Genomic DNA, 101,676 nt, shown 5'->3' with positions numbered 1-101,676 from the left:
TTGGGTAAGGAGGAGGTGATAGGAAGAGGTTCAACAAACGTTCAACAAACTAAAACAGGGCGACACATTACCTGATCAGAAAATGTAGAAACAGGTTAAGTGTGAACATGCCGGCTTGTCTGTATGACCGCCATTGTGGAAAACGACTTCTGAAGTTGGACCAGCTAGGAGAGTGAGGTGCGCGAGAAAGCTGGGACCTTTTTTCCACCTAATCTGTAAATCTCCCTGCATAATTATAATAAAGCTATTTATATGCGTAAATCAAGCAGAAGACTATGGAGATAGCCGTAATGCTCCACTTGTGAAAGAAAAATCTGTTGGGCTCTTTTTGGCATATTGCCACATCGCCAGACAGGACACTGTCTTTAAAAAAAATAAAAATCGCTCTTAGCATTTAACCGCTCCCCCTCGGGGAACGGTGGGCTGCCATTGTGCAGCACCCGGGGAGCAGTGTTTTTGCTCAGGGAGCCAGAGCGGCAGTCTGTAGGAGTGGGTTTTGAACTCATAACCTCAAGATTTCAAGCCCTAAACACTAGGCTGCCACTCCCCTTTACTTTTTTCCCCACACTTTGAACTATGCGGCTTATAAGAAGGTGCGTCTTTTCTCTGTCTTTTTCCTAACCACCTAAGGGGGAAGTCAAAGTTCAATTCAATTCAGTTTATTTCTATAGCACCAATTCACAACACAATATAAGTTTTCTATCTAAGGAAAACCAGTTGCATCGACTCATTGACTCCACTCGTAGCGACAGTGGAGAGAAAAAAAACTCCCTTTTAACAGGAAGAAACCTGGAAATGAAGGAATAATTTGCTAATTTTAATGTAGCACAAGGACATGCTAGTAGCAGGAATGATGGAGGACAAATGTCTCGAATTCACACATTTTGCCATTTATTTGCCTCATTAAAGCTACCGAACCAATGAAGAGACTTGGCTTCACTCCTGCAGAGCTGAAATAAAAAGTGTCATGATTTTACTAAAGTTCAGACCAAAATGCAGAAGACCAAGCAGGGAGACCAGGGGGAAAGGTTTAACAGGTTTTATTGAAGAGATAACGCAGAGAGAAGTGTTGCTCTGAACACTGCTCAACCGGAACTGAAAAGTGAGGGGAAGACACAGCGATTAGTTCAGGCTCAGTGGGAAATTTGATTCGTGAACTTGGAGAAGAGGATTTGGTTGCTGACTCATGTTTCCAGAGAAATAGTTGAATCCTTGACTCCAGTCTGTGTACTGTAGTTCCAGTGTTTGTCTGATTAGGTGGAGGACAGAACAGGGTTTACCCAGAATGCGGTTGTTTGAAGGTGAACGGAGAAACTGACTGCCACTCAGATTTCCTGTGGTACTTGAACGGGTCGTAGTGGAGATGAATCCCTTTCTGAGTGTGAAGCTCAAACGATCTCTTGGGGAAAGTGGGTCCAAACCTCATGTTTGAACCCCAGGTCAGTTTGAAGCTCAGGTGATCCTTCCAGGGAGTGAAGGTCCGAGAAATCCAGTTTGCAGGATGACTTCCTGCGAAGGGGCAAAAGACAAAACAATGTTAAAACTCAGGTTGACAAGAACTCAGCTTGACTCAGCAAAACTCAGCTTGGCTAGAGTACCAAAAACTGGCAAACACTCTGGCATCGAGGTAGTGGCAGTCAGCAGCTTAAGAACACTCCGTTAAGGAGGAAACCATCAGCAGGTGTGTGAGGAGGTGGACCAGAACCAGGCTCCTCCTGGTGGAGGAAGGGAGACAAACACAGAAACACAAACACACGGACAGGAGTCCTGACAAAAAGCCGACTAAGCCCCATCTTGCAGTAGAAGCCCTTAGTGCCGCAAGCCAACAAGCTAACAGGAGCCAGCTTTCTTCTTCGTCCTTCTCCAGGGTCTCTAAGTAGAGCTCCCCCAATAGCAGAAATATAAAGAAAATCAACAAACAGTGAAGGTCCGGAGACATTTTTAATTATAATCTGTTACTTTAAACAACATCCATCCATCCATCTATCCATCCATCCATCTTCTTCAGCTTTTTCGGGGTTGGGTCGCCGGGGAAGCAGCTTCAGTAGGGAGGCCCAGACGTCCCTTTTCCCAGCAACTTGGGCCAGCTCCTCCTGGGGAATCCCAAGGCACTCCCAGGCCAACCGAGAAACATAGTCCCTCTAGTGTGTCCTGGGTCTCCCCCTTGGCCTCCTCCCAAGGGACATGCCTGGAACACCTCACCAGGGAGACGTCCAGGAGGCATCCTAATCAGATGCCGGAGCAATTTAAAACTGAAATAAAATGAAGGTGTTCATGCGTCCATGTTAAAAATTCAATTTTTTATTTATTTTTTTTTAGAGAACAACAATCGTTCAGTTTGGGATATAGACACTTTCCTAATTCACTTATCTTATAAAACACCTGAACTGTTTTTTCGTTCTTTTTTCTGTCTTAATGAGAGCAGTGGGTTTTATGCTGCCCTGCAAGGCTTTAAACCTGGGTTTGAATGGAGACAAAGCCATTCTAAAGCACTTATCAAGGAGCTCATTATGAGCCTGGATCCATATTTATTTTTGATTCTGTTCATGGTGGAGAATCCTGCTTCACAGCAGCAGGTTGAGCCAAACATCCTCTAAATGTGCAGGGTCATCTTTGAGCACCATTTCACTTTTCTTTCACCAGTTCACCACAGTTCTTCCAGCAGTCCACACTTTCCCTGCTCTCTTTTTCTCCTTCTTTCCCATCGCCCGGCTTGCCACAGGTTTGCCTGCTGTGTCTAAAAGTAGCAGCAGCAACCCAGACTGACAGCAGCTCATTGGCTAATTTGGATCACTTGTAGCCTGGTGCTGGATGCTACGGATGGCTTTACCGTATTAATGGGAGAAGCAATGCAAGTGAAGTTAGACACTGTTGTTGAACAACATGCAGTAATTTATTAATGTTTTAAACCAGGTTGGGTCTGAATTAGCCAGCAGATGGGTCCGGATCCGGACCGCGGGCCGCTAATCTGTGACCTCTGGTCTATAGGTTTGATGGGAGAGAATTCAATAGAAATCAGTGGCTTATTATTTCCAGTTTTTAGAAAAAAAATTGTGGGGTCAGCTTATATTGAGGTGTGGTCTACAGTCCAGAAAATATGGTTGCTTGATCTCAACTAGAGTCACTGACTGTTCTTTCTTTAGACAAAATGAGAGAAAAGGAAACCAGAGTCCCGTGCGATAATTTGTCCGATATTTTGGCCGAAATATCCGATATGCCGATATTTTAAAACTCATGTAGCCGATAACCGATATCGATACCGATGTTAAAGCTGGACAAAAATAAGTAGTCATTGAAAATAGCAGTTTTGTTATCCGTTTCTGACACTTTGAAAAATAATATACTCAAATAAATTTTCATTTGCTGATATCAAATTGATTTTTAAAAACGCGGTATCGATCTATTTTACTTTCAAAATCTCGTGAAATTTCATCGTTCTGTTACAAACTCTTGTGATATTTTGCAAATTCTTGTGAGATTTTGTTAGTAAAATAGATCGATACCGCGTCAATATATCAACATATAAAAATATGGCAAAATTTTGTGAATTTTCGGGGGATTTCGTAGCATAACGATGACACATAGCAATATTTCATTAGTAAAAGAGGTGTTTTTAAATGGCAATATATCAGCATATGAAGATATTGTGATATTTTAATCTATCAATATTTTTTCCCTCGTCTTTAGAAGTTTTTAAGTCTGTAAAAAAAAGTAGTTTTTGAGGAAGAAGTAGTATTTAGTATTTTTTTTTTTTTTTATAGACTTTAGAAACTCAGAAGTTGATCAAATATCGGGTTAAATATCGGTGGGGTGGCCGATGTCCGATATTCAGTTTTAAGGCCGATACAGGCCGATACCAATAGGGGGCCGATTATATCGTGCATCCCTATTTAGAATCACAGGACTGCATAATATAAAATGATGCAGCCTAATAAAATGGACAAATGCTTCTAAACAAGAACAAATGTGGTCATTTAGTGGTAAACTGGGTCTGGATAACAGCTGATGAGCAAAACTCCTCTATCAGTCTGGAGAACTCAGAAAAAATAGTTTGTACCGAAGAGAAGATTGGAGACAGGAGAAAAATGAAGAATGAGACGTTTTCTCCTAAATTACTCATACGAACGATTTAAGAACAGTTTTTCAATGAATCATTGTCATGCAGAAAGGGCCTTAGGGAAAGAAATGAGTGATGCTTCAGCTAATTTCTACCTGAGATGATACAGTTGGAGCTTGAAGAACATTTCTCTGTCAGTCTGGATTTTTTTTGGATTAGAAAGAAAGAATCTAGAAGCTTCTGTGTTCTTGTTAAGACTCCTGTTTACAATGTTATCCCATGAGCTTCGGAGCCTGTTTAAGTCAGGTCAAAGGTCAGAGCTGATTGGCCTAGCAGATTGAAAACTCTCTTTTTAAAATTACCAGGCGATGCAGTAAAATGAACAAAGTCTGCAGAGAAACTCAGACGCAGAGATGTTGTGGAAACATTGAACTCCAGCAGAAGCTAGAAGGAAAGCGAATCAGGGCAATATCAGGACTGACTCTGCTGGGATTTGTATTTTCCATCAGATCCACACATGGAGCTGTTCAGGACGGAGGCGCTGTAATAAGAAGCTGCTATCTCCTGGCGCTCTGTCGGTCAAACACAACAGCAGACTAATGAAGTCCTTTCCTGTTTGCTAAGATGCTCAGAGAGCTGTTCAATCCTGGTCAGTCAACGTGTCTGATGTTCTGAATTTGGGCTTCAGAGGAAATTTAAGATGATTTCAACCTTCAGTTTCACTGCTTTGCTGTATAAATCCTTTCCAGGGTGTCTCCACTGAGCTCCACATTCCTCCAGCTAGAGGAAATTAACTCAAAGAGGAAAATCTGTCACTGAGAAACCTTCTGCTGTTCAGTTTTTCAGGCTAGCTGGTATTTCTCCGAGGTTGTTGTGATTTTCTGTAAGGTTACGCTGCATTTGCCCTGAGGGACTGAGGAGGAGCATGGGTGTAGATTAGGAAGAAAGGGCTTGGAAAAACGAACTTTCCCCCAGTGGCTTGTCGTTAATGATGACTGATGGGTTCAGTAGCTGACGGGGCCTGCAGGGAGAGAAGAGGAATGAGGTTGGAAACCACCTGAAGGTGAGAGATGTGAGGAGTCATCCAGGGTCCATTTCCCCCATAGGAGCAGGTTGTCTGGCCTTCAGATAGAAGCAGAGATTTTGCACTGATGACAGCTGTGGACTTTAAGTTCTCCTGTTTATGTTTGATTTACTAGTTGTGTCACCATTTTGAAGGCTTTTATTCATATTTGGTTTCCGTTTAATTGGAATCTGCTCTGTGTCTGTTTTAGACAGAGGTCCAGAAGCTCATTTTGAAATTTTCCCAAAGGAAATGTTCAGCGCAGCCAGGAATGGAGCAGGTTCAACCCAAAGTCCACCAGGACCCACCGGCATCCTCTGAAATATGTCCTTAATTCTACGTTTTATTCTCATGTGAGTCTCTGTCATACAGAGCTAACAGGGCAGACCTTTAAACGTTTTAATATAAACCAGCAATTTGCAAGACAGAAACTGAAGCTGAACCAAACTGAACTGAGTTTGACAGCTCTGTGCAAAACCATAAGCTTTAAATTCAGTAGAAGAGGCTCTAAAATGAATGTGATGTACAATGCATCTGTTGTTTTTATGGTTCCAGCTCAGTCGCACAGCAGGACTTTGACGACCTTAAGGAGCAAACATCTTCAATAACATCCCTTGGTTTTGACTGAAGAGGTTGAATGTTTTCCTACTTCTCTGGTTTTTCATTTTAACCAGCCGACGAGTCACTATTCCAAATGTTTGTCTTGACTCTAAATGCTGAGCACATCTTCAGAACCATAAACTTTTAGAAACACAGTCAAATGTTTTCTCTGAGTGTTTCATATGCTGAGATCATTGCTGTAAAGTCCATACTGCCATCTAGTGGTAGAAAGCCGGAGGAATCATCAATTAACTTTTACTAAAATTCAGTGAAAAAAAAACAAAAAAAACATTTTTAAATAACATTATAGAATAGAATAGAATGGAATAGAATAGAATGGGGTTAGGGCTATCCAACACCCTGGGGGGGGGGAATTGGATAGGAACTTCAACACCCATGTATGAAACGACAGTGACAACTGGAGGGGCGTGATCTGGAGGAACAGCCCCCCCATGTCATAAGGCGGTACAATTGGACCCAGTATTCAAGGTGAGACAGTCAATAGGAAAGTTTAAAAAGTTTATTAAAATAAAAACATAAACAGAACAGAAGCGCGGAGCAGTTGTGGATATGCGGACCTGCGGCTACCACAGAAAGGGGGCAGGGCACCACCCAATCACTGAGACTCTGGTTTAACATTTCAGTCCATCCTCCCAATCATAGGAAGGATAAGCCGATGCTCTGCCAACGAGATGCAGCTCTGAGCCTTCCAGAGCGTCCCCGGTGCAGCAACCCCAGTGAGCAGGCAAGACTCCGATCCAGGACAGGGATTCAGATTTGACTGGAGTAGTTCTAGAATTCAGGAGTCCGCAGTCCGGACAGGAGTTCCGATCCAAACTGGAATGTCCAGATCCGGGTTCCAGGAATCCAACAGAGCCTAAAGGCCGATTCAGAGTCCCATGCTTTGGGCGACCAGCTCAGACAGAAATGCACAGTCACAGACAGGTAGAATCCAGCAGGAGTCCAACCGTGGTTCAGGCAAAGAGATCAGATGAGTAAAGACAGAGCCAGTTGGTGAGAGGGAACGGAATCGGGAAATCAGAATCCCTAAGGTAACGTTGAAATGCTCTCACCACTGGTTACGGAATAAACTCTCCTGAATACACTAGCTCCAGAATAATCTCCTCTCTGGAACAGGGACATGAACTTTGGACTAACTAAAACAGAACCCACAGACACCGAACAGAGAATAAACCGAAAGAAAACAAACAATGATCTGGCCGCAAGAGCTTGAACTGAGCCCAATATAAAGGAACAGACGCAGGTGAGTGAGATCAGTGATAATTACAGACCGGGAAGAGTTAGGCAGATGAGTGAAATTAACAATTAAGGCCAGCTACCAGGGCAGATCATGACACCCTACTCTGAAACCGAGCAATGTTTCATTATTGGACTTTGGTGCAACTCAACTTTGGTGTAAATAATGAACACCATGTTCAATCATAAGCATGTCCATTACATCTGACCTTCAGCCGCAGTCTTGGACAAAAGAGCTGTCAACCGATCACCACTAGGTGGTGAGCTGGATGCGCTAGAAGAGGACAAAGCTGGAGAGATTTGGCAGAACCAAGCAAGTAGTGAGGGTCTGCTGGGGACATCTGGGGGAGCCCTTGGTCAGCGACGTGTTCAACTCCCACCTCCAGAGGAGGCTGAGGACATGTGCTCTGCCTCAATTGGCGATGCGGCTGCCAATAGGTGTGTCCGTAAGCTCTGCGGTGCCTGTTGTAGCTGCAATCCCCAAACTCGGTGGTGGACACCAGCAGTAAGGGATGCTGTCAAGCTGATGAAGCAGTCCTATTGAGCCCAGTTGGGTTGTGGGACTTCTAAGACAACAAGCAGGTATTGTGAGGCCAAACTTGCACTGCCTGGACAGTTGCACAGGCAAAACTCAGGAAATGTTGTCGGGCTGTCTTGGCAGACACGCTTCTTCAACATCACATGGAGGTCTGGGACACAGGGCCCATGGATTGGCAGACTGGGGTTGTGGTTCCCCTGCATAAGAAAGTGGACTTTGTGGGTGTGTTCCAGCTATAAAGGAATCACGCTCCCCAGCCTCCCCAGTAAGACCTATTCTAGGGTCCTGGAGAGCAGAATACGGATGATTGTCGAACCACAGAGCCTTCTGGTTTTCCTCCTGGCCGGCTGGCCGAACTCTGAACCAGCTCTACCCCCTCTGCAGAGTCCTCCAGGGTTCATGGGAGTTTGTCCGACCACATGTTAATGTGCTTAATGTCAAATGCCTGGAAAGGGCACCCGGTCTCTGCAGAGGTTCAGGAGTTAGGTCCACATTGCCAGCATTAAGTCAGGCCTATTCCCAGTCCATGTTGGACTCAGATAGGGCTCTCTGGTACCGGTCCGTTTAGAACCTTTATGGACAGGATTTCAAGGACGAAGCCAAGGACCAGAGGGGATCTGGTTCAGGGACCAGTGGATCTTGTCTCTGCTCTTTATGGTTAAAGTGGTTCTGCTGGCTCCCTGATGCAGAGACCTACATCATGCACTGGGACAGTTTGCAGCCGAGTGTGAAGCAGCTGGGATGAGAATCAGCTTCTCAAAATCCAAGGCCAAGATTGTGGTTCTCGAACAGAAAAATGTAGCAATGAATGGGTTGCAGCGGTCTGCTGTTGTTCAGACATAACTGTGCAAAAAGGCAAAGCTCCGATTTAGCGGTTGGTCTACATTCCTACCTTCAGCTATGATCTTGAAATTATATCAATATTGAATGATATTATGGATCCAAGTGGCTGAAATGAGCTTCCTCTGCAGGGTGGCTGGACGCTCCCTTAGAGAGAGGTAGAGAAGCTTGGTCATTAAGTAGGGGCCAGGAGAAGATCTGCTTCTCCTCCACATCAAAAGGAGTCAGCTGATGAGGATTAGACATCTTTATCTGGTGCCTCCTGGATACCTCTATCTGAGTGGTTCCAGGCATGTCTCACCAGGAGGAGGACCAGGGGACTACCCAGGACACCATGGAGGGACGTGTCTCTCTGCTGGCCTGGGAGCACCTCAGGCTTCCCCCAGCAGGAAGTCTGGGAGTTTCTGCTCAGACTGCTGGCGCCGTGACCTGGTCCTGGATGAAGCGGAAGACGAAGAAAATAGAAATGCCCATGAAAATACAAAAGGCAAAAAGTATAAAAACAATAAATTAATGAAATCTTGTAAAAGAGGGGGGATTTTAGGATGTCCCACTGTTCTAGAATTTGTAAAATCCATAATACACAAATTCTCAAACAATGATTTTATTTTTCCAGAGTCCTGCTGTCTCCCACTGACTTCTCTGGGTAAGGACAGGAGCACCAAATTCAATTCTATCCAGTTTATTGATACAGCGACAATTCACAAAACAGTTAATCTCAAGTCACTCTACAGAGACAATTGAACCAGATCATACAGTCAGATTGGCTTAAAGTTTTCTATCTAAGAAAAACCAGTTGAGTGCATCGACATTAACTCAAAGGCAATCCGTCACACTAAGCACAGTTAACAGGGAGAAACCTCCAGCAGAAACAGACTCACTGTGAGCGGCCGTCTGCCCAGGCTGACTGGGGTTCAAGGAGACAGAAGCAGAGATACAAAAGGCAACTATAACAGGCGGCCCATCCAGGAAACACACAGCCAGGCAGACAAGCTCGGAGCCAGCTCCCATGTCAGAGGATGAAGAGAGCACATCTAGCCAGTCACAGTCAGAGAAACAGGACTACACTGAAAAACAGGCCAAGATGCTAACATGTTTGTTAGCATTTAGAATCCTGAGAAAAAAGTCAGAGTTCTGAGATTAATGTCAGACTTCTCAGATTAAAGTCACAATTCTGAGAAAAAAAAATCTGAATTATGAAATTAAAGTCTGAATTCTGAGAAAAAAATCTGAACTATGAGATAAAGTCAGAATTCTGGGATTAAAGTCAGAATTCTGAGAAAAATCTAATCTATGAGATTAAAGGTATTCTAACTTTTTTCTCATATTATACTAAAATAAAATGTTAAAAATCTGTTTTTGTTTTTATTTTTTCAGTGACTCTAATCCTCTTCCGTATCTTTATAGACTAGACTAGAATAGAACAATTCAGAAATTCAGAATATAAATTCTGATTATAGATCAGATTTAGTGTCTTGGGGGGGAAAAGGACACAGAAGGCGGTGATTGAACTCAACAAACAAAGACGGCGGTAGGAGCTAATTTGGCGGATCACATAAGCTGTACATTGACTGTAGTAGCATGGCTTCTACATCAGGAGGAAGTAGTGGAAATGAAATGGAGTGGATGTTATCGAGGTCAGCAAGAATGAAAAGAGCAATCAGAAAGAGACATGAAAGGGCAAGAAGTTGGTCGGATGAAAGTGAGCTAGGAGCGGAAGGAAGTAAAAGGACAAAAATAAACCAGAGAGTGAGTTCACGGGAACAAGATAACAGTAATACAGAAGTGGAATACAAAGTTGTGGTGGAATTTCAGCAAGAAAGGGGTTATATTCATCCGATAAAGATAACCAAAGCAATAGAGGAAGAGATAGGGAAAATCAAAACGGCCAGAATCATGAACAACAGAAAAGTGATAATTCAAGCTATCAGTGAGGCACAACAACAGAAGATAATCAAAATGAAAACTCTGATGGGAGAACGAGTTAAATCACATATACCAGGTTTTATGGCAAGGTTGAGAGGAGTAATCTCAGGAGTTCCACTTGAAATGACAATGGAGGAGGTGAAGAATGAAATCAAAGGAGGGAAAATAACAAATGCCACCAGGATTAAAAGCAGAAGAGAAGGGGAACTCAAAGACACTATGGCTGTGATATTGCAGTTTGAAAATAACATGCCAGAAAATATACAGCTAGGATTAATGAACTATAAAGTTAGAGAGTACATCCCGAAACCGCTCAGATGTTTTACCTGCCAAAGAATGGGACACATTGCAAAAGATTGTAAGGGAAAAATTAGATGTGCAAGATGTGGAGGACCACATGAATTTGGAAAGTGTGACAAAGACGCCAAAATCAAATGCTGTAACTGTGGTGGTGAGCATAGTGCAGCCTATGGTGGATGTATAGTTCAAAGGGAAGCTAGAGAAGCCCAGAAAATAAAGATAACAGAAAGAGTTTCTTACGCAGAAGCATTAAAAAGAATAAAGAAAGATAGTAAAAGAGGAATGAGGCTGGGAGAAGCAGATCAAAGTTACACTTCTCAGAACACAAATCAAGGAATGAATGGTCAGAGACAAATACTAATGCCAACAACAAATACAAATAATACATGTTTACATAAATGTAAAATAGAGGAAAATACAATGATGGTGAAAAAAGAAAACTTTGTAGCATTTATATGTCATGTTATTAATGTTACAGTCCAAATGAAGAAGAAAAGTGATAAAATAAAAGAAATAGTAACAGCAGCAGGGAGATTCCTAGATATGAAAGAAATTCAAGCAGATCAAATACATACCATTTTGAGTGCCACTGAAATAACAGAAAATGGTCAGGATTAGGATACAAGCTTTATTGATGGTCATTCATATTCTACAATGGAATGCCAGAAGTATAATAGCTAATGGACAAGAATTTAAAAAGTATATTTATGAATTAGAAGTAATACCAGATGTAATATGTATACAAGAAACATGGTTAAACTCAAACTTCGATTTTAAAATTCCTGGATATAATATAGAAAGACAGGATAGAAGTAATGGTAGTGGCGGAGGATGTGCCACTTTAATTAAGGAAGGAATTGCTTACAAGAAAAACTCATTAAATAAAAAAATAGAATGTGTAAATATAGAAATATTTAATTTAAGGAAACAAGGAAATATTAAAATCATTAATTATTATAATCCGTGTAAAAATCTAGATAATGAAATATTTAAGGAAATAGGGAAAATACATAGAAGAGAAGTTTGGTGTGGAGATTTTAATGCTCACAACAGTCTATGGGGTAGCAAGAAAACGGATCATAATGGTGAAATAGTGGAAGAATTAATGGATGAAAGGTCATTAGTTTGTCTTAATAATGGAAAAGGTACAAGAATAAATATACATAAAAATTCAATCTCATGTCTAGATATTACATTAGTATCTGACTGTCTTGTTAGTGCATGTGAATGGGATGTAAATGGGGAATCTACACTAGGGAGTGATCACTTTCCAGTGAGTACAATAATTAATGATAATATAAATAGACAAGAAGAGTTTACATTAATAAGATGGTGCTTTAATAAAGCTGATTGGTTTAAATTTAAAACAAAATGTGAAGAAACAAGACATATAGTAACATTAAAAGGTAATATTGAAGAGTGTACAAATCAAATAGTAGAAAATATTCTAAATGCTGCAAATTACAGCATACCAAAAATAAAAGTGAAAGGTCAGAAGAAAGTAGTTCCTTGGTGGAATAATGAATGCAGTAAAACTATTAAAGATCGTAATAAAGCTTTTAAAATACAACAGAAAAATCTAACAATCGAAAACCTTATTGATTATAAAAGGAAAAGAGCAAAAGCTCGGAAAACTATAAAGGATGCAAAAAAGAAAACGTGGAGAGACTATTGTTCATCATTAGGTTCAGAAGTTAATTTACAGAATGTGTGGTCAATGTTTAGAAAAATGACGGGGAAAAAGAACAATGTCAATATTCCATCCTTAGTCAGAGGACAGGAGGTATTGGTTTTAAATAAAGATAAGGCAGAGTTATTAGGAGAGACATTTGCGGCAGTTCATAGTGGTGATCACTTGACAAATACCCACAGAAGGCAGATGATTCAAAAACTTGGAAATCATAAAAACTCACTAGAAAAATGTCAAAAATATATGTCAACATTGGATATGAATATAACCATGAAAGAAATAAAAACAGTATTGAAAGGGACAGGGTATTCAGCTCCAGGGGAAGACCAGTTATGTTACGCTATGTTTCGACAGATTCCGGAAGTAACACTGAAATTAATATTAGAATTATTTAATAAAATATGGAAAGAAGGAACAATACCAAATAGTTGGAAAAGGGCAATAATTTTACCATTTAATAAGCCAGGTAAAGATCCTTCCTATCCAAATAATTACAGACCAATTGCTCTTACTTCCCATTTAAGTAAATGGATGGAGAAAATAATGGTTAATAGATTAGGATACTATCTTGAGAAGAATAATCTAATAAATGGATATCAATGTGGATTCAGAACTGGAAGATCAACAATCGATGCTCTAACTAGAGTCAGTAATGACATAGAGAAAGCTTTAAAAATGAAGGAAATAATGATTATAGTATTTTTTGACATAGAAAAAGCATATGACTCACTATGGAAAGAAGGATTACTTATAAAAATGAAACAGATGGGAATAGGTGGGAGAATGTATAATTGGATAGCAAATTTTCTACTAAATAGAAAAATAAGAGTAAAAATTGGGAATGACTATTCAAATGAATATAATGTTGAAAATGGAATACCACAAGGTAGTGTAATTAGTCCAATTTTATTTAATATTATGATCAATGATATTTTCTATGAAACTGATAAATGTATAAAATCTGCACTATATGAAAGGGAAAAATATTGTAGAAAATATTAAAAAAGCAATTAGTAAAGTTGAAAAATGGTCTTATGAATGGGGTTTCAAATTATCAGCAACCAAATCTTGCTATATGGTTGTCACAAAGAAGAGAAATATTAATATAGAAACAATAACATTATATGGACAGACTTTAGAAAGAGTAACAGAATATAAATATCTAGGTTTATGGTTGGACAGTTCTTACTCATGGAAAACACATATAGATAACTTAGAAACCAAATGTAAAAAAGTTATTAATATATTAAAGGCTGTGGCTGGAAACAATTGGGGGGCAGATAGACAGTCATTATTAAGCATATACAGGGCTCTAATGAGAGCAATAATAGATTATGGCAGCATTATATATGGAGCAGCAGCTAAAACATCATTACAAAAAATAGAAAGATTACAGTGTAGGGCTTTACGAATATGTACAGGAGCAATAAAAACAACACCTATTAATGCTCTATTAATTGAAAGTGGGGAAACTCCACTTGAAATGAGGAGAATTAAATTAGCTTTAGCATATTGGATGAAAATTAAAAGTAATATAGATAATCATGTGAATTCAACTATTCTGCAAAATTGTTGGGAATATGTGAAGTTCCAAAGTAATGGATTCGGATGGATGGTTAGGAAATGGATTAAAAAGTATAGACTAGAAGACAAGGAAATAGCTCAATTTAACCCAATTAGCGTTATTCCTCCATGGCTAATACCTGAGGTTAATGTAGATTTGCAAATCAATACAATGAAAAATGATTGGAATATAAATGAAATAGGGATAAAAACTGATATTTATTTAAGAACTACATATAATAATTACCTTAAAATTTATACAGATGGTTCTAAAAATCTAAAAGGTTATGTGGGTATAGGAATATATATCCCAGAGTTTAAAAAATGTATTCACAAAAGAATATCAGATCAATTGTCGGTATTTACAGCAGAAATGGTGGCAGTTATATTAGGCTTGCAATGGGTGGAGGAGATTCGACCAATCAGGGTGGTGGTGTGCACAGACTCTAAAGCAGTAGTGGAAAGTATTAAGGGAGAAGGAAATAATAGAAAAGATTTGGTATTAGAAATTCATCATATTTTATTTAGACTATATAGGGGTGGCATTGATGTTTGGTTTTGTTGGGTGCCGGCACATGAAGGAGTAAAAGGCAATGAAAAGGCAGATAAATTAGCTAAAAGGGCTTTAGAGGGGGAAATAACGATTTCAATTCCTTTTGGAAAAGGGGAAGGGAAATCACTTATTAAAAGTAAAGAAATGGAGGAATGGCAAAAAATATGGAACGAAGATAGGAAAGGAAGAAGATTATATGAAGTGCAAAAGTCAGTTCGAATTCGAAACATTAATGAAAGAAACAGAAGAGAAGAAATAATAGTTAGTAGATTAAGAATAGGTCATACCTACTTAAATGACATGCTTTACTTAATAGGGAGGAAAAATAGTGAGAAATGTGAGAAATGTGGTGAAAAAGAAAATGTAGAACACATACTGATGAACTGTAAGTTATATGAACACGAAAGGGAAAAATTAAAGAGAATAGTTAGAAGTATAGGGCATGAATGGAATCTTAAAGGAATATTAGGAAATGAAGGAAACATAACAGATATTCATAAACTAAGGAAAGCATTGTTTTTGTATCTTAAGAATACAAAATTAAAAAATAGAATCTAATAGATGTGAAGTAACGCTGCTACACACTCATGTACAGTAGGTGGCGGTATGCACCTTAAAGTTGCTTGTGATCCGCCATAATAGAAGAGAAGAAGAAGAAGATTTAGTGTCTTGAGCTCCGGATGTCGTGCTGCGATCTGTTCCAGTTAAACTGATCTCAGACCAGCTCTCCTGCTCGGTCTGACTCCTCCTCTTTTCCCGCTCCGCTCCGTCGTCTGTGGATGACGCGGTGCTAATGGCCGCTGCTGCTGCTCGCTCATTTCTGAACGTTTCTGCCCTCTGCCACAGCGGCTGAAGTTAGAGCGGGAATAAAGTGACCGTAGAGCGGTACTCCGGTACCAGTGGGAGGGGCTGTCGTTATCGCTGCAGATCCGTCAGTAAAGAAGTCCGGGTCAGAAAGGTGACTGAAAAAAAAACAAACTGTTAGTTAGCCGTTAGCCTAGCTCCAGTGATGCTACAACGTTAACATGAAGATGACGAGTTTTCCGCGACGAAGTCTACAGAAAGTTCGTTTCTAAGTCGTTAAGCTCGACCGGTTACATGTTCCTTACCCTGGAGGACGTTTGCGGTTCGGTCCGGGCTGTTTGGGTTCGGTTAGCAGTCTGTCTGTGCGACTCCAGGTTCTGGGCCTAAGCTAGCTTGACCAGCAGCCATTGTAAGTGTTACTGACTGTTTTCGCTGCACGACATCATGTGTAGCTTTCACAGACATACAGCCTGTTTGATTGGAGGCTGAAGGTTGAGCTGTGAGCTGGAACCTGCAGCCCACGGCTAACAGCCTGAAGCCAATGCTTGTTTCTTGCACTTTGCAGCGAAAAAAACAAAAATCATGCATGATGGGATCAGATTGAACATTTAGGCTCCACTAATTCCTAAAGTTTCCTAGTGTGGTCTTCTCAGGGCTTTGGTAGGTGTATACAGGTTTGGATCCCTGCTCAGGAGGAACATCTGGACTGTCTGATTTCATTGAAGTCATTCTGGTTTCCAGCTGTCAGAAGAACTTGCAGAACATTACCTTACATTTTCACATCAGGGTAGCATTAGGGTAACTAGTTGCTGTTTTTCTTACACTGTTTGAAATGTTGTGCATTAGTAGGAAATTATCCACTGTGCAAGGAAGATATCTAGAAGAACTTCTCTGTGCTGCTTTATGCCCTTAATGACTGGTAGGCGCACATGGTCCCGGTGGTCTTCATACTGCTGGGCTCATCTCTGAGGTTCAGGTCTGCCGCTCCGTGCCTCTGATGCAGAGCAAGAGGTGGTCAGGAGCAGCTTTGGGACGGACTTGGATGCCGGGAACCATCTGAAGCTTCACAGCTTTAGCTGACATCTCTGTTTATCTGTTGGCACCTTTTGAGTCTTGGGCTGACCCACCCTACTTCAGCTGATTCCCTTCCTCAGAGACCTTTGGAGACAATAAATAAGCCCTGATGGCTCCAAAGGACTCAGACCTTCCTGGTCTTCAGGGTTAGGGTCAGCTGTGCCTGGTCCCTTTGAAACAGGAGCTGATGGGGAACACGGTTCCAGTCAGGGTTGGCAGCTTTGGCTGTGTGGGGTCTGGGTGGGTGGTCATTGTCAGACATGGCAGCCATCATGTTTCCAGGCAGCAGATGGACCAGAGCATCCATGAGGTGGAAGGAGGATGATTACTCAGGCCAGGCCACCTTCTGGGGGAGGGAGGGGAGGGTTTTCACACCTTCAGCAGGTTTAGCTCATCTAAAGGAGTGGACCTCCCGGGCTTCAGTGTGCGCAGGTTCTTCTGGCTGACCTTGGCGGTCGTGGTCATAATGTTCTGCCGTGTTGCCCTACATGTACCTGTCCGCAGTGGTTTGTTCTGGTCGGTCAGGTGACTACTGTGTCTTCTTCCTCCACCAGAATCGTCGTCCATGGAATCACCTGAGAGCCCCATCCAGTCCCCCCAGGACGGCGTCTCTGACAGCGAGCTGCCGCCGTCTCCTGAGGACGAGGCAGGCGGAGTCATCTCCGACAGCGAAATGCTCCTAGAGGAGGAGAATGGAGGCCTGACCGGGGAGGAAGAAGAGGAGGACGATGACGAGCAAGGAGGAAGATTAGACTTGGAGGACGAAGTGGTCCCCGACTTTGTCTCTGATCCAGAGGATGAGGAGCCTGTAGAAGCAGACAGGGGACAGGAGGACGAGACCATTGTGCTGATGGAGGGGGATGAAGATGATCCACAGGGACGGAGGGCGGCTGAGGAAGAGGACGAGGTCCTGGACACGCCGCAGTCCCCGGACCTGGAGCCAGAGCAGGACAAGGAGAACTTTGAGTCCGAGGAAGATGGCGAAGGTGGGGACGAAGGCTATGGGGGCTACAGGAAGGACACCTCTGTAGAGCGGGATGCAAGTGAGGTAGAGGAGGATAGGAACAAGGAAGAGGAGGAGGAGGACATGAGGAGGGCAGTGGTGAGGGAGATGAAGGATGACTCTGCCTCAGTTTCCCGTGAGCTGGATGAACATGAACTGGATTATGATGAGGAGGTGCCTGAAGAACCTGCTCATGATGAAGAGGAGGAGGAGGAAGACAGCAAAGTGGAAGGAGGAGAGGAGGAAGAGGAGGAGAACCAAGAAAAGAAGAAGAAGGAGAAGAAACCGATCCTCCCTCCTTCTCCAGGAGGCGATTCAAAGCGTCTGGAGGGCTCCAAAGGGTCGGAGAGGCTCAGAGAGAGGAAGAAGGATGAAGACGATGGCGAGATCGATGAAGGAGAGATAGAAGTAAGTTTGGCTGCTTGGCGGGACTTTTATCCTGCTGCTGGACAGAGCAGAGGCGCATCTAAAGCAGGGGTCAGCGACCCAAACTGTTCAAAGAGCCAAAAAAACAAATCTGCCTAGCGCTGCAAAAATTTGAGTCTTTTATAAGCCTTGTATGGCACCGCTGGCTCCATTGCTACGTTCAGACAACAAGCATTGGAAGCAGCAAAAAAAACATTCTGCTGTGTCATTTTTTTATTCTTGTTCACATTAAGGTCTGACGCGCCTCAAGGGCATCTTTGACCCTCCTGAAGAGTGTCCAATGCTTCTGCTGTTCAATGGCAGAGAGCAGCATTGATATATTTGCTTTGATCAGCGGGTAAAAAGTAGTTTTAATATGTTTGGAAGTGAGAAAGTCCACCTGAAAATCTGTGCATTCAGGTCATCCAGATTACCATCCTGCCTTCAAGCATTATTTCGCTGTCGGAGCCGCTTTACAAGCGGAAATCCCGTTCAACAGCAGCCTGTGGCCTCCTCGAGCTCCAGGCGGCTGGAAAGCGGTTTTCATGCACATAATCCAATCTTAAGGCACCAGAATGATAAAATCAAACATATTTTGCTGGGAGGTTTTGACATTTCAAGTTGATTTTGGCGTAAATAAACTGTTTCAGAGGAGTGATCATAGCGCTCTGTAGTGCTGTAGTGCTCTCCAACTTCAATTTTCCAACTCCAGCAGCTGCTGCTTGAGCAGCAACAGCAACTCAGACGCTGATGAGGCACTGCTTTGAAGCGTTAAAGGGCTAGTTATCCTCCCGCAGCAGTGTCACAGTGAGCTTGTCGCAGATATTTTTGATTTATGCCCAGTATTGAAGTGTGGTCTGCGCTATGTTATTCCACGCCACAACGCAAGAGGGACAATCAGGAACTAGCTGTGGGTCTAGATACGGCCAAGGTGGTGAGGAAGTGGGGGCAAGTTTGTGCGACAACCGAGGGAGATGAGGGCGAAAAAGGGCGGGGATCCAGGTGGAAAAAGGGTCCCAGCGTTCTCTCGCACCTCGCTCTTCTAGCTGGTCCATCTTCACGAGTCATTTTCTACAATGGCGGTCATACAAACAAAACAAGCCGGTAAGGTACCAAACAGGAAACACGCATAGGGTAGAGCGGATGTAGATTTGACCAACCAGAGGCCTCCTGTCTGTAGTCTCCTCCGATTTTGGAGAGCTACAGCAGAGTGTCTGTGGAAGGGGCGGGGGTATATCTGCGTTCATTGCGACACACGCAGACGACCTGGTTTCTGAGTATAAATCAGCCTTAAAACCAGAGAAACCTGCTGGAGAAGAGTTTTTATGCTTGTTTAGGGCAATGAAAGCAGCACCTGGAGCCCAGAGAAGCTGCTGCTCCTCTTCTACCTCTGACTGTAGATGTTAGTAATCCAGATGTAGATCAGCACTCTCTTATTGCTGAATCTCACTTGAATTCTGCTTCTTCTAAATGCTACTGTTCATAGCTTCCGGCTGCTCAGTGTGGGAACCAAGTGAAAGTCTTAAGGTCCACTTTTCTTTGGTTCCCCTCAACTAAACGAGCGCATCACCTTTTGAAGCTGAAGTTCCTGTAGCCCAACGCTGTAGAGCTACTGCTCAAGTCTGCTTCATTCCTTTAACCAGCTACAGCGATGATGGACCGAGCCAAAATGGTGGATCTCAACAGGATTGATCTAGAACACAAGGCATTGCAGACTGCTGCACAGCTCCGTACCCCCAGATTCCAAATCCTCCATCAGTGCTCTGCTCCGCTGACGTATGTCGTTTGGAATACTTGCCTGTCAAGTTCAAAAATGAGAACTGCTCCAAATGCACAGCTACTCCTCCTTTCTACCACGTGCATCTTCTCTCTCTGTCACCTTCAAAATACAGAGCCGAGCTACTTTTAGCTCCGGTCCGGCCAGGTCAAGATTCGTAACAGCAATCGCACCAAACAGGAAAAAGAACGGCGAGAAGATCCGGTTTGTCTAATTAAAATATAGTAACGACTGATCTGTAACTACAAATTAGAGAATAATTCTTATATTTTCCCCAAAACTACAGCCGTTTACATACATAATTTGGATGCAAACTATTGGTACTTCAATAAACCAGGAAGCAGATTTCTCATCTCGATCAAAATATTTGTTTTATACCGAGAGGCTCAAAAGTTTAATCAAATCCAGTCAAATGAAATTTCTTATTACAGGAATGGATGAAGAGATGCTGAGTTTGGAAGTAGAGAAAAAACAGTTCATAAAAAAATTATTTTTTATGACCCCATTTATCCATGTTACAAAAATCCATGACTAAATTAAAATATTTGGGCAGAAACTGAACATTTGCTGGATGCTGATGGGGATTTTTGTTATTATTCTTTCTGTCTCTGCAGGACGATGATCTGGAGGAAGGAGAGGTCAAAGATCCATCAGACAGGAAGATCAGACCACGGCCCATCTGCAGGTTCTTCATTAAAGGTCAGAGTGGTGCTGAATGGGTCAGTTTGGGAGTGTTGTTGTCCAGCAGGGGGAGCTCTTGCGCTGAGGTTTCTGTGTTTTTGGTGTCTGCTCCTGCTTCTAATGAATGAGAGTTGCTGTATGCAGGGTCGGATTCTCATCTCTTCCTCAAATTTGAACCTGTCAATCTTTCCCAGGTAGCTTTGATTAAACACAAAGGAAACTGCAAACCACCGGGCACAGCTTTGTTTCACTGAAGCTGCTGGCATACATGATGATTACCATACTATATGTGTATAAAGCACTAGAGTTCCTGGCCTCCCTCTGCTGCTCTGTTCGTCTGTAGTTTGTTTCTCCAGTATTGGAGGCTGACTGGGTATGAAATAAACCAGCATGTTGAGTTTTCTAGTCTAGTAGTTTACTAGTTTTTTAACATGCACCCAGTTTTGTAAACCACCTGCTTCAGGTCATTTCCTTACACGTTTTTGTTCTTTTCGTTGCTTCCCGGTAATCAAGGGCATATTCTCAGCCTAGGAATTACAGCAAGTTAACATCAATATGCAGGTATCGGTCTTTATGAGGATGTTTCTGATGAACCCCACTTTCACTCATTGTTGCCAACGTTTAGTTTTAGGCTCAGCTTTATTTTTCCCTTGAGATTATTGCTTCAGGGAAATTCTGGTTCCGGTAGCTTATTTAACAAAGAGTTAAAGCAAGATGCTATTAAAGAAAAAAATATGACAGACAATATAAAAAGAGTGTAAATAGTATAAAAAAGGATGACACCTGGGTGAAAATCACCCAGGAAGTCAATAAAGTCAGATGAATTAAAGTCGTAGGGAAGTCATATTTAAATGTCGAATCATTCTGGCTTAAACATGTATATAAATGCATTGTCCCAAAAGTTAGAAAATCTCTCTTTAAAAAAAAAAAATCCTCTTATCTTATGCAGGCCAGTTAGTTATCTGTCAGCCTGAACACCTAAATTCAGACAATCATGTATCAAAGGTCATCTGGCAATCCAATTTTTTCAGTCATAGCATCTTAATTCATATGTCGCAACTAATATACGCTACGGTTGAAATAAGAAATCAGAATCATTTTCTTTCCTATTGAGAATTCAGTATTTTATGCTGAGTATAAGTTAATACTGAGTTCAGCTTTGATTCTTATTTAAGCCTTAATACCAAATTTAGCCTTAATGCCTCATTCAGCTTTGATCCCCAGTTTAACTGTAATACCAGTTCAGCATTAGAGTTGTAGGGAAATCATATTTAAATGTCAAATCATTCTGGCGTAAACATGTATATAAATTTATTCTTTATCAGACCATATCGTCCTAAAAGTTAGAAAATTTCTATTTAAAAAAAAATCTGTCTTAAAATATATATATATTTTTTGTTATCTTATGCAGGCCAGTTACACGTCAGCCTGAACACCTAAATTCAGCCAATCATATATTAAAGCTACAGTGTGTAATAATTACAGGGATATACAGTCAGAAATGTAATATATTATACATAACTATGTTATTTATCATCATCTACGAGCTCAGCCTCTTAACCTTAATATTTGCGTTGCCTTAGAATTCGTTATTTATAATTACATAGGAGCGGGTCTCGCAGCCATGGAGGCAGACATCTTTGCGCTACGGCAGCGCAGAGCCAACAAACTAGCGATTGCGAGATCGCCCATTACGCTCGAAAGTAACTACGGCAAGTTGTTTAAGTCTACATGAAATCTATACCCTACACAGACTAATGAAATACTATCTGTAAAATTATCTATGTACCGTATTTTCACGACTACAGGTGCTGGTCATAAAATTAGAATATCATGAAAAAGTAGATTGATTTCAGTAATTCCATTTAAAAAGTGAAACTTGTATATTATATTCATACATTACATACAAACTCATATATTTCAGATGTTTATTTTGTTTAATTTTGATGATTACAAATGACAACAAATGAAAATCTCAAATTCATCATATCAGAAAATTAGAATATTGTGAAAAGGTTCAAAATTGATGGCCCCTGGTGCCACACTCTAATCAGCTAATTAACTCAAACCACCTGCAAAAGCCTTTAAATGGTCTTTCAGTCTAGTTCTATAGGCTACACAATCATGGGGAAGACTGCTGACTTGACAGTTGTCCAAAAGACGACCATCGACACCTTGCACAAGGAGGGCAAGACACAAAAGGTCATCGCTAAAGAGGCTGGCTGTTCACAGAGCTCAGTGTCCAAGCACATTAATAGAGAGGCGAAGGGAAGGAAAAGATGTGGTCGAAAAAAGTGTACAAGCAAGAGAGATAACCACACCCTGGAGAGGATTGTGAAACAAAACCCATTCAAAAATGTGGGGGAGATTCACAAAGAGTGGACTGCAGCTGGAGTGAGTGCTTCAAGAACCACCACACACAGACGTATGAAAGACATGGGTTTCTGCTGTCGCATTCCTTGTGTCAAGCCACTCTTGAACCACAGACAGCGTCAGAAGCGTCTTGCCTGGGCTAAAGAGAAACAGGACTGGACTGCTGGTGAGTGGTCCAAAGTCATGTTCTCTGATGAAAGTAAATTTTGCATTTCCTTTGGAAATCAAGGTCCCAGAGTCTGGAGGAAAAGAAGAGAGGCACTTCATCCACGTTGCTTGAAGTCCAGTGTAAAGTTTCCACAGTCAGTGATGGTTTGGGGTGCCATGTCATCTGCTGGTGTTGGTCCATTGTGTTTTCTGAGGTCCAGGGTCAACGCAGCCACATACCAGGAAGTTTTAGAGCACTTCATGCTTCCTGCAGCTGACCAACTTTTTGGAGATGCAGATTTCATTTTCCAACAGGACTTGGCACCTGCACACAGTGCCAAAGCTACCAGTACCTGGTTGAAGGACCATGGTATCCCTGTTCTTAATTGGCCAGCAAACTCTCCTGACCTTAACCCCATAGAAAATCTATGGGGTATTGTGAAGAAGAAGATGCAATACACCAGACCCAACAATTCAGAAGAGCTAAAAGCCACTATTAGAGCAACCTGGGCTATCATAACACTTGAGCAGTGCCACAGACTGATCGACTCCTTGCCACGCCGCATTGCTGCAGTAATACAGGCCAAAGGAGGCCCAACTAAATACTGAGTGCTGTACATGCTCATACTTTTCATGTTCATACTTTTCAGTTGGCCAACATTTCTATAAATCCTTTGTTTTTATTGGTCTTCAGTAATATTCTAATTTTCTGATATGATGAATTTGAGATTTTCATTTGTTGTCATTTGTAATCATCAAAATTAAACAAAATAAACATCTGAAATATATGAGTTTGTATGTAATGTATGAATATAATATACAAGTTTCACTTTTTAAATGGAATTACTGAAATCAATCTACTTTTTCATGATATTCTAATTTTATGACCAGCACCTGTATAAGGCGCACTTAAACGTCTTTTTTTTCCCTCAAAATGTGCGGTGCGCCCTATGGTGCGGTGCGCCTTATGTGTGTTGTAACTGCGATTTTTGAGACCACCTCATTGAGGAGATGATGAAAGAGTGGCTGAATGTAAGGAGACCAGGTGTTTTTTTTTCCACTCATCACCATCGCTGTTAATATGTAACTCCATGCGTGCCCATCTCACAGCTGATGTGAAAAACATGGGGAAACAAATTAAGGCTGTGCTCGCTGTTCAACCGCTCGACATCGGTGTGAACCGGACCCAGCAGGTGCAGCAGAAGCAGCGAGTTTACATGCAAAGTCAATGGTTGACGCGCGTATAGGCGCAGCAAAAGGTCCCGCAGCGCGTTTTGAGCTGCAGGTGCAGCGTCGGGAGCGTTTAAGCATCTGACGCACGGCCAACGCGCTGCTGCTGCTCGAGATGGAAAAATTGAAGTTTTGCTGCTGGACACGCCGCATCAACCAATCAGAGAAGCTGATCTGGGAGCTGACAGCGAGACAGACACAGCGCTCTGATGACATGATATTAACGCAAATGAAAAAGGCTGGATGGATGAGAAGATGATGAAAGGCAGGTGTATGTGAGGAGACCAGGTGCTTTTTTCCACGCATCACCATCGCTGCGTGCCCATCTCACAGCCGATGTGAAAAAAAGGTGAATCAAATGAACGCTGTGCTCGCCGTTATCCCGGGGGTCTGACAAAGGAACTTCAACCGCTCGACATCAGTGTGAAGCGGCCGTTCACAGTAAGGCTGTGAGCGGCGTGGGAGCGATGGATGACAGACGGAGACCACAGTTTCAGGATAAGTGGAAGGCAGCGCCGGGCAAGTTACGCCACCGTTTGCGGATGGATTGTAAATGCTTGGACTAACGTGTCTGCTGGCTCTGTTGTTCAAGCTTTCGCAAAAGCCAGCATTATTTCTGAGGAGCCGCGCTGCACGGAAAGTGACTCTGACAGCGAAGAATGGGAAACTGGCATGTCTGATTTAGCGCAGCTGTTTAATTCAGAAACAGAGGATGATGACTTTGATGGGTTTGATTAATACTTTGTAATAAATACATGAATAAAGCACAAACATACTCAGTTTTGCCCCCGCTCTATTTTTCTACCAGAAAACTTAATTCAACAGCAGCCTCTGGGCGGGTCTCCTCCTCTTCACCGCGGTGGCTGGCAGGTGTTTTTTCATCTAAATAATCTAAATCTTGCAGCTATATTTGCTGTGATCAGGGGGAATAAAGTCGTTTTAATATGTTTTTAAGTGAGAAAGGCCACCTGAAAACTTAATTGCAGTCAGTTCATCCAGATTATCTATTTCTGTCGGAGGCGCTCAGACCCCCACATACCAGCGGTGCACCGACAGCAGAAATCCCTTCAACAGCAGCCTCACCGCGGCGGCTGGCAGGTGTTTTTCATCTAAATAATTTAAACTGCAGGCACCAGGATACCGGCAATAAAAGCGAACATATTCCGTCGGCAGGTTTCAGGATTTTAAGTTAATTTAGGAGTAATCACAGCGCTGTGTCATCTGCGATGTGTCTGTCTCATGGCCAGCTCGCAGGTTTGATTAATACTTTGTAATAAATACATGAATAAAGCACAGTCATACTCAGTTTTGGGCCCGCTGTATTTTTAAAATACGCAGTAGAGCTATTTAAAGGTAGTAGAGGACATGTAGCTGTATATAAAAAATGCGCCCTATAGTCCTTATGTCTGTGTTAAATACAGAAATGGGACACATAACTGAGACTGCGCCTTTTAGTACGGTGCGCCTTATGGTCGTGAAAATACGGTAAACAAACCTCATCACTTGAGAAGGTAGGTGATGCGGACGTCGTGGAAGACATTTTGTCCCGTAACGCTCGCCGTACTGTTGGGGGGGAGAAGCGGTGGGGGGGAGATGTTCATGTTGCTGCAGTCTGGACGTTAGATGTCGCTGAAAATTACACACTGTAGCTTTAAAGGTCATCTGTCAATCAAATTTTTTCGGTCATAGCATCTTGATTCATATGTCACAGCTAATATACGCAACGGCTGAAATAAGAAATGAGAATCCTTTCCTTTCCCATTGAGTTCTGTCCCAGTGTTCACGGGGATGGACGTCTGTGTCTTCAGCAGGCGTAGAGCTAACAGAACTGGCAGCGTTGTGAGGCGAGGGCTCAAACATGCACGGCTGAAAGCCTTCTACACCAAACCAAGCTTCTGCCGCTCTGGCGTCCTCTTCCACAACATCTTCCTCCCCACTTTCCTCCTCTAAATAAGAAATGTATGATGGAGGAGACTCATCCACGACCTCCGACACTAAACTCCTCCTCTTGCATGTTTATTCTTTCCATAGTGTTCCTTGACAGCGTTGTTTCTAAGTCACCAATATAGTGCTACTTGGAACCTACTAGCACTAAGTTGCTAACTGGTTAGCAAGATGCTTCCGACAAACCGCCCACAATCAAACTTTCTTGCGGACCTTCCACCACAACAATCCCATCCCCTTTGTTAATCGACCGATCACATTCACCTAATTCACCCGTGTAAAGTCGGGCACCACTCGGGAGAATTCGGAAATGCAACAGTTGGAACAGCCATATCCCTACGACTTTAACCAATCGCATCAAATCGGTCTGGTTTCTGGGTCTGATCAGTCATGGTTTATGTTCTGTTCAGGAAACTGTACCTGGGGGATGAACTGCAGGTTCATCCACCCTGGAGTCAACGACAAGGGGAACTACTCTCTCATCAGCAAGCCTGACCCTTTCTCCCCCAATGGAGCGCCCCCTGGAGGACCCCTGCCTCTCATCCCTAACAGTCCTTGGGTGAGTTCATCTCCATGTAAACATGAGCTGGAAGCTTCCCTGTCTGTGGGAGGCTGACCGAGTGTTTCCGTGTTGCAGGCTGCTCCTGTGGTGGAGGAGCTCCCTCCCCCGCCTCCGCCGGTGGAGCCTCCTGTGGAGAGCGCCTGGGAGAGAGGACTGAGGCACGCCAAAGAGGTAAGCGCTGCCAATCAGGAGGAACCTCCATGTTCTGACATCCTTTCAGGATCAGTAGATGTTTGGATCTCTACCTTCACTATCTTCATGGATGTGTTATTAACCCCAGGGTAGCTTAGACCTGTAGGGCCCTTTTGGCCCCGCCACAGTTGAGTCAATTCAAACCTTCTGGCTCCACTGGAGGTTTGTTGCATTGAAACTATGGATGCTCCCTCTGGGTCAGGTCACAGAATTAAACACTGGTGGATGGATATGCAGCAGACGAACCAATTTTGTTGCAGGTTTGATCAGCAGGTGTCAGTGAGTCTCACAGTTTTGGTGTTTCCTTGTAGGTGCTGAAGAAAGCCACCATCCGCAAAGAGCAGGAGCCCGACTTTGAGGAGAAGCGCTTCAATGTGACGATCGGAGAGGACGAGAGAGAGTTGGACAAAGAGAACGAGTTCTTTAGAGAACGCAGCTACCGGATCATCCGAGAGTACGACACGCTCACATGCAGCCGTCCCACAAACACAGCATGTCCGCGCACAGACGCACATCTTCTAACAACGCGACAGACTGGAGCTAATGGTGGAGGAGAAAAGGATAGGAGGGGGTCTTAAGGAGGTTCCTGATCTAGATGGTCCTTGATTAGGATTAGGGCTGCAACTAACGATTATTTAAAAAATCGATGAATTGGCCGATTATTTTTTCGATTAATTGATGAATCGGACAAAAAAATTTTTTTGTATTAAACTCTTTATTCCAAAATAAACATTTTAGACAGAACAAACAAGCACACAAGTACAGGTTGCTCATTAACTGTACTGGTGCAATATGAAAAATAAATGTTTGTGTTAAAACTACGCAAACTTACATGAGAAATGTAGCTGTACATCCACAAAATATAGGGTTATTTGTTTCATAAAGTGCAAAAAAAGACATTTTTGTTTTTAAAAGCCCCTAAGGGGCTCAAACAACAGGTCCCCCCATTTCAACAAATGAGTTTTTTTTAGACTAGAAGAGTTCTGCCTTTTCAGACAGGAAAGTACAGCAGTTAAAGTTGCTACTTGAGAAAATACTGAACCATAGAGATAAAAATAGCCCTGTGATTCAAATTATAAATTGTATTTGGAATAAAAATGAGAGAACTAGGGGTGCTAAAAAACACATCCTCCAAAGACAGATATTTACATGGAAATGTGGCAGATAATTAATTGACATATTACTGATCTTGCTGGATTTTATTCTGCTTTACTTCCATAAATTGCAGGATCTTCTTTACTTTATCTTTGGCAGAAGATTTAAACTTTAAAAGTCTTGCCCTCATAATTTGCAAGTTAATTTATTTATAAAGAAAATATAAACGCTGCTTAAGCTAATTCAAATGAAATTAAAAGTAAAATAAGTAGCCAACCTTATCACTGTCTGTAACCTACTAACACGGTAAGGAAAGCATCAGATGAGCTACCAGAGAAACTAACGTTACGTTTCCCCACTTTAAAACCAAACAAACAAAGTCGCTCATCCTGCTGATCAGCTCTCTTCACTGCCATCCAAGGCTCCATCTTGTCTTCTTTTCAGGTGCTGCATCAAAACAGTGGTGCTTCCGTGCCATGTTCATTTGTTTTTACAAAAGTTGCATGTTACAACTTTTTTCGCTTTACAAAGCGCAGGCTATCTGTGAATTGAGACGCAGCTTGCGTTTGCGGTATCGGTCATTAGAACAGTTGACGTTACTGCCTTTTGAAAACAGCCTTTGCTCAGCTGCGGCGCTGGCTCGCTCTTCCTTTTATTTTTTTTTCTTCCCGCGGTTCACTCAAGTGGCAGTGATGACGACGGCGGCGATTTTATTGATTCGTTGTTGCAGCCCTAATATAGGGTAGATCTAGTCTTTGGTTTAACAATGAGGATCAGTCAGATCCATTGATCCCACCCTCATTCGGAGAGGTCTGACTGCCATGTGACGGTCCAATCACAGTCATGGCTGTTCATGTACTCATTGGATAACTCTGCATTCCAGCTGTCCAGCACGGAGGTGGAGGGCTCATGGTTTGGGCTTGTTTTGGACCTGGGCGCCATATTTTGTCTTTATATATATATATCTATATATATATATCTATATATAGATATATAGATATATATATAAGGGATGGGACGATTTATGAAAACTGTCAGAATCGTTCGGTTCGACTGTCTCGGTTCGGTTCGCGTGTGTTTCGTTCGGTTCATGCGCTGCTCCTTTTTTTCATAGAGGAAGGGATTACACTCCAGAGCAGAAGGTGGCGGTACTGCGACCAAAGCCAACCGCCAGTAGTAAACAAGAAGAAGAAGAAGGAAGCAGCTTAGCCGGGTGTAGCAGGGAAAAAAATCAGTTGTTGTGGAGAATTGTGTGGGTATGGCGAGTGGGAAAGAACAGGAGTTGGAAGACGCGCCAGCAGCACTTTATAGGTCTGCTGTATGGGACCACTTTGCATTTAGAGTGACCTACGATGACGGCGGAAAGAAAGTTGTGGATAAAAGTACAACAGTGTGCAAGCATTGTGCAACACGTTTTGTTTATGCTAACAGCAACATGTCATGCTAACCCCGAAATCCCTCATACTCCGTCAGCAACCCCCGCTCCGCCCTGCTGCGCTCCAGACCGGCTGCTCAAAGCAAAGCCTACAGCCCCCGCTGTGGCTTCGTCCACTCCCCTCTGAGTTCCTTGGAGATGGTAGAGAGCATGTAACCTGACAACAGCCAGATGCATGTGGCGGAGCGAGACATGCATCTGGCTCTTGTCAGGTTAGAGAGCATGCGCCAGATGATTAAATTCAAAGCAGCAAAACATACGGAAATGATCCAGGGTTTCCGCGGATCATTTAAAATAATTACAATCCATTATTTTTGGGGGGATTTTTTTCATTAATTTCATAATTTTTAATGGGATTTCGGTGTAACAATCAACATGTATCGAATCGAACCGAAAACCGTGACCAGAAACTGTGAATCGAACCGAACCGTGGATTTTGTGAATCGTTCCACCCCTAATATATATATATTCTAAATCAGACTGAACATGTCAGGACATTGTGGTTGGATTCTGCAAAATCAGAGTGAAATCAGAATCTGATTGAGATATTAAAACCAGACTATTTCTGACTATAAGCAGCCCTTTTCTGACTGTTAACAGCCTGATTCTGGCTGTTAACAGCCTGTCTCTGGCTGTCAGCAGCCCGCTCTGATTGTTTACGCAGTGTTTCTGGCCGTTAGCAGCCTGTGTCCGACTTAGTAGCCGTTTTCTGGTTGTTAGTAGCCCGTTTCTGGCCGTTAGCAGCCAGTTTCTGGCAGGAACCCCTCAAGTCAGGGTCCTTCAGGTTTCATTGGGGTTCTGATTCAGCCCACCGGAATCAGCTTATTGGACATTAATGACAGCAGGACATTTACAGGCTCATTCAAACACATCTTAACGTCAGAACCTGGACGCAGCTGCTGTTTGGGGCGAATAACTCACATGGTTTCTCTTCTTCTTTCAGGGAAATGGACTTCAGAGACCCTATTTATGGGTGAGTGCCAGTCCTGCTCATGCCAAAACACGTAAATCATCTTAAGCTACTTGAGCTGCTCCTTTAGCAATAGCTGGAGCATTTGCAAAGTTTTATTATCAACATCCACAATAGGCAGGGGTATCTCCTCACAGACCTCTGGACTTTGCTGACAGGGTCTGATTTAAGATAAGAAGGGATGTCTACTCCTTTGCTGGAATTCAGATGGTGACCTTTGAACCTTCACAGGTTGATCTGCTGCAGCACTTTTTTTCCCTCTGAGGTTTTTGCTGATGTTTTGCCATCTTGGCAAAGTGTTTGCAAACCACTGAAGCTGCTGAGCTTTTCAGACATGATCTTATGAAGCTGCTGCCATCTGTGGTTCCTTCTACACCCGAAACGGTCGAATGAATCATGTTGAGTACATCGGGGGGGTTATTTCAGATTTATTTTGTCAGGATTGAGTCTGGGAACTAATTCTGTCCTGATTGTTTGTTTCATTTTATATGGAAGCAAATGTTCTGATTGGTGTTTGTGTCTGCAGCGAGCCCTATGCTGACCCGTACTACGACTATGAAATGGAAGCCTTGTGGAGGGGCGGCCAGTATGAGAACTTCAGGGTTCAGTACACCGAGGCTCCTCTTCCGTACCACTTCAACGTAAGTAGCATCACTCCGCATCTCTGGGATCGAAGCAGTGGGTGCATCAAGTCACTGAATCTGCTCTGGATTTATTTAGAAAAGGTTAAACTGCTTCTCTGCAGCTATTGATTTATTTAGTCATGGATTCATTTAACGATTCCACAATCTACAAACAGTTTTACATTTTGGAAATTAATTGGAAATGGCAAAAATAAAATGTAGAAAACCTGTAAGTTCTTAGTTTAATGCAGATGGTAGCTGATGGTTAACGGTTAAAAGAAAGGACAGTTTGGACCAGAGGAAGCTAAAGCTGCCAGCAGAGACCTTCTGTATGTCAAAGATTTAGTTTGTATCTTAAAAGGAAAATGTTTATATTTTCTGAACAGTTTTGGCTTGGTTGCTGTACAGATTGAGTCGTCCTTTGAGCAAATGACTTATTTTGATGTCTTTTCTCTCCAGTTAGTGCTATATTACATTGACGATGGAATACCCATGAATGGTTTCAGCCCCACTGACAGCTCTCTGGTTTATCTGCAGCTTGATGTGGTTTTAGTAAACGGTTGAGAAGCTATGGAGCTATATCAGTCTCAATTTTCACAAATACAAATGTGTGATTCATACATGCACAGGACAAGATCCACACAAGCACAGCCCGATTCAAACAAGCACAAATAACCCAAAGTATTTCTGGTCCATAAATTAAGTTGCCCCCAGATTCCACATACTCTGCTCCGCCCCGCTAACGTTGTGCAGGGCACTTCACACTGGTGTTAATCAATAAGAACTGTTCCACCTCTACTCCTCCATACGTCACCGTCCATGTACATCATCTCTGTCCTTCACCGTCAGAATACGGAGCTGAGCTATTTTTAGCTACGGTCCAGCCAGGTCAAGGTCCGCTATTGCAATCGCACCAAACAAGAAAAAAAACGCTGAGAAGATCCGGTTTGTTAAATTAAAATATGGTAAACGGGTAACTAGAAATTAGCATAATTCTAAAAAAATCCCCAAAACTAAGACCGTTTAATTATTGTTTGCAAACTCTTGGTACTTCAACATACCAGGAAGTAGGTTTCTCATCTTGATAAAAATATTTATTTTATACTGAGAGGCTTAAAAGTTTCATCAAATCCAGTCACAATAACTTCCAAGAGCGTATCTCACAAGTTCGAAAGAAACGACTTATCGCAGGCATGGATGAAGAGATGCTGAGTTTGATGCTGATGATGAGATTTGATTATATCATATTAAATTAAGCGTTCATTACCGCAGGTTTTTCTCCCCATGTATTAAAGTTGTAGGGAAGTCATATTTAAACGTCAAATCATTCTGGCTTAAACATGTATATAAATGCACTATTTATCAAACAATATTGCCCCAAAACTTAGAAAATTTCTATTTAAAAAAAAAAAATCATGTCTTAAAATATATGTTTGTTTTTTTTTGTCATCTTCTGCAGGCCAGTTAGTTATACGTCAGCCTGAACACCTAAATTCGGCCAATCATGTATCAACGGTCATCTGTAAATCCAATTTTTCAGTCATAGCATCTTGATTCATATGTTGCAGCTAATATAACCAACGGTTGAAATAAGAATCCTTTCCTTTCCCATTGAGTTCCATCCCAGTGTTCACTGGGATGGACGTCTGTGTCTTCAGCAGGCGTAGAGCTAACAGAACTGGCAGCGTTGCGAGGCAAGGGCTCAAACATGTACGGCTGGAAGCCTTCTACACCAAACCAAGCTTCTGCCACCCTGGCGTCCTCGTCCACAACAACTTTATCCCCGCTTTCCTCCTCTAAATAAAAAATGGATGACGGAGGAGACTCATCCACGACCTCCGACACTAAACTCTCCTCCTCTTGCATGTTTCCTCTGTCCATAGCGTTCCTTGACAGTGTCGTTTCTAAGTCACCAATTTAGTGCTACTTGGTCCCAATGGAATTTCCCATTGGGAACCTACTAGCACTAAGTTGCTAACTGGTTAGCAAGATGTTTCAGAGAAACTGGCCACAATTAAACGTGCTTGCGAACCTTCCACCACAACAATCCCACCCCCTTATAATCGACCAATCACATTCACTTAATTCACTCATGTAAAGTCGGCACCACTCTGGAGAATTCGGAACATTTGGAATGGCTTTTTCCCTACGACTTTAAATGATAATACAGCGCATGCTTCCCTCGGGCTCCAAGGAAGTCGGAGTGGAGCAGAACGGGAGGAACCGTGGAGGATGTAGGCTTTGCTTTGCGCAGGCGGTCTGGAGTGGAGCGAGGAGCATATGGAGGATGTGCGTTTCTTGTAATTGGCTTATGCAAGGGAGCTCTGAGATTGGTCGCAAACCATCCCCTGTTTAAAAAAAATGCATTTGTGTATCGAGAAACGTCAAGGAAGTCTCAAAAATCCACACACAAACGCAGTGAAGTTTAAAAACCACTGGTAGTTTGTAATTTAATTTATAATTGTTTATGGACCAGAAATACTTTGGTGAATGTTGTTCTGTGCATGTTTGGATCTTGTGTGCTTGCGTGAATCATTCTGTCTGTCTGTGAATCTTGTCCTTTGTGTGGGGAATTTTTTGTGCTTACGTGAATCGTGCTGTGCGTGTGTGGATCCTGTCCTGTGCATGTATAAATCACATATGTGTATTTGTGAAACAGTGCCCGTTCTTCTGCCTCTGCTTGGAATAGAGGTTGCCTCATTTTTGATGTTTCAGTCTGCTCTGTGCCCCTCCACTCCTGAGCTTAACAGGTGCCAAATTAGCAAGAGTAATATGTAAAGTGGCACATAGACCAGCTAGAAACAAAAGAAGATGGCTGGAAGATGCTCAGAGGGTCTGAGGCCACACGAACTAAGCCTGTCTGATGAGGAAAAGACATTTCATTTTGTCCCTTACTACCAACTTCTGCAGGAGCGCGAGCGCGACCTCCGGGAGCGTCACCGAGACAGGGAGCGGGAGCGAGATCACCGCGAGAGGGAGCGCCGGCAGCGGGAGAGGGAACGAGAGCGGGAGCGCGAGAAGGAGAGGATTCGACGGAAAGAGGAGTGGGAGAGAGAAACGCAGCGTTTGAAACGCAACGAGAAGGAGAGGCCCAAGATGCGTCCTCCTCGCGAAGCCAGGGAGAAGAAGGAGGAGGACAAGCTGAAGCCACGCTCCCCGCTCGGGCCGCCGCCGCCTAAGTAAGGATATTTGAGTTTGACTAATTAATCTCAGTGATGACGGACCGTCTGTGACACAGCAGATTAATAATTGCTGAATGACATCATGTCCTCAGGCATTTCTGCCTGATATTGAGCTGTGGTTAATGAATAGTGGTTAAAGAACGACTGCAGCTGCACCTTTTCCTTTCATTTGCTGATCTGTTAGAGGTGGCAGGTGGGGCTGAGGAATCAATCAGTATATAGTTAAAGGAATAGTACACCCAAAACATGATTAGCCTTCATTTTCTACTCACCCCCATGCTGAACAACACTCTGGAGTACTTTTTTGATATCTCAAATGCATCTGGAGATCTGAGAGGCTTCTTGCTGTCTGCTGACATTCAAATAATGGAGGTCCATGGCGCCCGAGGCAGAAAGGTCCATAAAAGTCCACAAAAAACGTGTCAATATTCCTCCATACTGCTCGTCCAATGTATTCCAAGTGTCCTGAGTGGGTAGCGTCCAGAATTTACTCGAAACGAAGTCATTTAGAATGTTTTTAGAGAATAAACAGTAGTGTATAGGATTTCCTGAAAGCGCGCACCTGCGCTTTTAAGACGCTACGGAAGCCGGCAGACCAAACCAGATGAAAGTGCGCATTCAACTCAGTGTTGAGGAAGAGCATGAGTTCTTTGCCGAGCTGAATGCGCACTTTCATCTGGTTTGGTCTGCCGCGGTTTCTGTAGACTCGTGAACGAGCTTTCAGGAAATCCTATCCACTACTGTTTATGCTCTAAAAACATTCTAAATGACTTCGTTTCGAGTAAATTCTGGACGCTACCCACTCAGGACACTTGGAATACATTGGACGAGCAGTATGGAGGAATATTGACACGTTCTTTGTGAACTTTTATGGACCTTTCTGCCTCGGGCACCATAGACCTCCATTATTTGAATGTCAGCAGACAGCAAGAAGCCTCCCAGATCTCCAGATGCATTTGAGATATCAAAAAAGTACTCCAGAGTGTTGTTCAGCATGGGGGTGAGTAGAATATGAAGGCTAATCATGTTTTGGGTGTACTATTCCTTTAAAGATACCTGATCAGCATCAATAGAAAGTTTTACAGATAACTTTTTCACTCTGATTCAGAACCACATGGTTTTCTGTGGATGTAGGCAGGGAAAAGATTTAGCTCCTCACAGCCAAGCTAAGGCAGGCTGGTTTCTAGAGGAATGTTTGGGTTAGTAGTTAGGCGTCCAGTTAAAGTTCAGGCGTTTCCATTGATCCTTATTAAGAACAAGCAAACAAAACACTGATCAATACATATCTTTACCAGCTGATCTTCACTTCAATTCAGTATATTTCTCTAACGCCACTGGGGTAACCCTCTGAAGGACTGGTGTGGACATGTCCCCACCAGCTTTGGCATAGAGGGGACAGTCCCCACCAATTATTTCCGATTTTTTTTTTTCCCCCTTGTCGCTGATTTACTTTAGCCAACAGTAACTAGGGTTAAGTGCAGGTCTGTGTTCAGAGTGTTTTCAGTCCTCGTTTTTTCCTCGCTCTCGAGTCCCAACTCTTGAAATATCATCGGATCTGTCGCTTTGGGACATAATATTATTTGGGGTCGCTGTTCACTGCGTACAGAGTAGCTACGTGGAGGAACAGAGACACAGCAGCACTCAGTGAATTTCAACCAGCAGCTACTTCCATATATGTTTCAGTAAAAGTTAAGAGATAGGTTGGTTAAAAAAATTAAGAGATGCCACTGAAAAATCCGTTCGTTACACATACGGAGCTTTATCAGCTAAAAATGGCAACAGAGTGTACATTTATATAAGTTAAAAAAGACCATTACTCAGAGTTACTGATTAAAACACGTATATGTTGTTTTCTTATTGAACAGAGAATTTGACTGCAAAGCTTCTAGATACTTTGAAAAATAGTTTCTCTGGCATCAATATATTGGTAGACAGGTGCCAAAATCTGTGTTTAAGCAGAGCAGAGACACAATTAGGGACAGCTGCAGATTTAAAGGTGAAACAGATTTACTGGGATATGCAACATGCAATAAAATATATCTCCAAGTTTACAAGAAACAATATGCAATGTTATAATAAAATTCAACATATTTTTTTTTCTTTTGTAGTTAAGCAAGACTCAGAAATAGCTGCATCAGCCAACCCAGCACAAATAATAAAAATCAGTGTATAAATGATTTTTGAAATATACGGTTCAATATATAGACTTTGGCTGTTAACAACATTTGGAACAAATTTCCAAATTAGATTTTACTGCTTGTGAAGGAGGATAATCACTGATGCATTTTAAAAGGAAGCCATGCATGGATTTGAAGTTGTTTCTATACTAGGGATGCATGATATGTTGCTGTTGGCATCGGATATCGGCTGTTATTGGCCATTTTTTTAATACATTGTTTTTGTGCACTTTATAAATGATGCCCTAAAGGCAAGCATCTGTCTATAAATATCAGTATACTGTAGTACTCTCGTGTTCTCAACAATAGGAAAGCATTCAATAAATGTATGTTTGAGCTCATTTTTGGAAAGTATAAACTCTATTGAAAGTGTTTGGGTTGAGTATCTGTAGTTCCACCAGCCGCTATCCTTAGAACGTCCTCACCAACTTTTATCGCAAACTTACACCCTAGTATAGCGCCAGCTCACGAGATCATCCAGTCAAATTGATTCAAAGTTTTCTATCTAAGGAAAAGCAGTTGATTGCATCGACTCATTGATTCGATTGCAATCCCTCACACTAAGCATGCTTGTAGCGACAATGGGGAGGAAAAACTCCCTTTTAACAGGAGAAAACTTCCAGCAGAACCAGGCTCAGTGTGAGCGGCCATCTGCTGAGGCCGACTGGGGTTCAAGCAGACATGAAAGGTTGATGCTTTTTTTAGCTGCATCATCTAGAGCCAACAAGGTCTACAGGGGATCATTATATTGGCCAATGTCCTACAGGAGAATAACAGGAGCAGCGTTCAGCTTAACGGACCTTTATGCTGCGTTCACACCGGGGGCAGCTGGCGCGACAGAAGCAGCGAGTTTACATGCAAAGTCAATGGTTGACGCGCGTCAAGGCGCAGCAAAAGGTCCCGCGGCGCGTTTCGAGCAGCAAGCGCAGCGCGTCTGAGCAGCTGAAGCAGCGCGTCGGGCGCGTTTTGGCATCTGACGCGCCGCAAACGCGTTGCTGCTCGAGATGGAAAAATTAAATTTTTGCTGCTCGACGCACCGCGTCAACCAATCAGAGAAGCTGATCTGGGAGCTGGCTGGGAGAGAGACACAGCGCTGATGACACAGACCGCTCTGATTACTCCTCTTAAACAGTTTATTAACGCATAATTAACTTAAAATATATACATCTGCCGGCAGAATATGTTCGCTTTTATTATTGTGGTGCCTGCAGATCGGATTATTTAGATGAAAAACACCTACCAGCCGCCGCGGTAAACCGCGAGGAGGCGACCCGCCAGAGGCTGCTGATGAATGGATTCCTTCTGTCGGCGCACCGCCGGTATGTGGGGGTCTGAGCGGCTCCGACAGAAATAATATTGGGAGGCAGGATGGTAATCTGGATGAACTGACTGCACTGATGAAGTTTTCAGGTGTATTTTCTCACTTAAAAACATATTAAAACTACTTTATTCCCACTGATCACAGCAAATATAGCTGCAAGGCAGAGAAAGGATAGTGAAGCTCCGCCCAACGAGCGTCAGAGCCACTTTTGGACCGCGCAGCCAGAGCAGCAAAGCTGCTTCAGCCGCGCGTCAGAACTTTACTGGTACAAGCAGCAAAAATGAAGCAGCAGACGCAATTTTGCTGCTTTTGCTGCCCCCGGTGTGAACGCAGCATTAAGCTGTGGACCTCCTGCCCTCCTCTGCCACTGATCAGAAGATGGTGCTTCTCCCTCCACCTTTCACATGTCTATCTCTAGAAGTCAAGTATAAAGAGGCAACTGGAGATAATAAATCACCAGCTCCTGATGGTGTCAGACCCAAAGTCCTGAAGGCCTCTGCAGAACAGCTCTGAGGGATTCTACAGCACCTCTTCAACTTTAGTCTTAACCTGGTTCCAGTACCAAATAAGACTCAGCCAAAAGTCCTTAGCGACCTTAGGCCTGTTGCCCTGAGAGAGTCCTGCGCTGTTGGCTGTACCGATCAGGCTGAAATAGGGCCCTTGTGCTGATATGGTGTCTCTAGTTAGGTGGAGTTGATGCACCTTCTGAGAGCAGAACTGTTCTCATGCATCAGGAATTGTGCAACTTTTCATACAGCTTTGACGTTTCTTTCCGACTCCTGGATTTGACGTCAACAGGTCGTTATTGTTTGGATTGCCTTCTAATTTTTAATCTTTTATCGCCAAAGCGTACTAAAACAAAGCAACACTGGAAAGGAACACAACCCCTTTCATATATTTAAACTTACTTTCCAGGACTGATGAGTGCAAAGCAGTTTTTCCTCTTTCACTCCAGGCTTGATCCTGTTTCCTTTCATTCACCTTCACAACAGGCCGCGTTTCTTTTGGGTTATGCAAAGTTCAGCTCGTAAACGGCGCACCCACTTGCCACGCACGTTTTTCCACCAGTCTTGTCAGGCTCTTTAATAAAGTCTTCAAACATTTCATTATCTTTCATTGTATGTTCCTCGCCGCTCGGTTTTATGTGTCCCACTTCCTTCATCCATTCCTTCCTGAAAAAGAAAACCTAAGCTGATAAGACAGATCTAAAAATATCTCATGTTGTCTTTCTATTTTTAGCCTCTACACGCTGACTCGGCTATTGTTGCATCATGCCTGTGACCTCATTCACTGCAGCCCATGAACGTGCTGCTGGCTCACAGTGTTTGAACTTTGATGATGCCATATTAAACGTTTCACGTCTTTGGGTCATGCTGCAATAGCCACATAGACCAAACACTTCACACCCACTGGCGGGTTAGACTTGGACCCAAGACTGCTGCAGACTTCTACCATCCGCCAGTTTTATTTATCAGCCACATCCTCTGCTTTTTTCCTCCAACAAATATTTATTCACACACTTGAGAAGAAGACTTGATGCTGCAATAGGAAGAAATCCAGTGTGGTTTATCCTAGGCTCTCTCTCACAGCTGTTTGGGTCAAAAGGCAGCGAAGCTCGATGCTATGAGGAAGTATTTGATTTAGATGGCAGCTGGCTGAATCCAAATTGTAGCTCCTGTTCCTGTGGGAAACCGTATCTGGAAATGACCTGTTCTCCAGTTAGCCACAGCTGCCCTGGGGCCCAATCAGACAGGGCCCAGCGCCGCCAGTTGTGCGGTGATTTGCTCGGGCCCTTGTGCACGACGGTGACGTTTCGCTACACAATTGGCTGAATGTTGCCACATGAAGGAAATCATTGGGGTTTACCAGACAACGATAATAACATAATCAGCATCTGTAGCATTAGCGTGTCTAATGATTGATGAAGTTTTACCTCTAACAAATAATAACAAAAGAATTATAAATAATAGCAAACCGATAATAAAACAAAAAAAATAAGTTTGTGGTGAAAAAAGTAACTGCAAGACCACGATGTAAAGGTGGAGAGCTGGGTAGCGCTTTGGCTAGCTGTTCTCAGTAGCTAACAGGTTAGCCTACGGTATTTTAGGTCGGTCAGTTAGCCATATTAAGCTACACTACTTTTAACTCTGTGTTAACAACAACCGTTCCTTTTCTACTGGTAGAATAACTGTTGTTTTCTTTGTCCATTTGTAAGATGTTCAATTTTTCCTCCTCTACCCTCATAAGTAAAAGAATAAAAATTAGCTGAGACTTGTTATGTCACCTTAATAAATGGCAGAGCTCAGTCTTAGAAGTCAGTGCTTTCCTCCAAGAATGAATATTAATGTTTTCTACTTTAGACTGCATGCTTAGTGTGAGGGATTGCATTTGAGTCGATGAGTCGATGCAATCACCTGGTTTTCCATAGATGGAAAACTTTGAATCAATCTGACTGGATGATCTGGTTTCATTGTAAAGTGTTGTGAATTGGCAATATGTAAATGAACAAAATTGAATTGAATGAAATGTAAAATAATAACAAATATAGTTAATAATATGTTGAGACTCCGGAACAGATCTGATCCTTAAGAAACGGGTGAAATACAGTTTGTCCGAGTGGAGTTGCCATATGATGATGATGTCATAAGAAGCGAGCAGATCTGGTACCTACACCGTCAGTAGGCAATGCTGGTCAAGTGCCTTGCCCAAGGGCACAACAATGTTGAAAGCCTTAACCGACACATCTCCGGTTGCAGCATAAACTCCATTATAGGAGTGAGTATTGGCACGGGTGTTGCGATACAATAGTTGTCACGATACTTGGGTCACAATACGATATTATCATGATAAAGATCACTGTATATTGCTATATTTTCCTTAGCTATCAAATTTAAATGTATGAATAATAAAGCAAGTGCTGCATATATTTCATGCCTCTGCCAGAGGTAGCCCGTTTTCCCGCATTGTTTTAGGTAAAAATGTTTTTGTTTATTTAAAACCGATATTAGGAACTGAAAGATGAATGTTATATATGAAATGTCCTCCATAAAAGACATTTCATCCCGGCACTGCGTCATTTTGCCGTTTATATATGAGAGTCATGGGTTCTTGTTGATGGGATTAAAATGATTTCTAAGAGCATTAAAGAGCATTAGTTACTCATTCTTGTATAAACCCTGATATCGCCGTATTGATTTTTCCCCCACACATCCCTGCTCATTTTTCTGGCACAGCCGTCGCCCCAATATAGCTCCTAACTGCCGATGGCAACGTCAGGAGGGCCCTCTGCTAAAGGAGCTACGATGGGAAGCTTCCTTCTTCCTTCCCGAATACAGCTGGCCGGCAGGAAGGAAGAAAAGAGGAAGCTTCCTCTCTCCTTCCTTCCTGCCGGCTGTATTCAGACAAACCTTATCATGGAGACTTCTAAAGCGCCTCGTTTCTTCCACACGGTTAAATAAACGATCTTAGGGTAATACCCGCCTCTCCGCTTCTGTTTGCCGTTTTCTTTTCATCAAACTTTTCTGCCATTTTTTAAAACTTTTTCCTTAGAGTAACCAGTCTGATTCTGGTTGTAGAAAACAGGCGGGAACACGGAAAACGGTTCAGAGGGAATGTGAACCCAAAGATGGGCGTGTTGGGCTTCTGTAGAACCATGACCTTAGTCCAGTAGAATGTCCTCAATCATCTGGTTGCACAGCATGTGTGTGGAGTTTGAGAATAATTAAACTGCTTCTGTGAAACCTATAAATTAGTGAGAAATAAGCAGCAGCTTTAGTTTTTCTTTCTGTTGGGCACTTTGATTAAACCTGGGAAACAATGGCATGTAAATTTCCCTCAGAGGCCGCTGCTATTTGGACATGCCTGACCTTTACCACAGCTGCTTCTGAGTTCCCCACTCAGCTCGGCTCTGGCTGACTAGGCAATGAAAAGCAGGTCAGAGCACTGCTGTCTCTCCTCTTTAACGACACGTTGCTACAGATACGACCAGATATAGATTTAACACGGTCCTAATGCTGGAAGCTGCCTTCAGGGTGCAAACTGTGTTCCTCCCATCCTATTAGACTCCATCTCTTATTTTATCATGTATTTTGATATCTGCAGAAACAAAATAAGTTTTCATCCAAATAAAGATCAGTCGTGTCCGATGAAGGAATTCAGGGAAGACGAGCTCAGCTGACATTGCGTTTTTGGAAATGAATCTTGGAGGAGATGGTGTTTGGACCCACTCTGATTATTTTCCAAGTTTTGTATGATTTTAATCAACATTCTCCACATTTTTAACTATTCCCATCTTTTCTGAACCGTTGGTGCTAAAGCAGCAGTAGAAACCAGCAGATCGTCTGTTTTTCTCAGCAGGCTAATGGAACCTCCCTCCAAGAAAGAGCTGCTTCCACTCATGAGGCGTCCAGACGAGTGGAAGGACCCATGGCGACGGTCCAAATCTCCCAGGAGACGTGGCGGCCTGGGATCGCCACCACGAGGGCGCCGCCGCCATCGCCCATCAGGCTCCTCTGTCTCCCTGTCCAACTCCTCCAGGTAGGAGGACGAAGAAACCAGATAATACTGGTTCTGATTACGGAGTTTAAACAATTATTCAACTTAGAATAATAATTAACTGGGACTGGATGTCAATTGGATTCCGATTCTCAAGCTTTAGAATCGATTCTTTCCGATCTCTAGCTTTTATTAAAAGGACTGTAGTTCTGCAACATGTTTCTCCCAGCATCGTGTTCATGTTCAACAGCAGTTTAAGGATCGATGGATGAATCATCTTTTTCAACAATATGGGAATAGTGTAGGGCAGCAGCTCTCCATTAGAGGGCAGCACTGTTCATTCTGAAGTAGAGCCTTGTGTTCATGCCAGAACAGAGCCATGCTAGAACAGAACCATGAATGGATCCAGAGTCCGCTCCAGATTATTTAAATTTTTTAATGGATGCACGGATCCAGAAGGAACTTTCTGTGGTTCTGTTAGTAAATATAAACTCCTTCCGCTTTCCTAAATGGGCGCTTTTAGCTGCGCTGCATGGAGGAGCAGCAGAATTTCTCTGATCTGATAGAGCAGTGTTTCCCGACCTTTTCTGACCTGTGTACCTTTTTGGTCATTTTTTCTTGCCATGAGTACCCCCTATCAGTAAAAAGTCTCAATGATTGTCCAAATATGGAACATGCAATGCACTCTTGATTCTCTTCAGATCGTATAAATCTTTAGTCTTTTACTAAAGATTTTGATGCAGGGGAACAACAGGAGTTATCCTAAATAGGAAGTGGTTAGGACATTGCACTCGGCCCCCAAGGTTCTGTGTTAGAGTCCCACTCCTGCAGACTGCCACCCTCAACCTCACAATGCTCCCCGGGCGCTTCACAGTGGCAGCCCACTGCTCCCCAAGAGGGTGGGTCAAAATGCAGAGGTGAATTTCTCCAGTGTGAGATAGTTTAATTAATTAAAGAATAAAATAACTGATTATAAAATAAAAACTATTTTACCAAAGCTTTTCATTTGAGCAATACATTCTTAGGCATGTTAAGTTTTCTATCTCAAGTAAAAAAACATTAGTTGTTTCCTGGAAGTTGATAAGGAATCTAAATAAATACAAAATAAAATCCTATTATAAACCTATATTTATAAAACTGGAGCTCCTTATAGTAACTCCCTTATAATTACATTTAAACTAGTTTAATTGGGAACAAAGTACAAAACAAAAATTAGACTGACTTAATTAGTTTAACTTTGTTTTTATCAAGACACCGGAGCTGCGTTGATGAGCTCTGATAGCTCAGTGTGAAAAATAGCAGATCCCAGGCTGTTCCTCTGCTTTATAAGGATGTGTGTCAAAGCTGAAGTTGAACTCAAAAATATAGGAAAAACTTACTTTTTGGCTGATAAAAGCTGCTTTAATTTTTCAGTTTGGTCCTCAGGAAGCAAAGCGGATCCCAGCCCTATTTTATTTTATTAGCTAAGAAATAAAATATTTTCATGTACCCCTTGCAATGCCCTCGCGGACCACTAGGGGTATAAGTACCCCCTGTTGGGAATAACTGTGATAGAAGATGATAGAAAAGTGGAAACGTTTGGAACAGGATAGAAGACAGCTAGCAAGACATGCTGGCAGTTAGCATAGTAGACAGAGAAGCTTTATGTGGTCATGACTTTCATTGGTCCAAGTTCTAACATCTTCTGAGAGGAACCAGAACCGCCTGTTTAAAAGCTCTGCTAACAGAACGCAGTCTCTCCCAGCCCTGATTGATGGATTCCACTAAAAACAGAGGGCTAGCCCACAGTTGTTGCTATTTCATTGAAACTAAGAAAAACAGCCTGACAGTATGTTAGTGACATACCCCGCCTATTAATGATACACTATATTGCCAAAAGTATTTGCTCACCTGCCTTGACTCACATATGAGCTTAAGTGACATCCCGTTCCTAATCCATAGGGTTCAATATGACGTCGGTCCACCCTTTGCAGCTAGAACAGCTTCAACTCTTCTGGGAAGGCTGTCCACAAGGTTTAGGAGTGTGTTTATGGGAATTTTTGACCATTCTTCCAGAAGCGCATTTGTGAGGTCGCACACTGATGTTGGACGAGAAGGCCTGGCTCTCAGTCTCCGCTCTAATTCATCCCAAAGGTGTTCTATCGGGTTGAGGTCAGGACTCTGTGCAGGCCAGTCAAGTTCATCCACACCAGACTCTGTCATCCATGTCTTTATGGACCTTGCTTTGTGCACTGGTGCACAGTCATGTTGGAAGAGGAAGGGGCCAGCTCCAAACTGTTCCCACAAAGTTGGGAGCATGGAATTGTCCAAAATGTCTTGGTATGCTGAAGCATTCAGAGTTCCTTTCACTGGAACTAAGGGGCCAAGCCCAGCTCCTGAAAAACAACCTCACACCATAATCCCCCCTCCACCAAACTTTACACTTGGCACAATGCAGTCAGACAAGTACCGTTCTCCTGGCAACCGCCAAACCCAGACCCGTCCATCAGATTGCCAGATGGAGAAGCGCGATTCGTCACTCCAGAGAACGCGTCTCCACTGCTCTAGAGTCCAGTGGCGGCGTGCTTTACACCACCGCATCCGACGCTTTGCATTGCACTTGGTGATGTATGGCTTGGATGCAGCTGCTCGACCATGGAAACCCATTCCATGAAGCTCTCTGCGCACTGTTCTTGAGCTAATCTGAAGGCCACATGAAGTTTGGAGGTCTGTAGTGATTGACTCTGCAGAAAGTTGGCGACCTCTTCGCACTATGCGCGTCAGCATCCGCTGACCCCGCTCCGTCAGTTTACGTGGCCTACCTCTTCGTGGCTGAGTTGCTGTCGTTCCCAAACACTTCCATTTTCTTATAATACAGCTGACAGTTGACTGTGGAATATTTAGGAGCGAGGAAATTTCACGACTGGATTTGTTGCACAGGTGGCATCCTATCACAGTTCCACGCTGGAATTCACTGAGCTCCTGAGAGCGACCCATTCTTTCACAAATGTTTGTAAAAACAGTCTGCATGCCTAGGTGCTTGAATTTATACACCTGTGGCCATGGAAGTGATTGGAACACCTGATTCCAATAATTTGGATGGGTGAGCAAATACTTTTGGCAATATAGTGTATATCTAACTTTCTGTCCATTGGAAATCAGAAGTTTAACCGATTTTATTCATCTCTTTAATCCATTTACCTAATAAGTTCCTGTTCTGTTTGAACTGCTTTATTTATTCAGTCAGTAAGTAGTTAAAAGTCGTAGGGAGGCGGCCTTTCCAACCATTGCATTTCCAAATTCCCCCGCGCAGTGCACGACTTTACACGAGTGATTAAAGTGAATGTGATTGGTCGATTATCAAGGGGGCGGGATTGTTATAGGCGGAAGGTTGACAAGCAAGTTTGATTGTGTTAGCAACTTAGTGCTAGTAGGTTCCCAATGGGAAATTCCATTGAGACCAAGTAGCACTAAATTAGTGACTTAGAAACGACACTGTCAAGGAACGCTATGGACAGAGGAAACATGCAAGAGGAGGAGAGTTTAGTGTCGGAGGTCGTGGATGAGTCTCTTCTGTCATCCATGTTTTATTTAGAGGAGGAAAGCGGGGATGAAGATGTTGTGGAAGAGTACGCCAGTGCGGCAGAAGCTTGGTTTGGTGTAGAAGGCTTCCAGCCGTACATGTTTGAGCCCTTGCCTCGCTACGCTGCCAGTTCTGTTAGCTCTACGCCTGCTGAAGACACAGACGTCTCAATGGGAAAGGAAATGATTCTTATTTCAGCCGTTGCGTTTATTAGCTGCGACATATGAATCAAGATGCTATGACTGGAAAAAATTATGATTGACAGATGATATATGATTGGTTGGGTTTAGGTGTTCAGGCTGACATATAACTAACTGGCCTGCATAAAATAATGGGGAAAAAAGACTGAATTTTAAAGCTACAGTGTGTAATAATTACAGGCATATAAAGTCAGAAATTTAATATATTATACATAACTATGTTATTTATCATCACCTATGAGCTCAGCCTTTTAACCATAATATTTGCGTTGCCTTAGAATTCGTTATTTATAATTACATAGGAGCGGGTCTCGCAGCCATGGAGGCAGACATCTTTGCGCTACGGCAGCGCAGAGGCAACAAACTAGCGATTGCGAGATCTCCCATGACGCTCGAAAATAACTACGGCAAGTTGAGAGAGATGAACTGAGACGGTACTGAACAGTAGATGGCAGTATTATGCCTGAGAAGCGTTTAGTCTGCCTGAAACCAAAGAAGAAGAAGAAGCAGGTATACTGCGCCTCGGTAACAAGAAAGGTAAACAAGGCGGCAGGCGTGAGTGACTTTGCAAACTGTTTGGCACTGTGTGGCCAAACATCAGACGAATGGAGGATCATGCCTACTCTGTATCACAACGAAAAGCGGCGGACACCGAACCCCCGTCATCTAAGAAACGGAAACACGACGAGAATAAACGCAAGAGTGACAAGAAACGACAAAAAACACGGATCAACATTGGCACGGCATTTACATGATGGAAGTCACTGATGGAGGAAAAAGGTTTTCAAAGTGACGCTCAAGTTGCCAGTTTTCTCTTGGACAGGTAATTAATCCTACACACACAATTGTCTAATATCACTGCAGTTTTTGGAGTACAGGATGCTCAGACCTGTCTAAAACAATAACATGCTGCGTGATGATGCTGTTACTCTCCAGTATACTTATTCAGCAACGTCCCTGACGTTTCACAGGTAATGATTCAGTAATTTTCTGTAAAATAATTTTCTGGATATATACCTCGGTTACTTCTCTCCAGCTCCTTTGGAGATCTTCAAGCCTTTCCTCCTCTGCTCTCACCCCGCTGGCTCCCCTCTCTCGCCTGGCCCCAGCTGCACGCTCACCCCGGCCTCTCTGCCCTCTTCCTTTCCCTCTTCCTTGCCTTGTAACCCCCGTGCCACAAACAAGACTTGGACTCTGTAAACGGGGAATATATATTCTTCCAGCGAACACAATCTCGCTGTTAAACTAATGACTACAATTACTTCGTCTGTTTATATCACCATGCAAAGCAGCTCACCAAAACGTCACAACGACGTAGAAAAAATAACGGGTATATTTATTATCTTAAGTCTACATGAAATCTATACCCTAAACAGACTAATGAAATACTATCTGTAAAATTATCTATGTAAACAAACCTCATCACTTGAGAAGGTAGGTGATGCGGACGTCGTGGAAGACATTTTGTCCTGTAACGCTCGCCGTACTGTTGGGAGGGAGAAGCGGTGGGGGGGAGACGTTCATGTTGCTGCAGTCTGCAGTCTGACCGCTAGATGTCGCTGAAAATTACACACTGTAGCTTTAAGACAGGATTTTTTTTTTTTATATAGGAATTTTTGGGACAATATGGTCTACTATAGTACATTTATATACATTATTAAGCCAGAATGACTTGACATTTAAATATGTCTTCCCTACGACTTATGGAAAGATCCTCTTCACACATGAGAGAACTCCGGTTCTTAAAAAGTTTGCTTATCTATTAATTGTTGACCAGTTGATAAGATCTTTCAACTCTGGATTGATACATTTTTCAATAACTTACATCATCTCCAGTAATAATGTTGAAAACCTCTCTGACATCGGCATGATTGCCCCCCCCCCCCCTCCCAACCAGACATGAACAACCTGGGACTGTTTATTCAGACATCAGTGAAAGACGAGTCATGGTCAGAGTTGAGTGAACTCCAGGGTTCTGGTACTGATAGGAAGCCACTGGATTAAAGTGGAACTGACTGCAGACATTACCTCAGCCCTGAAGTGGAGTTGGTGCCACTTGATGCTGACGCCCAGAGTTTTCATCACTGCTGACGTCATCATGTGGGCTTCATCTCTAGAGCACTGCATCGAAAGCAACTGCATCTGCTGCAAAATATAAAGCATAAGGAAGGTGTATTTTCCTTTGATTTGAGCAGTTTAGACAGTTTACTAATACAATAAGATCATTTACATTCAAGTAAGAAGAAGAATATTTACACTAATGATAACAGTGTGAGGACAAAATTCCTTGCACCATTGGTAGATCATCCTGTCTACCTGCTCAAATTAGAGGCTAATGGAATCCAGGCAACGTTGACTTGTTTATAGATCAGATCCAGAGGTTGAAATCAAGGAGCAACTGGAGCGTTCTAAGTGAGGGAACACTCTTCTCCATCTGGACATCTGTTGGACCAGTCTGAGTCTGGCCGTTTCCATGAGAACAGGCAGTGGTTTTCAGGAACTGGGTTCAGCGTCGTAGCTCCAGTGGCTTAAGGCTGGATGCTTAAGTTGAGGTTGAGATGCAGCTGGAGGATAATGAGGATAGTTTTTTTTTTATCATAGACTGAACTTTGTACGGCAGCTTGCTGAAGCTCTAATCACTGCAGCTCATCTCAGGACATCCGGTTGTCACAGAAACGCTGATGGCAAACTATTAGTGGCATCAATTGACACTTCAGGTTGGGGATTTCAGTTTCATTGCGACAAGTTAAGACAGATCCGTGGATTTTCAGCTTGGAACGGCTGTTGCTTGTGGTTTTCTTCAGGCGCCTGCCTTGTTTCCCTGTTCCAAGGTACAGACAGTGTCCCGCCAGTTCAGGGGGAAACTTCCGGCCTAACCCAGGTATACATAAAGCATCATGCATGCAGACATGCTAACTGTTTGTTGTTGCATAACGGCGATGTACCAGCGAGTATCGCGTGTGAACCTTTAGGGAAAAAAAGCATTTAAGATTTCCTTTGTCTCTTATAAACAGCAGGAACTGTTGTACTTGTTGAACTTGATTTGTGGGCATTTACCGGCTCCAGGAGGCATCAAACCCTGTTTCTGCAGAGCAGAGGATTTTCTTATCATGGAAGTCTAAGCAACTTAATTTATGTGGCGTTCTTATTGGAAGAACGATACCACCAGGGGAACGAGGAGAACGCACCTCTCTTTTCATCCATTCAGATGTGGAATTATCCAAGAGCAGATAGTAATGAGAATGACCAATAGTCTCACAGTTTAATCTCTAATCCAATAACTCCTACCTCCAGATTATCATGTTGATCATCACCGTAATGTAATGGGTTGTTCCTTTGGGCGAGACACACCTTATCTGCAAATTTCAGCACAGTCCGTCCATAATTGGTAATTAAACTTTATTGATGTCACACTGGAAAAATTCACCTCTGCATTTAACCCATTCCCTTGGGAAGCACCCGGCTGCCATTGTGCAGCACCTCGGGGAGCAGTGTGGGGTTAAGGGACCCAGAGTGGCATTCTGTGGGAGTGGGGCTCGAACTCAGAACCTCAGGATTCCAAGCTCACTCCTCTAACCAGTAGGCCAACATTACCACAGCGTTTTTAGTTATGTTTAAAACAGAACTACAGAAGCCCTGCGGGGCTTTGATTGAAGTCCTGATCATCTGAGGTGGACCTCTGTTCTTTGCCTCTGACTCAATCATTTCCTGTTGTTGGTTGTAACCATCAGACTCGATGCTGATCTGGTGAAAGTTTTTGAGTAAACAATCGGATGGTAAACGTGCCAACTGATTGTTTACAGGTTGTTGCTCATGTGCTGCCAAAAATGATGTGATCCTTCGAAAACTATGTTTTGTGATTTTCCTTTAGGTCTTCGTCGCGCTCTTCGTCCTACACAGGCTCAGGCTCGTCCCATTCCCGCAGCCGCTCGTCTTCATACAGCTCCTACTCCAGCCACTCCTCTCAGCACAGCTCCTTCAGCGGCAGCCGCTCCAGGTGCGTCGTCCCGCTGCTGGTCACTGTCCTCCTCCTGCACAGGAAAATGATTTAACTCTAACTGAAAAGCAGAAACTAAATAAACTGCACTTGGTCTGCTGCCTTCTTTAGATCTCGATCATTTTCCTCCTCCCCCTCACCGAGTCCAGCTCCTCAGAGGATTGCCAAGAACAAACCGGACCCCCCACCTGTGGCAGCAAAGGGGTAAATCTACCTCTCTACCTGAATTAGTTAGACCTCCTAGATTTTGGTGTATGATATCCATAGAGAGAAAAAACCCATTTTAATGTCTGCATTCTGAGATTTCGCTTCGATTATTTGAAGTTCTGTTCATGTGTTTCAATTTCCCCAGCATGCCTCCAAAGCCAGGTGTGGCCCCCCCTCCCCGCAGGGAAAAGCCTCCCCTCAAAAAGGCTCCCAGTCCTCCACAGCCTGGAGGACCTCCTAGCAAACCCTTTAAACCCCCAACAGAGGGAGGGAAGCCTCCTACCAACCCCAGGGAGACGGGTGGTGCGTCTGATGGGCCAGGAGCTGGACCTCCGCCTCCGCGGGAACCTGGAAGACCTCCAAACCCCAGGGAGGGTAGGCAGAGGGAGCGACAGCAGCATCCGCCTCGCAGGTACGGCTCTGGTTCACTGTCAAAGCCAAATGAAAGGAAAGTATCAAATGAGTCTATAGTAAAATGATCAATGATAAAAACAATAGTAATAGTGATTAATAACTAGGGATGCAGGATATTGGGATTTTGGCTGATATCCGATATGCCGATATTTTAAAACTCATGTAGCCGATAACCGATATCGATACCGATGTTAAAGCTGCACAAAAATAAGTAGTCATTGAAAATAGCAGTTTTGTTATCCATTTCTGACACTTTGAAAAATAATATACTCAAATATATTTTCATATGCTGATATTAAATTTATTTTTAAAAACGCGGTATCTATCTATTTTACTTTCAAAATCTCGTGAAATTTCATCGTTCTGTTACAAACTCTCGTGATATTTTGCAAATTCTTGTGAGATTTTGTTAGTAAAATAGATCGATACCGCGTCAATATATCAACATATAAAAAATATGGCAAAATTTAGTGAATTTTCGGGGGATTTCGTTAACCTGACAACAGCCAGATGCATGTCTCGCTCCGCCCAGCTCCACTCACATACATCTGGGAACCCGCTCATTGAAAGTGATTTCCCCAACCGAATTTATGGTCTGTCCAATCAGGACGCAGGGTGGGTGTGTCCTGGAGTGGAGAAGGGACCGTGAGATTCCAACAACAATGGCGGCTCGCATTGAGGAAGCAAGCGTTAGCATTGATGCTGCTATTTCTTCTGTGTTGTCCAATCTATCTGATATTGTTTCATCAAAAGAACATCAGAGAACGGCTTTGAAGGCTTTTGTTGGTGGAAACGATGTTTTCGCCCTTGTCCAAATGGCTCCTCCTCTCACAGCCTCACGGGTTAGCTTCGGTGTGAGTGGTTGAAATAGCACGTCAATAAAGATGACAGACAAGTGGCTTATCCAATCATATGCAAGGAGTTTTGATAAGGCCCAGCCTTCAGTAAAGGCAATTCCTATGGCAGTGTTCCAGATGTATGTGAGTGGAGCTAGGCGGAGCGAGACATGCATCTGGCTGTTGTCAGGTTAGGATTTCGTAGCATAACAATGACATATAGCAATATTTCATTAGTAAAAGAGATTGATATGGTGTTTTTAAATGGCAATATATCAGCATATGAAGATATTGTGATATTTTAATGTATCAATATTTTTTCCCTCGTCTTTAGAAGTTTTTAAGTCTGTAAAAAAGACGTTTTTGAGGAAGAAGTAGTAGTAGTATTTATTTATTTTTTAGACTTAAGAAACTCAGAAGCTGATCAAATATCGGGTTAAATATCGGTGGGGTGGCCCATGTCCGATATTCAGTTGTAAGGCCGATACAGGCCGATACCGATAGGGGGCCGATTATATCGTGCATCCCTATTAATATCAATGTGGGGCACATGGCTGGGATTCCTGATTCGCTCTTTGGAATAGTTTACTAAATGATGTGCTGTTCTGTCATATTTACATATTTCATTTTATCAGCCCTTTATGTTTATCATCTACATTCTAATCAGTGGTGAACTTATTACACCAGTCCAAGGGGCGGAGCTAGATGGGGGGCCAGGGGTGGCCACGGCCACCCTTAGCCAATCATTGGTCACCCCTACCATTTTTTTCCTCTCTAATACAGATGGTGACAGCAGTAATACTCTATTCAAAACATTTAAATTAATCGTATATTAACAATTACTTTACAACAAAAACACTGGTTAATTATACACATCAATATAGCAACATTAAAGATAAGTACAGAATTCATGCTCTTTTCAAAACTAGATTTTGTGTTATATGGGTAAAGAGAATGATGTCATCTAGGAGTCTTCAGTGAAATCATAGATAAATAACTATTTTGATAAAAACGTAATCAATTTATGTAGATATTAGTACTTGTAAATATACATTTTATCCAGGATAATTGTTGATAAAAGTAGGTAAGTAATGACAAAGGAAGAGGTCTTCACCCCAGAACTCAAACCTCAAAGTATTTTATCCACTATACCTTTTATCTAGAAAGCACAGATGTTTAAATATTTATGTCTATTTGTTAGCAAAGGTTGTAGGAAAGTATAGTTTGTCTTCATTTAGACAATATGGATGTTTTGCTCGTTAATTTTCCTGTTGCAATAGTGTAGATTGACCCTGAGGTTCTGGTGTCTATCCACTATCACCCACCCCTCAGTGTACATTGGTTATTGCCTGACCACCTTTATAAAAATGTTCTGGCTACACCTCTGACTAGTCCACTTTGTTGGTTGACATCACAATATTGTCTTTGGATATGGAAATGTATTCCAGTTTACGAGCGAGGAACCCCCACTGGCTGGACTGTTGGTTGTAAAGCGTGTTTTCTGACCTCAGTGAAAGGGGATTTCCTCTCTTGTCATTCCCTGTTCGTGAAGCAGCTGTAACACCACTTAGCTACCTGCTGTGGGTCGGGTTTGGTCTAAAAACGTATAACTTTCTTTAGGGCAGTCAGTCATTAACTCCACCTATGTGTGCAAACATGAGGACCCTGCAATGAGCTCAGCCCAGGCTCCAACTTTCCGATTGGCTCCCACTGTGGAATGTCAACCAGGTGGAGGTCAGCCTTAATTCCAATATGTAGCAATCTAAAAAGCCCCCGCTGAATGATCGTTGGGATTTTGATGATTATTCAACCCTGCTGGAGTTTTTACAAGGATTCGGTTTCAACACCTGATTTACATGTTATTACAAGCGCTAATGAGCAGCGATGGATGGATGATGACGGAATAGATGATGATGAATAGATGATGACTGATAGATAATGGAGGGATGGAGGATGTAGGATGGATGGATAATGGATGGAGGAATGTAGGATGGATGGATGGAGGATGGATGGATGGATGACGGATGGATGGATGGATGATGACGGATAGATGATGGATGGATGGATGATGACGGATAGATGACGGATTGATGGACGGATAGATGACGGATGGCTGGATGGATGATGACGGATAGATGACGGATGGATGGATGGATGATGACGGATGGATGGATGGATGGATGATGACGGATAGATGGATGGATGGATGGATGATGACGGATAGATGGATGGATGGATGGATGGATGGATGATGACGGATAGATGACGGATGGATGGATGGATGATGACGGATAGATGGATGGATGGATGGATGATGACGGATAGATGGATGGATGGATGATGACGGATAGATGACGGATGGATGGATGATGACGGATAGAAGGATGGATGGATGGATGGATGATGACGGATAGATGACGGATGGATGGATGGATGGATGGATGATGACGGATGGATGGATGGATGGATGATGACGGATGGATGGATGGATGGATGGATGATGACGGATGGATGGATGGATGATGACGGATGGATGATGACGGATAGATGACGGATGGATGACGGATAGATGGATGATGACGGATAGATGGATGGATGGATGATGACGGATAGATGGATGGATGGATGATGACGGATGGATGGATGGATGGATGGATGGATGATGACGGATGGATGATGACGGATGGATGATGACGGATGGATGGATGATGACGGATAGATGGATGATGACGGATAGATGGATGGATGGATGATGACGGATAGATGGATGGATGGATGGATGATGACAGATGGATGACGGATAGATGACGGATGGATGGATGATGACGGATAGATGATGACGGATAGATGGATGGATGGATGGATGGATGATGACAGATGGATGACGGATGGATGGATGGATGGATGGATGGATGGATGGATGATGACAGATGGATGACGGATGGATGGATGGATGGATGGATGGATGGATGATGACGGATGGATGATGACGGATGGATGATGACGGATGGATGGATGATGACGGATAGATGGATGGATGGATGGATGGATAGATGGATGATGACGGATGGATGGATGGATGGATGGATGATGACAGATGGATGACGGATAGATGACGGATGGATGGATGATGACGGATAGATGATGACGGATAGATGGATGGATGGATGGATGGATGATGACAGATGGATGACGGATGGATGGATGGATGGATGGATGGATGGATGGAGGATGATGACGGATAGATGACGGATGGATGGATGGATAGATGATGACGGATAGATGGATGGATGGATGGATGGATGGATGGATGATGACAGATGGATGACGGATGGATGGATGGATGGATGGAGGATGATGACGGATAGATGATGGATGGATGTGGGTTATTTATCGTCCTTGCAAGAGGAGATGAATCCTCTGTTAGTGACTCGGTGGGCCGGGTGCGGTGAGATAGTGGTGAGTTCCTTCCTGTTTTCTTCTCTCTTTTTGTTGTTTTGTCTTGCTGAAGCGTTTATTTCATTTTTGATTGGGAGCGTTCTGTGAAGAGGCAGAAAGGAATGTTGGATTCCAGCTGAAGTTTCCACTGTTTGCATCCTGATGCGTGGTATATTTCTGAACGTGTTTGTGTTTGAGAACGAATATCGGTGGCAGAATCTGTCCAACTATTCCCAAGTCTTCTTCATTTGCATGTCAGTGCGGCGGCAGAAAGTGGCACCAAATGCATGTTCCAGGTCTGTGCATTTCGGGGAAAGACCTGAGAGGCTGTGTGGGCGGGAGCGTGGGCGTGTGTTTGAGAGGAACCATGACTCCATTGACATTCTGTTCAGTGTTTGTGTGACAGCCTCATGGTGTGGGGCAGAGGAAAGACGCAACAGGAACAGGAGAACACAGGGTTTGTGTAGCACCTGTTATGTTTGCTCGTTTGTGGGTGTGTGTGTAGGTGGCCCAGGTGGAAACTATCCTGGAAAATAAGTGGCTGTACCTGCTGCTTATTATTCTCTACAGCACTTCCCTCCAGCAGTCTAACACTGATTGCACATCATCAACTTTACTTTATGATGATTTATCAGTGATATTGATAAAAATGAAAGATTCTGAGTCCCTGAAGCGCCGTGCCCCCACACCTGCCTGGTTGTAGTGGAACCAGTTTAGTGTAAAGTGAAGCAAAGTGGCCTTAAAGTGTCATAAAGGTGTAAAGCACTCCTCTGCACAGGTGTAGCCAAAGTCATCAAAAAGTCATAAAGCAATCCCAGCGGTGTGGGTGCAGGAGCTGGGATATTCAAATCAGACCCAGTCTGATCTCTCCACCATGAGGGGAAAAAACTGGCTGCTGCACAGTGGGGGGGTTATGTTATTCTACAACAGAATGAAACACGAGGCGTTACTCTGACGATGCAAAGAAGCTTTAACTTTAGTTTCCACATCACAAATGGATCAGAAGAGCTGAGCGCAGTCCTTCTTTGATTTTTCACATTTTTCCAGACTAAGAGCTGCAGAGTGAGGCGTTCATGTGTGTTCCGCACTTCATTGACGGAAAGTCTGTCCACATCTGGTTTAAATCTTTCTTCAAAACGTGGACATTAGCTCTTTAAAACATTCATGTTTGTTCAGCTTCGTTCATTGTAGTAAAAATGATCTTAATGATTGTAAAAATGATTACTTTTACAAAAGATTGACTCCATCCTGGAGAGAAATATCAGCTGTGCTGCTTCCATCAACACCTTGGTTTATAGATGCTGTAGATCGGCCTGTTTTCCAGTGTGGTCCTGTTTCTTTGACTTTAACTGGCTGGATGTGCTCTCTTCGTCCTCTGACATGGGAGCTGGCTCAGAGCTCGTCTGCCTGGCTGTGTGTTTCCTGGACGGGGCCGCCTTTTACAGCTGCTTTTTGTGTCTCTGCTTCTGTCTCCTTGAACCCCAGTCGGCCTCAGCGGATGGCCGCTCACACTGAGCCTGGTTCTGCTGGAGGTTTCTTCCAGTTAAAAGGGAGTTTTTCCTCTCCACTGTCGCTACAAGCATGCTTAGTGTGAGTGATTGTATTGGAGTCAGTGAGTCAATGCAATCAACTGGTTTTCCTTAGATAGAAAACTTTTAATCAATTTGACTGGATGATCTGGTGAACTGGAAAGTGCCTTGAGATGTTGTGAATCGGTGCTATAGAAATAAACTGATTTTGAATTTTACACCAGGATGTTTGAATTCTGGATGAAATCTTTTTTGGGAAATCAGGATCCATTAGTGCAGGTTTGATGGTTTTGTTAGAATAATTATCATTGACGGTGTGAGTTTTTTACACCTTAATATTAGCTGCCTGTTTGCGTGTCAGAGGTGATGTTCCCCTAGTAGTTCATCTAATTAGGCCAGTTCCTTGGTTCGGCTTTATACCAGAGCATGTGAGTGGAGCGGAGAGTAAGAAATATGGTGGAGCGCAGAGCAGTTTTCAATTCAAAGGCCGGAGCGAGGATTTCCCTCCGATGCACTCACAACGTCAATTAAAAATGTTGGTTAATTAAATTTGATTTAAGTTTGATTTTTTTCGAACACGTATGACCATAGGTGCCAGCAACGCTGAATGTGACGAGGAGGAGAAGTCTGCGCTGTTGCAGTTGAAAGTGCCAAAGTGCCTCCAGTTTACATTTGAGATGCCCTATGCATCTGCTTCAGCTGGCGATGAACGATGCCGAGACGAGGGTTGCATATTGTGGGATTTAAAAAGTGGGATAGAATATCATATAAACATACACCAACTATAATTGACAATACAGAGTGGGTTTACATAAAGGGATCATTGTGGTAAGAGGCTGTTTTTGATAATGGATCTCATACATGTACTATACGCTGTGCGAAATGACCATTTTCATGTAGTCTAGTAAAATAAATAAATAATTACATGGGCAACATGAATGGAGCGAAGTGTTACGTTCACAGCTGAGTGCGATAAGTTAACAGCCAGTTAAATAAGACAATACACATGTATCGGTCGCATCATTAAATCAAACGCTGTGTGTTCCAGGGCCCTGGCATAGGTACATGAAGGAAAAATGTCAGAAAATGCCTTCTCCTGGAAATTTGAGCAAGCGTGGAGCAATTTCGCCGGAGCGGCAGGAAAATAAAAGCGAGGCGCAACTTTGAGCAGCGGAGCGAATGAGCGAACATCCTTCTGAGCGGGAATTGCTCGGCGCTCAGCTCCGTTCACATGCTCTGCTATATAGTTCTAATCTTCATTCTGTACGTGGAAAAGATTTGGGAATGGAATGAGAGCGGCGTCCTTTGGCTAAGAACAAAGTGTGATATTTTGACAAGGCTGGAGCCATGGATGTCTCCTCATCTGCAAACATGTATGATGTAAAATGTGCTGATGTGGCAGACTGGAGATGTATAAAATGCCTCTTTAATGCTGCGTTCACACCGGACGCAGCAGGCGCGACAGAAGCAGCGAGTGTACATGCAAAGTCAATGGTTGACGCGCGTCAAGGCGCAGCAAAAGGTCCCGCAGCGCGTTTTGAGCAGCAGGCGCAGCGCGTCGGGTGCGTTTAAGCATCTGACACTGCATCTCTAGTGCACTGCTGCTAGAGATGGAAAAATTAAATTTTTGCTGCTCAACACGCCGCGTCAACCAATCAGAGAAGCTAATCTGGGAGCTGACAGGGAGAGAGACACAGCGCTGATGATACAGAGCGCTATGATAGCTCCTCTGAAACAGTTTATTGATGCATAAATTAACTTAAAATGCAGAAATCTGCCGGCAGAATATGTTCGCTTTTATTATTCTGGTGCCTGCAGTTTAGATTATTTAGATGAAAAACACCTACCAGCCGCCGCGGTGAACCGCGAGGAGGCGACCTGGCCAGAGGCTGCTGATGAAGGGATTCCTACTGACAGCGCACCGCCGGTATGTGGGGGTCTGAGCGGCTCCGACAGAAATGATATTAGAAGGCAGGATGATAATCTGAATGAACTGACTGCACTGATTAAGTTTACAGGTGGATTTTCTCACTTAAAAACATATTAAAACTACTTTATTCCACTGATCACAGCAAATATATTTGCAAGGCAAAGAAAGGATAGAGTAGCTCCGCCCAACGTGCGTCAGACACACTTTTGCGCCGCGCAGCCAGAGCAGCAAAGCTGCTTCAGCCGCGCGTCAGAACTAAACTGGTACAAGCAGCAAAAATAGATAGATAGATAGATAGATAGATAGATAGATAGATAGATAGATAAACTTTATTCCGGACTCATGGTCCAATAAATACATACATAAAAATAAAATAAAAATAGTTAATGATAAAAACACAATACAAGTACCATTATCGATTAAATAGGATCTTTAAGAAGACAGGAATACCAGTGTCTCCACAGCTTAGACTGATATCGGATTGCACTACGTGTGGTATCAGTGAGTGACAAAATAATATCGTTTTCAGATGCATTTAACCTACAAATAAACTTATACATTAACTTTCGTAGAACAGCTTGTAGGGTATTAACTCTTGCTGTGACAAACATCTCACTTGCACTGGACCATCTTGGACGTTTCAAAAGTAACTGCATAGCATCATTATAGGCCACCTGCAGCCTTTGCAGGTTGACTTTTCTATAGGTAGTCCACAGGTGAGCAGTGTACAGAGAGGTACAATATGCATTAAACAGTTCCACTTTGACTTTATCAGTACATGAACCGAATTTACGTGCAAGGGTATTAGCTTGAGCATACAACAATCTACGCTGTCTGCAAATATCTTCATCGTCTGACAGATTTTCTGTGATGATGTGCCCAAGATACTTGGTTTTATTTGTTACGCCCAGCACAGTATTTGACAGCAAAAAATCTGGAAACTCAGTAGATTTATCTTCCTTACTCCTACAGATCATGATCACACTTTTAGATGGATTGTACTTTATGTCGTGTTCCAGACCATACTCAGAGCAGATGTTTAGTAGTTGCTGTAACCCAGCAGTACTAGGGCTAAATATTACTAAATCATCTGCATACATCAGGTGATTAAGTACCGAGTCACCAGCCACACAACCAGTGTGACAAGCTCTCAACTTGTGTGACAGTTCATCCAGATACAAGTTAAAGAGAACTGGGGACAAAATCCCGCCCTGCCTCACCCCATTACTAACTTTGAATGGAGCAGAGACACATTCCCCCCATTTAATCTGCAGTGTTTGCTGAGTATACCAGTACTTCAAAATCCGAACAATATACTCTGGTACTCCTTTTTGTGTCAGTTTTGTGAATAGTTTTCTGTGGTTTACCCTATCAAATGCTTTTGATGCATCCAGGAAACACATAAACACTGAAGAGTTCTGCTTATTATATTTATAAGTAATCTCTTTTAGAGCATATATACACATATCTGTGCCCAGCCTAGCCTTAAAACCAAACTGGTTATCTGTAGACTTGATAACCTCTAAAATCCTGTCCAGCAGGATTGATTCAATAATTTTTGAAACTATGCTGGCCAGCGCTATCGGACGGTAATTATCAGAATTGCCAATGTTTCCAGTATTGTCTATGATGACGGGTATTAACAGGACACTTTAAATAGAGTCAGGTAAAAGCCCATGAATAAAAAACGATGTGAAACAAATGGAAAGTAGAGGAGCTAGCCTTGCATTTGCATACTTTAAATGTTCAGCTGAGACTCCATCCAGCCCAGTGGCTTTATTGTTAGATAATTTGGAAATAGCTTTATGAACCTCATAAGGCAGGATTTCATCTATATGGTCAACATTGTTTGCAGTGCATGGTTCACTATGGATGCAATTAAATAATCTGCTGTAATGTTGGCGCCACAGCTCCACAATGTTAGCAGTGCCTGATATGCCATCAACCGAACATGGGAGGGATGTTTTGTAGGATGTCATACCTCTAACTTCTTTCCAGAAGCCTTGGGTATTGTTACAGAAGAGTTTTCTGGCCATTGAGTCAGACCTCATTGCTCTTTCATTTTTACCAATATAACGCACAGCATACTTATATTGGGCATTGGTATACTTTTTATGTTCAAAGACAGGCCCTGATCTTGGTCTACCTGCCTCAATCCATTCCTTAGAAGCCTCTCTAGCTCTATTAAAAAATTAAACCACATGGGTATTCCAACCTGGCCTGATCTTATTTTTCTTTATTTGTTTATGAAAGTGTTTAGTTGATGCAATCAAAACATTAACTATTTCATTATACACAGAACAAATGGATCTTATGTGCTCAGGATTTTTACAATTAGCATCTCTACAGCTAACTGCTTCTCTGGGCAAGTAGATATTCCTGAGTGAGTTATCTGTGCACATCGAATAAGATAGCAGATCCTCCTTTGACAGTGAGCTCCAGTCTAAGTGTAATTTGTTGCTTTCAGAGTACTTTTCTGTCATTGGTAACCACTGTAAATTTATCTGCATCCCAAATGGAATATGATCGGCAGTAGAGAATTCATACAGGATTTTCATGTCGGTCAATGAGGCATGTGCATCTGCTGTGGTTACACAGTGATCCAACCATGAGGTTGTATGCCATGCCTCACTAATATATGTAAAACTATCTGTAGGCAGCAGAACTTTCGTTGAGAGAACTAACCCACTATCCTCACAAAACTGCTTTAAATGAGTACCAAAGATAGATTTACTGTCAGTGATATCAGAGTTCATGTCACCAATAACAAACACATTAAAAAATTTGTTATCTTGTATAAAAGAGTTAATAAAAGCAAGCTTGTTAAGATACTCAGTTTCATTAGCAATGCACTCATATGGGGTGTACACATTCAGGATAACACATTCCCTGTCATGTTGTGTCAGGTGTATTGCTATGCACCAGTCCACTTCCAGTCGGATTATTTTAACACAAGGATCTAGTCTCTTATCCCATAATATTGCCACACCACCGGCAATCCGTCCTCGTATTATTCTATCCCCAATATCAACACTGGACTCCCCAGCCCCGTGGAAACGCTCATTTATAGAGTTCAGTCCTTCTAAATCCTGCTTTGTCAGAAAAGTCTCTTGTAGACACAGCACATCACATTGACTCAGAAGTTGGTCTACAACAACCCGGCGAGCTTTGTCCTCTGCACTATGGCCCAAGCGCAGGCCACGGCAGTTATATGAGAGAACTTTAAGAGCCATCTGTTCAGTTTTATTTGGCCTTGGTGCCACAAGCAAAGGAGGCCCCACTCATCTGCATCCCCGGTGGGAACGGCACCACTCATACCCACAGCTCCAGCCCTCCGCGGCTCATAAAAACGCCTTACATAAGCTCCCACTGGCCAGAGATCAGGATTGTACATCTCCGCCACTTCATTACAGTCAGATGAGACTTTGAAAGAGGCAAACCTGCTATTATCAGAGCTTATTTTCAGACATGTAACTTCACGACCCAGCTGGCCCTGAAGATAGTCAGTTAAAGTCTGTACATCCAAGTCAGGCGAGAATTTAGAAGCAAAAACACTCACCAGTTTTGTTGTCACAGTTTTTATGTTTTTCACTGCCCCTGTGCCCACAATGGCCATACTTTTAGCATTTGTTTTCACTCCAGGTGTAGTACCGCGTAATCCCGCTTGTCGCTTTCCTCTCCTCACAACCGCGCTCCACTTTGGGGATTCCGGTGGATACGTAGTTTGACCAGAGATCTTGCTATCTCCAGGGGCAGCTTCCCCGCGCAGTACGCTCGCCCGATCCGTATCCCTTCTCCCAGCATTTGCTGCAAGCCCAGCAGCCTGAGTAACTGGCGGGTTCGCAGCGTTTGCTTCGGCACTTCTGCGCTCACCCTCCGTGCGGTCGCTGTCACTGCGTCCATCGCTTCCGTGTACGCCGCCAGCACAGGTGACAGGTGCAGATCCACACCCACCCTGGTCCTCAGGTACCGCATCCGCTGCACATTCCAGGCTGGAAACCCGGCGGTTCACATCTGTTGTGATCAGACGAAGGTCCTCACATACGTCCACCTGAAGTTTGAGTGCGCACTTCATCGCTCCAACCTCAGCGTGCAATTGCTCCATTCTCTTGAGCAGACCGCAGACATCCATGTTTGAGAAAGTAACAGGAGGCAAATCATCCAAATAATGAGAGACAAAACGTGGCACATTTTCCCCACATTCATTTAGGACTTTTAGACAGCTTTTGATGTTGTTTATGTCTTTTTGCGCTCCTTTGTGCGCTACATTTCGCTGCGTAGTAGTGCACAGGTCAAACAGTACTTTCTTGGAGGCCTCTATAGACTCGGTGTCGAAAGTGTTAATAGCCATCAGCACTATTTCATCCTGGCTCAAAGTTCTGATTTTTACAGCCAAAAAGTTCAAGAGCTCATCCTCCACAATTATTTTTCCATCCACAGTCCTGTAGATCTCAGGTTTTTGTCTATATCGACATGAAGCTGGGACAACAGATACACACGCTGTTGCTCCGTCAGCCATCTGCTGCTTCATTCTAAAAATGAAGCAGCAGACGCGATTTTGCTGCTTTTGCTGCGTCCGGTGTGAACGTAGCATAACTGATTAATCGTGGCCACTTCCAGAGAAGTGAGCCCGGTTGGTGAGCAGCTGCCTTCTGTAACTCTAAGTAATTTCTCAGATCTGAGTAAGATTAGTTTCTATCAGAATCTGTCTCCTGGTTATTTAATGCATATAAGTTATGAAGTGTTATTTAAAGAGGTTTTCCCGAATGATCTCTTTTCAGGAAAGGATCCAGAGAGGGAAAGCTTTAAGGAGAGACACTGAGCTTTCCTTTAATATTTTGTTTTCTTCACAGCAGCTCCATCATTGCCACATTTCTACCTTTCTGCTTAATACGTCAATGGTGCAATGTCCAGAATTTGCTTCCATGTGAGGTTAGCAAAAATGTAGATCAAGGGCCCAAAGGGGGTGGCCTGCACTGGTTACTGAGCAGGAGACTCTCCTGCATTAACCTCAGATAGGCACGCCTGGACTCCCCTTCAGGAAGCAGCTCTCTGTCCCTCAGCATGACACTGCCACCACCGGGTTCTGCAGTGGGAGGCTGTGTCTAGCGGTGTGTCCAGAGCCCTTGTCGTCCGGGTGACAGGTTTAACATGTTCCGGTTCCGTCTTTTCCAGGAGGACGGTGAGCGGGAGCGTCAGCGGCAGCAGTTATACGGGTTCCAGCTCCAGGTCCAGATCCTCGTCCAACTCGCTGTCAGCCTCGCCCTCCAGGTCTCGCTCGCACACCGGCTCCAGGAAATCCAGGTAGGCTGGAGTCGGGGACAGAAAGGTGACATGGATGACTGTGACTCGGGCATGTCATCAGAGCATGAGTAGACTGCTGCAAACCAGGTTTATTGTTTCAAAACATCCCTGTTAACCAATCACAGTCCTCCTTCATAGAACATCTGCTACTTTCCACATTATTTATTAGCCTGTTTTAATCTCTCTTCTATTTCTGACCTTTTTGATCAACTTTATCATTTCTAACATTTTTCCTCCTATTTGGATGCATCATGTTTTTAAAGCATTTATCCTCAGTCTGTGTTTAAGCAGCCATTGACACCCCCCCATACTGATGCTTTATTTTTTTGTCTTTCATTTGCTGCTTTTGTTGGGAATTTCTCCAGGAAATCCAGGTGAGATGATCTGCTGAAGGTAGTTTCCTGCTGTTGGCAGCTGGACGCTCATCACAGTTCGTCTTTGGTTTCAGGTCACTGAGCGTCAGCAGCGTGTCCTCGGTGTCCTCTGCATCATCCAGCAGCAGCTCGGTGCGCAGCGCCGACTCTGACGACATGTACGCCGACCTGGCCAGCCCGGTGTCATCTGCAAGCTCTCGCTCGCCAACGCCAAATCAGCCTCGCAGAGAGCGGGGTCCCCCGCGGGAACGGTCCCCACCGGGTCGGGAGAAGATCAGGGGTCAGTGTGGCCCAGAGCCGCTTTAGCTAACAGACCTGAGAGCCTGTCTGAAAGTAGAGCAGCTTAGCTTAGCATTTCTCATCAACAGTAAAACAGGAAAACAAGCTCAGGTAAAACAAGCTAGAAATGAAAAGCCAGGAGTTTTTTTTTTTATTCAGCATCTGTCAAGCGTTAAAAAACGCTGCTTAGACAGTTCCCCCTCTGTAAGCGGACAAAGGAGACATCACTTCAACACACAAGGATGCTTTAGGGTTTAAACTGAAGGCTGTGTGATGGAGGGAAGCCTTACAGACAAGTTATTAGCAGTCCATTTAACTGGAATTCGAATTTTAAGCAAACTTAAAAGTTCGTATAAAGGAAATGCAAATTTGCTGCGTTTTGAATTAACAAGCACAACAAAGCGTAATGTCTTCCACATGATGTTGGCATACATGGCTGTAGCAAACAGGAACTAGAGGCTGACACTGAGCAGAGATCAGTGACGGGGGAAAGCTTTGATGAATGTGCTGCTATAGCTGTCGTTACCATGTCAGCCAGCGATGGCGGCGCTGCTTCCTGTCATGTTTACATGTTGAACAGGAACATCCAGGAAGACGCAGGCGGCAGAACCAGTCGATCAGTCATGAGTGTAAAGGATTTCTGCATCAGAGCTGATTTGAAAAACGTGTTTCCATCTCCTGTTTTATGCATCAACTCGTTTCTACAAATGTTAAATAAAATAAAAAACTTAGGCGAGCTTGAAAACGTTTTTGTTAACTTTAGGGAGTTGATTAGAATATTGCCGTTTCCATCAAACTTCACTGATGCGAAACTTTAAGGGACAGCTTCTACAAACGCAGCTATAGTTAACCTGAACATTTTAAACCCTCACAGATCAGAATTCTGTTTGGAACAAATTACCTTGAAATTTTAGTTTAAATTATGTCAATCAAAAACCAGGTTTCATGTTTTCTCGCCTCGCAGAAAGGCCGTCAAAGAAAGAGGAACATTTCAGGGACGATCGCAGGAAGGTTGACCCTTCCGGAGGTCCGCCTAGAGGAAGCAACGCCATCCCTCGATCAGGACCCAGCAACAGGGGGGGGCATCCTGCTCATCCTCGCCCCGGCACCATGGGGCCCCCTGGAAGCTACGGAGGTTCAGGCTCTCACAAAGACATCAAGCTGACCCTCCTCAACAAGGTGACTTCCTCTTGCTCTCCTCCCCCTCAGTGCTGTGTTAGCTGGAATCAGATATACAGTGTTTAACGTTCTCTGGAAGGGGGATTTTTTTTCCCCTTTCTTTAAGAAACAGTCGTCATAGCAACACCATCAATAGCACTGGTATGATGACGAGTCTTTTGCGGCTCACCAGAAGGCAATCAAAGTTTGATGATAGGATCAGATCTGTTGTGTTCTGGTTGTCCAAACCGCTCGTAGCGGCTGAGGTCAAATTTTACATTTTTTTTTTGTTAGATTTCTGGTAAAACATATTAAATATGTTAATGTAGGTTTGTCTCAAGCCCTAGCTTCGGCTTTCAGTGTTGTTGTTTTTGGGAAATACGCCACCCGCATTGCCTACTGATTATCATCGGAGAGAAAGGAGGTACCAGACACGCTTCTGTCAATAAGGGTAGTGAGCTACATGGCATGTACCCACCATCAGTGTGGCTGAATGACTGAATGTAAAGCACCTTGGTCAAGTCCTCTGACCTGAAAAGGTGCTCTATACAGTAGCAGCAGCCATTCTAAATGGCGCTTCCCAGTTAAAGGAATAGTACACCCAAAACATGATTAGCCTTCATTTTCTACTCACCCCCATGCTGAACAACACTCTGGAGTACTTTTTTGATATCTCAAATGCATCTGGAGATCTGGGAGGCTTCTTGCTCTGCTGACATTCAAATAATGGAGGTCTATGGTGACCGAGACAGAAAGGTCCATAAAAGTCCACAAAAAACGTGTCAATATTCCTCCATACTGCTCGTCCAATGTATTCCAAGTGTCCTGAGTGGGTAGCGTCCAGAATTTACTCGAAACGAAGTCATTTAGAATGTTTTTAGAGCATAAACAGTAGTGTATAGGATTTCCTGAAAGCACGCGCCTGCGAGTTCACGACTCTACGGAAGCCGGCAGACCAAACCAGATGAAAGTGCGCATTCAGCGTCTGCTCTGCCGATAATGCAAGCGTAGAAGAAGAAATGTGCTGTTTACCTGTGCAAAGAAAGAAACAACGAAAGAAAAATGTCTGAGGACTTCAGTGTTGAGGAAGAGCATGAGTTCTTTGCTGAGCTGAATGCGCACTTTCATCTGGTTTGGTCTGCCGCGGTTTCCGTAGACTCGTGAACGCGCTTTCAGGAAATCCTATACACTACTGGTTATGCTCTAAAAACATTCTAAATGACTTCGTTTCGAGTAAATTCTGGATGCTACCCACTCAGGACACTTGGAATACATTGGACAAGCAGTATGGAGGAATATTGACACGTTTTTTGTGGACTTTTATGGACCTTTCTGTCTCGGCACAATAGACCTCCATTATTTGAATGTCAGCAGACAGCAAGAAGCCTCCCAGATCTCCAGATGCATTTGAGATATCAAAAAAGTACTCCAGAGTGTTGTTCAGCATGGGGGTGAGTAGAAAATTAAGGCTAATCATGTTTTGGGTGTACTATTCCTTTAAAAGGCAGCCGAATGGCAGCAAAATCCCTTCCAACTTTCAGCCACTGACCTTCTCCTGGGTGTGCATATTTTTTTTTACTCTGACTCCACCCTTTCACTGAATTATATTAGAGTCTGACCATGAGATGACGCTTCTCTTTAGATCCTAATGTCCCCAAATCATGACAGAATTTTTTTTTTTTGGCTACGTTCACACTGCAGCCTCAAGTGACCCAAATCCGATTTTTTTTTTTTTTTTTTTTTTTGGCCCATATGCGACCTGTATCCGATCTTTTAATGGCTGTCTGAACAACACAGATGCGATTTTTTCCAATGCGACCCAGGCCACTTGGCTATGTGGTCCTGAATCCAATAAGAATCTGATCTTTTCAAATGCGACCCGTGTCTGAACAGCCAGCTCGCATTCATTCGACCTTCCAGTTTAACGTTAATGAAGTATTTTTAAACAAGTCCAGCCTTCTCTGAAATATTTCCTCTGCTTTAAACAATAGGGATAAAATGTTTGAAGTCGTAGGGAAATCATATTTAAATGTCAAATCATTCTGCCTGAAACATGTATATAAATTTACTCTTTATCAGATGATATTGTCCAAAATGTTGATATTGACGAAAATGTCTATTTAAAAAAAAATACTGTCTTAAAATCTTTTCATCAAGCATCTTGATTCATATGTCGCAGCTAATATACGCAACGGTTGAAATTAGCATTTGGCAACATGGCAGCACTCTGCTGACATCAGGTTTTCACACCAAATCCAAAAAGGTACAGACAACAGCCTTAGATCTGAAACACGCTGCGCTGTTCCTGAAGGGGGAGGAACTTCAGAGTTAATGTGACGTTTGTTTGAAGCCAACAGTTCACTTAAAAGGCGTTTAAAAGACATCATGGAAGAACCCCCAACAGCTGTGAAGCAGTGAGGTGGAGGGTTCTGGATCTGGGCTTGTCTGGGCCGACCAAACGTCCCTGTTCTGGACAGGCTGGATGACATGCAGAACCTGAAGCAACGGAGAAGAGAATACAAGTGGAGTCGTGACATAACGGGGTGCTGCTGTGGTCAGCAGTGATCAGGAGAGATTCAAAGGAAACCAGAGGGCAGAAATACTAACAGGATAATTTCAAAAAAGGAAAACTGGTAAAGTTCTGCCTGCTGCATCAATAAGGAATCATTCAGTTTATTTCTGCAGCGGCGATTCGCAGCACGTCATCTCAGCACCGATGGTTAAAGTTAGAAGGTTTAGACCTCGGTCTAATGAGTTTAGCAATGACTTCACGGTTGGTGGCTTTCTTGGCAGCTATCGTCGGACGTGGCGCTTGTGTTCCAGGAAATGCTGAACATCTGCACCACCTGTCCGTCTGTCTCCTCCTGCTCTGGGTCCGCATCCAGAACCTGCCCAGCAGACCGGCAGCTCAGAGACTGGTTCTGCTGCAGGTCTGGTTGATGGACAAGATCCATTCTTATTTGTCTCTGATTCTGTCCTTTTCCTTCTTTCTGTTTTTTTCTCAGCATCAGGGAGAGAGAGGCAGCAGGAAGAGGTACCTGCCCTCAGATAAGGACCGGCCCGGTTCTCCAGCCAGCAAGAGGATGGCCATGTCCCCAGACCGAGGTGAGTGGACCATCATCATCCGCTCTGAGGAACCAGCATCTGGATCAGCCCTCCACTGGTTTCCATCTGATCGATCCTTACCTGCTCACACTGGAAACTAGTTTGGGAAAAGTTCTCCATAATTTAACCTTTTAATCATCTGAAAATATACCTGTTCCTCTGGTTCTGAGAAGAAGCTGTTTTGATGATGAATAAAGACTAAAGGGAATAGAGCAGGAGGTTCTGGAGGGCCAAAAGGTTCTGGTTCTGTCAGGTTGGACCTGCAGGTGATTATTAATGTTGGAAGATGAAGATGGAGATAAACATGGTGGACATTTGTTTTCCTTCCAGATGATTTCAGGATGCAGACTAGGGCTGCAACAACGAATCGATAAAATCGATAAAAATCGACTTTTAAAAGCGTTGGCAACGAATTTCATCATCGATTAGTTGTGTCGCGTGATTAATGCGTCATCCGCCGCCGTCGTCATTGCCGTGGGGCGCCTCCCCCATCCCAACCCTGTTCTCCCGCGGCGCTCCCGCAGGAGTCCCTCTCAGCGCTGTAGTCAGAGCCGCAGGATTGCAAATGAAGCGCGCATGCGCCGGGATTGACGGCGCAAATTGATCACAATAATAAAATAGCCTGCGCTTTGTAAAGTGAAAAAAGTCGTAACATGCAACTTTTGTAAAAACAAATGAACATGGCACAGAAGCACCACTGTTATGATGCAGCACCTGAAAAGAAAACATGCTGGATCCTTGGATGGCAGTGAAGAGAGCTGATCAGCAGGATGAGCGACCATGTTTGTTTGGTTTTAAAGTGGGGAAACGTAACGTTAGTTTCTCAGGTAGCTCATCTGATGCTTTCCTTACCGTGTTAGTAGGTTACAGACAGTGATAAGGTTGGCTACTTATTTTACTTTTAATTTCATTTGAATTAGCTTAAGCAGCGTTTATATTTTCTTTATAAATAAATTAACTTGCAAATTATGAGGGCAAGGCTTTTAAAGTTTAAATCTTCTGGCAAAGATAAAGAAAAGAAGATCCTGCAATTTATGGAAGTAAAGCAGAATAAAATCCAGCAAGATCAGTAATATGTCAATTAATTATCTGCCACATTCCCATGTAAATATGTCTTTGGAGGATGTGTTTTATTAGCATCCCTAGTTCTCTCATTTTTATTCCAAATAAAATTTATAATTTGAATCACAGGGCTATTTTTATCTCTATGGTTCAGTATTTTCTCAAGTAGCAACTTTAACTGCTATACTTTCCTGTCTTAAAAGGCAGAACTCTTCTAGTCTAAAAAAAACTCATTTGTTGAAATGGGGGGACCTATTGTTTGAACCCCTTAGGGGCTTTTAAAAACAAAACTACCTGTCTTTTTTGCGCTTTATGAAACAAAGTAGCCTATATTTTGTGGATGTACAGCTACATTTCTCATGTAAGTTTGCGTAGTTTTAACACAAACATTTATTTTTCATATTGCACCAGTACAGTTAATGAGCAACCTGTACTTGTGTGCTTGTTTGTTCTGTCTAAAATGTTTATTTTGGAATAAAGAGGTTAATATAAAAAATATTTTTTGTCCGATTCATCGATTAATCGAAAAAATAATCGGCCGATTCATCGATTTTTAAAATAATCGTTAGTTGCAGCCCTAATGCAGACTGATCTCTGTTCTGCTTTTCTGTTTGCTGTCTTTTCTATCTGCTGTAGATCTGCTCTCTTTCAGCCACAAATGATTGAAAGTTTAAAGTTTCTGGCTCTTTAAAGGCGTTCATCAATCTTTCATCTATTTTCCAGGCCGTGATAAAAGGAACCCTGGCCGACCTCCCATGTCCCCCCAGATGGAGCGGCCCAGAGGGCAAGGGCCGCGCCCCCCCCTCTCACAGGGAGACAGGTTGGTGCTGTTTGTCTGCACGCGTCAATTCTGGAATTTCTTCTGTTATCTGTTCATCTGTGCGGCGGAGTAGAGCAGTGCAGGAATTTACATGAACGCATTAGCTTAGCAGAAATGAGGAACGGCAGCAAAAAGTGGAACCAAGTGGACCTCCCTGCAGAGCCTGAAATATTTAGAGATCTCTGCAGCAGAATGCCCCAGCATTAAACAGATCCGGTTTTAAACAACCGTTCCTTTCAACGCCAGAGAAATGGCCGAAACTGACCCGCCATCAGGCAAGGAGTAGTTTCTACGCTGAGGAGGAGGAGGCATTACAGTCTGTTTTTAAAAACGTGGGCCCGGTTCACAGGAAGATCTGCTGCTGAATATGTTGTCTATGTTCACACAGCAAGCGCTTCCAGCAGCAGGAGGAGCGGGTTTACATGTTCATGAATTGTATCAACATGCATCGAAATGTGAGGAGTGGCGGTCCTAGTGGTGTATTTCAAGCCCCACTCCAACACACTGCTACTCTTGTTCTCTGAGCAAAGATCCTTAACCCCACTCTGCTCCCTGGGCGCTCCATGATGGCAGCCCACTAGGGGTGGAACGGTTCACAACATCCACAGTTCGGTTCGGTTCACGGTTTCATGGTCACGGTTTTTGGTTCATTGTTAGCCTGACATGTTGGTCGTGTTGCTGTTAGCATAAACAAAACGTGTTGCACAATGCTTGCACACTGTTGCACTTTTATCCACAACTTTCTTTCCGTTGTCATCGTAGGTCACTCTAAATGCAAAGTGGTCCCATACAGTAGACCTATAAAGTGCTGCTGGCGCGTCTTCCAACTCCTGTTCTTTCCCACTCGCCATACCCACACAATTCTCCACAACTGATTTTTTTTCTGCTACACCCGGCTACGCTGCTTCGCTTCTTCTTCTTCTTGTTTACTACTGGTGGTTGGCTTTGGTCGCAGTACCGCCACCTTCTGCTCTGGAGTGTAAACGCTTGACCTATGAGAAAAAGGAGCAGCGCATGAACCGAACGAAACACAGACGAATCGAACAGAGACAGTCGAATAAACCGTTTCCATCCCTACAGCTCACTGCTCCCCAAGGGGATGGGTTGAATAGGTACATTTCTCCAATGTGAGATCAATAAAGTTTAATTATTACTAAAAGGTCCTGCATGGTGTTTCGGTCAGAAGGCGTATCGCATCTTGACACACCTGAGCCGCCGAAGCAGCCCCTTATGATCTTCTGAGCATCTTAGGCGTGTGATGCCCTTCATAAGCAACAGATATACAAGCATTAAAAATCAAGCAGCAGACTTTTTATTTTTTGTTTTTTTTTTGCTGCTGAAATCTCGTTGGGTTGGAAGTCCTGATGGCGTTCCACTGGCTGTAGAGTCCAGCGCTTGACTCTCTGACCCACAGGGCCAAAAGTGGACATGATGCAGAGGTTGAGCATTGCTCTGCCTGTAGCTCTTCTTACAGGTTCTGAATGTTTCAGGTCCTGACTGATGATCACTGCACATATTCTCTTTCAATCCAGGATGGAGTCACAGCCAAACTGGAACAGATCTGTGGACGCTTTTTCATGTGTGCAACAAAATTAGCAGCAATGGAGTTTGGAGATGCAATCTACTCCTTAAATCTATCTTTGGTCTCTTCTAATTTAACAATAATAATAATAATAATTCAAGTTTATTGTCATTCCGTGTGTTGCAGGCTATGAAGCAAATCTTTATGCATAGAAAAGTTTACATTTATTGCTTAAATGTATTTATTATACACATTTTTACAGTATTTGAAAAGATAATGAATGTTTGTGTGACCTCCATTTGCATATTTTTTGAAAAAGCTCCAAGGAGCTGCAAGGGGGGCATTAAAGAGAGAACTACAGACAATTAACTTGAAAAATACACGTCAAATACTAAAATTTAAAAATGTTCAGTAAGATACTGGAAAACCTTTCATTAATAAACTACTATTAAAACTGCCATCAGAGGATCCTACTGCAGATGTTTTGATTATAGACGCTACACTATAGGGGCTATTTCTCATGATCCCACCTGAGACAAAGGCAATAATCATGAGTGTAGAAAATCAGTGGAGCAGTATCGCAGGTGGGGATGAGTTTTATACGCTGCACATCGGTCTCAGGTCGGTGCCACATCAAACATTTTACCCCTTTAACGCTGTTTTTGCTCAACCTGCCTGAACGATTTATGATTGATGCTTCGTAGAATAAATATTCGAGGGACTTCCTCTGTGATGTCACTTCTGGTGAGTCTTGGACAACTGTCAGCATCTGGTAAAGAGGTCAACAAGGTTTCAGACTGGTTCTATTGAGCGGTTGTTTCTTTATTAGTTATATTTATATCTTCTAAATTCTCACAGACGAAACATCTGGACTCACATTAACATATGATCTGACAAACGCAGATCCTCCTATTATTAGATCAGACTTCATGTTCCTTTAAACCTTGGTTTTATGTGTTTATCGATCGTTGGTGCAGCAGGTTCTGTTGACTCATGAAGGTGTTTAACCACCGGCAGGCATTGTGAAAAGGGTCTGAGGCTTGTCGTGAACATTTTCACGTCTGCATGCGTCATTTAGACAAGTGACACAAGTGACTCAGACTTTGGAAAACTGCATTGTGGAGCCAGAACACGTTTGTGGAGAGGTGACAGATTTCATCTATAGATGACGGAGAACATGTCCCTCCATTGTTCATGGTTGCACGGCAACAGAGAGCTCCCAGGTTTCTGCTCAGATCAGTTTATGTTAAAGACGAACAGTTTCAAAAAGGTGTGAAGGTTGTTTGTTTCCCTGATGAGGCGTGTCCGCCACGCATCACAGGACGGCAGAACGTGATCAGCAGCGTTGAGCGGAGATCAAAGATCTGCTGAAGCACAGGGACCAACCCCGATTCGTAGAACTATGGACACAGAGCATTGAGAACTACAGCCGCAGAGCTTTTAGAACTATAGATGCAGAGCGTTTAGAACTATACATGCAGAGCGTTTAGAACTATAGATGCAGAGCGTCTAGAGCTATAGATGCAGAGCTTTTAGAACTATAGATGCAGAGCGTCTAGAACTATAGATGCAGAGCGTCTAGAACTATAGATGCAGAGCGTCTAGAGCTATAGATGCAGAGTTTTTAGAACTATAGATGCAGAGCTTTTAAAACTATAGATGCACAGCGTCTAGAACTATAGATGCAGAGCTTTTAGAACTAGAGACGTAGAACTTTTAGAACTATAGATGTAGAGCGTCTAGAACTATAGGCACAGAGCTTTTAGAACTATAGACGCAGAGCTTTTAGAACTAGAGACACAGAGCTTTTAGAACTATAGAAGCAGAGCTTTTAGAACTATAGACGCAGAGATTTTAGAACTATAGACGCAGAACGTTTAGAACTAGAGACGCAGAGCTTTTAGAACTATAGACGCAGAGCGTTTAGAACTATAGATGCAGAGCGTTTAGAACTACAGACGCAGAGCGTTTAGGACTACAGACACGGGGCGTTTAGGACTACAGACACGGGGCGTTTAGGACTACAGACACGGGTCGTTTAGGACTACAGACACGGGTCGTTTAGGACTACAGACACGGGGCGTTTAGGACTACAGACACGGGGCGTTTAGGACTACAGACACGGGGCGTTTAGGACTACAGAAACGCAGCGTTTAGGACTACAGAAACGCAGCGTTTAGGACTACAGAAACACAGCGTTTAGGACTACAGACACGGGGCGTTTAGGACTACAGACACGGGGCGTTTAGGACTACAGACACGGGGCGTTTAGGACTACAGAAACGCAGCGTTTAGGACTACAGAAACGCAGCGTTTAGGACTACAGAAACACAGCGTTTAGGACTACAGACACGGGGCGTTTAGGACTACAGACACGGGGCGTTTAGGACTACAGACACGGGGCGTTTAGGACTACAGACACGGGGCGTTTAGGACTACAGACACGGGGCGTTTAGGACTACAGAAACGCAACGTTTAGGACTACAGAAACGCAACGTTTAGGACTACAGAAACGCAGCGTTTAGGACTACAGAAACGCAGCGTTTAGGACTACAGAAACGCAGCGTTTAGGACTACAGAAACGCAGCGTTTAGGACTACAGAAACGCAGCGTTTAGGACTACAGAAACGCAGCGTTTAGGACTACAGAAACGCAACGTTTAGGACTACAGAAACGCAGCGTTTAGGACTACAGAAACGCAGCGTTTAGGACTACAGAAACGCAGCGTTTAGGACTACAGAAACGCAGCGTTTAGGACTACAGAAACGCAGCGTTTAGGACTACAGAAACGCAGCGTTTAGGACTACAGAAACGCAGCGTTTAGGACTACAGAAACGCAGCGTTTAGGACTACAGAAACGCAGCGTTTAGGACTACAGAAACGCAGCGTTTAGGACTACAGAAACGCAGCGTTTAGGACTACAGAAACGCAGCGTTTAGGACTACAGAAACGCAGCGTTTAGGACTACAGAAACGCAACGTTTAGGACTACAGAAACGCAACGTTTAGGACTACAGAAACGCAGCGTTTAGGACTAAAGGCATGATGCCATTTTTTTGGCCTCGATACCCGGTTGCTGGCTGTGCAGTATCGACTGATACTATCTATTTGAAAATGATGTTTGTGTATATATGAAGACCTGGATACTACTTGGATGTAAAATAATGGCTTTGTCAAGCTGCTGCCTACCTTTGTGAAGCAGGAAAAAGACAAATAACAAGAGAATCCAGTACAACTTTTTATTGCTTACCTGGAATGGGTGACAATAGTTGAATAAACTTTTGCCTCTCAGAATGGTATCGGTGCCCTATTTGTTGGTACTCGCTAGGTGCTCGCCCCGCACGATACTGGTATCTGTGCAACACTATTTAGGACTACAGGTACAGAATGTTTAGAAGTACAGACGGGGTACATCAAGAACAGGGGTTGGCAACCCAAACTGCTCAAAGAGCCTAATTAGGCCCAAAAAACTCATCTGTCTAGAGCCGCAAAAATTTTAGTCTTATATAAGCCTTGTATGGCAACACTGGCTCTAAGCGTATAAGCCTGCAATAACAAATGGACTATGCAGGCTTGTATATATAAAAAGCATTAATGATTAAATGTTAATCTTTGATCAAATGTCACATCATGTGACTTATCTGCTGTACGATATTCAATGCTTGAAGTTTAAATTCCATGATTGCTCGAGGCGAGGGAGGAGCTGTGAGCGCTGTCACCGCGTTTAGATCACAGACGTTTGTATGTATTAAGTTTTGTTGCATCTGATTTGTGGTGTTATATTTATTTTGAGGATTTAGGGAAAAAATGGAAAAAAATTCACATCCCTACATCAGAGCGCTACCTGTTCGATCTGTGGACTTTTTTTTAATGTGTGCAACAAAACTAGCAGCAGCAGTGGAGTTTGGAGATGCAATCTACTCCCTAAATCTGTCTTTGCTCTCTTCTAATTTATCAAGGACTTCTGCAATCGCACTTTTTCTCTCACTCCCAACTTGGTGGTCGGCTGTATATTTATCATACCTAAATATGAAATGCTTTTCCAAATTATGCTTTTTATTACTTGACAACTTCTCATTACAAAGCAAACATGCAGGCAATCCTTCCGCATTAATAATGAAAGCCAATGATTCGCTCCATTCTTCTTTGAATCCTCTGTTCTGATCAGCTATCTTCCTTTTTTTCCCTTTGGGATCCATGGTCCGACGTACACCCGCCGCCACCTGCCTGGCACCACGCCGCTCCTGAAACGTGGGAAGCAAATCTTCATTGACAGAAATGTTTACATTTTTTGCTTAAATTTATTTATTATACACATTTTTACAGCATTGGAAAAGATAAGGAATGTTTGTTTGACCTCCATTTTCATACATTTTTAAAAAGCTCCAAGGAGCCGCAAGGGGGGCATTAAAGAGAGAACTACAGACTATTAACTTGAAAAATACACGTCAAATCCTAAAATTTAAAATTGTTCAGTAGAATACTGGAAAACCTTTCATTAATATACTACTATTAAAGCTGCGATCAGAGGAGGACATGATTGGTTTGAAAAAATAACAAAATAAAGATTTAAAATACAAACATTAGATTATTGACAAACAATCCAGCAGCTGCTTCCTCTGGAGAACTTCAACCAATCACATGGTTCCCTTGATAGAGAACTTGAATCAGTTTCATATTGGATCACCATGACTAGGCATTGAATCGTTGTGGACTTCTGTCCTGTTCCTACGGAAACAATGAACTTAAAATAATCTGATAACTCATTATTATGCATTAAAGGAATAGTACACCCAAAACATGATTAGCCTTCATTTTCTACTCACCCCCATGCTGAACAACACTCTGGAGTACTTTTTGGATATCTCAAATGCATCTGGAGATCTGGGAGGCTTCTTGCTGTCTGCTGACATTCAAATAATGGAGGTCTATGGTGACCGAGGTAGAAAGGTCCATAAAAGTCCACAAAAAACGTGTCAATATTCCTCCATACTGCTCGTCCAATGTATTCCAAGTGTCCTGAGTGGGTAGCGTCCAGAATTTACTCGAAACGAAGTCATTTAGAATGTTTTTAGAGCATAAACAGTAGTGTATAGGATTTCCTAAAAGCGCGTTCACGAGCCTACGGAAACCGGCAGACCAAACCAGATGAAAGTGCGCATTCAGCGTCTGCTCTGCTGATAATGCAAGCGTAGAAGAAATGTGCTGTTTACCTGTGCAAAGAAAGAAACAACGAAAGAAAAATGTCTGAGGACTTCAGTGTTGAGGAAGAGCATGAGTTCTTTGCCGAGCTGAATGCGCACTTTCATCTGGTTTGGTCTGCCGCGGTTTCCGTAGACTCGTGAACTCGCAGGCGCATGCTTTTAGGAAATCCTATACACTACTGTTTATGCTCTAAAAACATTCTAAATGACTTCGTTTCGAGTAAATTCTGGATGCTACCCACTCAGGACACTTGGAATACATTGGACGAGCAGTATGGAGGAATATTGACACGTTTTTTGTGGACTTTTATGGACCTTTCTGCCTCGGGCGCCATAGACCTCCATTATTTGAATGTCAGCAGACAGCAAGAAGCCTCCCAGATCTCCAGATGCATTTGAGATATCAAAAAAGTACTCCAGAGTGTTGTTCAGCATGGGGGTGAGTAGAAAATGAAGGCTAATCATGTTTTGGGTGTACTATTCCTTTAATCAGAATGTTAAAACTTGGATACTGAAAGGCTGTTTTAGATTTACACTCTGTTCACAATGAATGTGTTTTAAGAATCAAAATGGCATCAAATGCTGTGAATTGGAGGTTTCAACAGGGGGTCCGCGACCCCTTGGGGGTCTGTGGAGGTACTGCATGGGGGTCGCAAAAGTTTTGGTTGACTTTTTGTATACAACCCCCCCTAATTGAAATGTCTTTAAATCCACATTAACATGAATTGAACAGACTGTAGTAAACAGATAAATGGAGGCAGAAGATGTCTTTCAGTCATCAATGCAGACATTCAGCGACACACAGGAGCTCTTTCAAACTGGGCACCGTTTCATTCACAACACCTGTCCCATCAACCAGGAATCAGAAATACTTTAATAATCCCAGGGAGGAATTACTTTAGGTACATTACTCCATATGTAACAGAGTGACTATAGGACCAGTTTGATTTAACACAATTTCATGCAGTATATGTAATTGGGGGTCTGTGGGCCTGGAAAACATTGAAGACCCCTGCTGTGGATAATGGAACCTTGTTGCTGGGCGCTCCAGTGGTTGAGTTGGCTGTGCAGGCTGGTCATAAAGTTGGGCTTTTCTTTGTACCGTGTTGGCTGTTTTATTTTTCATTTTTTATTATTGTTTTTTCATTTTGTTATTCAATCTGACCCAGCCAAATGTTGGGATAATGTTTCAGTTGATGGGGCAGAAAAAAGGTAAAAATCGGCACAGATTGGGATCTGCTCAGCCTGTAATGAAAAAGCCTCTATGCACTGCAGTCAGTGTGATGGAAAAATATTGCATCACATATATTTTCAATCCAATATTGGATTGAAAAAGTCTGATGCCACCGGGTTTACCTGGACTGCATTCTGACTGCTCTGCAGGAGCAGAGATCACGGCTTCCGTATAGTGTATGCCTCCTTGGCAGCTCCTAGATCAGCTTCTCTGATTGGTTGAAGTTTTGCCTCCAGCTGCAAAGAGTAGAGATTTTCCAGCTTTAGCGCTGGACACTCTCGAGGTGCTAAACTCACTTTAAGCCAAAGTCAGTTGAATCCTGCCAAGGTGCGTCCACCTTTGTCTTTGCATTCACACCTGATGCCCTTGATGTTTGGGGTGAAGAAGCAACAGGTGTAAATCCTCCACTGGAAACATTGAATCAGAAAATCACCTCCTTTAGACAAAATAGAGAAGAAACTTTCAGGCACAATGCAGAAAGTTTTCAGTCAAATGGACAAATAAAAACACCTGAATATTTAAAGGATTGAAAGCAGTTTGGCATTAATACAGAAAGTCCAATCAAAATCTCACACCAATGCTGCTTATATCAAATAATGTGAAGCAAACATTTAGAAAAATGCAGGCTCCATTTAATCAACCTTCACAAATGATTAAATCCAAGCTGCCTGAGAGCCTGATTGATTGGACCCTCGCCCTGCCTGAGAGTCCCTCTGATTGGTTGGTTCAGACGGAGCAGCGAACCACTGCAGATTACAGGGAGGAAGAGGAAGAGCTGGATTCTTATTTTCACAGATTATCAGCTTCATGTCAGGACACATTTTTAAATCGTATATTAAAACTAGGGCCTACACTATAAAACATTAACTTTGATTATTTAATTCAATGAATGTTCTATTCACTTTATTTATATAGTGTTATTCACAATACATGATCTAAAATAACAATACAGAGATAATTCAACCAGAATATACCGTCAGATTGGTTCTAAGTTTTCTATCTAAGGGAAACCAGCTGTTTGCATCCACTCATGCAGTCCCTCTCTCCAAGCATGCTTGTAGCGACAGTGGAGAGGAAAACTCAGTTTGAGCAGGGAGAAACCTCCAGCAGAACCAGGATCAGTGTGAGCGGCCATCTGCCGAGGTCCACTGGGGTTCCAGGAGACAGAAGCAGAGATACAGAGAGTAGAGATACAGATCCTTCGCTCCCCATCCTGGAAGGTTTTTAAATTGAAAAGGATTCCTGGATGGGAAGCGAAACGTCTTCACACTTGGAAACGAAGGCGTCCCACCTTTAATTAAAACATGTTTAGATACGTCGAGCAGCGGTCTGCTGTCTGGTGGAGCTCTGCGGCGCCGTGTTTAGGCCTCAGAAGCGCCGTTGGCTTCATGCTGCCGATTAGCTTGGTGGCGTATAGATATACAATTATAGATCTGTGTGTAAAGGTTTGCTGGGACGATCATAGACTGTTCTGGAGGGTGGTTCTGGTGTTCAGAGTCGCAGCTTGGCACTAACGCTTGACCTCTAACCTCTTTTCCAGAAAACGCCCTCTGTCTCCTCCTTCAAAGTCATCTGGGAAAGGCCCCGCTGCGCCGTCCAGCAAGCCGGCCTCCCTTGCCTCGGCCCCGCCGGCTGGTTCTGGTTCCGGTTCCGGCAAAGCAAGCAGCACTCTTTCCCGTCGCGAGGAGCTGCTGAAGCAGCTTAAGGCCGTGGAGGACGCCATCGCCAGGAAGCGAGCAAAGATCCCCACCAAATAAGGAGGAGGCGGAGCTTCTGCTCTGGTTCTCCCAGCTGACCCGCTGGCCTCAGCCCCAGCCTGAGGAACCAAACGTGGACCAGAACTTTAGGGGAGCTGCTCTGCGCATCTCTGTTCCTCTTCATCACTCTTTTCTCTGGTTTTTTTTCAACGCTCTGCAGCTTTTCCTTCTCAGAAGCTCATCGGATGATTTCCTGTTTGAATAAAGATCAAAAGGATGTGAAGTTTTGTTTTTTTATAATCTTCCAGAGTGATAAAACAGTTTCTTTATTTGGTGTCACTTTTAGCTGCAGGTGAAACAGAGATGTGTAGAGATGAACGTTGTCTTGCTTTGTCACAAAAGACTTTAAATAAACTATTTTAAGAAACAGAAGCTCTCTGACTGTTTCCTTCCTGGAGGAAGAGGATGAGGAGGAAAGTGTGTCTAATTGGCCGGCTAGCTCTACTTCTGCTCGCTCATCCATGCAGTCTTTGGTTCTTCATCCAGCGCCGCCTGCTGCTGCGATGTCACTTCCTGTTTCAGGCCTTTGGCTCCATCAGTGATGGCCTCCCAGAGCAGGAACCATTGAGGACCATTTTTTTTCCCACCAGTTGAACCAAACGGTGGTGATGTTCTGTAGAGTCACTCCATTGATGTGTTTTAGGGCAACGCCTCGCCTAAGACCTGCTTCCTGGTGTGACATCATGGGAAAATTGAGAACAGGAAGAGAAGCGGATCTCTGCAGTTCTGGCTCCTCGATACCTGAAGGCGCCATGTTCATAAGCAGCTGTGCCTCCGTGATATTCGGCAGATAAACTACTGGCTTGGTGGGAAAATGTTTCCGCAAAAGCATCCTGGGAAGCGGCTCCTCACCCCCATCATCCACAGAAAAATCACTTTCTGAAGCAACAGAAGCCAGACTCTGACATGCTGAGGAAGGCAGGAAGAAATCCCCGAAGCAATTCCTTATGAACCACAGAACAGGCTTAAAGTTGAAAGGCATGCTGACTTTCACTCAGTAAACTTTCAACTCCTTTCACTGATTGAGTGATGATGTGACTAGATTCATTGCTTTGAAACATTCAGCTGCTGGATTTCATCTCCACATCTAAACGAAGGTGTTTCTCCTTCCGTTCGCTGCTGTAGGACTTCCTTAATCCTGTCATACCAGTTCCCAGTCAGACTAACTCCATCTGAAATACAGCTCTGCTTTTTATTTAATTTAAATAAAATAAAAGGAGTCCAGCTCCGCTCTGTCCAGACTTATTTTATTTCCACCATAAGAGCTCCAGAGATGAGCGGTTTTAAATTTATGGCAGGAGAGGATCTTCTGGTTTTTCTGACACTTAAATTGTTTGCTAACTTTGAGACTCAAAAAAGGAGGCAATCACCATAGCAATTCACCATTTCTTTCCTATAATTCATCCTAAACCTATCCCTAAATTCCAGATTTTCAAATACATTTAAAAATGTTTGGCTCATATTTCTGTTTTTTCAACATCAGAAATGTAATTTAATAACTAATTTAAAAGCTGAAATAAACAAAATCATTTCTGCTGATCTGATAACCACTTTAAAGATAAAAATCACTTCAAGTAGAATTCAAAGCATAGAGAAGGAAAATTTAGTGGAAGGAAAAGCTGTGAAACTGACAGGGCACCGAAGCCACAGGGATAACAGAATCTTTGTGAAGATTGAGAAGTTTTAGGTCCGATGTGACATTCCACAGCCTGTTTTAGTTTCAGGAGTTTCCACATCAGTATCTGGCCCCGCCCACATTCCTAAAAGATCTGTATTCTGGTTAAATGACCATGTTGATGCTGTGTTTTGTTGGCAGTTGTTCATGCAGACGGAGTCCGAACCAACCACAAAGTTCGTGTTCCGGATGGTAGGTGGGGGTACATTAAGTTAGCACGTATTTCTGCACCAAAGATGCTGTCAAATGTTGGTTCTCAATACTCATGAAGCATGGAAGCCAACAGGGAAACATTTCTAAAATATCTGCCATTATGTGGAACGAACTACATGGCTCTGCTTTTAGGATGAAAGCTGGACGGATCCAGATGTTTTCCCTGGTTCTACCTCCGCCGGCAGCTTTCTGATCCTCACTGAAAACCTCAGCAGTTTGTTACCAACAGAGGTCAGGTTATATCAAAATCATTCAAACTTCCTTTTCTTCTCCAAAAACCATTCATGTAAAAATCTGAGTTTTACTGAAGAGTTTGGAGGATTTCCTCGGCGCAGCTTTGCCTTTTTTAGAAACATAAGGATTGCATCACTAATATAATATACTTCCTGTTTTTCTAGCCAAAGCAGGAGAATGATGTCATTGTTTACACTGAGGTGATGTTACATGACCCAGCTTTTACGTTTACTTCCCTTTTTCACAGATTGACACTCTTAAGATTTTTGCATTCGGGAAGTAGATCATAGTTTCCCTCTGATATTATGTCATCTTTACGTTTTTTACATAAAAATCTGAATTATCTTTTTGCCAGCAATCAGAGAGCAAAGGACAAGTTCAGACTGACTTCTTTCAGTTCCGATGTAAAGATTTGTTTCTAATCATGAAAAGTATTTTGCAGGTGAATTCGGGCCTTTGTCCAAGAATCCTGAACGGATCAGGCGGCCCACTGCTGGTTGTCCATCCACATATTATTTGAGAGAACAGACTCTTTTGGTTAAAAGCTGATTGGAAAAAATAAAATAGATCTGCAGCTCAGTTTGATAGATTCCAGAGGCTCTGAGAATGAAACCAGAAAACTGTTCAGAAATCTGAAAAAACAGCATTTAGTGGATAATAAAAAAAGCTCCAAATGGTGACGACTCAGTAAGGTCTGAAGTGATGTGTTCTGTAGCAGAGAGATGCCCAGCAGGTTAAACAAGATCCAAACTTTAAAGAAATCAACCTGAAGAGGTTGATAATAAAGACATTAAAATTCCTCCAACCCAACCAGGAGTCCAGCTCCTCTCCGTCCAACTCCGTCTCTGTGCCATTGCTCCTCGCTGCACCGACTGAGGTCCTGTTTCCTGGAGCTGAAGAGGAAATGACCTTGAAACTAAGCAGAGGTTGACGTTAAGGATTTTAAATTTCACATTTCATTTGCCCAGAAACAATTTTTACTTGCCCAGTATAATGTTTGATAAATATAGTTCCTAATATTCATTTTTGTATATATATATCAATGAAACATGTTTGTTTTTTAAATGTTTTTTGTAATTCAGTGTTTTTTAAGATTCCAGGTTCCTGGTGTGTATCTGCATGCATCAGATAATGAACTCAAGCCTACATTACCGTGTTAACATGCTTTTCAATCCTTCCTGCACATTCTTTTCAAACTGAATGTTGCTTTAAACTGTTGTGTGCTTGGAAAAATATAAATCGTAATGTTAAAAATCTACGAAAAACTTGACAGGTTAAAAACTTAAAATGAATCACAAGGCAAAAGTCAATGTCACAGATTAATAACTTTTATTTTAGAGTCACACTATGTTTACACAAGATAATACTATTAATATATTGTGACTTTTCTAGAGAATCATTATAAATAGTTATTTTACACAGGGTTTCCACAGTCTTGCATCATTTCAGAATTCCCTGACTTTTAACTGACTCAGGATTAGTTTTCCCTGACAAAATAAATGCAGCAACAAGACAATAATAACAGCATAACAGGTCACCAATTTAACATGTTTAGCTCTATAACATTTAAATGCACCACTCCAATGTCTAAGAGAAAAAAATGTAATGAAAATTTTTTAATGTATGACCTGCATCACTGTACAGAAGACTGCCATATGATAGAGCTTTCTAGCTTGTTTGCCGTTTTGGTAACTACATCAAAATTATCGCTAGGTGGACAAAAATCACGCCATCTGGCGGAAAATCTCCCGGCTTTTTCAAATCACGTGTACAAAACAACAAAAATGGCGCTGACAAAGCTTCTGGGTCGTTTTCACCGAATGTCGGTGATTTTAAAGTAATTTTTTTTTGCGATCATTTCACTCGCCCGGTGGGTAAATGCAATGAAATTTGTACTCTCCCAGCAATAAAGACTACTTGCCCAGGGAGATGGTTAACATCGAGCCCTGCTAAGGATGTGTCCTTGGATGAGGTGCAGCAGAGACGTTCCTTTTCCTAATGGATGAACGATGAGGCATAGTTCAGTCATCCTGTTTAGCTCAGATCTGTTCTCAGAAACAGAGTGTCAGTCTGTGGGAGTGGGGGTCAAACTCAGAACCTCAGGATTCCAAGCTCTATGCCCTAACCGCTAGGCCGCCACTCCCCTCGGTTCGGTTGTGTCTGGAATGGTCCAGTTTAGTTGCATTATCTCGGTTACTCGGACCGTTCTCAGCACGGTTTCTATAGGCTAGTGTAAATGGGGTATTAGTGTAGATGTTTGGACCTCTGTCCAGATCTTTCCAGACTTAAACGTTTTAAAAACCATCAAGGATCTGTATTGTCTGGTTGACCTCTAGACCTCCATGGTGTTGCATCACCGCGACACGTGGGCAGAACTGAAAGTAAAGCCTGGTCCTAGAGTTTCATGATCTCTATCTCGGATTTGCATGTTTCCTTTCGCTGCAGTTTCAGATCTCCTTTTGGAAACAATCCAGAAACAGTTTTTAAATGCATTATTTGAATTGACAGGGACAACATTAATGAACATTTCTGTACATGTACCTGATTTAGACTCAACAGCTATTTTTCATCTGCTGCCCCTCGACAGATGTTAACAGTCACCCTAAAAACACGCCTTAAAGGAATAGTACACCCAAAACATGATTAGCCTTCATTTTCTACTCACCCCCATGCTGAACAACACTCTGGAGTACTTTTTTGATATCTCAAATGCATCTGGAGATCTGGGAGGCTTCTTGCTGTCTGCTGACATTCAAATAATGGAGGTCCATAGCGCCCGAGACAGAAAGGTCCATAAAAGTCCACAAAAAACGTGTCAATATTCCTCCATACTGCTCGTCCAATGTATTCCAAGTGTCCTGAGTGGGTAGCATCCAGAATTTACTCGAAACGAAGTCATTTAAAATGTTTTTAGAGCATAAACAGTAGTGTATAGGATTTCTTAAAAGCGCGTTCACGAGCCTACGGAAACCGCGGCAGACCAAACCAGATGAAGGTGGTGACTTGGCAAAGAACTCATGCTCTTCCTCAACACTGAAGTCCTCAGACATTTTTCTTTCGTTGTTTCTTTCTTTGCACAGGTAAACAGCACATTTCTTCTTCTACGCTTGCATTATCGGCGGAGCAGACGCTGAATGCGCACTTTCATCTGGTTTGGTCTGCCGCGGTTTCCGTAGACTCGTGAACGAGCTTTTAGGAAATCCTATACACTTTTATGGACCTTTCTGTCTTTTTTTATTTTATGTAAAATACATAAAATATAACATTCAAATACATGATGTAAAAACACAGGCAACAATTGGTTGACTTAATGCTGGATGATCATGAAGTCACAATAAAGATTTCCTCAATATTGGACTGATTGAGACCCAGACCCAAGGTCAAAGTTCAGCTTTAGGGCCAGAACTGCGCTCCACCAGTTCTGCAACAGAGACGCTGCGCTTTGACCTTCAACTGCTGTTGTGCAAATTCGATATATTAATTGCCCTCTCCAGTAGGGATGGTTAATATGTTATTTAATCAGATAATATTCAGCTGTAATACATTGTTTATGAACACACGCTCTACTGGCTGGAGTTAGAACAACAAATGAAAGTGTGAATCAAGCTCAAATGATGGTCAAACAGATAATCTGCTCATTTATGGAATAAATTCACCAAAACTTCCATCAAATTATATGTTTATTAACAAACAACCCTTGACTAAAACTAGTAAAACTAAACTTCTAAATACAAAGAAGAAGGAAAAACATGGTAGAAAACCATAATCAGTGAGATCACGCAATATGACAGTTTAGCAGAACCAAAGTTTATGTTGAAGAATTTGGGATGTGATCAAATTAGCTTTTAACTACTTTAGAGCAATTTGACTGTTTTCAAAACCAATTAACGATAAAGATCCATTAGATGAAGAAACATTATTTGGCCAAATAATGCTTATTTCAGTTTATTTCTATAGCGCCCAAGGCACTTTACAGAAACAAGTCAACCAGATCATACAGTCGGATTAATTCAAAGTTTTATATCTAAGCAAAACCAGTTGATTTCATCGACTCATTGACTCTTCAGCAATCCCTTAGACCAAACATGCTTATAGGGACAGTGGAGAGGAAAAACTCCCTTTTAATAAGAAGCAGACATCCAAACTGAAGCAGAGATACAAAAGGCAACTGTAAAAGGCAGTCCCCTCAAGAAAATGCTTCTTAGTCTTCCTTGGGTGAGCTAGCAGCAAGCAGACATGAGGATGCCCATTAAATGAATTTTGGTGATGCGTATGAACACATGAAAGTTAATGTTGTATCAGTGTTTAAACTCTTTGTGAAATAAAGCTTGTTTTAGCGTTACAAACAACAGCTCCACATGTTAAAGCAGCCATACTGTACCATAGTACCATGTGTTTGTCTTTACTCAAACGTAAACACATGAAATGATCAAAAATCATCCAAAGAGATATTGTTTAACTGGAGAATCCATCCCTTACTGTGACAGACCTGCAAATCCATTTGGAAGGTTTGAGTTTTCCTCCAGCACTTATCAGTGTAGCAGCAGGCCGCACACATCAATGGAACTTTTGTTCCACATCCCACTCATCAGGGGAAGGGCTTCCTTGTCCATAAGGCTCCCACCTACAGTCAACATATGAATGTTCAGAAAACTCAGAGAGAAATTATGCAAAAGGTCTGTTTTGCAGTAACCATCTTGACTAAGCCTTGGTGTGTCTGGAGTCCATAATGGCTTTGAAACGTTGAGAAAACTGCACCTTCTGCCCCAGTGAATATGTTAAGATGAAACATTGGTCCTCAATGTCCAAAATTCTTATCATGGTTTATGGCCCAACACTGCTCTGGTTTGACTGAGCAGATCCTTTTTCACATACGGGTCTGAGCAGGACTTTACATCTGGAAGTGGGTGTGGATGTTCAGAACTCCCTTTTTTCCAAAGATCTTCATTTTTAGTTTTTGCTCTCAGGATTTTCCCAGAAAGCCTGCAGTCCTGCTGCCGATAAATGGACGCTGCTAACATCAAATGCCCCTGAAACACTGCTGATAATAGGACATTCCACTTGCATGATGGAAGCAGTGACTTGTTGACAGAACGATGCTGCTGCATGTTTGGTGACAGGATCAGGATATCTCCGGGCTTTCCTTTCTGATCCTTATAATAACATCAATCAGCCATACGAGCCACAGAGCCCAGAAAGGTGAAGCTGCTTCATTTCTCAGATGTTTTCTTGGTCCTCTAGGAATGCAGTCAGCTCAGGTAAAAAGAAATAGTTGTAAAACTACAGAGCCAGAGGAGATGTGCACCATACCACAGACACGCCCACAAACCATCAACATGCAAGACCAGGCCAGGAGGCCTGAACCTCACCTGCTTTCTCTGTCAAATTCGTCCCTCCTGTGGCCTCTAATCACCTTTTACTCCTCAGCTCTAATGCTTTCTTCAACCATAAGGTTTAACCACTCTTCTTTGCAAAGCTGCTGCAGATCTACCAGGTTTGGGTCTCCACAGATTCAGGTCTAAGTTCTGGCTGAGCCCTTACAGCACCTCAGTTTCCTTCTGGTTCAGCCATTCTTGTGGGTTTTCTATTTGTTCATTCCTTCACAATCCCCTCCAGCTGAGGAAAACCAGCCGAGGCATCATGCTTCCACCGCCATGCTCCAATGTGTTTGTGAATTTTTTTTTATAATCAGCAGTTTTTATTTTCTTCACCAGAGCCGGGACATGTAATGACAAATAGAGGTTGCTGTTCCTTGTAGAGCAAAGCCCTTCTTCCTTTGATGTTTCTGCAGGAATTTCTATTATCTGAGGACCATGCAATGCTATAGGAGATTTATTTTTATTTTTTTGCTGATATATCTGTGTCCTAATAGCCCGATCCGGCAGGGGAGAATTTCAGTCCTCTCCTTTTCTTATTGCTTATCCAAAATAGTTAGTTATCCTGAGCTATTTTATGTATTTGTGCTGCTATATGTTTAGACTGCTGGAGGACATAGAGACCCCTTTAATCATTCTGGTTCTTTCCATCTTTATTCTTCCATTATGCAGTATAAATTCAGTTTATTTCTATAGCGCCAATTAAGGGCGTAGGTTTGATTTGAACTTTGGTAGGGACACTATTGGTCTGGTGTCATTGGTGCTATGCAATATGCATGCCCTTTTTTATGCTCGATGTGAGCATCCGTACTGATAAGAGGAATTCATTGTTAAAAGAGAAAAGCAACATTTTGCTACATTAATAAAAATGTTATAAGCTCTACACTCATTAGAGGCTGTTTATCAATGTTTGAAGTATCACCGGCTCTGAAGAATGTGGAATTAGGACTGTTTTCCACTTTGAAAATGGTTTCATTTGAACGACTAAGAGAGAAGATAAATACAGTATTTTTTTGTGCAGAGTTAAACCCCACTCTAATATTCGTACCTACTATTCTCTCTCTGTATCAAGCAAAATAATACATTCATTAAAATATTAACTTCACTATAAAAGTTGAACATCTGGGCTGTAGTTACTCTGTGTAGCCCATTTCATGTATTTCATCTGGGGCTGAAAAAAATGAATCATATTAATTGATTATTTCAATAATCGTCAACTAATTTAGTAAGTGATTCATCATTAACTGGAGTATAGAGACTTTAAAACATACAGTAATATAAATGTAAAATGTGTGTGGGAAACCACAGAACAACCCACTTAGATCAGTTATATCAAAATTGTAAAAATAAAAACAAAAAAATGAAAACAGTAATATCAACTTAATATCGGTAAAAAGGAAACCCTCACATTTTCTTTTTTAGTTGGCTGTAGAAATGTTGATGCTTACAGCCTTTATTTGCCCATTTTTCCAGCAGTCTTCAGAACTCCTGGCTGACTCAGAATTTTTCGTTTTATAAAAAAAAAAAGGTTTTTGTTTTTTAGTGTACATGATATTCATTTTTTTTTTTTATTGGGACTAGTTTTGAGGCCTAATATTAATTGTAGTAACCGCTGCATTCTAGTGTGAATACATTTTCAATGTTGTGCTCCAAGCACACGCGGACTAGTAAACAGCCAATCAGAGAGAGAGAAGGCGGAACTTAAAGGAATAGTACACCCAAAACATGATTAGCCTTCATTTTCTACTCACCCCCATGCTGAACAACACTCTGGAGTACTTTTTTGATCTCTCAAATGCATCTGGAGATCTGGGAGGCTTCTTGCTGTCTGCTGACATTCAAATAATGGAGGTCTACGGCGCCCGAGGCAGAAAGGTCCATAAAAGTCCACATAAACGTGTCAATATTCCTCCATACTGCTCGTCCAATGTATTCCAAGTGTCCTGAGTGGGTAGCGTCCAGAATTTACTCGAAACGAAGTCATTTAGAATGTTTTTAGAGCATAAACAGTAGTGTATAGGATTTCCTGAAAGCGCGCGCCGGCGCGTTCATGACGCTACGGAAGCCGGCAGACCAAACCAGATGAAAGTGCGCATTCAGCGTCTGATCTGCCGATAATGCAAGCGTAGAAGAAGAAATGTGCTGTTTACCTGTGCAAAGAAAGAAACAACGAAAGAAAAATGTCTGAGGACTTCAGTGTTGAGGAAGAGCATGAGTTCTTTGCCGAGCTGAATGCGCACTTTCATCTGGTTTGGTCTGCCGGCTTCCGTAGCGTCGTGAGCGCGCATGTGCGCGCTTTCAGGAAATCCTATACACTACTGTTTATGCTCTAAAAACATTCTAAATTACTTCGTTTCGAGTAAATTCTGGATGCTACCCACTCAGGACACTTGGAATACATTGGACGAGCAGTATGGAGGAATATTGACACGTTTTTGTGGACTTTTATGGACATTTCAGTCTCGGGCACCATAGACCTCCATTATTTGAATGTCAGCAGACAGCAAGAAGCCTCCCAGATCTCCAGATGCATTTGAGATATCAAAAAAGTACTCCAGAGTGTTGTTCAGCATGGAGGTGAGTAGAAAATGAAGGCTAATCATGTTTTGGGTGTACTATTCCTTTAAGGCAGAACAACCAATGAGAGTGGAGTTAAACAGCGCAGCACATTTCCATGCGCTGCTACAGGAAAGGGATAGGAGAGACCAGGCAGAGGAGCTTCGAGAGGAAAAGAAGCCACTGCTGCAACAACTACTGCTGTAAATTATAAACATGTTGCTCACATCCAATTATTGGTAGGGACAATTAGGTCGGTTCAAAATTTTGGTAGGGACATGTCCCTATGGTCCCTATGCAAACCTACGCCCATGGCGCCAATTCACAACACGTGTCATCTCAAGGCATTTTACAGTTCAACAGATCATATAAACAAACTGATTCAAAGTTTTCTATCTAAGGAAAATCAGTTGATTGCATCGACTCGTTGACTCGAAGGCAATTCCTCCCACTTAGCATGCTTATAGCGACAGTGGAGAGGAAAAACTCCCTTTTAACGGCAAGAAACCTTACAGCAGAACCAGCCTCAGTGTGAGCGGCCATCTGCTGAGGCCGACTGGGGTTCAAGGAGACAGGCTTAGGAGTCTAAGGCCCCGTCCACACGAAGACGAACCCTGGCCTAAACGCACAAATTTTTCACCAAACCAGCCTCTCATTCACACGAAGCCGGCGTTTCGGGGGTCTGTAAACGATCTTTTTTTGCATTCAGCCTTCAGAGTGGGAAGATTTCGAAACGCCGTTTTCACGTTTCCATCTTTACGCTCTAACCGCATATTTTTTTTTACATGCATGCGTCATAGCGTCGCCTCTAAACACGCATGCGCGACACAGTATCACAACAACAATGGCGCCGTTGCTGCTAATGCTACTCACCCTGCTGTCGGGCTTACAACAGAATCTTCTTCTTCTGGAATATCTCCAGGAAGAACAGAGCAATATCGACGACATAGTTCAGCAACTGAATTTGACTTAACCACGAAAATGGACCCGCAGGGCAACCATATATAAATATTAGTGCGCATGCCCAACATTTCGTCGTCTATTTTTGCTTTGGCACCACAGCGCCACCTACAGGCCTGGCATACATTTTGCAGCGTTTTCATGCATTCGTGTGGACGCTCACATTTATTTTACATCTCCGTCTTTACGGCAAATGTTTTGGAAAATATCAGCGTTTCGTGTTCGTTTTGACTTCGTGTGGACGGGGCCTAAGCCTACAGCAACATATCTATAGAGATAGATCAGGATAACCTGAGCCACTCTAACTATAAGGAACTATAAGGAACAATCAGATCTCTGATATCAGATGGAGCTTGGCCATTTAAGGCTTTATATGTGAGAAGGAGGATTTTAAATTCTATTCTGGATTTAACAGGAAGCCAATGAAGAGAAGCCAGGATAGGAGAGATATGATCTCTGTCTTTAATTTTCATCAGAACTCTGGCTGCAGCATTTTGGATCAGCTGAAGGCTTTTAACTACAGTTTGTGGACTTCCTGATAGTAAAGAATTACAATAGTCCAGCCTTGAAATAACAAATGCATGGACTAGTTTCTCAGCATCACCCTTGGACAGGAGATTTCTAATTTTTGCAATGTTCCTCAGATGAAAGAAGGACATTCTAGAAACCTCTTTGATGTGGGATTTAAATGAAAGGTCCTGATCAAAAATAACACCACGTTTTTTACTTTATTAACTGAAATCCGTTTAATCCAATCCAAATGTAGTGACTGGCTAATCAGCTTATTTTTCAAAGACTCTGGTCCAAAGACTATAACTTCTGTTTTGTCTGCATTCAGAAGCAGAAAGTTAAAAGTCATCCAGGTTTTTATGTCTTCAGGCATGCCTGTAGTCTATGTAATGGGTTTGCTGCGTCTAATTGCTGATGCTTTATCAGGAAAATTTACAGATGTTGTCAAAGATGCACTAAGGTGTCATTGGTGGACGAATTTATATCATGCATCCCCTGATCCAGGAAGAAAGGAACTGCAGCTGGAGAAATGAAAGTGGCAAAGATAAAATGGAGTAAGTGGAAGGATTGAGGAACCGTGGAATCCACCAGGGTCTGCTCATCATGGCAGTCTGAGGTTTGCCATGTTGGTCACATTCTGCAGGGAATAAAGATGCTCATTGTACTGAAAGAGGATCCTACCAAATGGAGAGGAAATTTAGAGTTTTAGAGCAACCAGAAAACAATGTGTTCAATGATGCCAGACGGTTTGGTGTTTTCATCGTGAAGGACGAATATCTGCTGAGAAAGCATGATGTGGAGCTGTTGTGTTTTTCATAGATGGACTGTTAGGTTTTGTTAAAAGTTTCTGATGTTTTTCAGTGTTTCTTGTCTCAGTAATAACCTGCTCCTGTTGCTGAACACCTGATGCCTTATTGATGTTGTTGTTTCCCTCCATCAGCTGATGGGAGAAATCTAAAAATCCAAAAGCAGAAGCTGTTTTATGGTCTCGTGTTGTTTGTGGTTTTTCTTTTTAACTCTCTGCTTAACTTTCAGTTTCTAATTGCTTCTACTTTTGAATATTATTGTTTCTGCTTCATTCATTCATCCGTCACCATCAGCCTCATCATCAGCATCTCCTTGCTCATCCTTCCAGGGTTTACTTGATGGGAGAGGCGTGAACCACCTGGACAGGTCGCCCATCCGTCAAACGACAAACAAACATGGCCGCACACATTCAAGGACAGCTTACGTTCAGTCAAAGAATCCGAAGGGACAAATATTAGCAGAGCTTTGTGATACGAGGGCTCCAACAGTCTGAGGGTTGTATGCTGGTGAAGATTCCTAGTCATCCAGGTCATAGTCATTCCAAAAAAGTTCAAAGGACCCAGCTCAGCTTAAAAATCGTCAGGTCCTAAATGGTAGAAACCCTCAGACTCATTCCAGTAAAGTTAAAAAACAATCCACAGGACTTTGTTTCCAAATTTGAAGATGTTTCACTTCACATCCAGGAAGCTTTTTTAATTCAAAATGCTAGAATTAGCGTTGAGTTTGAAGTTTAATAGAGTAGCCCAAAACAAAGCCTTGAATTGGCTTAGAATACATGCAAATTGAACCAGAAGAACAGGTCCACCCCTTGGAAATGGGGAGTCATTTTGGTTCTTTGTTAGCCTGCAATACCTGCTACCCGTCTATGGGCCGGATCTATCAAAGGTTTGCGTGTATAAAAACGTGAGCTATTTCACTGCGCACGCTAAAAAATGTACAAACTGATCTATCAACAGCGTGCTAAAAGGATTTGGTCTTTAAAACGTGCTAAATAGCGCCTCTTATCCATTTAGTACTTTTTCTGCAATGAATATGCAATATGGGGCGTTTACACGCAAAAGTGCGTCTTGTGGGAGGAGAACATGTAAATATATTAATTTAGCACTCGCAAAGTGATTTATCAAACCTGAAAGCAATTTTGCTAACGGTATCTGACTCTATATTTAACACGTTTCAAAAGAAGGTGCAAATGGTCTGTATGCGTAATTGCGCACACATGGCAGCGGTTATTGTCGCAAGAAGGAGACATCGAAATGAAGCAAGGAGAAGCAGAGAACGCATTTTTTCACTCCGTGTGAATATTTTTGGAATGAAGGAGAAAACGATCATCAAAACATATCGTTTATCCAGCCTTGCCATTTTGAAGCTGCAATTCCAGTGATTTGCTCTTCACAGAGCGTCAGCTGTACTTGTTCCTCGATGCTGGTCAGAGGCATCTCATCTACTGTGCCCCCTCCTGTTTTGTTCGCAGATGTTTTGTTATATGCCAGTTTTTCTTTGGTTCGCCTTCTAATATCCTGGTATCTTCTTTTATTTCATCCACTGTTCGCAAGGTTTCACCAACAGCGTTTACTTTATTACTGATTTGTTCACATATAGCGTTCCTCTGTGTGACAGTCACACTTCTTTGCTGTAGTTCAGTTAAATGTTTGTTGGCTTCATCCACCAACACCTCATTTCCATGGGGTCGAATTTCCTTTTGTGCTTTCTGCTGTCTAAACTCGCCATGCCGCAAACCACCAAACACGCAAAACCATCATTTAAATAGGGCGTCTCCAACAGTTTTGCACCTGCCACCAGTTACGCAATCACACTTGTTAAATCACCCGCAAACCATGGTTCAGCCCCTCGCGCAAAATTCCAGTTTGCGAGCGCAAATTACTGCACGCAAAATTGGATCTTGATAAATCCGGCCCTAAGTGTCTGAACGGGTGGTCATTAGGGGCAATTGTTGACCTGGCTAAACAGGCGAGACGTTTGGGTCCCTCCTGACATTTTGAATTTAAAAAGCTTCCTGGGTGGAAAGCAAAATGTCTTCAATATTGGAAAAAAAAAGTCCAGTGGATTGTTTTTTTAACTATACTGGAATGAGTCTGAGGGTTTCTACCATTTGGGACCTGATGAGTTTTAAGCTGAGCTGGGTCCTTTGCTGTCCTAATCTTTTTTTTTATTTGTCTCATTTATCAGCAGAAGCTCTTTGAACGACCTCCTTGTTTAATGGAGAATCAAAATGTTTTTATTATTTAGAGATAATTAATTGTTAAACACTGGTCCAGAAACAAACTCTCCCAAATTTAACCAGTTGAACAGTCATTTGCAAATAGAGCTCCTGAATCCGAAGAGTTTTATTATACAGGGAGAGAGACAAACAAGCTAAGCTGCATGTTTTTGGTCTGTGGAGGATGCTGGAGTACCCAGAAAGAATCATATCATGCATGAGAACATGCAGAAAGACCACAAGGTGGGATTCAAACCCAGAACTTTCTTGCTGGAAAGAAACATTGCAACCGATTCTTATTTTTTTATTCTGTTTTATTGTTTTTAACAAAGTTTTAAACTGTTAGCTGTTTTAAAGTGCTCTACAAATAAAATTGATGATAATGAGGATGAACGATAGCGCCACCATTTACCCCGCATTTAATGAGCAGATGTTTAAATCAGTATTACTCTTTTCAGTGTCAGTTTACTTGCATCGCGACTGCTGTGCCTTTCACCAGTTTAAGCCCAGATGCTATGTCTTTGTTAGCCTCTTAAACGCCACAGGGGGAGGGAGACGGTTCTGTGAGCCAGAGATGAACATATTCTAAGAAGCTGAAAGGCCACTTGTAGAGGAGGAAGCCATTGCTTCAAAGTGTTTGCAAATGCTCTCTGGGTAAAAGATGGTTAAAATTGATGTGAAGAGGGACGGAGCCAAACATAGGAGCATTTAGAAAGAAAACCTGTTGGAGTCTGCAAAAGTCCTGAGACTGCGATGGAGATTTATCGTCCAACAAGACAATGATCCAAAACAGAAAGCAACATCTACAATGGAACGGTTCACAAATAAACACATCCTTGTATAAAATGTTTTTTTTTAAGCGTTGAATGTTGTAAACTGTAAATCATATACCAGTATTATGTTTACATTTGATCACCATGTTTACATTTTATCATTGCTGCACTTTAAAAATGGAAATGTCTTGAGAGCTGTACTGAATGAAATGTATTTTTGTATACACTCTGTGTACAAAATGACAATAAAGTCTGTCTAAGTCTAAGTGCATCAAATCCAGAATCTATGGAAAGAACTGAAAACTGCTGTTAAAAACGTTCTCCATCCAACCTCACTGAGCTGCAGCTGTCTGCAGAAGAATGGGCAAAAATGTCAGTGTCTGTTTCCCAAACTTATAGAAACAAACCCCAGAATACCTGCAGCTGTAATCGCAGCAAAATCTGGCGTTACAAAGTCTGAACTGAATAATTTTGCACAACTTTCTCTGTCTATTAATTATCAAAAGTTGAAGATGTCCAAGAAATTTGTTCCACTTCATGACTGTGTCCTACTTCTTGATTCTTCACAAAGAATTATAAATGTTTCTATTATATCTTTATGTTTGAAGCCTGAAATATGGCAAAAGATCAAAAAGGGGGCTGAATACTTTCACAAGGCACTGTATTTAGATATCCAGCTCCTCTGAAGATAAGTGGATGAGTTCGGTGACCTTCTGATCCTACCAGGCGTCCATCTGTGTAGAATTTCGACTCCATTTGTAAGTGACAACACAAAACACAAGTTGTGGGAAAGATTTTACATTAAAGCAATCCAGTCAATGTTAAAGTGTATAGTTTAATATACATATTGCAAATGCTTATTTTAATGTGTGCAGAAGTAGGTCACATCTTTAAACTAGTTATATCAAAGAACACTATTGTTAAAGATGCTACACCTTTGTTTCAGGAATTACTCTCTTCTTTGTTCAACACGTTCTTAACCTGTCCTCGAGGATTTCTTAGAAATTTGGTGCGAAGATTAATCTTCAAGGATTTACTAGCAATTTATAAAATGCTTCACTTTTCTTTAAGGGATTTAAAGGTGGGAGTGGACCTCAGATTAACCTGAGTTCAATCCAGTAAAAAAATCTGGTTCTAGACAACATAAAAACATTTTTTTTACTTGTCTTACCAGACTAATAATATCGTGATATACTGTATATATATTGTTTATTCTTAATGCACCTTTTTCCTCCTTGTTTGCACCTGTGAATTTCTCCGCTGTGAGATAAATAAAGCTCATCTAATCTAATCTCTAATCTAATAAGCAAAAAGTTTTTTTGTTATATTCTGAACTTGGAAGTGTTTAGTTGAACCAAATTAATCCGGTTGATTTAAATAATCTGAGGTTTCTGGTTTTCCCCCAAAAAATGGAGATAATTTATAGTTATTAGCTTTTATAAAATGTTCTATTTTTGAAACTCCGGGAACGTCACAGGTCATATTTTTCCTCCTATATAAGCTTCGATATCTTGATCAACTTAACTGATCTCAAAGTGGAGAAATGTACACGTTACATCAGCTAAAGTAGTCAAAGAACAAGATGGTGCCAAAGGAAGAAAAAGGTGCACAGGATATATGCAGTATATAGAGTGTGTCCACCTATGACAGCTTTTTATTATTATTTTAATTTCATAGCAGGATTATTATACAGGGTTATTGCACAGGGTGTTTACACGGGTATCTATATAGATAGATATTTGTATTTATATATATATATATATATATATATATATATATATATATATATATATATATATATATATATATATATATATATATATATATATATATAGTTATTGCACTGGGGGTCAAATATAGAGAAACAGGTTATTGCACAGGGTAAATAGTTTTGCACATTATACATTGCACAAGTTATTGCCATTGTAGTGTCGCACTGTCTGGTTGCAGTAGGGATGAATGACCTGCGGTAGCGCTCCTACAAACAGGGAGTAAAAGTCTTTCACTAAAGGAGCTTCTCAGCTCCTCTACAGTCTTGTGCAGGGGGTGAGAGGTGTTGACACCAGGCCTGTTTTTCAGTGTAGTCCTGTTTTCTGACTGTGACTGGCTGGATGTGCTCTCTTCATCCTCTGACATGGGAGCTGGCTCGGAGCTCGTCTGCCTGGCTGTGTGTTTCCTGCTGGAGGTTTCTTCCTGTTAAAGGGAGTTTTTCCTCTCCACTGTCGCTACAAGCATGCTTAGTGTGAGGGATTGCTGAAGAGTCAATGAGTCGATGCAATCAGCTGGTTTTCCTTATATAGAAAACTCTGAATCAATCTGACTGTATGATCTGGGTGAACTGTAAAGTGCCTTGAGATGACATGTTGTGAATTGGTGCTATATAAATAAACTGAATTGAATTGTTGTCCATGATGGATGGAAGCTTGGACAGCCTCCTCCTCTCAGCCACTTCCTCCACTGAGTCCAGAGTGCAGCCTAGGATTTAAGTGGTCTTCCTTACTAGTTTGTTCAGTCTCTTTCTGTCCCACTCTGTGCTGCCAGGGGCCCAGCAGACGACAGCGTAGAGGAGGGCTGATGCCCCCACAGAGTCATAGAAGGTTTGAAGCAGGGGTCTGCAAACTCCAAAGGACTTCAGCCTCTTCTGGCCCTTCTTATTCAGGGTGTTGGTGTTATGAGTCCAGTCCAGCTCATCATTAAAATAAACAACCAGGTATTTGAAACTCTCTAATAAGTAATTTAATAAAATAATACTCAAACTGTCATATGACACACACCTTACTGGCTGTGTTTTGGAACCAGAAATGAAAGTGTTTATCAAGTTCAAATCATGGTAAAACAGATAGTTCTGCGTATTTGAAATAAATTCACCACAACGTCTATTAAAAAAATAAGAGTTTATTAACAAAAATCATTAAGCTCCAAGTCAAACGTATTTCAGTTAAAACTTTTCGACTAAACAACCGGAACTCAACTAAGCTATTATGTTCACAAAGGAAAAGAAGTGGAAAATGTTTGAAAACCATAATCCATTAAATGCCATCCGATGACATCACAGTTAGGAATGGATTTTATGTTAGAGAACCAAAGTTTATCTGGAAGAATTTGGAATGTGATCAAATTAGCTGTTAATTAATCCAAGGCATAAATTAAAGCATTATTTGGTAAAATAATATTTAATTTAATTATTTGCTTAATCAGGAACCAATAAGTTTTAGTTAATGACCTTCTGTGACTGAGCTGGTAGCGAGCAGACATGAGGGGACTCGTCTCAAAAGACTCTTTGGTCACATTCTGGTAATCAAAAGTGATGAACATATATGGAAACACATGCACTTCAACTCTATATTAGTGTTAGTAAAATAAAGCTTGTTTTAGATTTATGAACAACAATTCAAACATGTCAGCATGGTGTAGCATGCAGTCACTATTACCAATCTGCTAGCTTGTCTTATTGTCAGTATTAATGCTGTGGTTTATGGCCTAACAGCCTTAATTCATAGTTTTTTTTAATCATTTTTATTTTTTTCCCCCAACTTTTATTGTCATTACAGTGTCACAAGTACAGAGCAACGAAATGGACTCTCTGCATTTAACCCATCCCCTTGGGGAGCAGTGGGCTGCCATTGTGTGGGGTAAAGGGAGCCAGAGTGACAGTCAGTGGGAGTGGGGGTCAAACTCAGAACCTCTGGATTCCAAGCTCTATGCCCTAACCACTAGGCCGCCTGTTCAGCCCTCATCATGGGTTCAGCTTAGCTTTAAAGCTGAGTTCAGCCTTAGTCCACCAGCCTTTATGCCCAGTTCAGCCTCAGTGCTTAAACTGGCTTTAATGTTTAGTTCGTCCTGGATGCTGAATCAGTCATCAGTAAAATAAAGTTTACCTTTAATGTCGAGTTTAGCTTTAATGCCCAGTTAAGCTTCAATGTTGTTTTCAGCTTTATTTCTGAGTTTAGCTTTTATATAAAATTCAGCCTTAATACTAAGTTCAGCTTTAAAGGTAAGTGGCCTGTACTTGTAAAGCATTTTTTCAAGTCAGGAGACTTGAAAAAGCGCTTTACTCTACATTCAACTATATGCATGTGAGACCACTGTTGCTTAGTTCAACAGTAATGCCAGTAAGTCCAGCTTTAACATCAAATTCAGTATTTTATGCTGAGTATAAGTTAATACTGAGTTCAGCTTTGATTCTCATTTAAGCCTTAATACCAAATTTAGCCTTAATGCCTCATTCAGCTTTGATGCCCAGTTTAACTGTAATACCAGTTCAGCATTAAAGTTGTAGGGAAATCATATTTAAATGACAAATCATTCTGGCGTAAACATGTATATAACTGTATTCTTTATCAGACCATATCGTCCTAAAAGTTAGAAAATTTCTATTTAAAAAAAAATCTGTCTACCAAATATTTATTTGGAATATTGAGCGTAGCAGCCAGGAAAGCAATCACCAAGAAATGGCTAAAACCAGGCAGCCCATCCATTGAGGACTGGTATGGTATCATCTACAAAATATTCATAACGGAAAGAATAACTTTTTCCATCAGGTTACAGAAATCAAAATTTGAAGACAATTGGAATTTATGGAAAACGTACATTTCTTCAAGGTGCCCTTCCTTTATCTAATTGATTCAATTTTCAATTATTTTTGATACTTTGTCTATTTAATTTCAAACAACCCCCTTTACTCTTGACAAAAATGAAAGACACCTCAGGTTCTATGTTTGTTCCTATGTTCGATGGGCGAGCTGTACTGAATAGAAAAACAGATTGTACAAAAGGAAAAAAAAAATGTTTTTGTTGTAATATTGTAACCATCTTTGTTATGATGGTGATTTCAATAAAGAGAATAAAAATAAATAAATAAATAAATAAATAAAAATCTGTCTTAAAATATATATATATATTTTGTTATCTTATGCAGGCCAGTTATACGTCAGCCTGAATTCCTAAATTCGGCCAATCATATATTAAAGGTCATCTGTCAATCAAATTTTTTCGGTCATAGCATTTTGATTCTTATGTTGCAGCTAATATACGCAACGGTTGAAATAAGAAATAAGAATCATTTCCTTTCCCATTGAGTTCCGTCCCAGTGTTCACAGGGATGGACGTCTGTGTCTTCAGCAGGCATAGAGCTAACAGAACTGGCAGCGTTGCGAGGCAAGGGCTCAAACATGTATGGCTGGAAGCCTTCTACACCAAACCAAACCAATCTACGACCTCCGACACTAAACTCTCCTCCTCTTGCATGTATCTGCTGTCCATAGCGTTCCTTGACAGCGTCGTTTCTAAGTCACCAATTTAGTTCTACTTGGTTCCAATGGAATTTCCCATTGGGAACCTACTAGCACTAAGTTGCTAACGGGTTAGCAAGATGCTTCTGACAAACCAGCCATATCCAAACTTGCTTGAGAACCTTCCGCCACAACAATCCCGCCCCCTTGATAATCGACCAATCACATTCACTTCATTCCGTCGTGTAAAGTTGGGCACCATTAGAGAGAATTCGGAAAATGCAACCTTTGGAACAGCTGCTTCCTTACGACTTTAATGCTCAGTTAATCTTTTATCCAAAGTTCAGCCTTAATGCGGTTCAACTTTAAAGTTAAGTTAAACTTTAATGGGAAGTTTTGTGTTGCTGCCATGTTCAGCCTTTATGCCTAATTCAGCATTAAGGCCTGATTAAAGTTCAGAGTTCACCCCTACCTCCTAGTTCAGCATTAATGATCAATTCATCTTTAATCCCAAGTTCAGCTTGAGTTCAGCCTTACGTCCAGATAAACATCAATACTGAGTTCAGCCCTGACGATTGATCATCTTTAATCTTGTATTCCCATTTAATGCTGAGTTTAGCCCAACTATTTCCACCTTGAACAGCTTCAATATTCTAGAAAGACTTTCAACTTCTAGTTCTTCCCGAAGATCAGACGTTAATGTTGGATATCGGACAAAGTAACAGTGTTATATTCATGTATAGAAACTTTTCTTTGCAACTGCAGTTCTATGTTTGAATGGAATAACTCCTCTGAATTAAACTCAGCCCTTGGGAAGTTTTATGGGCTTAGACTACATTTAGGGACAGTTTAAGGTTTGAATCCATGGTTGTTCTGCTCTTTATCCACCAGGTCACCAAACCCCTTGGTCAAATGGCTTTAATTTATCCAAAAGATGGTTTTCACCTTAAGGTGTGGATTCAGTAGAGTTCAGTAAAGTTCTTCCTAGCTAAACTTGCTTATTCTTGTCTGAATGGATCTAGTTTGGTGCAGCCATATGCGAGGTGTCTTTAAACTATTACAACAAAGTTGTGTGAAGGAAATTGTCCAAAGTCTTTCTGGATGCTGAAGCTTTCTGGATTGTTTTACCAAAATATAGGGGGTGTTCCTCCCTCCATCAAACTTTATATTCCGTAAAAATTCAAAAAAATTCAAAAAATATCCACTGGACTTGGTTTTCAAGATTTGAAGACGTTTCGCCACCTCTCCAGGAAGCTTTCTCAATTCAAATGTGTGACACATTTGAATTGAGAAAGCTTCCTGGAGAGGTGGCGAAAC

General features: G+C 42.3%; 1 protein-coding gene across 5 annotated transcripts; it reads left to right on the top strand.

Moving 5' to 3' along the window:
- The first annotated feature begins 15,142 nt into the window (after nt 1–15,142).
- Nucleotides 15,143–80,179, top strand: zc3h18 (zinc finger CCCH-type containing 18). Of its 5 annotated transcripts, none has more exons than XM_038270219.1 (20): nt 15,143–15,345; nt 16,820–17,676; nt 20,065–20,149; nt 26,236–26,384; nt 26,463–26,558; nt 26,891–27,033; nt 30,053–30,082; nt 30,606–30,720; nt 33,613–33,881; nt 41,739–41,918; nt 49,510–49,635; nt 49,747–49,839; nt 49,988–50,254; nt 63,165–63,293; nt 63,659–63,667; nt 63,742–63,947; nt 64,911–65,125; nt 68,110–68,209; nt 69,995–70,091; nt 79,591–80,179. In XM_038270219.1, exons 2-20 carry the CDS (start codon nt 16,831–16,833, stop codon nt 79,805–79,807), a joined length of 3,372 nt encoding a protein of 1,123 aa, XP_038126147.1. In that variant the 5' UTR covers nt 15,143–15,345; nt 16,820–16,830; the 3' UTR covers nt 79,808–80,179. The 5 variants fall into 5 exon arrangements, with proteins under 5 accessions (XP_038126147.1, XP_038126145.1, XP_038126149.1 ...); XM_038270217.1 differs by having other exon boundaries at nt 41,736–41,918; XM_038270218.1 differs by lacking the exon at nt 15,143–15,345 and adding an exon at nt 15,374–15,600 and having other exon boundaries at nt 41,736–41,918.
- Nucleotides 80,180–101,676: the final 21,497 nt, after the last annotated feature.

This window comes from Cyprinodon tularosa, unplaced genomic scaffold (assembly GCF_016077235.1).
Source record: "Cyprinodon tularosa strain WSP-4 unplaced genomic scaffold, ASM1607723v1 ctg756, whole genome shotgun sequence".
Taxonomy (NCBI): domain Eukaryota; kingdom Metazoa; phylum Chordata; class Actinopteri; order Cyprinodontiformes; family Cyprinodontidae; genus Cyprinodon; species Cyprinodon tularosa.
This window is presented reverse-complemented; position numbering and strand designations above follow the sequence as displayed.

Excerpts from the sequence above, each read along its gene's own strand:
- zc3h18 (XM_038270217.1), top strand. The coding sequence starts at position 16,831 with ATGGAATCACCTGAGAGCCCCATCCAGTCCCCCCAGGACGGCGTCTCT. Across the intron at positions 30,083-30,605 it reads TTCAGAGACCCTATTTATGG|CGAGCCCTATGCTGACCCGT; the intron begins GTGAGTGCCAGT and ends TTGTGTCTGCAG. Across the intron at positions 68,210-69,994 it reads GGCCATGTCCCCAGACCGAG|GCCGTGATAAAAGGAACCCT; the intron begins GTGAGTGGACCA and ends TCTATTTTCCAG.